General features: G+C 37.0%; 2 protein-coding genes, 1 long non-coding RNA gene, 1 other non-coding gene and 1 pseudogene across 6 annotated transcripts; 1 reads left to right on the forward strand and 4 right to left on the reverse strand.

The window, feature by feature from the left end:
- Window positions 1–7821: 7821 nt before the first annotated feature.
- LOC107527511 (uncharacterized) lies at window positions 7822–12536 on the reverse strand. The gene is made up of 2 exons (XR_001602273.2): window positions 12421–12536; window positions 7822–11063 (listed from the first exon to the last, which is right to left on the reverse strand). It is a non-coding gene; the product is annotated as an uncharacterized LOC107527511 (long non-coding RNA).
- A 5588-nt stretch (window positions 12537–18124) lies between these two features.
- Window positions 18125–18228, reverse strand: LOC148093297 (U6 spliceosomal RNA). The gene has a single exon (XR_015714519.1). It is a non-coding gene; the product is annotated as a U6 spliceosomal RNA (small nuclear RNA).
- Window positions 18229–32654: 14426 nt separating this feature from the next.
- On the reverse strand, window positions 32655–71290 carry FBXO8 (F-box protein 8). Its single transcript, XM_016200288.2, has 6 exons — window positions 71074–71290; window positions 55301–55637; window positions 52061–52187; window positions 38400–38518; window positions 35920–36116; window positions 32655–34603 (listed from the first exon to the last, which is right to left on the reverse strand). Exons 2-6 carry the CDS (start codon window positions 55627–55629, stop codon window positions 34416–34418), a joined length of 960 nt encoding a protein of 319 aa, XP_016055774.1. The 5' UTR covers window positions 55630–55637; window positions 71074–71290; the 3' UTR covers window positions 32655–34415.
- Window positions 71291–71689: 399 nt separating this feature from the next.
- CEP44 (centrosomal protein 44) lies at window positions 71690–89278 on the forward strand. Of its 3 annotated transcripts, XM_016200287.2 has the most exons (13): window positions 71690–71796; window positions 73013–73122; window positions 74028–74059; window positions 77517–77655; window positions 80492–80639; window positions 82131–82277; window positions 82653–82775; window positions 84160–84330; window positions 85513–85719; window positions 86458–86533; window positions 87911–88032; window positions 88291–88328; window positions 89058–89278. In XM_016200287.2, exons 4-13 carry the CDS (start codon window positions 77567–77569, stop codon window positions 89104–89106), a joined length of 1170 nt encoding a protein of 389 aa, XP_016055773.1. In that variant the 5' UTR covers window positions 71690–71796; window positions 73013–73122; window positions 74028–74059; window positions 77517–77566; the 3' UTR covers window positions 89107–89278. The 3 variants fall into 3 exon arrangements, with proteins under 3 accessions (XP_016055773.1, XP_016055771.2, XP_016055772.1); XM_016200285.2 differs by lacking the exons at window positions 71690–71796; window positions 77517–77655 and adding an exon at window positions 71865–71937; XM_016200286.2 differs by lacking the exons at window positions 71690–71796; window positions 73013–73122 and having other exon boundaries at window positions 73964–75207.
- Window positions 89279–100361: 11083 nt separating this feature from the next.
- Window positions 100362–103901, reverse strand: LOC107527466 (translationally-controlled tumor protein-like; annotated as a pseudogene).
- Window positions 103902–144179: the final 40278 nt, after the last annotated feature.

Below are 144179 nucleotides of genomic sequence, written 5' to 3' on the forward strand. Positions count from 1 at the left end.
CACCTTCCTCCTCAATTAAGAAGGATAGAAAAGTAAGCAGTAGGCTTTTTCAAGCACTTCCCCCCTCGCCCCCCCCATGCACAGCCTTTAAAGGAAAATTAAAGCACAACTAATCACTTATGCAGATGTGCATTGTTTTACTGCCATAGTTTAATGTGTTCCAGATAAGGCACATATTACCCTATTTCCTTTGGTTCTGATACATATGCTGATACAAAGATTAGCAGAATCACTGATTTGCAATGGATGATTCTGTTTCATTTTAGAAATCTCCCATTTCTGTGGCATTCCAGGTTCTCTGAATGTGTGTTTGCACTGAAATTTTTGTTTCATAATTACGTCCATCTCCATTTCACCTTGCACATATTAGAAATGACAGGGGAGCCCACCCACCTTGTTACTGCTTCCTAAATGCCCTATAGTTTCCTGTAATTATTTTAAACATATATACCAAACTCTGAAATGATAAAGCTCCAAAATGTGTTGTTTTTTTAATTTAAAGTTATAAAGTAATACCTAAGGGTCAAGCATTGGAATAAAAGTAAGTTGCATCCACAGTTAAACATTGGACCTAGCAGTACTATATTAAAATGTTATCCTGAACATAGTAAAGCACTTGCTTATGATCAAATGGTTTCTTTGGTCAATAGAGAGCCAAAGCAGATAAGCTAGTCTCTCTCAAAATTCATTACAGTCTTTAGCTATCAGATTGGCTATTTTTAATGGATCAAACTTACTGGATAGGTGCCAGAGATTCCTTTAACTTCATACTATACAAAACAGCACATTAATGTATAACCCATGCCGGCCCCTAGAATTAGGATATTCTTTCTGATTAATCTTATATTTAAATCAATACTCAGGGTTTAAATATTAATTATAAAGGTCCAATTTTTGTTAAGAATATGTATCTTGAACCAATAAATAAAACTCAATTTTCAAAGTTAGTCTAGAATACTTTTATCTATACCAGCATGGATACTTTTAAAAATTAGAACTATTTTTCCTTGGAACTCAATGGAATATACTAATATTAGGTTTAAGAATTACAGTAACTCATTAAATCACCAGAATCATAGCATAGTTCTGGTTTATGCTATTTTCCTTAATGGCATATTTCCTTTCCAACTAAACACAAACAAACAATATTTTCACAAGTTTATTTTTGTTCCTTAGGGCATTTCACCTAGAAGGGTCTCATAAATACATAATTCATAGTTAATTATAAAATATTCAGGCGTGAGTGAGATGGAGTGGGCTTTAATAATTCTGGTCCACCGCAAAGATTGGGTTTCTTTTTTATCCTCAATTTTGATCATTTTTGTTTGGGGTTTGATTTTAACCTTTGGGTATCTACTATCATCAGTGGTTTGAATATTTACCAGCTAAGAAATTAAGTAACATTGAATAGCTAAACATATTGCTCAAGTGAGATGCTAAGACACTGTGAAGGTAGGTTGGAAGCAGTTAGTTTTGAAAGGCATGATATATAGCTGGGGAAGTGAGTGTACCCAAATAATTATGCTGTCTTTGAAAGACTGGCCTATTTATAAGTAGAATAGCCAATGAGACTGAGGTAGTAGTTGTCAAATTTACAGGAAGTAATTAAAGAAGCAGAGATTCTCTTCTTTTACTGGTTGTTTCTGGATTCCATAGAGATTATGAAGAGAGACAAGAAAAATGACAGAGCAGCCTGAACAGCCCATCAAACTTTCTACTAAGAAAATTGTTTTCCTCCATGGATAAACTTTCCAGTTAACAAACACATATTGCTTTTATTTTATACTGTGTTGATTGTGATTTTGCACACAGAAATATTTGATTCCTACATTTTAATGAAAACAGAGGGATGTTTTTCCCCAAGAGCCTTGTTCCCTGTTTCACCAGCATTTTGTAATCCTCTCCATCTTCAGTTACTTTGGTTTGCTGCTATCTGGCAATGTGCCTTTGATTTTATGAATAAGATCCTCAATTGTTTCTGCAGCTGTTATCAGTGCAGCCTGACCTGTTGCAAATGGGGGAAAACAGAAAAAAAATATCTCCACGACTTACACAGCATCTCATTCCTGTGGCTCTCTTCCCAGGCCCTGCATTGTGATTATCTAGTGTACATTCCTCAACACAGATGCTGACATTACTAGACCCTTGGTTCAAGGAAGCTATTCGTGAGTCTATGGATATGGGATCTATCAATTCTATTCACATTACATAGATGTATGATTGTTCTCATTCATGGTCACGATTGTACTTCCCCTATACAATTTCTCTCTCGTTCCAACCCGTCGTCTCCTCTGTCCATAATGGTGCCTGTCTTCCATACTGACCTCATGCAAAATCATAATTTTCAAATTGCACTCCCAAGAGAAGAAGTAAAGATGTTGAGTGCGGCAAGCTGCTACTGGCCAAGTCCTCCATTACAGACCCATCACCCTCCTTTCAGCCAGGGCAGGTTTTTTTCATTCATTTCATGCGCTGAGCTTCCAGGTAAAATTCCACTTGAAATGCAAGTTTCACTCCAAATTTTGAGGATAACTGAATTCACTCACTATTAGGGGCAGGGGCCCAGACCTCTTCAGCCTATAGATAGATGAGATATTATTGTAGCTGAAAGGGCCTTTATTAGCAACCTCCCCCAAAATATTTGCCCTTATGGCAAAGCTGCCGAGAATTTCAATTTCCAGTCCCACCTCTTTTTAAGGCATTGAAAAGATCAATTTCAGGGGAACTATAATAGATTGGACTGGAGAACACATTAAGCCATCCATTAGCACTTCCATATGAATAAGTTTATCTAGTAACTCTTGGGCCTGGAGAACAAAACCTAGTAAGTTTTATTGGGGGTGGGGATAGAGAAATGTTTTCTAGGTCACCACTTCAGGGAACTGTAAGTTACTCTTTCATGGGGAGTGGAGGGAACAAAAAGAAAAGATATGAAACTCTGAGCAGTAGAGGGCAGTGATAAGAAACCTAGGCTCTAAAAGCTGAGCCAAGAGAGTGAAGGGTTAATGCCTAGTAAAGGGTGGGGGTCAGGCCTCATCTGACCCTCCCCTTGAGCAGTAGAGCTCCTACCTCTAAATCAAGAGATTTTCTTTTCTGATGTGAGTACTTTATTCTGGTCGAGTCAAGTATAAATACTTTTGTTTTAATTGAATTTTACTCTGAAAGGATTCTGCTGTCACCAATACCAATAATAATGCCTAACATATATCCATAAAACATACCCATTCTTCCCCAAATTCAGGCAAGAGCTTTCTCAAATCTATGCACAAAATTTGTTATAGACATTGACGGCTAGTGCCCCTATTTTTTAAAATTTGTCTTTATTGTTGAAAGTATTACAGATGTCCCCTTTTCTTCCCCCATTGATCCCCTCCACCCCGCTAGGCCCCTGGTTTTTACATAGGAAGTTATTCATCTAGGGTACAAAAGTAAAATGTAATACCATAAATTCCCTAATTATGTTCTCCTCGCAGCAAGGTATGGGCAGAGTATCTAACTCCCACAATTTGTAAAATGAACAAGGGAAAGGCCTACTGGGTCTAGTTTTTACATTACATGAAAGTGATAAGTAAAATTGAGTTATAGCTATGACTCAGTATGTGTAAATTATTATTCCACATCTCCAGACCTGCACTGGAGGAAGTCTCCTTTAAGCATACCTCCAGTGATTTTGTGATCTGAACTGAGAGTGATCCCTGGTTAATTCTAAAGCCAACTTTGCAGGCAGCTAAACTCTACAAAGGAAGAAGGCAACAAGACTGGATTTTAGAAATACTGTGTCAAGTTCCAGTAAATGTCAACTTCAGATGAGAGTGGGAGCTGAAGGAGAGGTGGCAGAGACGTTGAATGAAATGCAACCAGAACTCTCCCAAGAATTTTCTTACCAGTTGTCCCCACATTTGTCTATGACATTTTCAGATACACGGAGCAGTATTGCCACCTAATCCTTTATTGTGGAAAAGGTGCTTTCCCGTGCATTTTCTCTTTCCTGCAGGCTGTGACCCCTGAACACTCTAGGGCCCACCAGAGAGTGACCCAGATTCTCCTTAAGGCTGCAGAAGAGCCCTCCAGACCTCACCGCTCCCCAGGCACCGCCTCTCTGGGAAGGGACGGTGCGCGGGTCTCAGAGCTGGGCCTGGGTTGCGCGCTCGCCGCGTCTGGCGCGTGCAGCGGTCAAGGGCCCAGGCCGAGCGGGACCCCCTGCGGACAAGGACAAGCGCCTTCTCTCCTGCACAGCCCACCGGCCGCCTCGTGCCATAGAAGCCACCCCGGAGCGCAAGCACCTTCCTCAAGCTCTCCTGCATACCCAGGACGCAGACACGGATGTCTTGCTGATTTAGCCATTCCTTTGATGATCAAATAAAATCAGGCCTGTTCCCCGCTCTTTGATGTGCGGCCGTCCAGGTTCTCGGGGCTGCGGGGCGCGCTCAGCGAAGCCCCACTGCCCGCGTCCCGTTCCCGCACATCCGCCGGGGCCCCGTGGTCCCCGCAGCCTTTTCCTGCGCGCTCTGCGTTCCTTTCTTTCTTTCTTTCTTTCTTTCTCTCAAGCTCTATTGACACAAATTACTTCTTCCTTTCATTAAGTAACCAGGATTTATTTTCTTTTCTCTCTGGATCAACCATGCACACATCCAGCACTGTAGAACCAGTCCACGTGTTGTGTTCCTATTTATTTTTATTTCTGACGAGACAGGTTCAAATCAAACAGCAAAGGCAGAGAAAATAACCAAAGGGCTCGCGGTGGGCGTTTTGCCTTGGGTTTTCATTCCAGTGTTCCTTGGCGGATCTTAATTTTCTTCTTTATCAAAGGCCAATTAAATCAGCACCCTAGTGAACAGGCAAACGTCTCAGGCCCTGGAGGCTTTCTGGCCAGGCTGTGAAATGGGCAACTTTCCTTCCCACCGAGGAGGGGAGGGAGGCTTTCTGTTGAGAGAGAGAGAGAGAGAAAGAGAGAGAGAGAGAGAGATTGAGAGACCTTCCAGCAAAATCAGTCAGTGCCTGGAGAGACCCGGCCACTCCCCAGGCCACTGAGGAGCGGCTCCTTCTTCCCCAGACAGCCTTTAGGTCCCCTGGGAGCAGAAGGAGAGATGCCAGGTAGGGATCTGAGAACAGCCCTGGTGGAGGCAGAGAACCTTCTCTCCCTGAGGAACGTGGCCTGCTTTTTGTTTCCAAGTTGGCCGGAGGTCACTGAAGATCTATGGGGCCAAGATTCTTTAGAGGGCACTGAAAGTACTGAATTGTTAACTCCAGGAGTTGAATAATGACCAGCACCAGCTGGGGTGGCATGGAGGACCCTTCTCCCTGGGGCCACCCAGAGGGAAACGGACTCAAGGGGAAAGAGGAGGAGGGCGTTGTTACCTGCTATTTAGTGGGTCAGGCACACTGTGGAAAGCCTGGGGAAAGGAAGGCAGGTGATTTAAACGGAACATAATAAAGAAACCTCTTAGGTGTCCAAGAGAGGGGTTTCAACCAGGTGGCTGGGGCTGTGCCTTATGCTTCTATTAAAATCACATCCTCTGAGAGCCCTGCCCAAGGTGAGCCCAAATATCAACACCATCCTCCCCTCTGGAGTGGAAGCTCTAGGAAGGGTTTCTGGTTTTTCATTGCTGGGTCCCCAACCCCTAGATCAGTAGGAATTACATAAATATTTAGTAATCTAATGGTGGAGCATTAGAAGTCATCCCCTTTCCCCCTCACCGCCATGAAACAATGGGATTTACAAACCAAGACCAGTGAAAGACAAAGACAGGCTCTCTACCTGCTGTTTTGATAAGATCCACCCACCCAGGAAAATGAATTCTGAGTCAACATCTTCACCTCTCTTTACAATAAAGGGAAACAAAACCACACGTGAACTGAGGGCCATGGGTGGGGCAGGGGAGTGAGTGCTCCTAAGAACACTTTATTTGGTTTCTTGGACATAAAAGATACTGGGGACTGTGGGCTCAGATGAAAGGCAACATAAACATGTGCTTTGTAAAATTAAATTTATAAGCACAAAACTACAGAACCTTCAAACTATTGTCCAAGTAAAGGAAGTGTATTCATGCAAAATACAGCTAACTGTGAAATGGATTTTTTTGGAAAAGGCTCTGTCTAGTAAGAGAATTGTTGATTTGGATCCTTAAGGTTGAGACTCTTTAGGCTTCCCTGCTCCGGCTCCTTGGAAAGAGACTGCTCCAAGGCGAACACCAACGTTCTCTCAGTTGCTCCAAGACCAGCTTGGCCGGCGGAGGCCTCAACGCAGCACCTCGGTGATCCCGGTGTTTGGTTCCAGAGGCCCCCTCCTGGTCCCCAGTCACCATCGTCGCACCCTCAGCCTGCAGCGATCGCCGCAGGCCACGTGCCTCTGCTGCCATCACGAGTATAAAAGCACTTCTCCCTGACGTTGGTTTCCCAGCGTGCGCCCTTGCGAAGCGAGGCTTTTGAATCTTCCGCAGGCAGGACCTCTTTCAGAACCAGGCCGATTCAAACTACCCCACACCACCCCCCTAGGTTCTGTGATGTCCAGGGCTGCAGAGGCCAGAAGAGAAGTGGCAGCGACACCAGCTTTGACTGTCACCGGGGAGCGCGGTCCGCGTGGATGTGCCAAGCTCGAGGCGCAGCGCGCCCAGGCTCCAGGGTCGCCTTCTCTCCTTTTAAGGCCCCAAGAAAAAAGCTCCTTTGGGATTCATCCTTCCACCGGCGGGGAGAGGAGCGAGTGTAGAGAGCCTGAGTTCGGGGGGTGTGGGGGGAGCGGGGGCGGGGAGCTGCGGGGAGGGGACCTGGAAAACGGGAACTGCGCGCCTGCGGACTCTGGGTGATTAAGCTTTGATATTAACTGGCAGCGCAGTTGGGTGGTTTCGGTCCCCCTGTACACTGGCTCAGCTTGATCCTGGAGCTAGTTACGGGTGTTAAACTGGTACGCGGGTGGGGCAATTCATTAGGCAAGAAATGGATTAGTTGTTTATTATCTATAAACATTCCAACCACAGCAACCAATCATAAAACCGCGGAAGGGCCTATAAAATAAAGCAGCAGTGAAGCCTCCATGTGGGCAGCGCGGGCTTAGCGATTGTTCTCCGTGATAAAGGGTCCATTGGAGAGAGAAAGGGAAAGGGGCGGGAGGCCACAGGAAGGCCATTTGTCGGAAAATAACTTCCTAGATTGGGAACCTCGATTTCTCTAAACTGTACGGGGTAGGAGGAAGATTGAGGTGCGGTAGAGAAGGAAGGTGAGAGAAAGGGCGCAGTAAGGAGTGGGTCATTAGTGAGGCTGGTGCCAGCAATAAAACCTATTGATTAAACGGGAAGAGCAATTTAGTCTTTGGTTCTCGGTGAAATACTTAGTCACTAAGCTTGAAAGCAGCCTAATAATATTTTATGGAGGGAAAACAAGGTTGAAACTGGCATCTTTCTAGCAGTAGAAATTTACTTTTGAGTATGGCTGAGATTCTTTTTAAAATTCTCATTTGGGATAAAACGTTTTCTAGTAGGAGATAGTATCAAACAATTAAATACTGTTTTAAAGTATGAAGCCTGTGGTTTTTTGTTTGTTTGTTTTTTGAACCAAATAGCTACTTTGCTTCTTTAGGTATTTCTTAAGACAAGCTTTAAATTCTCATGGCTTATTTGATATTTTAATATCGTAGAAACGGTGATCAAATATTTATGCTGGCTTCCTAATAACTAATTCAAGAATATGTCAGGTTGATTCAGAACTTATTTAGAAATCAAGTTATTGGTAAATTTCTTAAATACAGTTAAACAAATGTATTGGCTTGGAAATTTATTATGCATAAGTTTTAGAATCTCTAGTTACATACACATCAGAGATTCCCTGTTTCTTAGATTTTAAAAACTTTTTATTGGAGTATAACAATCCAAAAAGGGACAGAGATCATAAGTGAAAGCTTGATAAATAATTTAAAATAATGCTTTTCATGTAACTACCTACATCAAGAAAAGAGTATTGCCAGCACCCCCAGAATGTCTCCTCCTTAAAAAAATGCATTTATTAGATTTTTGTTTGGGAGTGAGTTTTGTTGCTGTTGTTTTGTTTTAAATCGTTGCTTATCAAGTGCTCGGTTTCTTTTCAATGCCAGTACCGGAGATTTTTTTCCCCCCTGGGGATTATCTTCAAGAAAATAAAAATAAAATGCTTTGAGCTTTCCCAGGTTGAGGAGGGAACAAAAACAGGCTCGGAATCTTTTCATTTTTCCCTCCCTCTAGCAACAGGCACTCTCCCCCCAGCTTTCCTTATTCCGCATGGAGAGACATAACAAACAAACGATTACATGTTGAAAAACACATCTGAAAACAGAAAGGTCACGTTACTACCGAGTCCTGGGAAACATTAATCTGGTGTTTGGAAAACAGTTGACAGTTGAAGGTTGGGGTTTCTTTCTTTTCTGTTCTTGGAGGAGTTGAGAGGGAGAGAGATCATTCGAATGAGAATTAAGAGGTAGAGATCAATAGTGTGTGGCCTCTTCTGAAATAAATGACGCTGGAGGGGGAGGGGAAGACTACCAACTTTCTAACCCAGGTTTCAAAAAATAAATACATAAAGGAAACTACGGGGACAAAGAATCTGAAATGGCTCGAGTTCGCCCAAGTGGGGAGGTGTGCGAGTGTCTTTCCCTAAAGTCCTGAATGTCAATAGTGAGAAATAATCACGATAACGTCAAGCCCTGAACGCCTGAGGGGAGAGTTTGCTGGACGAAAACCAGTCCCTTTTCTAATAGCAGCGTCTGAGAAGGTGAAAGTTGATTGCCTGACCACTTGCCTCACTGTGGCATTTCTCGAAGCCCGCGCCCCCCCCCTCCTCCCCCGTGTCCCCCAGTCTCCGGCTCTGCGCGGAATTCCTTTCCCTGCCTCGGACGGGGGCCTGGAGCCCACCGCGCCGCAGCCGCAGCGGCTGGGAGGGGGGCCGGGTGTCTAGCACCCTGACATCTGTCTGAGAGTGCCTGGGATCCCCCTCATCTGAATGCGTGATGTAGGGTGAGAGGGAAGATCTGAAGTACATTCCTGGGCCGATAACTGGAAATGTCACCTTGAAAATTATACCGATAAATTGCTAGGGCAGCAAAGAGTGAATCTTTCTTACAGACACCCTTAGATCCGTCTCTAAAACAACGAATCCGAGAGGCGGAGGGGGCCGGCGGTGAGAGCAGGAATCGGGAGGCTGGGGCCAAGCAGCAGTTCTCCTAGGGCTCCCTGTGACCTTGAGAATGCCACTTTGACTTTGATGGGCGCAGCGCTCCCCGGGCACGAAATGAAACCTGATGTGCGCTCTTGCATTCTCTGACGGTTGGGACAAAAATCAGGCCGTCGCGAGCGGTCGGTCCCTAGACTCTCCTTCCCCCAGCGCCCTTGGAGCGTCTGTTCAAGGGCAAGCGCGTATTTGGAGCCAAGGAGACGCTCAGGCAAAGATTCCGGGCAAATATTCCGTCCTGGTGGGGAAATTTCGCGCCCAGCCAGGGCAGTTATCCTGCCCAGGGCCAGGGCCAGGGCGCGGGATCGCTCTGCCCCCCTGTCTCGGCTGACAGTGATTTATGCGCTGGCGACACAGCCGGCCGTAAACCTGGACTGTTAGCCGGTGCTGGGGAGCTGCGGCGGAGTTAACGCAGGACCGCTCAGCCTTTCCCCGGCCTCCCCGCCCCGTGCTCCAGGGCGCCGAGTTTTCCGCTTTTCCTGCTCCACTGGATTCTATTTCAAACCCTTGGTTAACCGAACGCATGTCCACTCTTGGGTCCGTCGGGCCGAGGCTGGTGCGGGTCCTGGCGGCAGCGGGCCGCGCGAGCTCCAGGCGAGCTGCGGGGGGCCACCGCGCGCCTAGGCCCGGGGCGGCGGGGGGAGCGACCCGCCCTAGGGCTCCGCGGGAATCGCCTCGGCGGTTGCGGGAGGGGGACGGGCCGCTTGCCTCGGGAATGAATTATCCTTGGTCATTTATTTTAAGACGTGAACTCCTCCAGAACTCAGCAGCTGCTGTGGCCGTAGCCCCAACTCCAGGCAAGCGGCCAAGCTGCTCTCTATGAAGGATGGAGACTGGTTCCATCCGGTTACAAGTACACTTTTTTTTTTTTCTCTAGCCAGCTGACGGAGCGCTCCCCTCGCCATTCACAACTCTCAGCAGGCTGTCTCACCGAAGCTTTGCGGCGCCCTCCCCAGATGTCGCGAAGCACACGCCTCCTCCGGGCAGGCCTCCGGTGGGATCCACGGGACTCCTAATACGGTCGGTGGGCTCTGACTTGCCCCTTCCCGGTTCCTTTCTCTATGCGGCAGTTCGAAAATCCATTTTGTAATTATTTCCAAACAGAAACAGACGGCTAAGAACGACGGCAAAGAATTTAACTGAAGTCAGGCACCACATTTTTGGAAAGATTGTCCCTTGAGACTGCGAGAGGGAGGGGGGATCCCCCTTTACAGTTCGCGCTATTTCTTCCAACTTTGTGGTCCACTAGCTTCCAGAGAGCGACGCGGACACAGCCCTGAAAGGGGATCGGGCGGAGCGCGCTGCGGCTCCCGGGCTCTCCGGCTCTCCGGCGTGGGGTCCCCGCGCCCCATCTCCACCCCGGCTCCGCAGCGGAAGCCGAGCCGGGAACCTCCGGCCGCCGCGCCCTGCAGCAGAGAGACCCAGAGATGAAAGGATGCGACAGGAGGGCCCGAAGTGCTCCGCGCAGACGGGGTGCGGGGACCCAGCGGGAATTTCGCCGGCTGCGCGACTTTGCCTGGGTTTAGGTCCCGCGTCCCGCCCACACCCCTCCCGCCGCGCACCTGGAGCCGGGGCAGTGCGCGCGGGAGACGGTCGCGGGGACGCTCCATCCCCGCCAACCCCCCGCGGCCAGAGTCTCCAGCCCCGCAGCCTTCCTGCGACGCGGTGGAAGGTGCTAATGAGACGGTCAAAGGTCCGGCGGGCGGGCGCGGCGAAGCTCAGAAGGTCACAGCCCTCCCTGATCCATCAATATTTCTCCAAATACGTTAGAGACGGCGACTGGCTGTTCTCCGTTTTGGAACCTCCGGCGGCGCACCCACGAGGTGACGGGACCGAGGCCGGTGCGGGTCGTGCCAGTCACGTGCCGGGCTCTGTTAAAGTGAAAGGAAGAAAGGCACCGAGGCTTTTTAAAAGAACGCGACGAAACGCTCGCCTAATTTTATGAGAACAGTTACAGTGAAGAAATTACATTTCCAATTTAATAAAGCTGAGTTCTTTTAGTCGTTCGCACAGCTCTTGAGTTGATGACGTTGGATTGTAAAACTTGACTTTGCAGGAGAAAAAAGACTGCTCCCCTATCAAATTATAACGCCAGGGCCACAAATAGTACATTTGGCTTTTAAACACACGCAGTTATTGTTAAACAAAACGTTTTTCACTACCTGGAACATACACAGAACACTAAGCACGGCTGTATTTTAGAAATTATCATGATACATTCCCCTCTATGAAACAGGAATGTACCCCACGTAAACCAAGAAAGAACAACTAACTCTTTGGGTTAAATATTCTTTATTCCTAGATGTGGGTTGGAGAGTAATAAACTGAATATTTGCAAGAAGTCATTAAATATCAAGATTACTATGCTGTATAATTTTTCTAGTAAAACATAACTTACCTTTCTATATCTTGTTATATGAAATTCATTTATAAATTTCACAATTTTATGAAACATAATTCACTTATGTCATTTTTTTTTTTTTTGGTAGCAAAATGGAAGTCTTAGTGTTTAAGCACATATTATAATATCACTTACTTGGATTTATTTTCTATCTTTTAAAAGCCCCTCTCCCAAATGAGATCTTTTTGTTTAAACAGCAAATTATATAAAAAATATTAAATCTGAAGGAATTAGCTATTTGGAAGTCTTTTGACAACTTAGAGATTATATTTGTTGTTTTTTCCCTTTCTAATTTCCATAATTTACGTATTTGAATATATATTTATGTGATCTTCACTGTTGTTTTCCACATAAGTCCTGCATATCAGGCAGGAAAATTAATTTTGAAACTCTTATTTACTTTTAAAATGTTACACATAGTTTGAGGTGAGTAAACTAAATTTAGATTTTTTTGTCACAATGATAGAGCAAATACAACTAGTACTATATTGTTGATATTAAAAGTCAAAACCTTTTAGCCTGTGAAAATCACCTACCTACTTTCTTTTGATTTTTATTTTTTAAAAAGTACGTTGAATTCTTTGGTCAGGCTCTATATAATGCGGCCTCAGTAGCTTTTATCATAAATATTACTATTCAGCTTATAGAACTAGATTTATTCCATTTCAGGAGAACTTTTGAAAAAAACAAGCACAAAAGTGAAAAGACAGTTTCCCTACCTATTCACACTCCAAACTTCCTATCCCCAATGCAGCAGAAATAATCCTTTTATTCCATTAAAATGGTCACTAACCTTATAATGATAAAAGAATGTTTTAATCTCTTACCTGAAGGAGTCTTGTCAGTGCAGCAGGAACTGCAATGGGGACTGTTCTGTGTTGTCCATTACAGTACAGGGCTCTGTACTGTTTTGCCTTTGTGAAGGCTGAAGTAACAATGTATGACTATTGCCTCCTGGGGCCCTTATGAAAAGGAGATAGATAGCTGGCTCAAATAAATGCTATAGACCTTGACCCAGAGATAGAGTGGAGAAAAACAAATGATTTCACATACCCTAAAAAATAACTGAAATGTTATTCTAAAATTTGTTTTTCTTGTGTATGTACATATGAATGTTATATTACATCAATGGATATGGAAGAAATAATTTTTAAAATGTTACGTAAGCCTCTTTTATTTTCAGAGCAGCAAAAATCACCTTATAAGCAAAAATCACCTTATAAGCAACTTCCACTTTTGAAGTCTTTGAAATGTGTATATTTTAATTCATAATGCAACTTTCTCATCCTAAAAAATTTTAGGCTTCTTTCAAGCTGGCATTTAAAATGTTTCTATTGTTTAGTAGGTTATATATGTAAGGTATTTTCTATAGATTCTGTCAAAATAAAGTCATTGTTTGGGATTTAATATTTATTTAGATGTGTATGCATATTTGTTTAAAACTATGACCTCTGAAGAGAGTTTTAATTCTATACAACATAAATGAGTTTTATGTAACAAATATATTTAGCTTCAGCTTGAAAGAACCAAGATTGTATATCAACAATGTATTATTGAAACCTATTAGGATATTGCTAATCTAATATCAGCTTGATTTGAAAACAAAACAATGAAGTTCTTCCAATAACCTCGAGTATACTGTTATATGTGACACACACACACACACACACACACACACACACACACACACATTTTGCTGATTTTAGAATGGAAAATAATCCTCCTGAGAAAGAAATTTGAGGTGGATTACCTAATTATTTTTTTCCAGCCCAAATTTTAAGGTGCTAAAACATAAGCATATGTTTTGCTTTTTAAAATATTTCCAAAAGAAAGTCCCGGAAATTAAAAAGACGATAGAGAAATACTTTATCTAAAAATTATGATCCTTATTCTGCTTGATGAAATCCCCAATCTTTATTCCAGGAGAAGTATGTTTAGCAGTCCTTTACACTTTCAGTTCTCTGAGTAGAAGCATGGAATGGTATCTTGAAAAAGAATAATATATACTCATACCTAGGCATGCACACTCTTTTCAAAAAGAGGGCTAAGGGGCTTCATAATTTTTGGCAGCAGCAGAAGGGAATAGCAGCATCAAAGCCCAAAGCAAGACGAAAGCTAGTTATGGTTTTCAAGCAAAGGAGAAAGGACGTTTCCCAGGGTACCTTTAATTTTATGGGGAGCAGTGGGGTGAGGAGGGTTGGGCTCTCCCTCTGCTATCTGCATTGTCTGTCTACACAGAGCAGTGATAACACCTCCTGCTCCTAATGAGCTATGTAGATATATTTCTAAGCCTATAAAATAGACCCCACCGCTTACTTATGAAATAATTTATAACTTTCATTTCAGTTAGGAAACACGTTGCCCCAACACCATATTGTGATTCTATTTTCAATTACATTCTCCATAACGGTCCTCAAATGGACTGATAATCCATCCTTCATTTAACAACTGTTTTTATCTAAGTGCCAGGCACTATTCTAGGAGCACCAGTGAAGAAAACAAACAACATCTTTTCTCTAGGTAGAGTAAGGGCGATTCTTTCTGCAAGTATGGAAATTAATAATTAGGAAAAAAATAAAATAAATAAAATCATGTAGTTTTCAAGCTATCCACCAGGTGGCAAAGTGCGCAAAACGGAGAGCTTAATATGGACCAAAATTTGGTGCAAAGACTAGCATATTTTTATGAAATTTTCCACCATATTTTGTTTAAAATGTCTCTTTTTTAGCACTACAATTAATAGCTAATGGTCACAAGGCATCTTGTGTTCAGTTTTATAAAGCATTCCTTACGAGGGGCTCATCCCTTCAAGGAAAGAAAAGAGTCAGCTGTGTTCCCCAGGGGCCTGTCTACAAGATCCTAAGCTAATCTTAAAAAATTTTGCTTTTTCCCATTTTTCTCTGTGTCCCAAGGTGTAGGGATTATATAAATCTGCCTAAAGGTCTGAACACTTGGCTTTGCAAGCGGCTCCACAGAGCCTTAAATCAATTGTATTCAAACTCACGCAGATAAGCTCAGGTATCGCAGCGTGATTTGCTCATGTTGTCCAAACCACTAAGTTCTCAGAATAACGTCCACACTGAAAAGTAGAGTCAGACATACCTGCCAGTATATACACACATGCAATCATGCATATATTTTGTTTCCAGACATCCCTTAAGTGCGACCTCTCACTTACATTGAAAGAATACAATTATTAATTCAGACCTCTTCTTTGGAATAGAAGATATTCACAAATAAAATTGAGCCTTTATTCATCTTTAGAGCTCCCAAAGAGACAAAAAAAAAGAGAAATCTTCCCTTCTAAGAAAAATGGCTTATACAGGATGTAGAAATACTTTTAGTGTGGTTTAAATGTAGAGTTTGAGAAGTTTCCTAATTTCTTACGACCACCACCAGGCCCTGCAAGGTATGACCTCTGCCTTCTTCCCTAAACCCACCTCCTCCTATGGTGCCCTCATTCATTCATTCATTCATTCATTCATTCATTCATTCATTCATGCATTCCTCAAGTATTCACTGACTGTTTCTCATTTCAGTGGCTCTTTTAAGGTACTTGGAAGAGAGAAGCAAAGAAAACAGTTTATTCCTTCATGAAGCTTACATTCTTTTTTTTTTAAAAAAAAATGTCTTTATTGATTTCAGAGCAAGGAAGGGAGAGGGAAATATAGAGAGAAACATCAATGATGAGAGAGTCATTGATCGGCCACCTCCTGCACACCCCCCACTGGGGATCGAGCCCACAACCCCAGGTATGTGCCCTGACCGGGAATCAAACCGCAGTCTCCTGGATCCTAGGTCGATGCTCAGCCACTGAGCCACACCGGCCAGGCCATGAAGCTTACATTCTATTGTACATGGACCAACTTTGTTTTTGCCTCATGGACTTTGCATTTGCTGATTCCCTTGCTTTGAAACACTCTTATCCAGATCTTCTCAAAGGTGGATATATTTAGACAGATGAACATATACATATACATATATATCACTATGGCCAGTATATCCAGGACTCACTAGCCTGTGACCCCCAAATAAAGTCAAGTTTATCTCCTCAGAGTGTATTTGTGAAGACTAAATGAATTAAGGAATACAAAGCCCTTAAGAGAGTAAAATAAACGTTATCTACTATTTTAATTTTATTACCATTTTGTCAATTAAATATCTCCACAATCTTTCCAGAGATTTCTGAGACTCAGTTCCTTATGGTGTTGACCAAACTAAAAAATAAGCTCCTCTAGAGGAATCCTAACTTACAAAATCTATTTCCAAGATGCTAAAAGATTATTTCCTGCCAGAGCCAGAGCTCTGCTATGCAGAGTGGTACAAATATCCCTGGTTTAACAGTGTGGTTTTTATCGTGGATGTCAATTGGAAAATAATTTAGAGATGTTTTTGATTGGAACCAAATTTTGACCCTTTGGTGCATTTACATTAAAAATGCTCCCACTGCAAAGTGTTTAAACTTTTATTATTGCATTTATCACATTGTATTACAATCAGGGGTAGGGGTGACCATACTTTCTAGTTGATGCCTGTTGTCTTGAAGTACCATCTGGTTTAGCATTTTAGCACTCTCAAAACTATGCTGGTGTAGACAATAAACTCTATAGTCCCCTAAGTTATGGGGCAGGTGCCTGGCTGGAGAGGCTGAAGAGCACTGGGGTGGTCCTAAGTCGGGTGTGGGCCTTTGTGAGAAATTCTTGAATCTGTCTGATTTGCATTCGGAGAAGGGCTTTGAAGGGAAACTTAGACACTAAAGGCTAAAGGCAGAATCAATGGAGGAAAGTCAAGAGGGCCTCAAAGACTGGCTAGGAAACATTATATTCTTGGACAGCGAAGACTGCAGAAAACAGCACCATTTTGGCTCTTTTAGAGTTTGTAGTTGTAATAAGTATATTAGGGGACAGGATCCTGGTCAAGGAATTTAAGGCAATGGGACATAACCCAGAAGATGCTTTGCGACCCTAAACCTCAGTGAGGTGTGAAGGCACTTATACTGGAGTGACTAAGGACTCTGAGACACATGCAAGTGGGAGGTGAGGGCTAATTTGCATGTCTTAATCAGTGCAAGGTTTAATCTGGTTTGGTAGAATTTTAGTTTTGGGTACTCCAATTATAGAGTCAATTACAGTCTTTTCATTAAAAAGAGAATATTGGTAAGTAGGATGCCTCCTGTCCTGGCAAGAGGACACTTTTCTGAACAGAGAGCTATTGTGAAAGATTCTTCAAATTGAAACATGTTATATTTTATATCGAAGGCATATTATTAAAGGACTTTGAGATTTTTGAATATTTGATTTGAGAACCCTTGTCAATCAATCTGTTCATTAAAAAAATACTTATTTAGACTTTATTATTTGACACTAACTGTGTCAAGTGATCATGACATTATCAAAATACATAGCTATTCCTGTGGTTTATTCTATCATTTTTATACTGAGAACTCTTCCCAAAATGTTATCTTCACTTTTATCTCCACCCTTTGCTCTATGTTACATTTCCAAACTAACTGCTGAGTATCTTCACATGATTGTCCCATCTGTACTTTAAATCTAACTGGCCAAAGGGGAATTCATTCTTTCCCACTCGTATCCTCTCTCTCATCACTTTACTCCCAACCCAAGCAAACTCATCCTATTCTTGTGTTTCCTCTCTCTGTAATAGCAACTTCTTCAGACTATTTGGAGTAATTTTTCACTTTTTCATCTTACATCCAACAGCCAGTATTCTGCCAAGACAGTTTACCTCCAAAATATCTCTCAAATCTCCCCTCTATCATTTCCACTCCCAACAACATGCTCAAGTTCAGATTTCCACCATATTTCACTTGCATAATTACAGTAGCCTCTTCAGTGATTTCCTTATACTACATTCTGTTGCATTTCTACTTCATATTTTAGATTGGCTTTAGAAAGATCTTCCTAAATCACAGGTCAGAAATGACACTTTTCTCCATGAAAGTCTCCAATTGCCTACAAAAATAAAATACCAACTTTCTATTTTAGCATATTCCTGCTCCAACCTATATTTTCCAATCCTTCCTTCCAGTAAATGATTGCTCAGACCTTACCCTTGAATACCAGCAGATTATCCACTGTTCTATGACCCTCACATACATGTTTATGTTCCCATGTCTTTGAGCAGACTGTTTTCCCATCAAGTGATGCCCTGTTGAAGTAACATTCATCCTTCCACACTCGGCTAGTCAGCATTACTTGCTCACGCTTCTATTTCTAAAAAAGATCTTTTAACACATTTTCTCCTGCTGCTCATTAAGGTTAGTAATGTACAAAATGTACTTGGGAGTCTGCCTCTTAATCCCTGTAAGTGATCATGTGACCCTCCAAAATACATCACTTCTCCAGACCTTCCCTACATGGTGGTGGTACATACAAAGCATGATAGAACCATATGTGATTATGGTCGCCTGCCTCCCACTGAGGCCCTTGATGACAGGAAGCAGTTTTATTTTTTGTCTCTTTCACAGCACCTAGTTATTCCCTCCTTGCATAAAATGAGCCATCTTTTAAAAAAATATATGGAATGCTCAGGAATTTGCATGTAATCCTTACACAGGAGCCATGCTAACCTCTATATTATTCCAGTTTTAGTATATGTGCTGCCCAAGCAAGTACAGAATGAGCTACCTTTAAATGCTTATTTGAATATTTAAATGAAAACTTCAATGTAATGTAAAATAATGCCCCAAATTTAGGTCATGTTATAGGTATTGGGGGTCTATCATGAACTTGGTTATATAAGAAATGAGGTTTTCCATAAAGGGTGAGAAAAGCCCAAAATTCATCAGAATGACTTTAGGAGAGCAGACCATGCTTATAATGTGATTGGCTATATTAAGATTTTAAATACATCAATGTAATAATAATTGAAAATATTAGAAACATTCCGAGTCAATGAAAATGGAAACTGGTGAGGGACAGAGCAAATATTGTTCAACTTAATAGTATAAAATAAAGACAAACATGGAAGCAAATATTAGCAATACTTATTAAAAAGTATCTTTAGCTATCAAATTTTAAATATGCAAAATCATCTCTATTGAGACCGAGATGCATTTGTCTCTTTCAGTCTGATATAAAACACAAAGCATTTCATTCAGGCAACTTCCCTTGCTTTGATTTTATAATTATCAGTCAACTTCCTGTAGGCTGCAGAAGAGAATGTATTGATCACATTTGTAAATTATTGCTGTAATGTTTCCTTTAGTTCTGGATTTTAAAAAATCACTGCCATGAAAAATACATTTGCTTGAGTTGTGTTGACAAAACCAGATTTCTGAGGCTAATAACCAGACCCAGAACGAACACAACTTCAACAAGGTAATAAATGCTACCCTAGGAGAGCTGTTCCAGGGCCTCGGAGTTCACCTAATCCAGCACGAGCTTGGCTGCACTCAGTAATTTTTTTCTCTGTCTTATTATTGACAATGGCTATAATCTTTCTTGGATGGCATTTTGGAAAATGCTATGTATTATTTTCTTTGTTCTCAGATTAAGTAAGGGAAGGGGAGAAAAAAATATTTTTTCTATATATGCAGTAAAAGCAAAAATCACCAGAGTGAAATAAAATAAATAACTGAATTCCTTCATAAATACAATTTCCTACATTAGATGTGTAGGGGGGAAAATATGTAATGCAGCACCTTTAATTGCAATCACACTAAAATTCACACACATTGAAAATAGTCTACATAATTTCTCAGAACTTTAGAAATACAATAAACTATCGGGCAGCTTCAGGATTGAAAATGGCATTCGCTTTGGAAGAAACTCACAGCAGGGCTACGTCATGGGTGACAGCTGCGCCGACCTACACACACAGCTACTTTATTTTCCTCCGTTTATTCCTCTCTCAGTAAGAGAAGCGGCCTTGGGAAACTTTTCCAGGCCTCTCCACTCCTCTGAGCCCTCAGGCTGCCTCTAGAGGAGCACAGCAGATGTTCAGGGGAGCCTGGCTCCGGCCGAGGGTCTCTCCCCGGGCTGCATATATTCACGCAGCTTAAAAGGGACAACTACCCCCAAATTGTTTAATATGAAAGCACCCTTTGTTCGTTTTTTTGTTTTGATAAAAATTGGCAAATATACATTATGTTAAGTTTCTACAAAGTAGTCCTCAGATGTCTATCAGATCCTTGTAACCTTCTCTATGTATTCCTTGGAAGAAATCCCTTTTGCCCGAACTCCTTTGGACAGGTTTTTAAATAAGATGATAAACATTGGTTTCTTACAGTTCCACACCAAAGCAAAATTCCATATTGCATTTACTACATAAAAACTAGCCATGATCAGTGATTTTGTTTTGGCTAATCATATCATTGATTATTTTAAAAATAAGTACATGAGCAAGTAAAAAAGGGATATGCTAAGATCAGAACCTTGTAGCTTAATCTGAAACTTGATTATAAAACTAGGTCATGCTAATGGCTCAAAACAGTGTTTTCAAAAGTGAAAAATGATTTCACTTTTAAAGAAAAGCTTCATCTTGATTCTTTAAGAAAAAACAAAACAGAAAAACAGAAAGTAACTTGAGATCCTAAAGTTACTTTAATTTTTAAAATAAATTAGAGAGGAGGGAGTTTGTAAAGATTTTTGTCTTTAGTTTCCTTTAGAAAAACATCAACAACCTAAATATTTCAAAAGTGGTTAACCAGTTGTAAAGAGGCTGAACACAATATGCTAGGTATGTGTGTCCCCCAAACATACGTATTTCTGACTCAGACTTTTAAGCTGTCAATATCTGAGAGACAATGCCATTGACGTGTACCTGGCACTAGTCCTGCCAGTTAATTTTTTCCCTGGAGAGTGGTTTTGGGCGACAGAGTGGCGTCCAGGTTCCCCAGGTTGTTGCACTGACAAACTGCAGTGGTAGTCAAGTCAAGGAGCCTGACAAAATCTCATTAATCATTCTAAATTAAACCCAACCTTCCTGTCCAACCATGCCAAGAAGAAAGCTATTTTTTCCTTTTTAACAAATGAAAATTTCCTCAGCAAAGATTTGGAATCTTTCTCTTGTTGGTCTATAATTCGATTAGACAAAAATAAAATAAAGCAATCCACTTTTCTAAGCCTGCAAACAAAACATTTGTCCAGATATGATTTAACAGATCAACCAAGTGTCTTTTAAAAATAAAACAAATTTTGAATAAAAATACATGGTAAGGTTCTGAGGGGAAACTATACTAGTTAAATTAAGGACACCATTTATCTTTTAATGAATTTATTTTGTCGTACCTAAAATATGTGACACTTAACAACAGTGAAAGAAGAAATAAGAAAAAAGTTCATTATCCATAATAGGTATATTTTATTCCAATCTCTTCTTTCTAGCCATAGGTTTTTGCTTTGTTTTATATAGTAATTGCAATATGAGTATATGTATAATTTAATATCCTTTTTAGTATTTATCAGTTTTTATAATTGTTTTGCCATATTATTTATAAACGGCATGACTCCATAATAATACATCATGAGGATGTATTTTGTTGAACTGCACCAGTGCTTAGCATAGTGTCTGGTATACAGTATGTACTCAAATATGTGTTGGTTATTTGTTACAAAAGACCCAAGTTCTGGGCTTTCCAGGTGTTTCCACCTTTTTTTCTTTAATTAAAACAATGATGTTATTAAGGTGTACATCCTGCCTTTCCTCTATTTTAGACTATTTCTATAGTATGGCTTCCCAAAAAGGACATATTCACTTACAGATGCTTGAAAAGAAGCTGTAGGCAGTGTATTAATAGTGATCTTTAAGACAAAGTTTACTTTAAACACAGGACAACACACTCCAATTAGAATAAACAGGTTATTATTTTAAATGTTAAGACTTCTGAACAAGTTCTGTTATTGAATGCCATATTAATAATATTATCAAAAAAGTAAAATATTAATTTAGAGAAGTAACAAGATCAATGATTTAAATTCTTCAAATTAAAAAATAAATAGTCCTGGCCTGTGTGGCTCAGTTGGTTGGGTGTCATCCCATGCACAGAAAGGTCACTGGTTTGATTCCCAGTCAGGGCACATGCCCAGGTTGTGGGTTTGGTCCCTGGTCCGGGTGCAACCAATCAGTGTTACTCTCACATCAGTGTTTCTCTCTCTCCCCCTCTCTTCAAATCAATAAAAACATATTTAAAAAATAAACAATATTAAAGCAGTAATTTATCCAAATATTTAAAGTTAGAAGTCTTAGAGAGATGAATTTACATCTAGAATAATACATAGATTAAATCTGCATTGATATTTAAAAAAAAATAACTAATGCATACTGATTTGTCACTTTTATACACCTGAAAGATCTGGGTATATATATTTTTTAAATGCAAATAGCAAACCATTTTTCTACATGCTTATGTAGACACTGAACCTAAAGCTAAAATAATTCAATTGGATTTATTGAGAAACTGCTCTTGACCAAGGTCTGTGTTAGGTACTGAGGGAGATATAACAACAAAATTTTCACCTGCAAGAATTAGGCAAGTTGCACTGGAGGGAAAAGCATCTGAGAAGACTGAAGGAAAATTACATTTCAACAGGTACAAGCTTTCCAGATGGGAAAGCAGAACAAATGAGATTAGAGAGGAATTTTAACTGAATGTAATAGGAAAAATCCTGTTGATAAATTTGGAGGACTCTCAAAGTTTTAAAGCATTTTTCCATTTTCCTTTTCTTTTCTTAAAAAAAAATCTGTATCTTAGAAAACATAGGTGTTGATTGTATATAGGATGGATGTACCAGGGGAACGCAGTTGGTATGGTGTGTTGTGAGCTTGGAACAGCGCAGCCTCTAGCAGGGAAGGAAAGTGTAGACAGGCCCGAGGTGCAGTGCACCATAAGTACTCTGGTGGGTTTCAGCAGAGCTCAGATTACACACTGAGGAAGGGAATATTTGGTGAGAGACAATATAAAAGCCATTAGCACTACTGTGATTTTCTAGCCTCAAAGAACTCAGACCCAAGGGGAAAGGGCAGATTCAAAGAGCCTGAGTGTAGATTGGAAAAAACTGTTTTCTTGGGCTGCATCACATGCAAAGCTCAACATCCTTCCTGCAACTCTCCTTCCCTAGTTCTTGGGATACTTTTCTTCTTTGGCCCTTCTCTTTTCAACAAACCCTCTTTTTATGACTTCTTTTTCTCTACCAAAACTTAAAATGCTGTTTCCTAAGTATTTCTGTTTACTCAGCTTATCCCCTAGAAGAGTTGCCTTTTCCCATGCTTCACTTCATATAATGAACTTTCATATATGACCCCAAGCCTACATTTTCTGCACCAATGGTTTTTGAACTCTAGCCTTACTCTCCAGCTGCAGTCCAGCAATGCTCTATTGATACTTCCAAATTCAAAAATTGGGATCACTACCTTTTCCATTTTCTCTCCATTTCTCTATTGGTTGCTTCTCTTAGTACGTACCTTTGATAATAAGACAATCAGATCCTCATGTTAGAAAACTTTGTCTAGAATCACTAAGTCTTATCAATTTCCAGTGTTATTTAAATTTCTTTTTATCCATTCCTCCTCTCTAAATCCTCTGCATTTGCCTAGTTCAGTCCATATACTGAAATCAGACAGGCTGGGAGCAACCTCTTAATAAGATCACAATCTAGGGGACATCTGTAATACTTTCAACAATAAAGATAAATTTTAAAAATAATTAAGCAAATAGAGGAAGAAACCAATCCCTATAGGCAATTAAAAAAATATCACATTCTGATAAAGGACATGTAGAAAATGACAGTATAATTATAATAATAAAGATATTTACAAAGTGCTATCATTCACAAAGAAATAAGCAATTAATACCAGTGATAGTGTGATAGAGACAGTCTTTGATAGCTTTGAGGAAGAAAATGTATTTTGAGTGGGTCTTAGATGATGAGGGGAACTTTAGATGTAGAAGGGAAAGAAGGATATTACAGAAAGAACAGCTTATAGAGGCAGACACACCACACTACATTTGAGGAGATGAGGCTTTACAGAAAAGCTGAGGCCTGATTATGAAGGGCCTTATATGCCATGCTAAGGAGGCTATACTTAACTTAGTAGAGAGAAGGGAGGCACTGAAAGACTTTAAAGGGAGAGCAAGATCCCTACTGTACAGGACAAGGCCCGACAAGCTAGCCCAATAATCGCTGCCCCCCCTGAGTTCCCATGGAAAGAACAAACCAGTCACACTCTGGCCAAGCATAACCCCATTACTCATTGTAAGACATTGTGTTTAAATTGTTCCTTTTGTGTTGCTAAAGGTCCCCCCTTGTTTCCTGTACCAAAAGCTGACAGCCTGACAAATTCTTGGAAACCCCTTTACTGCAGTGCCTTTGTGGTCACCGAGCATAAAGTGAGAGAAGAACTGAGGGTCGGGGCTGCAGCTCGGCTCTTACATGGGTGAGACGCCGCAACTGTAGCCGCTGGCCAGCTAATAAAGGCTCCAAAATTCAAACACAAACTCTGGTGGTCGTCTGTCGCGGGTCCCCCCAGAACACATAGAAAAAACATCCTGCACACCATCCTGAAAAACAACTGAAAACGAGCTGGAGTACACCCGCATAACCCAGGAGGAAAAGCGGAGACGCACAGACTGGTAGGAAGTGCGGACGCGAGAGGGCTGCTGGGCCCCCACAGGCAGCATCTGAAGGCCTGGAAGGAGGTCTCAGCTGGGGGGGTTCCCACTGAGGGCTCTGGGGCCTAAACCCCAGGCTGGGCTCCCCAGCCCAGGGCACCAGAACTGAGAAGGGTGCCCACATAACATCTGGCTGTGAAAAGCAGCCGGGCTTCTGCCTGCCAGGGAGAGGCGGCTGGAACTGCAGGCCCCTCTCAAAGAGCCAACACACAACGTTTCGTGGGCAGCCACTCACCTTGGGCTCCGGCAGAGGGGGAGTGGAGTGGACTGGAGCTGTGTGGGGAGAGTCTGGGGACAGTCATTCCCCCAGACTGAGCGGGACATCTTTCTCGGGAGGAAAACTTTTGGCTTTTGCCTAAGGATGGAAGCAATTGCCCCACCCTGCTGGAGAGCCTCTCGCCCTGCCCAGAGGAGTTTCTACAGCCTGAGGCTCATTAAGAGAATCAGATTAACAAGTCTGCAGACTGAGGCAGACCTCAGGGTGCTTTGAGTTTTTGCCTGATTTGTTTTGGGAGCCAGGCCTTCGAAAAGCAGACTTTGGTGTGCATCTCAGTCTTGTCCAAACGCATCCAGCCCTAGCAGTAGAGACTTCAAGCCTGGGGGTTGTTGATAGCCCCAAACAGGGTACTCAGTGCCAGTCACAAACCCTGTCTGGCATAGGCCTGTACCAGAGACCTGCCAAAACCACTGAGAATCCTAGCAGATCTACCTAACATTTAGCCAAAATGGAGAGACCAAAAAACAAGCCCCAAGTGAAAGAACAAGAGAAGTCTCCAGGAAAAGAGCCAAATGAAACAGAGATAAGCAACCTCTCAGATATAGAGTTTATAATACTGATTGTAAGGATGCTCAATAGCATGAAAAAAGATTTGGAAACTATGAAAAATGACCAGTCAGAAATGAAGAATGACATAGCAGAAATAAAGACTACAGTAGAAGGAATAAACAGCAGATTAGAAGAATCTGAGGATCAGATCAGTGAATTAGAAGACAGGGTAGAAAAAAATCACTCAATCAGAGACCCCAAAACAAAAAACAATTAAAAAACAGGAGGACAGCCTAAGGGAGCTGTGGGACAGCATAAAATATAACAATATTCTTATTATAGGAGTGCCAGAGGAGGTTGAAAGTAAGCAGGGGTTAGAGAGCCTATTTGAAGAAATAATGGCAGAAAACTTCCCTAATCTGGTCAAGGAAAAAGGCACACATGTTCTGGAGGCACAGAAAGTCCCAAACAAGAAGAATCCAAAGAGGCCCATGCCCAGAACATCATAATTAAAATGTCAAACATCTAAGACAAAGAGAGAATCTCAAAGGAAGCTAGAGAAAAGCAAACTGTTACCTACAATGGAGCTCCCATAAGGCTGTCATCTGACTTCTCACCAGAAACTCTAAAGGCCAGAAGGGAATGGCAGGAGGAATTCAAGGTAATGCAAAACAAGGATCTGAAACCAAGACTACTCTATCCAGCAAGATTATCAATCAAGCTGGATGATGAAATAAAGAGCTTCCAAGACAAAAAAAGGTTAAAAGACTTTATCACTACAAAACCAGCATTACAGGAAATGTTAAAGGGACTGCTATAATTAGATGTAGAAATAAAGAGAATGAGAAACAGCTATAAAGAAACAAAATGTCAGTAGATAAGTATCTTTCAATAATAACCTTAAATGTAAATGGATTAAATGCCCCAATAAAGAGATATAGGGTGGCTGAATGGATAAGAAAACATGACCCAACTATATGCTGTCTACAAGAGACCCACCTCAGAACAAAAGACTCATACAGGCTGAGAGTGAAGGGATGGAAAAAAATTTTCCATGCAAATGGAAATGAAAAAAAAGCTGGGGTAGCAATACTCATATCAGACAAAATAGACTTCAAAATGAAGACCATAAATACTAAAGGGATCAATCCAGCAAGAGGATATAACCCTGATAAACATATATGCACCCAGTATAGAAGCACCTAAATTTATTTAAAAAAACTTCTAGAGGACTTTAAGGGAGAGAGTGACAGCAATACAGTCATACTCGGGGACTTTAACACCCCACTGACTTTACTGGATAGGTCTTCCTGATAAAAAAATCAACAAGGAAACAGCGACCCTAAATGACACACTAGATCAGATGGATTTAATCGACATTTACAGAACATTCTACCCCAAAGCTGCAGAATATACATTCTTCTTAAGTGCACATGGGACATTCTCAAAGATAGACCACATGTTAGGACACAAAACAAGTCTCTGTAAGTTCAAGAAGATTGAAATCATATCAAGCATCTTCTCAGATCCTGATGGCATGAAACTAGAAATCAACTACAATAAAAACACTAAAAGACATTTAAACACATGGAAACTGAAAAGCATGCTTTTAAACAATGAATGGGTTACCAAAGAGATCAAGAAAGAAATCAAAAACCTCCTGGAAATAAATGAAAATGAACACACAACTCCAATCTATGGGACACAATGAAAACAGTCATGAGAGGGAAGATTATAGCACTACAAGTCTACCTCAAAAAACAAGAAAAACTTCTAATAGACTCTTTAACCCTACAACTAAAAAACTTAGAAAGGGAACAACAAGAAAAGCCTAGAGTAAGTAGAAGGAAAGAAATAATAAAGATTAGAGCAGAAATAAATGACATAGAGACTAAAAAAATAAGACAAAAGATTAATAAAACAAAAAGCTGGTTCTTTGAAAAGATAAACAAGATTGATGAACCTTTAGCCAGACTCATCAAGAAACAAAGAAAGAGGACCCAAATAAACAAAATCAGAGATGAAACAGGTGAAATAGAACTGACCCAACAGAAATACAAAGGAATGCCCAGCTGGGCATGGCTCAGCGGTTGAGCGTCGACCTAAGATCCTAGGCGATCGGGGTTCGATTCCTGGTCAGGGCACACGCCCAGGTTGGGGGCTGCAGCTGATCAATGACTCTCTCATCATTGATGTTTCTACCTCTCTCTCTCCTCTCCTTTCCTCTCTCTGAAATCAATAAAGATATATTAAAAAAAAAAAAATACAAAGGAATGTAAGAAAATACTATGAACAACTATATGCCACCAAGCTGGACAACCTGGATGAAATGGATGAATTCCTAGAAAAATACCACCTTTCAAAACTCAATCAGGAAGAGTCATAAGGTTTAAATAGGCTGATAACTGTTGATGAAGTTGAAGCAGTAATCCAAGGGCTCTCAACACACAAAAGCCCTGGCCCAGATGGCTTCACAAGGGAGTTTTACCAAACATTAAAAGAAGAATTAACACTTATCCTCCTCAAACTATTTTAAAAAGGCCAAGAGGAAGGAACACTTCCAAACTCTTTTTACGAGGCCAGCATTAGCCTAATTCCAAAACCAGATAAAGATACTACGAAGAAAGAGAATTACAGGCCAATATCCCTGACGAACATAGACGCTAAAATCCTTAACAAAATATTAGCAAATCAGATCCAGCAATATATTAAAAAGATCATACACCATGACCAAGTGGGATTTATTCCAGGGATGCAAGGCTGGTACAGTATTCACAAATCAATAAATGTGATACATCACATAAACAAATTGAAAGATAAAAATCACATGATCTTATCAATAGATGCAGAAAAAGCATTCAACAAAATCCAGCACCCATTGTTGATAAAAACTCTCAGCAAAGTGGGAATAGAGGAATCATACTCAACATAATAAAGGCCATATATGACAGACCTACAGCCAACATCATACTCAGTGGGCAAAAATTAAAACCGTTTCCCCTAAGAACAGGGACAAGACAGGGCTGTCCACTTTCACCACTCTTGTTCAACATAGTACTGGAAGTCCTAGCCACAGTGATTAGACAAGAAGAAAACATAAAAGGCACCCAAATTGGAAAGGAGGAAACAAAACTGTCATTATTTGCAGACGACATGATATTGTACATAGAGAATCCTAAAGACTCCACCAGAAAACCACTAGATTTAATAAATTAATTCAGCAAGGTAGCAGGATATAAAATTAACACCCAGAAATCAATGGCATTTTTATACACCAATAATGAACTCTCAGAAAGAGAAACTAAAAAAACAATACCATTTACCACTGCAACTAAAAAAATAAGATACCTAGGAATAAACTTAACCAAAGATCTAAAACACTTGTACTCGGAAACTAGAGTACACTAAAAGAAGAAATAGAGGAAGATATAAACAAATGGGAAAATATACCATGTTCATGGATTGGAAGAATTAACATCATTAAAATGTCCATATTACCCAAAGCAATCTATAAATTCAATGCAATCCCTATTAAAAAAGACCAATGGCATTTTTCACAGATCTAGAAAAAACACTTCGAAAATTTATCTGGAACCAAAAAACACCCCAATAGCCACGGCAATCTTGAGAAAGAAGAACAAAGTTGGAGGGATCACAATACCAGATATCAAGTTATACTACAAAGCCACTGTAATAAAAAACAGCCTGGTACTGGCACAAGAACAGACATATTGATCAGTGGAACAGAACAGAGAACCCAGAAATTGACCCATGCCATTATGGTCAATTAGTATTTGACAAAGGAGGCAATAACATACAATGAAGTAAAGACAGTCTTTTCAATAAATGGTGTTGGAAAAATTGGACAGATACATGCAAAAAAATGAAGCTGGACCACCAACTTACACCATACACAAAATTCAAAATTCATAAAAGACTTAAATGTGAGGCATGAAACCATAAAAATCTTAGAGGAAAACATAGGCAGTAAAATCTCAGGCATCTCTCATAGCAATATGTTTGCTGATGAATCTCCTAGGGCAAGAGAAACTAAGGAGAAAATAAACAAATGGGACTGCATCAAAATAAAAAGCTTTTGCACAGCAAAGGAAACTATCAACAAAACGAAAAGGGAGCCCACTATATGGGATAACATATTTTCCAATGACACATCGGATAAAGGGTTAATATCCAAAATATATAAGGAACTCATACAACTTAACAAAAGGAAGACAAACAATCCAATTAAAAAATGGGCAATGGACCTAAATAGACACTTCTCCAAAGAGGACATACAAACGGCTAAGAGACATATGAAAAAATGCTCAACGTGGCTAATCATCAGAGAGATGCAAATTAAAACCACAATGAGGTATCACTTCACATCTGTGAGAATGGCTCCATCAACAAGTCAACAAACTACAAGTGCTGGCGAGGGTGTAGAGAAAAGGGCACCCTAGTCCACTGCTGGTGGGAATGCAGACTGGTGCAGCCACTATGGAAAGTAGTATGGAGTTTCCTCAAAAGATTAAAAATTGACCTGCCATTTGACCCAGTGATCCCACTTCTAGGAACATATCCTAAGGAACCCCAAACACCAGTTGCCAAGAACTTATGCACCCCTATGTTCATAGCAGCACAATTCACTGTAGCTAAGATTTGGAAACAACCCCAGTGCTCATCAGTAGAAGAGTGGATAAAAAAGCTGCGGCATATTTACACCATGGAATACTATGTGGCTGTGAAGAGGAAGGACCTTTTGGCCTTTGGCACAGCATGGAGGGAACAAGAGAGTATTATGCTAAGTGAAATGAGCCAGTCGGAGAAGGACAAGTACCAAATGATCTCACTTATATGTGGAATATAATAAACAAATAAACTGATGAACAAAGTGGATTCAGTAACATAGAAGCTTGGAACAAACTGAGGGATCTCAGAGGGAAGGCAGGGAGGGGATTCTGGGTGGGGAGAGATTAATCAGGGAACTTGTATGTTTATGGGCATGGCCCATGGACGTGGACATTGGTGTGGGGAGGGCCTGGGGGTGGGATGGATGTGGGGTGGAGGGGATCAGTGGGGTTAAAAAGGGGACATCTGTAATCGTCTCAACAATAAAGAAAAAATAAATAAAATAAAAACATAAGTTTGTTGTACCTGAAAGTTCCAATAGTCCCCAACTTTAGGGGATATAGTTCCCCAGCAGACACCTGGAAACACTGGGACATTATGTGTATATCATAATGACTGAGGAATACTACTGGCATCTAGTAGGGAAAATCCAGGCATATTTATGTCCTATACTGCATGGAACAGTCTCCCATAATGAAGAACATCCTTCCCCAAGTCAGTGGGACCCCCACTGGAAAACAATAAATTGCTACTTTAGTAAATATTTAGTAAACATTTATTATTAAGGTTTTTCATAGATGGAACATTTAAAAAATTCTACTCACCTAGTTTTAAAAATAACCAAGAAAAACCCTCATTCATTAAGCATAGGAAGTAGTAAAAAGAATAGTGTCCAATTGGAGAGGGTTCCATTTCAAGTAATGGCCAGGTAGCTCTTACATACCAACCCTCCAACAGATAAAAATCACAAACTCTGGACAAAATGTATCACCTACCTGAAAGTAATGGAAAGCAACCTAAAATAGGCTGATATAATAGAGAACACTTAGAAGAAGAAAATAGCATTGAGTGACTTTCCTAATTTTTATAGCTCCTAGCCTGAGGGGAGTCCCCATTCTGTATCATGGGAGTCCATAGCTTTACTGACTTGAAGAACCATAGGACAGAATTTGGGCCAGTGGCAGCTGCTGAAAAATGAAGCAAGAAACAATGGCAAGAACCAGAGAAAAAGCCCTAAATTCCATGTATAAACTCTGCCCCAAACTCTTGGCTGGTCTCTAAAGCATGCATGCACAGGAAAGATTCCAAGTAGGGCAGCTAGGTTAAAGAACCAAACTGGGATTTGAGCTGCCACCAACTGCAGTGGAGCAAGAGCTTGAAACAGAAAATCATCCAAATTAACTATTAACATATTTAAAAAGTCTTTGGAGAAACATATCAGAATCCAAGGTTTTTACATTTTATTCACCATGTCCAGGAGAAAATCTAAATTAGTAACAAATGAAGAAACAGGAAAATATAATCTATTCACAAAAGAAAAGACAATCAAGGAATTCTGTCACTGAGATGATGTCAATATTAAAATAAGCAGAAAAAGATTTTAAAGCAGCTGCTATAACTATGTTAAAAATTGTAAGGGAAAATGTGCTTGTAATGAATGAAAAGATAAGAAAAAGCACCAAAATACAAATTATAAAAACTAAATGAAATTTCTAGAACCAAATAACATAGTAATTGAAAGAAAAATGTTCATTGAATGGGCTTAAAAGAAGAATGATTACCAGAGAGTAAGTGAACTGGAATATAGATCAAGAGAAACAATCCAATTGGGAGGGGAGGGGGGAGGGAGAATGAAAAAAAATCAACAGAACCTCACAAATCTGTGAGACATCAAAAGGTCTAGTATATGTATAAAGAAGGAAAGGAAAGAAAAAATTGATTAACTAAATGAAGCAGTCAGAGGAAAATGACATTATTATGCACAGGGGTAAAACAATTTGAGTACTACTGACTCCTTATTAGAAACAACGGGGGTCAGAAACAATGGAACAATGTCTTTAAAGTGTGTGTGGGGGGGGGACTGTCAACACAGAAATATATTCAGCAAAAATATTATTCAAGAAGGAAAACAAAATAGACATTTTTATATAAAAGAAAACTATAACACTTAACTAATTGCCAAAAGACCTGAACTGTAATAAATATTAAAGTTTTCAGGCTGAAATGACTGATACTACTGAAGAGAAAGGAATAAGAGCATTAGAAGTGACAGTGTGGATAAATATAAGAGTATTTTTTCTTTTTTTTTTTAAAAATATATCTTTATTGATTTCAGAGAGAGGAAGGGAGAGGGAGAGATAGAAACATCAATGATGAGAGAGTCATTAATCTGCTCCCAACTGGGGATTGGGCCTGCAACCCAGGCATGCGCCCTGACTGGGAATCGAACACCTGATTCGTCTGGATCCTAGGTCGACGCTCAACCGCTGAGCCACACCCAGAGGGTGAATATTTTTTCTTAATTTATTTAAAAAATATGTATGACTGTAAAAAGCAAACTATACCATTTTATTGTGGAGTTTATAACATATGCTACTTGTAAGACATGACAACTATAAGATAACAGATAGGGTAATGAGGTAAACATGCCTATGTGGTTACAAAGATTTTACATTTTATGTGTAGTGGTACAATATGAACTATAAATAGGCTTTGTAGAGTTGCACCTCTTGATATGGGTTTGGTTTACACAGGTGTATGCATTTGTGAAGACTCATTAAATTAAGATTTATGTATTTTATTAAATGTAAATTTTACCTAAAAGTAAAAAAATAAAAGCTAAAAAATTGATGCCTAGCTAATGCTATGCAAGCTGAAGTCTTTAGGAATGAAGTGTGTCTGAAACTTATTGTGATCTGTATCAAAACAAGAAGACAGATTGCTTGATAGATAGAAAGATGGATAAATACATGGTAAAGTGAATGCGGTAAAATCTGAAGTTAAGAATCTAGGTAGGAGTACATAGGCATTCTCTGTAAATTACTTAACTTTTATGTTTGAAATTTTTTAGAAGAAAATGTTGAAAAGAGTATTGCCAATATCAGGTCAGGATGGAAAAATAAAACAGGAAAAAGGAAAAGAAACTGAAAAAAGAGAGATACAAAAAGAAAAAAGATAGTCAAGCTAAAACAGGCTGAGAAAACCAAATGGTAAGGGAGAGACAGAAAAGAAAAAACAAAGACAAGACAGCAGGAAATAGAGAGTACAAGGTGCCATTCACTGGAAAACAGAAATGATAATAAATGTAATCACTACTCTTTGTTGTTTGGAAATTTCATATGATAGTTTTAAAGTTAATTATCAGTTTTGAAGTTAAAGATTAGACTTATTTTGTCACAGAATTCAAAATTATGTACCTGTGAAAATTATTAAAGTATTTGCTTCAGAATCTCAGAAAGTGTTTACTACCAGTCTAAAAGCCCCTTTGATTTTCAAAAGTTGTTTGATTATCTTGTGGTTTGTCCTCAAAAATTCTGCATTACATCATTCAGTTGTAATGTTTACTTAGGGCCAGATCTGGAAGAAACCTCGGATTCCACACCTGTAGTTATGAATTTCTGCTCTTCCAATCCTCTCCCGGTAAGCTAGCAGCTCTATCCACCACACAGTGTATCATTCCAAAGCCGATGCTTTTCACTTAGAGCTATTTCCCGGGAACTTCTGACTTACGATATAAATATACTGTCCTTTATCGTGCCAATGTTAAGTGTTTTAGTTATTAAGTAATTGTTAATGAAGACATACTTTATACATTTGATCTCCATTAAGCAGTATTTTTCTTCTCATTAACCAACCACTAACATCTGTGAAGGCAGAGCCCATGTCTAGGTTTCACGAGTATCTACCACAGTGCTTAGAATGTGGAAGACCCTGGCTAAATACCTACTGAATGAATGAATGAAGAATGTTTACTGTAATTCACAATATCCCTTTCTCAACTGATGCTGAACAGAAATCATAAACATTAGGACAACAGTAAAATTTGACTAATTACTTCAAATATTAGTTCTAATAATACTGTGTTCTTACATATATTTTAACATTTTTTGCTATCCTAAATGGTTTAAAGGGTATTGTGACTTGACTAACCTAGAAGTTTTACAAATTAAAAGTCAAATGATATATTTATATTATAAAAATAAGTGCCTATTTTTTGCATTCTAACAAATCAATACTCTTTTCAAAGTTCAAAGGAAAGAGAAGCTGGTATTGATTTCTATCAAAGTAAGATTCAATTCTTATAAAGACTAATAATCTCAGATCAGAACCAAATAAATTTCAGAACTCAGTTTGAGAGAAAAAAGGAAAGGTTTTAGTTAAAATCTTTACAATAAAATAATTATGATTATAAATCTCTAGTTAAATATGTACACATTACATTGTATTTTAAAAAAGAATGGAAGTGAATAAAGTTTTTCAAGCAAATCTAATACACAAATATACCATTTTTTAGGGTATAATGTCAGTTTAACATTCTTAAACAGCTGTGTCAGACAATGGCTCTGCTTTGTGCAAAACATGATAACCAAAATTAAGAAAAATTCTGCAAAATTCTTTAGTTCCTCAAGAAAATTACTAAAAAAGAAAATAGTAAAAGAAAACAAGATTGTACACTCAAGCTTGATTGTATACAGAGGCTAGAATGACGGGCACTAATGTAACCCCCATATGTGCTAAATAAGTCCTTGGGTAGCTTCAGTTTGAAGTTAAAAGTTAAAGTCCTAGCAACTGTGCTTTTATGCAGCCACATGGCCAATAAGGTAGATGTTGTCATAAAGGTGCCCTACGAAATCTTCACTAATATTCTGAGCAGCACGACGAGTATTTCGAATGAATTCTCGTTTTGACATTTTATTCTTCACGTGAGGGCTAGTGAGGTCAATGGAAAGGAGAATCAAAGAGTAGCACAGTACATAGACAGCATCTGCAAGGGAAAGGAAACATTTCAAAATGTGGTTCCAAAGGCATTATTTCATGAAAAAATGCTCATCATTTCAAGAGGTCAAGATTAGATTCCATCTATAGAGTTACCAAGTCATCCCAGTTTGCCAGGGCCCTTCCCAGTTTTAGCACTGAAAGTGCTGTGTCTTGGGAAACTCCCAGTCCTGGGCAAACAGGGATGGTAGCTTACGCTAACTGAACACCAATTCAGCACTTTATTCAAAAGAACTTTAGAATAGTTCAAGAGTTTTTGGTGAAAACTCACTCTAAATATTAAAATTTCATAATTGGCTTTATTTTCATCTTGCTTTCAAATGTGATATTCCCATTCAACTTGCCATAAAATACATTTGTACTGTCAGTATATTTATCTTCCCATTGAAAAGAAGTTACATATTTATTTTTAAATGCTTTTACAAAACCCTAATTTAATTTGAAAGCATCTTTAATGACAAGAAAATGTATTAACTTGGTACTGGAAAATAAAATGTAAACAGCGCACAAGATTATTAAAATACTATTATTTGAGATAGGTATTTTAAAGGTGTACAAAATTTACATATTAATCTCAAAAGTAAATCTTTAGGGAAAAGATTACTAAAGATGAGCACCATGAAACCAAAAAAATGTTCTTTATATTTACTTAGGGCAATAGTTCATGTTTACTATTAAAATAGTAACAAAGTTCATGGTGCTTGCTACTACTACTTGCTACTATTATGGTGTTTGTATTTCAGAATCCTGCAGTCTTAACAAAGTTAATTAAACATTATGTCTTATAAAAGCATATTCAACAAATTTCATATGATAGGTAAATATTTTGTAATCTCTTCTTAGTAAGGTAAGCACAATAAAACTTTTGATATGAAGAGATAAGTAAAGCTATAACACATGAAAAAACATGTAAGTGACTCAGGCTATATTATACACACAAACAATGAACACTAGTTGTAGTAACACATATTAAAAAAATCCTAGGTGTTACCTATGTAATATGTAGATTATTAAAAGTTTTACAAGTAATTTCTCAAGGTTTTAATTAGACTAGTAAAACTACCAATGCTAAAAGAAGAAGAATTTTTAAAAATTTATATAGCTTAGTGTAACTTTCCTCGTAAAACAGCAATATTTACTATATGTAAATGATAGCTAGGCAAACTAAAGTAGTCACTGTTACAAGCAGTGAAATAAGTATTTGTAATTTTCCCTACCATGAGAAAAATGTCTCATAAACTACTGTTTTTACCTGGAGGAGGGAGTGGGAGAAGGAAGGAATTAATTCACTATATATATTCTTACCAGGACTAAGGCCAAGTTCTCTCATTAAATCAGGGTTACAAGCACAGAACCTATGTGAGAACTTTGTTATAAGAGTTTCAAGATATTCCCCACGCTCTTCAGGGGCATGGATGTGACGAAAAAATTCTCTCAGTGCATTGGGCAAGAATTGATTTCTAAAATTATGCAGTGTTACAAGGTCATCCAAGACATCTCTCCTAATAGAAAAAGAAAAAGATACAGCTTTAGTTAACTTTTCTCTGTTAATCATTTTTTTAATAAAAAATATTTTATTATTGAGTACCAGATCAGGAAATCCTATAAAGTATATATAATTCTTAAAATAAAAAAAAATCTGTGTGATTATTTAAGGAATTAAATAACTTAAAAATATTTCATAAATAGAATAACAGAACAAGGTAAAACTAGTAATTCTAATTATAAAATGTAAAAATAAATTTTTCAATATTAAAAAGGGCAACTACTTTTCAAGTGTCTTCGTGGCTAAGTCCAAATAAGCAACATAATTCTTTATTTTTTTAAATTATGAAAATAAGGAGTCTTCACCTTCCATACCCATCCACATCACCAGCAGTAACACACATACTATATACTGTTTTAGAATTTTCTTTTGCTTATTTTACATAGTATATTGTGAACATATTTCTGTCTTAAAAATTTTTTTTAATTTACTGATTTTAGAGAGAGAGGGAGGGAGGGAGAGAGGGAGAGAGAGAGAGAGAGAGAGAGAGAAACATTGGGTTGTTCTTCCACTTATTTATTCATTCATTCGTTGCTTCTTGTATGTGCCCTGACCAGGATCAAACCCACAACCTTGGTGTATCGGGACGATGTTCTAACCAACTGACTTACCCAGTCAGGGCTCTGTCACCACACACAGATCTGACGCATTCTTTTTAACGGCTCCACAGTATACCATCTTATGAATGTAACAATTCCAATGATATACATTTAGGTTTTTTACAGTTATATAAATATTTGTGCACATATATATGTGTATATATAATTATTATTTTTTATCAATAGCATTCTAATAAATAGTCAATCTTTGTTATAAATGCTTCAATCCTTACTGAACTAAACCATGATTATATGATCATAATCTTCAATATCTACCAGTTGCTTATGGCAAGGATAGGCAAACAACAGTTAGTGGACCAAATATGGCCACTGCCTATTTTAGAAATAACATTTTATTAGAACATAGCTACACTCATTTGTTTGTGTACTGTGTGTGTCACTTTCATGACGCAATGGCAGAGTTATAAACCTAAAATATTTACAAAAAGATCAGGTTCTTTAGAGAAAAACTGCTGATCAGTAGGTACCTCACATTTAAAGATTAAAAGAGTTAATGACACCTTTTTTATGTAAGAGATTTCTTTCAATGACCAGTATGCTGGACTGTAACTCTTCAAAGACAGGGGTTATGTTGTAATCAAATGCATAATCCTACTCTCTAGCAAAGTTCCTGGAATATAATGAATGCAGATTGCTGTTGAAAAATCCTGAGAAATAAAGAAGACTGAAAATTACAATAAGGCAAACACAGTTTGGAGCCATTCATTAGATTAGAGTTAGACCTAGAATTTAAAAAATGGTAGTTCAGCCCTAGCCAGTTTTGCTCAGTGGTTAGAGCATCAGCCTGCGGACTGAAGGGTCCCGGGTTCGATACCAGCCAAGGGCACGTACCACAGTTGCAGGCTCGATCCCCGGCCCCGGTCAGGGCACTTGCCGAAGGCAACCAACCAATATGTCTCTCTCACATCGGTGTCTCTCTCTCTGTCTCTCCCATTTCCACTCTCTCTGAAAAAGCAGTGGGAAAAATGTCCTCCGGTGAGGATTAAAAAAAAAAAAAAAGGTAGTTCAGTGATGTCACATCAAAATGTTATCCCAGTATTTTTTATGTCCATTGGTAGCCATAATTAAAAAGTACAAATGAATGGCTATCAAGTCAGAGCAGGTACTAGGAATCATTTCTCTCTGTGCAAAACATGCTATTGAATGACACATTTTCAGGATTTTCAAAGTCCATTATTCTTCTATGTAGTATCGATATGAAAATATACACAGATTTCATATCACTAAGATTTGTGAGTTTATTACAATTTGTCTATGATTTTTACACAGGCAATTTTAGAATTTAGAACTTTTAGTCTTGTAAACACTTAGGTTTTATGGCTAGTTATTAAAAAAAAGGACTGCAACTTCTCAAAAGTACTTGGTTTTGGTTTGTTATTACAAAGATGTTGGGTTTCCATTTTGACTGCATGTGTGGGATTTTTTTTTTTTTTTTTTTTTTACTTTTACTTTCCTTATCAGCAAGATAAAGCTGGCAAAGAAATGACTTGTAAAATACAGAATCTTTTCCCTGTCTTTACTCAATTTTGCAAATGGATAACTGCTATAGTTTTTAAAGTAAAACAACTCATAAAAAGCATTACTGAACTCATTTCTAATGAAAACTTTATTATTTTTACCTTTCATCAAGATAGATTCTCAGTTTTTTCCAATTTAGTGTTCTTGTACAGAAGATAAACTTTGCTATTTCCTTTGGTGAATCATCTAGGATACCCTTGGACATAAAGTAGTTCACTCCCTAAGGCAGAAAACAAGTCTCATAAATAAAATCAGTCTTTATTTATAAATTTAACAATTAGGCAATAGCAGAACAATAGCTATTAGTTCTTTCTAGCATTAATAGACTTTTTACAGCTTTATCATGCAAAATACAAGCTAGAACTTGAACTGAAACTATTATTTGTAGCTGACAGTTTGTTTACATGCACTGAAAAGTAGGAAATTCAAAGTTAAGACTCCTAAAGAAATTCTAATTCAATTTTCTGGCTCAAGTCAGTTAAAACTAACTATACAGAAATACAGCTTAAATTAGGGGGCGTTGAAGAGGGAAGAAGAGAAACTACTATACAGACTTCAAAATAAGCCTTATCACAAACACTTCTACTGTCTAACAAAAAAATACAATATCTTAAAGCTCAGATAAACATTCCAATACACTTTTCAAGGAAATAGGTTTTTTAGAAGAAAAGATTCTCCAAATGAAAGACTAACAACTTTATTCTGAAAAGAAAAATAATTAAATTATTTAACTTAAAGCAAAGTGAAGACAATTCCAGGCCAGTTTATGGTTGTACACACTTTGGCTTTAAGCACGGCTACATTCTACAAGGATTTAGCTCCAATACACACTGAGGCAAAACATAAAACAATTTATGTTTTCATAGGATTTATCTTTGAATTTCCTTTTCTCTGCATGCAAAGTTTTCCAGAGAAGCATTACCCATAAGTTTGTACCTACTTTAGATTTAAAACAACAACGAAACATCAACAAAAAAAAATCAAACGCTAAAATCAATCAATGTGTTCTCATGTATATGGAGGTCACATTCAAATACTTGCCTTAAGCAGATTTGAATGTGCAGTTATTGAAATAAAAGGCAGGTGTATTTATTTCAACTCACAGTTATCCAGATACTTGCATTACCATGAATGCTTATGTCTGGATAATAGCACATTGTGTGCTGTTAATTGGTAGAGAAAATGATGTATTATATACGCCCAACTTATTGTTTTCACACATAAATTCCTTCAGCATTTCTTCCCTTTACAAACACTTACACAGAACTCAGAAATATTAGACACATTAAGAATTCAAAAAGTTGTTAGCTTTTTACAAAACACTCTTAAAATTCTCTCATAAAATTTTTATATTAAGAAATTTTAAAGTAATTTGGTACCACGAGGTAATGCTTTTGAAAGGTTATAATACCTGTCAATTGTAACTCAAACACAAGGTTTTTATATAAAACTAACTGTATGAGCCATCAGATAACACCCTAATGAGAATTTTAATAGTACAAAAGCATCCTAAAGCACTCATTTAAAAAGTGTATACAAAGAACAGAATGTGATATCATGAAGCTTTCTTGTCAACCTGATTGTAAACCGAATTTCAGACTGCATCCTGGATACAAGGCTAGAGAATGTCACGTGATCAAGATGGAAAGCCAGAGAATTTGTTTGGAATGAGGCTTTCAGCAACTGTCTGAGGGGGCAGGACTAGAGAAACAGCAATGCTTGTTCCATCCTTTCCTCCATTAGTTTCAATAATCGAGAGTTGACTGTATATTTAATCAATCCACTCAGCAAAAATTGTCAGGTTTTTAATAGAATTCCTGCATTTGAAAGAATAACGATATATCAGAAGTGCTCAATTTTAACCCAAGTTATTCAAAGATAAAGAAGTGTCAATTAAATCTTATTTAATGAGTTCTTTATTCATACCTACTTATAAATCAATATTTAAGACATATAAAACTAATTCTAATCTACTTTTTAAAAATTACATAAAATATAAAAAAACCATTAATTTGATTCATTAAATAGTATATAAATCTCTAATTACATGATATACACCATTTTTATATCATTTGATGCTCCTTAGTTATAAATTAACACTGGTAGCTGTCTCACGCAAGGATCATAAAAGTATACTGTTGGCCATTTCCTGTTTTATGACTTACATGTTTTGAGACTTCAGTATCTAACCTAACTTGTCCAGGCTTGAACATGTGGAAAAATAATAGAAATGCAAAGGAAATCTATTATAGAAACATGAGAAAAACAAAAAACTCATATGCTACTAAGCCAGGGTATAAGCAAAAGTGAAAGATGAAGGTAACTGACACTTCTGGCTTAGATGCAGTGAGAAATAAATGACTGACAGGAAAACATAACTGATAGTAAAGACCCCACAGGTTATAGAGGGCTCTGATTTGAAGGAAACAGTGATGTGTTTAGTCTTAGAAATGTTGATAGATACATCTAGAAAGGCAATTGGCAATGTAATAAGATATAAAGAAAAAAATGAAGGTTGAAGGTACAGATTTAAGATCTTGAGTAAGAAGACTCAGTATAAGACAAGAGCAGGTAATGAAGAGGGCAGGGGTAGAATAATGCCCATGAGGACATGAGGGAATAAATGGTGATGAAAAATAAAATAAAATTCAAATTAAAAAAAATAAAACCAATATTAAGTAATTTAGAACGAAGAAAAGATGTGTTGGAGCTTAGTCACCTATATAATGCATCCATTTACTTACTGTGAGATTGGCTCTTTCCATATAATAATTCATGTTTTAAGATGTAGCTACTTTGTTTTCTTCTGTTACATAAATACCCTTACTTGCTCTCGTCTTTTAATAAATAGGCATAAATACCCATACTTGCTCTCGTCTTTTAATAAAGCCTTTTAATAAATCACTATTATCCACAGTATGCTTCAAAAATAAAATCTACCATATATATGTTCAGAACCAGAAAATATATATCTGGGAACACAGTGAATTGTAGAAAACTAGGCATGCAGAGCCACATAAAAAAGTATTGACATTTGCTGTGAACTTAAAACTACTCTAAAAAAACCCAAGTCCTAATTTTTAAAAAAAAGTACTGATGGTACTCAAAATAATGTCTATTGGCACAAGCACTTGGCAGAAACACTGTGTAACAGTCAATAAAGGAAATCACTAATGAAACAAAACTGAGGCATACCAGGGAGTATGCCTTAATTTGTTTTCCTAAAGAACAGTTTAGGATATACAATTAGATTTAGCCAGTTTTGTTCAAATCTGCCATTGTATACAATGTAAAAGTCCAGCACCTTGGCTACTACTTTTTAGGCAATAAACCTATCCTTAGAGCATTATATAATAGAAAGCAGGGGAAGAAAGCAAACTGGAAAGTGTATTTAATTTTCTTTTTTAAAAAATAATTTTGAATACTTTTAAAATAACAATCCTAAAATATTAACAATAAATATTTATAAAATAATATAATTCAATCTAGATTTCTAATTTTTCAATATGACACTAAAACACTAATATTCAAGTATACATTTTAACCATGGCAAAATGGAAAATTGAAATATAACATTTTCACATCAAAAGTAATGACATAGCCCAGCAGGCTTGGCTCAGTGGTTGAGCGTTGACCTCTGAACCAAGAGGTCACGGTTCGATTCCCAGTCAGGGCACATGCACGGGTTTTAGGCTCGATCCCCAGTAGGAGGCACGCAGGGGGAAGCCCATCATGACTCTCATCACTGATTTTTCTAGCTCTCTCCCTCTCCCTTTCTCTCTCTGAAATCAATAAAAACATATTTTAAAAGGTAATGATGTAAAAATTAGGCAATATGTTATGAAAACTTTTATGTTCTTAATTATTTCTAAAAAATAATTAGCACATCAGAGGACAGCCCTCTACAGGTCAAATAGGAGTATTCCCATTGTATTGTGTGAAAATAACAACATCAATGATTAAGATGACTGCTGATACTACTTCTTTTTTATAGTGTTTTCAGAATTGCTAAAAAAATGCTAAATCTACTAATTTTTATTCAGTCCAGCAGTTGTCATCCTCACTATTTAATCATATGACATGTGCTCTGTCATTAATAAAAAACAAACAAAACTAAACCTACATAGAACTTGAATAGGTAAAATTCACCTAGGGATATGTATTCTGCAAATAAATAGCAATACCTTGCTTTTTAACTGAAGTAAAATAAGTGCATAAGATTACAAAATGGGCAAGTTTCTTGGGAGCTTAAATCCTCTTGACTTCAAACAAGGTACATAAATAAACTGATTTCATTCCATATTCCATACTCAAAACTAACAGTATGGCTCTTATGTTCCAGAAAAAATGTGATGTTCTGACCAATTTCAAGAACTGCATAAGGAAATTGGCTACAGGATATTGGCACTGTTCATACTTATGTGAGAGAAGTGACAGTTGTGGAGAGAACAGAGTGCCAATATCCTGTGTTTGAATTCACAAGGATTTAAGCTCCTAAGAACAATTTATGAATAACTTTTTGGTATATTAAAGTGCACAATGCTCAGGAATCACTGAGGACAGTCACATATATACCCTAGATTATTTGCAGCCAGAAGAAGTCAATAGGAAATCTCACATAAAGGAGCTCAAAGAAAATTAAAAGAAAAATGTGAAATCCGCTCTGATGGAGTCCAGGGAAAATGGAAGAGAGGTGGACAGATCTTCTTAATTCTTTTCATAGGAGAGAAAGCAATGACATTAGACAAAATAACATGAACTTCAGTATCTAAGGTTTTAGATAATAATAAAAAGCCCATGTTAATTAGTTCTAATAGCTTCAAATAGAAAAAGGGCCACATCTGTGAGTTTTAATAGTCCTCAAAAGAGTCACACCATGATTGGGACAGAGCAATAAGGTGATAAATATGAAGGTACTTCCTAACTGACAAATTACTACTAATAATTAAATATAGCAATCATTATTACAATTATTTTTGACAAAGTTGCTGGTAGCTGAGGTAAGCTTCGTGAAAAAGTCCCATCTATCTCTAATATGTCTAAAAATTAGAAAAATAAAGCATTTTATTCAAAACATGGATATAAAACTATTAGGTTAAGGAATGATTAATAACATTTCAAACTAATGAGTGAGACATCTGAACACCAATGTTAGCTAATTTAAAAAATCACACACAAAAATTTCATTTGCAATGTGCGTGTGTATGTGTGCATGTATTTAAATGACTAACTCTACTTAGATAAAGTTTTATCATATTACCCACATTCTAAGATGTACATTCATAGATATATTTTAACAGCTCTTAAACAATTTTAAAACAGCATAAAAAAACCCCTAAATCTTAAGAGTAGAAAAGCAGAGAAGCTGGGATTTAAACGGTAGTTTCACAGCCAGCAAGTGTGTACACTTATTCATGTAATTAAAGTATCTGTCCATCCTACCACCATTTCAGTCAGGACACATGTTTAATTATTGCTCAAAATGTCCTCAAAAAGACTAAACTAAGTAGCACCACTGAAACATAAATTACTGTATATGCAAAAGATTGCTCAACACATGCCAGGAAATGAAATAAAAGGCAAAGAGTATCACCATAGAAAGCTAAGAGATGTTGATGTGCTCAATACATACTTCATAAAGGATCATTATCAAGTGTCAAATATTTATCTACTAGAACCCAAAAGTTCCAAAAGAGGAAAATCCCCCAAAGCCTAGAGCAGTGGCTGCCTCTGGTAGTACAGCTGTAGTTGTACCTGTAATATAAACTTAAAGCTACATTGTGATGAGCACTTAGAAGTACTAAGCTCTTAGAAGCACTAAACATACACTCTTTCATTTAATCTTCACAACACCACGATGATATAGGAACAGAAGCACAGAGAATTTAAATAATTTGCCCCAGGTGGAAGCCATATGACTAATAAGTAGAGAGAAACTTAATATTTGTTGAATGAACATTTGAGTTTATCTGTACAAATCTGTCAGATTTCAGCTGACTTTCAAGAGAAGCAGTAAACTTTTAAGGATTATATAATTTGGCTAAGGGGGGAAAAAGAAAAATGACAACAACAAAGACCTGTAAGTTGGACCAAAACTCCAGTATACTATGAACTGCCTCAAATTATAAACTCTCAAAGTTTGGAGCCACCAGTTCAAATAATAAAAGCCAACATGTCATTGATGATACAGGTAACTGCTAATGACCAAAACTGGTTCACAAAGATCTTAAGACTTTGATTATACAAAAGCATCTCTAAACTTTACAATATCATAGAGGAAAATTATATAATCTTATGTATAGGTGTATACTACAATTAGTTGGTTAAAAAACTGCATTTAATGTACTGATTCCTTCATACTCCCACATTTCAAAAGCTATCATTAAATTGATGGATGCTGTATAATTGCTGACATTCAAGAATTGAGAAAATAATTTTCTTTAGATTTTTGATAAAACACTTATATTTTGGAGTGACATCTACTGTGACATTGGTAGTGACAATTGCTAAATTGAGGAAAGACAAAGGAGAGGCAAATAGCTTAGACACTGAAGCTGAGAAGTTAAATCTAGAAAGTAATGTCAAGTTTCACTGATACTGTGGTCACATGAGCTAATAAAGAACATTTCAGAGGTGTCAAGGTGGTCAGATATGGTATGAAAGGAAATAAAGGCAAACAAAATTTTCTTTGAAATGCACTTAAAATATTAATACAATGCAAAGTAGGTACATTTACTAAATTGATAATTCAAACAAAGTAAAAAATCTTTCTCATTTTAGCATTTTACACCTTAAAATTTGCAGTATGTATGTTGTGGTGCTAAAATATTCTGGTTAGATTCTTTCCTCTAGTTCATACTCCTAGATCAACACATTGTCCGCTAATGCCAGTTTACCTTTACCCCAGACAGTTCACATTAAATGAGACAAAAGTCAGTATTTCCCATAGCACACTCCATAGCATACTGAGTAAAACAAAAGCAAAATCCATCAGGTGGTGTGATTGAAGAATAAACTATGGAATACTCTAGGCCTGAATCTTTTTTTTCAATTAGACTAAGGCTAGAAAATAGCCTGGGAGATTTATCTTTGAAGCTTCTAAAAAGTTGAGTCTACAAACATCCTTCAGTGGACGGATTCTAAACCACATGCTAGAATGACTCTTGGAGACAAGAGAGGGGGAGAGAGAGTGGTCATGACATAAGATGGTCAGGACAGAGTGTAGAATAAAATTAAACAAAAAATTAAATAAATATTTATCCTAATGGACACAGGATAAAGTTGCCTTCTTAGCCATAAAATCAACGCATATAAATCAGATTTAAAAGAGGTAGACAGACATCCACATACATACCCATATATACATCATGTTGTCCTTGAAAAAGTAAATGGGCTCCAGTTTAGTATGACTTAACTAGTTATAACAAAATTGACAGTATTAACTTAGCTAGACAGAGGATAATATTTAGTGCCTGAGAGGCACAGTTTTGCACTTTGACTATAATGCTGATCCAGGGAAAGGGACTTTGCCAATGAACTTGAGCATTTTAGCTCTTTTGGGTAAACAATTCTTATAGAGAAGAAGCTACATTTGGTGAGGGGCTCCTTTCATTGTCAACTAGCTCCTTTTGCTCTGATTAAATTCTCATCAGCAAATGTGGGGATAAAATAAATTTGCTAATGAGAAATAGCAATGTTTATTTTTATAAGACTGTTTGGGATTACATATCAGACTCCTGTAAGTTTGGGTAATAGCAGTAATAGTGATGAAGATGATGGTTATGCAGCACTAGGATGTTTCTGATTGCAAACAACAGAAGCTTTAATTCAAAAAAAGTAAAGGAATTTATTACCTTGCATAACAAGAAGTTCCAAACGAATATGATTCCAGGGTTGTTAGGCTCAAACATGGCATCACAGACCTAATTCTTTCTTTCCAATGTGCTATTCTCTGCATGTTGTTAACACCTCATGGCTGTCAGTGTTCCTGTCATTACATCCTCAGAGGGCAATGTCCAGAAGTGTGTATGTACATGCACACACACACACACACACACACACACACACACACACACACACACACACACACGGGACTGCTCTCTTTTTTAAACCTAAAAATTCTTTCTCCACTCAATCTCCTCCACTCTCACAGGTCAGAACTGGATCAAATGGATGTAATAGAAGCTAAGGACAGCTGAATTAACATGATTAGCTTGGAATAATCTACATTCAACTCTTGAGGCTGGGAATAGACTCAGCCTCAGCTGGTTTATAGTGAGGAGTCTAAGTTATGGAATTTAACTGCTGCCTATATAGGGCTACTGTGATTTTTTTAGAAATTACTTTTACCATAGTGTATAGTAGTAACAGAAGGAACTCTAAGACATCCCTCGTGAGTTCCACCTTTTATTTTCCCCCACTGTATGCCAGTAACTATTTCCTCCTGGTAATTAGGCTTAATTACCTTAACCACAGCATAATTACCTACCCTCAGAGCCTTTTTGTTTGGTTTTGTTTTGGCCTGTTAGTTCAGTGGCAGAAGGAGCTAATATCGCCAGAAGGTAGTCTCAGCAACCAATTTGAATTTCTGTGTCTCTGGTGCCAATATTTCCCCCCTTGGGTATAAGGCCTCTAAACCAGCAGAGCCCAGAAATAAGGGAAGTAGAATTACAAATTTTCCAAGTGGCTCACTAGTAAAAAATAATGCTGCAGATGCCTGGATGCCTGCCCAAAGGCCATTTCGCTCTTTTCATTGCTTCTAGCATCTCAGTCACAGTTACTAAATCATGTTAAGGTTAGTCAATCATGTAATCCTTTCTATTTTGTTCTCTGTTGGTGTAGGGGTGTTCATTTGATTCAGCTCTGTTCATAATAAATGAGCACAAGTATACTGGTGGCTCCTGAAAAAGACTTTTTTCTCCTTAATAAGTAGAAGGAATTTGAGGAGAGTTTATTTGACTGCCTTCTTTGTGCTGAGGGTACTTTCACATGAGAATGAGCTATTTTGAGCAGTGATAGCTATCCTGTTATCAAGAAAGGGCAAAAGTCAACACATTGAGGGTCCATGAGATCACTGTATCACTGAAATAACTGGGATACCCACCTCTGGGTGTCATTTGAAGTAAATAAATGTACATGGTTTAAGCCATTATTAGTTAGGTTCTCTGGTCCTTCAAACCCCAAACGCTCTAGTTGATACATACAGGGAAATGTGGGTACTGCAGCTAGCAGAACAGAAAACATGGTACTGGCTGAGTGGAGCTGCAAAGTGAGGGCGCTGAGGACAAATTATACCTAGGTATATTTTAATTTATAACATAAGCTAAGAATTTAGGAATTTTCGTTTACTTTTCTTTCTTTATGCTATCAGGCATTATTCAAAGTACACCTTCATCTTACTGCCAAAGAATACACTTGGGAATTGCTTACCTGTAAATTCTGATGATACGATCAGGGTTTTCTATCTCTAGCAATAAAAATAAAAGCTATTTTTCATCACTGTTGCTATGCTATGAAATAATGGCAATGAAGATTTTGCTGCTGTATGTTGGAGCAAAAAAATAAGTAACATTTAATTTCTGAGATATTATTCATAAGAATTGAGTATAAATGCCTGTGTTCCTTTCTATAATGGAGAACTACAAATTTCCTGTTTATATTTTAGCTGCTCCAACAACAAAAAGAATATGCTATCTTGAAAATAATTTGTTTATGCATTTCTATCTAAAACACATGCACAGGTCAAATTTAAAATATTTCTCATAAGAGGTTCTCTCCCAGATCAGTCTAACAAAATGCATAAAACTGTATGCATGTGGGTCTTTTTGTATGAACACAGGAAATGTGCTTATATAGTTAAAAATAGAGACTTCTTTTACCTGACCACAATGAGGATATTACGCTTAAAAACTTTTAAAAAACATATTTACACAAAAATAAACCTATAATAGTTAAAAACCATGTTACCATTAATTTTTCAGTCTCTAAATTTAAAAATAACTAGGTCAAGAAAATGTTCAATACTAAATGAAGCACAAGGAATAAGTAAAATTACCTTATTATAATACTGGATAAGAAAATTGCTTTATTATAATACTGCTAGTGGAATAAAATCAACACACATAACTTGTACATGCAGGGGAAATACAGCCTAATGTAAACAGATGGTTTTCAGCACATTCCTTTACTAGAATGTGGTCACCTGCCACACAGTACACAAGCTCATGCACAAGATCAAGACTTTACATACAGCTGAGATCACAATGGCATGCATACAACAACAGCGTGCTAGATAAATCATACCACAAACTGTGCAGATCTTCTCCCCCACCCCATGAGCCACTGCCAGCAGTTGCTGTGGAGTTTGGTTACCCATATCCGTGACATGAACGATGTCCTTTGGAGAATCTTGTTCCCTGTGGCTGTAAGTATTCTTATTTTGATAATATTTTAATGATGCTTGCTATCAAATGTTAAGTAGAGAACTAAAAATTATGGAAAAGTCAACTTTTTTTTTTTTTTTACAATACTCAACAATTATATACATCTTATCTCAGGTACTTAAAATAAACACCACTTACATTTAAACATATCAAAACTAATTTACTTCTTAGGCTTAAATTAAGCCAAAATAACACATCTGATGACAGTGCTCCAGTGAGGAGGAAAAAAACACCTCCAAAAGGTACTTACTAATATCTAGCACTCAAAGAATGTGGCAAGAGTCATCCTAAGACTTGTCTAAAGTATGACTCATACAGAGAAGTTCTACATAAAAACATCTATTATGATATCTCTCAGTTACATGATTTCAATGTTGAAGGCCTGACTTGGATAAACAACCAAATTGATACTGATTATATTAGTCAATGAAAGAAAGTATAAAATATAGTCATTAAAATACTTCCCCTCATTTCTCTGCGCCTATAGTGTATTTCAATATCTTATTTGCCCATTTATATCTTAAGTTCATTCTAGTAAAGGCAGAATTCTATTTTGCTAAGTCACCAATATTCATAAAAGCACAGAATCAGAATTCTGGAACCACAGGTCACTTTGAATGGTTCAGCTCTATGCCTTTTGGCAGCTCTATGTGCCCCTTTCAGAACAGGAAATTCAATACATCTGGAATAGTCCAGGGTATCTTTAAATCAGGGCAGGGAGTGAAGATAAGGAAAATACAGCCAACTCTCAATAACAATGGGAGGTAGGATGGATAAATAATTCTGAAGATCTAAACCTCTTATTTTAATTAATAACTTCAATCCCTCTCTTAGCAAACATTTGACTTAAAAATTTAAAATTTTTTGTCAGGTATAAAGAGTAATTTTACCTCTTTCCTCTGCCCCCCCTCCAAACACTCTAGAGGAGGTATAATGAGAACTCTACAGTCTGACATATGTAGCTACAAAGATGGAAACATATTTTGACATCTAGCTTTTCCAATTTAGATATTTAAAAATATTCATCACATTCTAGTACATGAGGGCCTATCTATATTTGCATCTTTGCATAAAAAGAATGGCTTTATAATTTGATTTAAAAATTGGTACTCCTTTAGCAAGGAATGACTACTTACCATAATCAATGTCAACAGTTACATCCAACTTTTCTGACTTTTGTAAATCTACAACTCAGTACTTACCAAGTTACATTTTCCTTAGAATGTAACATTTGCAAGTGATATGAATTGAAGATGACAGTTTTACTCAACATCAGCATGAGTCATGAGCCAGTAAGCCTTGATAAACTGGGCATAATAAGACGGGGTGTGTAATAGCTGCCTTTCCCGATTCTTATGTATCTAGAGTAAAACAATGCTTTATTCTGCTTCAGTTCTTCTCCAGGAATCATCATTCAGTTAACTTGAGACTGATGTGAAATATATCTTATTATAAAGTTCATCATATGAATGTTTTAGTTACCATCAAGTAATGCCTAATTCTAATCAAAATAACAATGCCCTGAAACCATGCCATTTTTCAAAAAGGTGTAGTTAGTTAAATCTCTTGTACAGAGCAGGTATGTCGTAGTGCAAGATCAAAAAGGTGACATGCTTATTGTTGCTATATATTTTGATAGATAAGAATGTGAGTTTGATAAAAAACAAAGTAAAAACAAGTGTATTTTATGATAAAGGCATCAGAAAAAATGTGCAATAAAGTGACAAGTTACAAAACCTAAGTTTATGACAGTTTACTCATTTACCTTCTAAAAAATGATTAATTTCTAAAAATCAATACCATACTGGTTTCAGTTGTATAATTTGAACTTTAACTTATTATAAATCATCCTATTCTCATACAAAGTATCAGTTTTCTATTCATTGAAAGTAAAAATCTCTATAAACAGTGGTGAAAGGACAGAACAAATATCTTAATTTAAATATTTATAGCAGGCTTAAGTGTGTGTGTATATATATATATTTGTGGGGTTAAGATTTAACTGATAATGTGTATGTTTCAGCAAACCTTTGTAGGGGCGTTATATTTTATTTTTCATTCATGTACAAAAAATATTAACAACCCGGCCAGGCGTGGCTCAGCAGTTGAGCATCAACCTAGGATCCAGACGATCGGGGTTCGATTCCCGGTCAGGGCACATGCCTGGGTTGTGGGCTAGGCAGCCAATTAATGACTCATCATTGATGTTTCTATCTCTCTCTCTCCCTCTCCTTTCCTCTCTCTGAAATCAATAAAGATATATTTAAAAAAAAAAATTAACAAAGAAAGTAATCATATATAACAAACAAAACTCAATTTAACTTTAAAAATATGGTGTCATTTATATCATATGCATATTTATAAAATCAGTATTCATTTAATATTTTGCACGGGAGAAATATTTCTCTAATTAAAACACAGCAAAAGTTAAGATATTTTAAAAATATTTGACTGCATGATTTAAATAGCCTTTAATAATTCCACAACAAATAAAACAAAAACTTGAGTTTTGAAAATTAAGTAAATTAAAATAGCTGCCAGTTAAGTTTTACCACAGAAAATAATACAGTCAGAAGTAGTAGTTCTGAGTGTTGTATAATTGCTACTATATTTCTAAGATAAATCTAGTAGATATTTAAACATCTACCTAAAAATGTGAACCTTTACAGAATATATTAAAATGAGAATGGGGGGGAGGGCAATGTCCGTGAAAGAATTGTCTTTTGATCATTCTTATGTTAAGAAAAAATTAATTAATTACTAAGCAGTTATTCTTGCTTCTCCCACTTTTTTCTCTGTTTGTGCTTGTTTATTGTCTTTTCAAAAATTAAATAATGAATACAAAATTATTCAATTTTATAACAGAATCTAAAAGCAGTTTCTATGTCAAATGAAATTAAGATTATTAAAGGCATTATTTAACGACATTTTGAGGTGTTGCAAACTAGAACAATGCCTTTTGTGATTATCTTTGATAAAAGTAGTAGCATTGTTATTAAATATGAACAAAGAAAGAAGAAAATGCTGCAGATAAAATTTGATGAACATATTTTATGATCTCCACTAATAATGTAGTATTATTTCAATCATCCAGCAGAGGACTGCATGTGTCATGGAGGTTGCCATACAAAGTGAGCAGGTGGAGAGATTGGAATGTGACCTGGTAAGGTAAAAACAGCAATAGCTCGAATACTGGGCTTCGCAGTGATTGAAAAGGCATGTGCAGTGACCTATTTTACTTGCAAGTTTATTATATTGAAAAGTGGCAGCAAGAAAGTAATCAAGTTCAACTGTTACAAATATTCAAGTTCTTTACTTACCTCAACTGGATTGGCATTAAAGGTGAGGCTGCCTTCATCCAGCTGCATATATAATTTTCTAAAAGAAAATCCTATAGGTGGGTTCTTATTGTATATGGAACAGTGACCCCAAGTGGATTTACACAACCTATAAAAGATTAAAAAAAAATTACCATATTTAATTTCCCAAGTTAAATATATATAAACATGATAAAACAGTAACATGAAATGATATAAAATTAGATTTTATAGCTCTTAAGTTTAAAATGTTTAATTTTATACTTTTAAAATTTGCTTACTATAGCATGATAGACAAATGCCTTCAATTTAGAAATTTGATGGCACTTGATAAATGTGAGTTACAAAGAAAAATATTCATAAATATTAACTGAAGCTAAATATAAACATAATAATAATGATAGCTAACATTTACCAAGTGCTTACTAAATGTCAGACACTAATTGAAGCATTGCAACAGTATTAACTTGTTTAATCTTTACAGCAATCCTACAATGTTGGTGTTACAGGTAAAGAAACATAGATATAATAAAAAAGTTGCCCAAGGTTGCACAGCAAATTTGCGTAGAGGCAGGACTTGAACCCAAGGAGTCTTATTCCAGAGCTTGCAATCTTATCCAAGAAGCTAAACAGAGTTAAGTGAAATATGTGCTCTATTGTGACACAAAACTGAATTGGGCTGGGGGACAACTTTGTTTTTCTGAACTATATATATTAACATGCAAACTACACATTGAAATTGTTTGTACTGCTATAACTTCAATATGTACATCAAAAGCTGTGACATTAAGCATAGCTGTTTTTAAGATAATGCTTCAGAACACTGGCTCTTTACTATCATAGTGATAAATGATTGTTTAAAAATTCAATAAAACCCAAAATGCTAACAGCTCATATTTCAAAACACACTGTTTCTGCAGATTGGGATGGTTGTTTCCAACTCTGTACAGAGAGCCATTAGCTACTGGTTATTATTTGAAAGCTACAGTTTTATCTTATTACAATGTCAGAAATCCTGGCTATATACCACAGATCATAAAATATAAACACATTACTCCAGAGACATGGAGAATGATGAAATTATATTTTGATGTACTTTTTAACAACTGTCTCAAAATGATCTGATTTTTGTGTGTTCCAAAACACCACTTGTTTACAATATACAGATGATGTATTATAGAACTGTCGACCTGAAACCTATATAATTTTATTAACCAATGTCGCCCCAATAAATTCATGATGAAATCTACTTGTAGAGATAAACATTAAGGAAGTTTCACTTTCTAATATTCATTATTGATTTTTGGCTCAAACTTCCTCCTTTTCACACACACACAATATACAGAAAAACAAGAAAAATTTACTGTCTCGGTCTATAACACCAAAAATTGTGAGGATAGTGGGTAAAATATCTAATTTAATATGAGAACATATTTTTAATAGTTAATTTATATCCTTGCATTATTATTATAAAATAACTGATTTTATTTATTTTTTAATATATCTTTATTGATTTCAGAGAGAGGAAAGGAGAGGGAAAGAGAGAGCTAGAAACATCAATGATGAAAGAGTCATTGATCGGCTGTAGCCCGCAACCCAGGCATGTGCCCTGACCGGGAATCGAACCCTGATCGCCTGGATCCTAGGTCTACGCTTAACTGCTGAGCCATGCCCGCCCGGGCATAAAATAACTGATTTTAAAACAGTAAGTTTAGTAACTTGTTTAGAAAATTATCAATATTTTAGTAGCCTCTTTACTCTAGTCCCATAGCTTTTGAGTTTTATTATTAAGCAACACAACTTCCCAAATTAGTAAGTATTCAACACATCCAAAGTTAAAATAAAAACTAAGCCATCTTTTAATTTAAAATAGAAGTTATTTATCACTAAGAAATAAAAATCCAAGTGTCATAAAAATAGGCATAATTATGTGGTAAACAAAAAGGAAGCATTTCTTTTAGAAATGAACACTCCAGATTTAAATCCTAAATGAAAATTACATTCTGGCTGAGTTCATTCAGATGAGCTGAGATATAAACTTTTTTTCAAAGATAAGAACATAAGTTTTCTGGAAATACTAAAATGTAGAAAAGAGATTATAAATAGAATGAGTCAGTTTTAAAGTATTTTCATTTCCTCTTATACTACTAAATCATTAAAAAAATTAATAACCATAATTTATTTTAAACATTACTAATTAATAGAATTTCCATAGTACCTTCACTATGATAAGACAATGAAAATGAGAAGATGATATTGATGATTTATATCTATTTACAGGTTGAGAAATGAACTATATAATTAATACTGTAATTCTGTTGCCTCAGGAAGCATGAGTGAGGAATGACACTGTTGTAATACATTTTGACTAAAGATTGTCTACTTAGATAATTTATTAATTCTCTCAATTAGATTTTCATTTAGAAATTAAAGTCTCAAAAAGACTTTTTAAAGATATGTTTTCTATCATTATGAAGTCTCTTTTAAAAATAATGAGACTTAAATAAGATTTGGTAAAGAATGCTAGAAAACCAATGATTCTCCTATGTTTGGTTACATTTTCACAGCTCAAGTATATTTAATGATTAATGTAGTTTCCATACAGTAGATTTTATTCCACCAAACATTCTTAGATTTATATCTTAAATTTAAACTGGCATAATAACTGCTAAAATTTCTATAATCTACATTCAGTTCAGTAAGTAGATGATTTTTTTGCTTTCTAATATTTGCCTACTTCATAGATTACATAGTAGTTAGGAAGAAATTAAAAACAGATGAAATATTCACCAGTTAAAGTTTATGCTAACAAGCACCGCTGATAAAAAGAAACATATAAATGAGTAAACAAACATACACATACTCCATCTGTAACCAATAAAAACAATAAGATTTGAAGAATATTTATTGATTTTTAAGTATGCCTATTCTACACCAGGGGTATGAACACTAAGTTTTGGATTATAAATTCTCATTTAACAACTTGTATTTTTAGAATAAACTGATGCATCTTGATTGGTAGCCTCTTGTCTAACTGTAACTCATTATTTTCTTTCATGCTGTCCTTCTTTTCCTAATGTCAAATTTGACTGTGATGATAACTTTATCTTTGTATTTCCAGGTTTTAATAAAGAGCAATTCAAATACAAGCCCCGGTTGAAAGAAATACTGCATAATACATATATAACTAGTATAAAAAGAACAGTTAAGATGATTGTTTAGAGATATCTGAGTTGAGCTTACCCTTGCCACAGAAGTTCATCATTAGCGAGGTCCTGCCAAACACATGAAGCTAAGCAGAGGTCAGTTGCATTCAGGTAGGACAAGATGGTAAAGCTTAGCTCAGGAGGCAACATTTCCAAATTAATGAATCCTTCCTGTTCCTTAGATTTCCTTGCCTTCAAGAGATGATATATATCAATGCCTCCTTGGACTTGTTTACGATGACTGGCGTTAGAAAGGCTGCTGGCAGCCATCCTCCTGGTCTGGTCTCTGCTGAGGTAGCCTTGTTCGCTGTAGCCTTCCTGCTGTAGCTGCTGGTTTCTGGCCACTCTCCACAGCCCCTGACCCATCTGCAAGCCTGGGAGAAAGCCAAAATGTAAAAAGCTTACACTAAAAAGGAACCTGCCTTTCCCAGTGGTACGACAACTCTCACATGAAGCCTTAATTTATCAGATTAACATTCCTCATTAAAGCATTTTAAGGAGTAATATATTACAAAGAAGAGCTGGTACATCATACGTAGAAAACTTGGACAGAGAAAGTTCCAGAAATATTTGGTTTGATTATCACCTTTATCCCAGTTTGCTAACTACTCTTAAAGTCCACAGGTGACATAATAATTTTTCACATGGTGAGATTTAAAAGTTACTGGTATCCTAAAGACTCTTACAAATTACAATTATGTGGACTTATGGGCCAGTATTAAACAGAGCTCTGATCAGAGCACAGGACTTGAGTTAAAAGGCCTCTAGACCCTGCTTTTTATCACAACTCAGGCTAAGCTAAGCTAGCCCCTTTTAACCAAACTCCCAGATGCATAACAGCTGTGAAACAGGCTTTTAGTTTAATTCTTGCCAGTCTACATTTATGTTGTAGACTGTAATAAAATGTAACATAGGCCCTGAAGTCTAATTCAGAAACCTTATAAATTAGACACCTAGAGCTCCATGATAAGTAGCTTAATAATGACTGTTTTAGTTTTGTTGTTGCTTTACATAAAAATCATAATTTAGACTAATTTTCCAGTTCTTCTCCATATAGCCCTATGGATTCCTCAGAGATAACTGGGAAAAGACAGAAGAGAGTATGCCCAGTCTCCCCCACTGCCACCCAAATGACCTCTAACAAGAGCAGCTCCACACTTATCGGTTATAAATACTGGACTTCATTGTATACAAATGTATAGAAAACTAATGGCCTAGACTTTCTATTTGATCTTAGCTTTAAAATAAGTAAATTCCTAAGCAAATAAATTCATTGAGAAAACCGAAATCAGGAAGAGCCATTAACTAATATAAATGATTACTTTCATGATCTCTTTTCCAAAAAAAAATTCTTGTTTTATAAACCCAGGTTGACTGCGTGTATCTCAAAAGTTTGGGGAAAACTGATTTTTGTATAAAATCATTAAACTAAATTTCATAGCATAACCTGATCTTAAAATACGGTTTTGTTTTAATTAGCTATTTATAGTAACGACTAGCAAAACAAAACCAAGAAACAAAGTGTGAGGGTGACCAGAAATTTTGAAAATTGTTAGGAACAATTTGAAAACTGAGTAGAAATTCAAAGGATATCAAAGATTTTTTTCCCCAAAGGCATGATCCACGTGTATATTTACTGAGTTACCAGCTATTGTATGGATTACAGCTACTATAATAGGTCACTTGTTGATGAAAACAAAGAGTCCAAGATAATTTTTCACTCTTCCTCCTTATGGTGAATTGCTTAGACTTACAGGACCTTAAGCTATAAAGGGATGGGGGATACAAGGAAAAGGAATACAATGATTTTTAAATGTGGGAAAATTTGTTTTTTGCAGAGAAAAAAAGATAACCTTTCCTCCCGACAACACAAAGCACAATAATGTAGTAGTTTCTCTATTAGTGGTTAAGCTATAATAATTGAATTCTTATTTTTATTATAGAATTTTAAGATAATAAAAAGACAAGCCACAGACAGGGAGAAAATCTTTGCAAAACACTTATTTGATAAAGGACTGGTATTCAAAATATACAATGAACTCTTAAAACTCAACACTAAAAAAACAAATTACCCACTTAAAAAACGAGCAAAAAATCTCAAGGGATGGCACCAAAAAAGATATATAGATAGCAAGTATGCATATGAAAAGATGCTCAAGATCACATGTTATTAGGCAATCACAAATCAGAACAACAATAAGATAGCTCCTACTATACATCTACTAGAATGATTAAAATCCAAAACACTGACAAGACCAAATGATGGCAAGGATGTGAGAATGCAAAATGGCACAGTCACTTTGGAAGACAGTGGGTTATTTCTTTGAAAACTAAACCTGCTTTTACTATGTAATTCAGCATTCATGCTCCTCGGTATTTATTTACCCAAATAAGCTGAAAACTCATGTCCACACAAAAACCTGCACATGAATATTTATAGCAGCTTTAGTCATAATTACCAAAACTTGTAAGCAACCAAGATGTCCTGCAGTAGGTGAATGGATATAAACTGTGGTACATCCAAGCAATGCAAAATTTTTTACAAAAAAGAAATGGGCTATCAAGCCATAAAAAGACACGCATGAAACTTAAATGCATATTACTCAGTGAAAGAAACTCATCTGAAAAGGTTATCTAATGTGACTTTAATTATATGACATCCTGGAAAAGACAAAACAACAGAGAATGAAATAATTAACACAGAAAAAATACAGAATATCAACAAAAATTTGCAAGGAATTTTAAGTTTGCTTAATATTTAAATATGTCATATTATAACATATGTACAACTTAATTTTAATACATATTTAACATTTTGAGACTCACAATTATAAATAAGGGTATTTTATTTTCATCCTGGCTATTTCTGTGTTTATCTTAGCAAGAAAATATCTGAAAACATCATTGAATGCTAAGCATCTAGCCTGTCATGTTAGATACTTAAACTTATCTTTCTCTTTGCTTTAGCACAACTAAAGGTAAAAAAATCAAACACGGTGACTATGGTATTTGAAGTCTCAAGATTTAAGGCATTTAGTATCAATTTCTGTGTATTTCCCCCACAGCATCTTTCTGGTGGCATATGGTGAAGCAGCTGTTGCTACTCTCAGGGACGTTGCTAGGGAACACAGATTCAGGGTGATTTCCCTAGGCTCTGGACTTTAATGGGGATCACTAAATTTGAGCACAATGTGATTCAGAAAGCATCCGGCAGGTAGAAAGAGGTAAAGCCAGCAGCTGGTTCTTAAATAAAAAAACTTGATGGGGAGAGTAGAAGTTTTAGGCTCATGTACACATAATTCAGACAAAGAAAACTGTATTTTCTATTCTCCTACTGTTAAATAATACTGCAAATTGTCCTTTTGGGACTCCTTTTTTTTTTTAAAGCAGTTGTTGAAACTGGGCAAGAACACAGTACAATAAACCACTTGACAAAGATTAATATAATAACTTTGTCCGTTGGAGAAAGGAAAGGGTGTTTATAGCATTCCATCCCCACTCCCAATCTTCCTTTGAGTAACAGTGATGTGGAATGTGGGTGGAACTGTCAGAAAAATGATAAAACTCTCAAAAGGACATGATATCCAATGCAGGCGTTGTGAAGCAAGTCATGGAGGGAGCAGTGTTGCGGACTCTGGAGTTGAAAAGAGGAGTTTAAATAACCACTCCACCGGTTATTACTTACAGAACCATGGGGGATTCACTTGACTGTTCTAAGCTTTAGTTTCTTCATATGCAATGTGGAAAACAATAATACTTAGAGCCTAAAAGGCTGCTATATTAAATGAGATAATGCATATAAAGTTTCATTCCACAGCTAATAACTACTAAGATGTTATCTATTAATTTGTTTTGACAAAATAATATTTTCACAAAGTAAAAATGATGAGCACTTTGGTAAAATATATTTAATGGTACTTCAACTGTCCTGATGTTCTGCCCACCAAATAAACTCATTTGTTCATGTTGGTACTTGCACAGCATGGTGAGGCTTATATACATATTTCTTAGTCTCCTATCTGATATTTCAGCCATGGTTATTTTTCCCCTCATAAATGCAATTATTTTATATCAATGACCAAATTTTAAAAAAAAACACCTAGAAAACAAAAATCCTGCCTTATGTTTCACAAAAATTTTTTAAACTTCAGCATGCCTTACGATAGTCTCAATAGAAATAGCGTAAAGCAGGTCCTTATGTTATCATTAGTAAGCTTCAACATTTGGTGCAAAAAGAGATATAAACTATAATACAGTTTCATGCTGAGTTCTTGCATGATTTCAAACTCTTAAAATTTGTCATTTGTGCCAATTATTTGGTCAAAAAAATTAAGTTGCATAGTGGAATCACTGACTAGGCAGAGTTTCAAACTGAATAAAAGTTAAACACAAAAGGAAGTTTTTGTATTTGTAATAAATACTTTCATTATACATATGGATTTTGTGATGAAATCACTGCTGATTATTTGTTCACTCAAAACAAATTGAGGAAAACATTTGGTATTTATTTCTTGGAAACAATACTTTTATAAGAACATTATTAGTCTGTTTCATGTACAAATAAAAAAAGTCAATTTGTATAGTTCTATAAAACCACTGCTAACACTGAATTAGCAAACACTGAATCATTGCTCCTAGCAGAAATACAGGGTTCAGTTCCTGCGAGCCTCTGAACACAACATTTTTGCCAGCTGATCATACATAGTCTTGTATTATGTGTTTCTGTTGATTCATTAACATAGAACTCACCAATCCTGAAAGCTTATTTACCAGGTATTTTCTCTGTAAAGCACCATCACAGCCTTCTTAAACTTAGGAACACTAGAAAGCTCTTCAGCATTACACTTGGGGGCCATTTTAAATCACAAAATCATCAACAACAGCACAAGTGTGAAAAATGTGGCACTAAATCGACCACGGAAAAGACTTGTTTACAACATGAGAACTAAAACAAGAAGGCAGAGTGTTGCCTTATTCAAACTTAGCTGGGAATGTGCGCCTCCACAGCTTCGAATATTTTACAGCTCTGCAAATGTCCAAGAATGACTGGAAAAGTGCCATGAGAATTGATTTGGGGATAAAAATATTTACTGAGTAGGTAACTTCACTAATACAAAATCTACAAATAATGAGAACTGCAAATTAATACTATTCAAGATGTCCTATGCATTTTCTTCCAAATTTGAATTTATTTTGTTTAAAGTTTATCATGTTCAGAGGACCAATAAAATTCTAAGGAGCTTCAAAATGAAACCAAAGATATTTTCTCTTCGTCTCCAAATGTGGAAATAGTACTTCGTTATTTATTATCTGACAGAAATAAGCAAAAATTTCATAGTTACTTAGGATACAGAGGAGAAATTATGCTAACAAAAAATTCTCTAGAAGATATCAAAATTGAAATTCTTCTTTTCAGAGAATGAAAAAATTATGGGGGGGGAAAATCAAGGCAATTAGGACACTTACATTTTCTTATTTTTCAGACTGGTAAAAAAATCGATACTTATAAACAAAGATATAGATACTCTTTAGTTAAGTTTAAATTCTTTACAAAGAATGACTAAGGCAAATATAATAAAACTTGGAACTCCTTTTGAAATTGCATGACATAGCAAATGAAGCAATGGCCAAAAGGAAAATGAGTATGATTTAGGAATTTATATTTTCCTGGAATTGTGCAAACATGGCTATCAATTTAACTAATTTTGAGTTTTTAAATACAGTAGTAAACAATGCTCCCTCTGTCTCAGAGCTATTTTATATTGCTTTGTTTAAGGGTCAAATATCCGTGTTCAATTCTGCACTACTCACAAATGCACTCCTTGAACGTGGTAGTGGATAGGAGACTCAAAAGCCTGGCACTAATGGCTTCTGAACAGGGATTGGTAACCAAATTAAGTGACTTTGAATTCTCAGTGGTATTATGGATAAATGTGTCACATCAGCTAAAAGATAGAGGGCTATTTTATTTTCATCTTATGTATATAAATTTCACACTTTGGTGTTCGTTATCATATCTTACGCTTCATATCTAACTTTCTATTCCTAAATTCCTATGCTGCTGTGGTCTGGTAGCTAGGATGACATAATGGAAATTAACATGATTTTAGAAAGATTCCAGCATTTTTCAAAAATAAAGTCTTTGGAAAATATTTACCATGAAGCTTCTTGCTTAGCTAAAGATCATTTATGGAGCAAACAGCCACTATTACCTCTAAAGGATCTGTTGTACCACTCCCTGTCAACATTTTAGGCATGTTACATGTAGGGTTATTATGCATCATTAGTGCTTTTCCTTCCAAAACAGCTCTTTTGGTATTACAAAGCTTAATTTTAATATCTGAGCTTTAAAATTACTTCAATTCATTCATAATATTAGGAATAGGCTTTAAACCAGAACTAAGATAAATATAAATGGTAGGGTACCATCTCATTAACATGATTTATGACATAAGACACAGATTTTCAACCAGTGTGCCATGGCACACTGGTGTACTGCAAGAAGCATACCGGTGTGCCATAAGAATTTTTAAAACATTCAATACCTGACTATTCAGTCTGGGGCACTGATCTCTTTTCCCTTAGACTGTCAAATTAAAAATGACAACAGCCAACACAATGGCCATCCAGTGTTAATGAATCAAAATTATACCTATTTTTTTGTCAGATCAGCAAAAAATACAACATTTTTTGGTGTGCCGCAGAATTTTAGTAATTAGTTGTATGTGCCATGAGATGAAAAAGGTTGAAAATCACTGACATAATGTATCAACATAATGGACAGTAGATAGAAGAAAGAATGTTCTAACTCACTTTTGAAAAAAATCTTTTATGATCAACTTTTTCTTTTTGTTTAACATATAAGATTGAGCACATATATTTATCACCTTTCTCTTCTATTAAAATGAGAGAAAAGGAATAAAAAATGTAGAAGCTAAACTATAAGAAAAGGGAAAACACGATGATCAGTGGACATGAGATTTCAACAGATTTCTGTAACATAAAAGTGGAAGGCGGAGTGGTTACTAATGAACCCATGAAGAGGAAGGAGGAGAAAAGTCTGGAACAGTGCAGAGAGAAGCACACTACAGAACCCTCAAGAGGCTTTTAGGGTGCCAAAACACAGTATAAAACATGGGAGCAATTCAGATCAAAATGAGGAATAAAAGCAGGATTAACGTCTCTGGGTCACTGTTTCCTTACTTACACAGTAATGAAAAACCCCCCTTTACAATTTTTGTGAGAATTAAATGTGCGTGTATGGAACAAAAGGCCACAATCTATCCACCAACACACATACCTCATGTGTCTACAATGCTTAGGCATCTATTTCAACCTCTTATCTAGGTAAAATGAAGATGTGTTCTCACGAAAGAAATTGAATGACCCTAGAGAAAGGACTCCCCTCCTCTCCTACTACGATTTACAAGTGGCCCAGCTTAATGGCTATTGGACCAGAGCAAGGGAACCCTATACAGATGCATACATCTATATATCAACTTTTTATTGCCTCAAAGATCCAATGTGCGATCATTGAAGTGTGCCTGAAATACACAACAATCATCTGGTTTATTTTTCCTGATTTCACCCAGTGACTCTTCAATAAAAGTTAAATAGACATAGTTATAAAATCATACATTCTACATATGACATTTTGAGGGCTTGCCTAAAGTAGGAACCTACTGAAGCTCTGCTATATATGAAAATGGTAGAAAGGTACATCTTTCTCCCAACTTTCCCCTTCCCAGTACACTTGGGACTCCTTTAAGGGCTACCAAGAAACTGTTTCTTAAATATGGATTATGAACGTCCAGTGAACTAAAAGAAAATCAAAACAAAACAAAAGCAATGGCACAATGTCAAAAGAGACATTAGGAGCTAACATAAAGAAACTCCTATTGGCCAAACCTGGGACAATTTGGGCATCAAAATAAAAATAAGGACAATATTGGATTATAATCCATCACATAAAAAAGAATCCATGATTCTATACTGATGATCAATAAATACAAATATAAATGAAAAAGAAAAGCTCTCCCTTACAGTAATATGCCAACAAATAAAGATAGAATAAATTCAGAAAAAAAATCATTTTACAACCATCTCAGAAAAAATAATTCAGGCAAGAATTATCAATGGATACTGAATCTGGAGTTTGATAAAGAATGAAATGTTTACAGAGTCTCAAAGTTATCTCCCCACATATTACTCATTAATTACAAAAAGAAATTAGGAAATCAGACTGTATTTAGCAAAATGATCAAAACTAACATTTACATTAAGAGACAAATGGAAATCATGTGCCCCTGGACATGATACCCTGAGAAGGACACAACATGAATTATATGGTATTCCAGGCAAAAAATATATAAGCTGAATCTAATCATAAGAACATCAGAGAAACCCAAATGAAGTCTGTAAAATGACAAATTCTTTTCTTCAACAATGTCAATGCTGGAAAGCCAAAGAAAGGCTGAGGAACAGTTCCAGATTAAAGGAGACTAAAAAACATGACATCTAAGTGCAATATGTGGGCTGGATCTTGTATTGAAAAAAAAAAAAATTGTTATAAAGGACATTATGGGGATAATCGAAAAACTAGATATATGGGCTAAAGACTGGATAAAAATACTGCATCAATGTTAAATATCCTGAATTTGACAACTGTACAGTGGCTATGGTTCAGAAAAACAGTAACACCTACCTCCATGTAGAGAAAATGATAAAGCAATGTTGCAAAGTCATTTTAATTGGCGAATCTTAGTAAAAGGTATACATTAGTTATTTTTATTAAACTTATAAACTTTCTATACACAGATATCTACTGGTTGTGGAATTCAGGCATATGATTTTGAAAAAACTCTTGAGTTTGATGTGCACTCAGTTTAGGAATTACTGCCCTAGGGCTTTGTGTCATACAGACTGAAAACCATTAACTAAGGAGATAAATGCTCAGCATGCTGGCCTAAGAGTGGTAGGAATCTTCCGTCAAGGAAAACATCAAAATAGTCAATAAGAATTATTTTTGCCATTTTTGATAGAAATTTTCATTACAGAAGATGGAGAAAAACTTTTAAAGAGAGGTGGAAAACACTCCTTTAACTTTTTTTGTGCGTGGTGATTTAAGACTTGGAATTCTGGGCTGTGTACCCTCCTTTTGTACATAATATTTATTTACATATCCAATAATATAAATATTAAACTATTGTTTTTGTACTTTAAACCACCATTTATTTTTTACTCTGTGCCAAGAACTCTGTGAAAGTTTATGTGTATATAATCCCATCTTAACCTCCTAGCAACCCTAAGAGGTAAATATTGTAAGTCTAATTTGTAGCTGAGGAAATAGTGACCCAGAGGAGTTAAGTAACTTGGCCTGAGATCTGATAGATGGGAAACAGAAGACTTAGGATTCAAACTCAGGTCTGAGTCCACAGCTTTTATTCTTAACCACCAAACCACACGCCCAGAGTTGTTAGAGCCTACAGATGGCAAAGGCAATCTACCGTCTGATCTGTTTCTTCATCATTGTGTGGCATCTTTCACCTCTGTCACTGCTTATTACCTCCATTCTGTGCTGTTCCCAGCTGTGCTTCTTTCAGGCTACTGTTCTTGAGGAAAGCACATAGGCTTTGATGTGAAAAGAAAGTCTGGTTCAAACTCCAACACAGAATCTGATGAGCCTGTAGTCTGTGGTCCTCATCTGCCTCATTGGTAAAATAATGGATAACTTATCCAATGAACTTAGAGAACCTAGCCCAGAACAGGTAGTTTACAGGAAGAGGTAGTTTTGTAGTCACCCTTCAAGCTCTTTTAAATAACTCCTATTTTGGTTCTTCCATTTCAGAGTACACCTGATTATTTCAGGTTTAATTACCTGAGTAGTCACAATCTTGGTTCTAAATTTCATTAATTTAGGATCTGTGAAATTTGGAGAGATTCCATTTACCTTTGCTAGGAGAAGGAAATAACCCTAGTTAACATATAAAATAAGTAGAAGGTAACTTTGCTTAGATTTATACACTATATATAAAAACAGAGTTTAGTAAATAAGGTCGGTGATAACAGAGATACCTTTTTGGCGTTAAGTATTACCATAGTGTTTAATCACTATTGATATGCTAATGTCTGACAGAAATAGGTACAAGTTTTCTTGACACTGTTACTCTGAAGGGTGAACTTAAAATTGGAGCTCCAATTATGCCATATGGTATGTGACTGTAAATACTTCAAACAAGGTTCCTGAGCTTCTATTTCCTATAAAATAGGGGAATTCACTCCTATCTATTTTATAGGGTTGCTAATGAGCCTTAACTAACATAACATATATAAAAGCCTCTTTTAATTGGTAAAGCAGTATGTAGGTCCTGCCTCACTTTCTTTTTTTCTAATGCAAACATCTGAGAAACATACTTTTTTTGACATCATTTTCAATGTAGTTTTCTCTCTCTCTTTTTTTTTTTAAAGAAAAGTTTTAATCTAAAGGAATTTGTTGCAAACAGCATAAAGCAACTTCCACCTAAAAGGCAGTATAAATTAGATTAATTACAAACAACTATATCAGTTGGTTTTTAAGAACAATAATACTTTTCTATTTACTCCCTGTAGATGGCTGCATTTCTAAAAGGGATGGTGTTTTGGATTGACTGTATTTTGTAATGTTTCGTCTTTTTTCAAAAGGGTAGAGTATTTCTACAAAAGAATAAGGTAGAAATTACTTTATTAACAGCTGTTGGTGTATCCAATATAAAGCTTGTATTTAAAATATTAAGCAATTTTAGTCAAAACATGGCCTTGTAACAGTTAAACAGCAAATAAAGCACTATTCTATAAGAAAGGGTAACTGTACTAAGGCTTTTAGTAACTCCATGACACTAAGTATTCAAACAGCACATGCTATGGAGACAACTATAAGTAATAAAGAATGGTTTATACATTATGCAGGTAGAAAATGCACAGTGGAAAATGGGAAGACTCTAAAGGAGGCTGGAGGTATCAAAAAGGCATTCTGTTTTAAATATTTTTGTTTAAAGCTAACTGATTCCATAAGTCTCTTCTTGAGCAAACAAGGTTAAATCATTGGTTTGCAACGATTGACATAAAAATCTCATTTAAATCCTCATTATAAATGGTTAGTTTTCTTCAATATTTCTTAAGTGTCTACATAGTGGAATTTATAAATAAGAAATTTCCTATCTCAGAGACAGAGATCTAAAATGTATACCAAAAAGAGTTATCTCTCAAATGCAGTTTCTATTAAGATTTTAAAGTGAGGGATATCCACTTATTTGTATCTTTGAAAATACTCATTTTTTTCCCTAGTAAAAAGTAGTAACAACTATATTTTTATTTTAGGTTTTAAAAATATTTAAGTGATATCATGTGATGTTACTTAATGGCATAGGAACATAGGAGATTCTGTGAGAAAATATTTTCTATGAGACATTTAGAATGAATTTGTCAGCCCAACCTTTATTTCTCTACTTCCAAAAGAGCAGACCACCAAAGTAGTTTAGAAGAGTCTGAGTAGAGAATTAAAAAAAAAAAAAAGGAAAGGAAAGAAAAAAAACCTGATAACCAATCACACCTCTAAAATTGAAAAGCAACAACTGTAGAGAAATGAAGGAAGGGTACGTCGACAAGGAGGTCTTTCTAAGGAGAAAAGGGAAACAGCTAAGTACTAAGAGGTCACAGGGTACATTAAACACATAAAAAAACCCCACTCATTAAATTTAAAGATCTGGTCCTGCAAGAGCAGTTTTTGTTCCTAAAAGGCATACCAGTTGTACTTTTTTTTAATTCACAAAGATTTACAATATTACTTTGTTTTCTGGAGGTTTTTTCCTGTTCTTTAATTTGACTCTATAATGAGTGTTACCAAATGGCATCTAAACAAATGTAAAAATTAAGATGTGTCAGTTAAATGTAACCAAAAAGCTGAGAATTGTGTGCTTATTTAATTTCTTCAGGTTCTTTTGCAAAAAATGTTCCACTGTCTGTTTTAACTTTTAAATAAAACACATTTATCATACTTATCACCAGCATTATTTTTAATTACACTGGTTCTTACTTAATGTCACTATTTACCAAACCCAATTATAATCAGCAGCTGCATATCCCAACCCTCGTCCTCTGGACATACCACACTCCATGCCCACCAACCACATTGGCCATTCCTATGAGAGTTGTGGAATTAAAGACAAAACAAATGCTGTAATTCTCACTGAATTACTTTTATACAAACCAATGTATTAAAATAAAATGAATATTGAGGGAAGCCCAAAATAGGATGAAAATCAGAAATGAGATGAAAAAACATCTAATAATGAAGAGTCTTACACAAAACATGGATTTGATTCAGGCTCCTTCTTTAACTAGTTGTGAGGATTGGGCAAGTCACTTAAGTTTCAAAGTCTCAGTTTCCTCGCCTTTAATATGGGGTTTTGAACTTGATGATCCCTAAGGTCTCTTTTGGCTATAAAATTCTATGATTCTATAAAAATAAAATGAGAAAAAATTCTTTTAAAAGGTAAAATGAAGAGGTGATGGAGACAGATGTGTGCTTGTGTGTATTTAGCATTTGTCCTTTCCATCTCTCTTTTCCACATTCATGACTTCTACAACTCACTACTCAGTATGAGCAGATAGGGGTTCTCCAAGCATGACTCGCTTGCTAAAATCTTGCTCCTTCTTTCAACCAGCTTATGAAACCCTATACAATCTATTCTTGAAGAATATACAAACTGCTGATCACAGAGCTAAACTGCCTAAACCTGCTGCCTGAATTTGAAACCACAAATCTCTCTTCTCATCTCTATATCACAAAAGTACTTGCCCCCCAAATATGATGTAAACTTATTCAAGTCAGGACATTTTAGTCTTAGTGTAGAATCTATGTCAATAAATTTGTCAGAATAACAAAATAATGAGAAAAAATAAAGAAATGGAGAACATAAATTTTTAGAAGTAGATGCATGACATTAAAGTTGTTTTACAACTTTAAGCAAAGTAGTTCAATGAAAAAGCATCATGAGTCAGATGTATATTTCACAGACTTTCAATATTAATTATTTTGATGCATTATCACAGGCCAGTCAAGGGATTAGCCTGTTTCCAAATTTGAATCAAGATGTAGAAAATAAACAGATAGCTGTACATAGCAGTTGGTTAATTAGTGAACTCTACAATCATAAATTTGAATGACTAATTTCAATGTACTATGATCAAAGAAGAGGTCATTCTCTTGGTAATTCAGTATTTTAGTCTACACAAAGCAAAACAAACACACAACACATTCCCTATTAAACTGATCATATATAATAAATTACAATTCATGTTTTAGCTTATATATAAGTTATTACCATAAGATATTTTGTGGGTAAAAGTATTTCAACTGTGTTACTTTCATAAGCATCTGTTTAAAATTTTGCAGCTATCTAAGGGCCCCCAACTACTATAAATGAAGTATGTTAACCTGATAGGGAGCCCCAATTTAAAAGCTAAGTTTACAATCTGAGAATTGACACTATCAGGCTGGTATTAAGCCCCTGGGGGATAAAAGATAAACTTGAATAATACTTTACTAACAGATAAGGATTTACAACATCTTTCAAACTTGGAAGAAGCACAGACAATTTTACAGTGGGTCACAGCCAAAATAGTGTCACAAAAAATCCTGAAGCCTGCAACTTTAATTTCTGATGAACTTACATGGTTCACTGACAAAAGCTGTGCTGGTAATGTGTATCCAGGTAATGCTAGAAAAGGTGATACCTGCCACCTAATAATGCTTAAAAACAGACATACAAGACACATTTCCACTTGTAAGACACACATCTCCCATCCCCATTTGATTTCATACCACCATAAAGCCTGTCACTGACCCACATTCTTTCTACCAAAAGCCTTTCCTTTACCCTTTCCTAACTTCTTAACTCCTTAAAAGCTATCTTTGCTCATGTCTGTTTTGATACAATTTCAACCATATAAAATGGCAATGGGTAAGGAATACACAGTCTCCAGCTGTGATATGCTCTGCTCATTTAGACCCTAAAAACAAGCATTCCTCTCATACACATCATCCCTCAGGCAGTTTCCCAAGCAAAATAATAAGCCTCTCTTCAGATAACTAGTTGGGGAAAAAGAGACAAAAAAAAAAAAAAAACTTTCCCAAGAGGGATAAGGCTTATACAAGTTTGTTTATTTCTTTATGATCTGGCATTCCTCCTTGTCTGACTGCATTTCTCTTGATTGCATTTCTGCTCCGTTATTCCTACCTATTAACTCCTAAAAGTTATCAGCCAGGGTATCTGTGTAGGCAGCCTCTAACATGGCTTCAAAGATCCTTGCATTCTGGGATTTAAGCCCTTGTGTAATTCTCTCCATATAGATTTTGGGTTGGATTATTGACTCACTTCCAACAAACAATATGGTAATAGTGATGTGTTAGGTTGGTAGTTCTGAGATTAGGTTATAGAAGACTAGAGAGTCTTGGGTGCTCTCTCTTAGACTGAAGCCAGCCGCTATACTGTGTGGCAGCCCTGTGGGGAAACCCATGTGGTAGAAAACTAGGCCTGCCAATAACAAGGTGAGTGCACTTGGACGTGGATCCTTCTATCCCTCAGTGGAGTCTCCAGGTGACATCTCAGCCCCCCAGATACAGCTTGACTACAACTGCATGAAAGAATGTTGAGTCAGACATGCTCTGCTAAGCTGTACATGAATTTTTGACTCACAGAAACTTTGATAATATTTGTTATTTTAAGCAGCTAAATTTGGGGGCAATTTGTTTCTCAGCAATGGATAACTAATATCTCATCAGACAAATTGTCAAGTTAACTGGATAAAAATGGGACGTTTCCTACTCAACCTGAAAAGACAGAATAAAATTTATCCTTCATACTGCTCAATTTTGTAAACCACTTTCTTAGATGGGGGAAGGGGGACCCCTTCTATCTTAGAAATAAGGTTACCAAACGCCAAACATTAAAAGAAGAAAAACTGAAATGGAACACATAAATTAGCTCCACCTTGCAATAGGTAAAGGTTATGATATATTGATTTGGATAGAAACACCTAGGATCCTTAAAAATATAAATTGCACTTGTTAAAACAAGTAGAGTCATTGTTAAATTACTAATACATACATTCAGAACCTAAAAATAAAACCAAAAACTTAAATGACTGAGCGGATTAGGAATCATTTGTTATTTCATCCAATTAATAACATTTAATTGAGCACCCACCATGTAAGAAACTAAAGCCCAGTCACAGAGAAACAACGAATTGAGGACAAACCAAGAATCCACCAAATTTAAAACCAAAGTTTGACAACTGAAGCAGCTGGCAATTTATCATGACGTTACTTGTGTTTGCGTTCATATTACTGAAAAGTGTGCAAAGAAACGAAAACTGTACCTATGCACACAAAACCAAAACCAAACCAAACAAAACCCACTTTGCTTGAAAAACCACCCCTGGGTTAGAAGAGAGTAATCATTGCCGTTTCTCCGCTTTATTTCAGAATGAAGCCGGGTCACTACCTGAGGTCCCAAGCTGACCTTATACCCCAATGGCCTAGAAACACAAGGAACACACCTACTCCCGCCTCCTGACACCGACTGCTCATTTTAATAAGCCGTCACCGCTGTCACTCAAGATGCTTTGCACTGTCATTGGTCCCAAAGTCTTGCGGGTTGGCAAGTTTCTGCCAACTAGCTAGCACCGGTTCTCTTTATTTCCGAAAAGAAAAGTCGGAGTGTACGGGGAAAAGAGGCGAGAGCGCTGAAAGAACTAGGCTGACGCCTGTACCTGAGCAACCTGCGATCCCCACCGCCGCCGCGACGAATCGGCCTCTTGGTGGGGGCTCTTAGCCAGAAAGAAAATGGCTCAGCCGGGAACTGGTGCCCAGGCCATGGAGAAGCCGGTTCAAACGTTACTTGTCCACGCCGGCGGAGGTGGCGGCGGCCAGAACCCCAGAAACAGCACTGGATTCCTCCAAACTGGGCGCGCCTCAAGCTGCAGCAGCTAGGGCTGCCCACTGTCCGCGTTTTGACGTTTCCTATTGTTGCCGGAAGTGACGTTCGGGGTCTGAGCCTTAAAGAGAAAGCATTTTTATGTCCGCCGTTTACGATTCGTTACAGAGTCCCTGTTTCCCACTTGGCATCCCGAGCCACTCCGAGCATCAACAGTAGGCCGAGTTCCACCCTGCAGCTTGGGATCGGAGTGGCCGTGGAGAAGGCCCTCCGCAGTGTCGGCGTCCTCGGGGGTGTGGACGGAAGTGGTGTGGAATCTGCAGCAAGGAATCGAGGAGCTCTGGGGAGCCTGCTGCTTTGAAGGTTTGCCGCGCTGCGTGGCGCGCTTCGACCCGCTGTTGCAGATACAAACGGCCGGCGCGAGAAGCGTCCCCGGGCGCAGGCGTGCGGCCGCCGGGGACCCGTTTCTGGAGGCTGGGCCCGGGCGGCTCTCTCCGGTTGCCTAGGCGGCCTCCTCCTCTCGCTTTCGGAGCCCGCTCCTTTGCTCCGCCGCTGCTGGGTGAGCCCCGGGCAGCTAGCGAGGCTGCCCCTTAGGCTGGGCTGGGGCCTCCTCTCTCCGATGCCCTTACCGGGTGGGAGCGAATGACCAGGTCTGTCTTTTCCTCCTTTGAGGTCAAGCGGAGGGAGGAGCGCCCCATTTGTGAGTTGGCTCTATACCCAACTGGCACGTCCCTTTGTAATAACGAAGTAGGCAGGGTCATCGCCTGAGGTTAGGTTGTGGGGTACAGGCGGGAGGTTATAGACTGATCCCTCCTGTTGGATCCTCTGAGCCAAGGAGCGACCCCCTCCTCGGAGATAATGACGAGAAGGGAGAGATGAAAGTAGTGGGTGTTTTCCTCGCTTGCATTTCCCTGGCGTTTCAATATTTTTCTGCTTCCCTAGAAGACTATTGATTTTTCCCTCGGTATGGAAAAAAAAAATCATCAATCTTGACATTTTGATTTCGAAATTAGGGCTATACTTGACTGTCACTCTAAAATTATCCAGGCCTTTTAACAGTTTTACATGTGAACGCAGCAGTCTTCCTGGGCTCAGTCCTTGTCCCTTACTTCCTTTGTTTTCCCCCCAATTTTCTCAATGTTTTCGTTCCCAGACCTTTCTCCTTATCTCTCAGAGCAGTATTTCCCTAATGTCTTTTGCGAAAAGTTTTATAAACTTAAGTTTTCCTCATCTCTACTCTATTTTTGATACACAGTTTTTGGATACTATCTGGCGTTATGAGCAATGTCACAAACTTAAGTCATCGGCCGTAATCGTTACAGTCAGCGCGGTCGCTTCATTCTGAACAAAAAACATTCTGAGCTCAACGGCTTCCGTTGGGAGGCATCACTGAGGCACCCACCAGCCATGAGGTCTAGCTGGGCTAAAAGCGGAGTTCAGTTGGGCCCACCTGACTTGCAGGGAGAGCTCTCTGGAGGAAGCTAGAGAGCAATATTGAGACCATCTTAATGGTTGAATCTATGCTAACAAGCTATGAGTAATAGCGAATTTCTTCTTTTAATTTCCTTTGATAAGGGTTATACATTGTTATTTTTCATCTCTGAAAGAACTATGAGAAAATGTTCTTAAGTCATAGATTGACTTCTTTTAATATTTTAATTTTGTATAGACTCAGTAAAGCCTTTCATGAAACTGTAGACAGTAACTAATTTTTCTATAATTTTCTATAATATTTTATCCCTCTATTTTTTCTATCCTGTCTCCTTCACCTACAGATCCAAGCTGTACTTGTTGCCTTACCCTTCTTCAAAATATTTATTCTGCTGGTACTGAAGATGATGTGTTCCAGAAACATACTTTGTTGTCGGAAATTCCATTACCAGAGGTAGACATACTGAGACATTAATATATGTTCCAGAACTTCAGAGAAAGGAAAGACGGAAAGATACCATAAAGCGTTCAATAAAATGAAATTACATGTACTGGAAAGATGGAATATACGTCTGGAAGGATTAAAGGAAGTCTGTGGGAAGAAATACAATTTATATTAAAGTTATAGAATGTCTTAGGGGAAAAGGTGCCCCTAGAAGAATTATGATAGATGGGTCTTAAAACAAGCTCAGACCTACTATATTTGCTAATGACAATATCTAAGAATATATATTTTTTGCAGTTACAGCCAGATTAGTTCCCACTTCATCTTTCCCTGGGAAGTAAAGGCTGGTCATGGGAAGTCACCTCTCTTACTGCTTCCATAGGTTCCATCTGTCCATACCCAGTCATACAAAATGATGTTAAATAAGGTTTGCCTTTTTAGCCAGTATTTTTTATAATGTGATTTGAGGATTACTTCCTTTTTTTCTAGTTATCTTCCATTTGACAATATCTGAAATTCCTGCTGCCTAAAAATGTAAATGTTTGGTTGAAAAATAGTAACTAAAACACACGCATGAGTGTATAAAAAATATACCCAATAACCTGTTCTTTACCATGTTAATAAAGGAAAGGAGACTTGGATCAGGAAGATACTGTGCTTCTAAAATGGAGAAAGGGCTCAGAATTGGGTGGCTAGGGGTTTAAACTAGAAACCTTACTAAACTTAGGATTTTGCACATTGTTAGCCTTATTCCTCTAGTTATGTACAGATAGAGAGAAGGTGTGTGAGGAGGTGATTTGTATCCTGGGCAACTGCTGGAATGTTGACTCGGGGCTAAAGATCATCTAGCTCTACTTCTCCTGATGTATGAATTGTTCTGTTTTGTTTTTAATGTCAATGACTTCACTTTAAAGGAGCTTCATTCCCAGAGGATTCATTACTCAAGGTATTGTTTTATATTATTTCCCTTCTATAAAGTGTCCATGGACAGTCACAAATAGATATTTTTAAATGTGGTGTGTTATTGAACTTTGCCTTACTGGCTGACTAGACTTATAGTTTAGATAAACTGTATCTCTTTCATCTCTTCCTAGAAGAGGTTCTTAATCATTTTTTAAAAATCTATTTATTTTATGGGAATAACCTTTTTTTGAGAATCTAACAAAAGCACTACCACATGTAATAAAAAGAATCATTTAAAAATATAATTCCATGGTATTATCATCTTTGGGATTTTAATAAAATGAACCTTTTTATTTAAAATGTCAAATATTTTTCATGTCTTTTGGTGCACACACATATATAAACACATGTTATTGTCATACATACTTTTTGGAGTAGTATTTCTGTCTCATAGGCCCTATATATATCCACTTTAGTAGATATCGCCAATAAATTTTCCAAAGTAACTACTAATTTACCCTTTCACAGCATTCTGTGGGTTTCAGATTTTCTACAGCCTCACATTTTTTTATTTACTTTGAAATTTCCTAAAAATTGATCAGATTGACTATCATTTCACATGTTTACTCTTCTGTTAAGTTCCTGTTCCGGTCTCTTTCCCCTCTTTCTATTGAGTTGTCTTTCTTTTTCTTATTGCTTTGTAGGAATTTCTTTACAAACTCGTAGATATGAATCTTTTTGTTGGTTTTATATATATGACAGCATCATCTCCCACTCAATGGCTTATCTTTCTGCTCTCTTAAAGGTGTCTTTCGATGAACAGAAGTTACTAATTTTAATGTGTTTCATTTTGTCAGTTATAAGCAATCCTTCTGTACCTGAAGCTCATAAAGATTATTTTCTTCTGTGATCTCCAGAAAATCTGGTCATCTTTTATTTTACATTTAGATCTTCAACAAACCTGAAATTAATTTTGTGACGGATGTGAGGTACCCTTTACATCAGGGGTTCAAGTTTTATTTATTCCATCTGAATATTCAGTTGACAAAGTATCATTTATGGAAAAAGACCATCCTTTCTCCGGGTCTACTCAGCATCAAGTTTACCATAAATCTAGTGTCAATATATGCATGGTCTGTTTCTGGACTCTATTCTGTTCTATTTGTACATCTCACTCTTGATATCCAGTCAGTAAGTCCTCCAATTTTGATCTTGATAGTTATCCTTTATCTTTTGCACTTGATATAAATTTTAGGCTCAACTTATCAATTTCCACCTAAGGAAAACTGCAGAGATGGTGGGGGGAGGGATGAGGGAATGCATTGAATCTATGGCTCAGCATATTGAATCTTCCGATCCTTGATCAAGGAGCATACCTCTTCTATTTAGGGCTACTTTAATATATCTCAATAGAGTTTTATGGTTTATTTTGTTTGTTTTGAGGTCTTTGTTCGTGTATTTTCTAGAGTTATTCACATGTTTATGATTATTGAGGCTATACTGAATTATTTATACATACATAATTTTAAAACATTTTTTAATTATTTGGGGAATACAGGGAAATACAGTTGGCCTTCTATCCAGCAACCTTGCTAAATTTACTTATTTCTTTTGATTTTTCTCATATACAGTTATCTGTGAATAATGACATTTTTATTTCATCCTTTTTAGTCTTTATTCCTTTTGTTTCTTTTTATTGCCCTTTTGTACTACCTACCACCTCTAGTACAATGTTGAATAGAAATGAGGAGACTAGATAAGCCTGCCTCATTCCCAATCTCAGGAAGAAAGTTTTCAATATGTCACTATTGTGATGTATGATGTTAGCAAGAGAGTTCTGTAGATAACCTTTATCAAATGGCAGCCAGTTCCCTTCTATTTCTAATGCTGTAAGAATTACATAGTGAGTGGGTGTTGAATTTTATCAAATGCTTATTCTGCATTTATTGAAATGGTTATAAGATTTTTCCTTTGTTAATGTATTGAATTATACTAATTGATTTTTTTGTTTTGTTTTATTCCTTGGGTAATAATTTGATGCTATTTTATTAATTTTGTTCAAATTGTTTTAGCTTTGACTGTTAGAAGCTGTTCCATTTAATTCCTTGTCCTTTTGACATACTACCATCAGTGTCCGATTGGTTTGTTTGTTTTGTGCATACTTTCTTACTTTCTGGAACTACAAAATGCTTCAGGTTCATTTTGCATATTTCCTGCCCCTGTTCTACAATTGGGTGTTTCTCCAGGGAGCCCTGGTTCCTTTTATTGGAGAATAGCATTACACACCAAGATCTGGGTGCCATCTGTGCTCTTTGCTACTGAGGTGTTGTTGCTTTTAGTCACTTTCAGCTGGCAGAAAAAGGAAATATATGTGTGTATACTAAGCTGTCTATATCCACATATTTATGAATATTTCAGTATGAAACTTTCTGTATCTATATTAAGCTAAAATGGATTCATACTGATGTCTCTGAGTAATCCATTAGGGATGGTTTATTCTAGTCGTCTCCTCTTGCTTATCTGTAAATTCTCACTCCAGCGTTGAGAAGTGTGGCTCCCACTATTCAGCCATCCACTAACTTAACTGTTCAATTCCAGTGTATATGTATAAAAGTATTGGAACTAATTCATATATACATGGAAAACAACTTTATAAACTAGAGGACAGCTAAACCCAGGGAAACAGAGAGGTAGTTGCCTAGCTGAGCAAGTTGTATGTCAGAAAGAGGGAAAGGAAGAATCTAGGATTTGGCAGATCCTTGTATGAACTTTCAAATAATCATTCTTATTTCAACACCCCTTGGCCTTACCCCTTGCGGAACTGTAAGAGGCCCCTCACTTCTGAACCTATCTTACTTTTGTTGGTTCTCTCCTAAATAGACAGATGGGATTGGCCTGTCTGCTCTGCTAGGTTAGTTATCACTCATCCATCTGCTTTCCATCTTTCAAAATTTTGTTGATACTTCTTCATGTGGAATCCCTCTAGTTCTCTTTGCCCTGACGAGTATATATGGTTTTTAATCATTTATTTTTTAACTAAAGCACCTTATTGGCAACTGTGTGAGGTTAGAGTCCTGGGAATGACTAAATCTATGCTAAGTTTCTGTCTTCATTTTTTTACTGATTTTTAACGTAGCCTTTATAAGTATCCACAATAGTCATTGATAGAGACTATTTCAGGTTGATGTGTCTTCACAATGGTACTTTGTTGTTCAAAATAAAGTATCTGGGAGAGTATCATATGAGACACATTGCAAGAACATGAACATAAGGCAAACTTCTTTTATAAGGAAAAAATATTTGGGAAAAAAGTGTACCTTATATTCACTAATATATGGTATATACTAGGTAGTACTGGACCAGTAGGCAAGATAAGTTAGGCAAAAAATAGCTGAGATAAGATAAATATGGTAAGTGCCTGTAAGATGTAAACAAAATAGAATAGAGAAGCTTCAAAAACACACAGATTTAACTAGTATTTTATGGATTTTTACTTTTAGATGAAATATTAGATTATTTCAAAAGCTGGAGCTAAATGTAATGTTAAATAATGGCAACAGGCGACTTAAAGAGAAGCTTACGGAACCTAGAACAAGTGCTTCGCTCACTAAATTATCCTCAAGAGGTGGATTGTGTAGGGTAAGCTGGAATATAAAACTTATTTGTAATCTTTTTGGTAATGATTTGATATAGTATTTGACATGGGAGTATCTAAAGAAAGACACTGATTTTATCTGGGCGCTTTTAACATTTTCCTTGAAGTGATTAAAATCTTTTAGAAAACAGAATTTTCGTAGGAGTTTTTTCCTAAGTATGAATTTTAAGGAGTCCAACTAGAGATTTAAAACACCTTTTAGAAGTAGCAATAAAATAGACATCACTATAAGGTATGGTCATTGTACAACTATTAAACTCGTAGAAATATGAGTTCATTAATTATATGACTTACCATCCTCTCACATCCAGTTGGATAGTATCTCTTTATGATTTAGAAGATTCTACTTAATAGATTTCTTATGACAACTTATACCTTGCCTGAAGATTAAGCAGCTAACTCATATAACAGACCCCACTTTGAACGTTTTGCTTTAGTTTCCACTTTCCAAGTGTGACGTACTTGCTTTTGTAGAATGTAGCAGCATACATTTCTTCTATATTTATGCCAATCTAATATGGTATTCCTGTCATCTTCTATCCCTTAATACTTCTATTTCTTCTTACCTAGGGTATTCATTGATTAAATATTTCCTCCTCTAGGAAATAAGCTGACATCTAGTACTTAGTTTTGTTCACAGTAGCATCCCCCTATCTAGAATGATGCCCGGCACATATTAGAAGCTACTTAGACATTTATTCATTGACTATCAAAGGAGAGGTCCAGATTAGGTACGTGGTCAAGTAGTAGAGTGAGTCTTTGTTAAACCAGCTGTCAAGTAGAATCCTGGAATAATGGGCTTTACATATAAAAATGGATGTTCTGATTATATACTAGGGAGAGTTAACATCAAGAGACCACTATGAATGAAAGGATAGTGAGGAGAGCAAGGTAAAAGTTGAACTCTAGTGACTGTTATTACAGACATATGAGAAGCAGAAGGTATTCTATAGTATGCTTCCACAGTCAGGTTGGTTCCTCAAAAGAGGGAAATCTCTACTGTCTAGTCTTGCTGGGACTTAACCAGTTTGCATACCCAAGTTTTCTCTTTACCTTAACCATCGACATTGTAAAATATATATATATATATATATATATTTTTAATTGATTTCAGAGAGGAAGTGAGAGGGAGAGAGAGATAGAAACATCAGTGATGAGAGAGAATCATCCATTAGCTGCCTCCTGCACGCCCCCTACTGGAGATCAAGTGCACAATCCTGGGCATGTCCCCTGACTGGGAATTGAACCATGACTTCCTGGTTCAGGGTTCAATACTCAACCCCTGCGCCACATTGGCTGGGCTTAACCATCAACATTTAAAAATACATTTTGTATAGGGATAATTCTAAAAGATGCTGATTATTTTCCTTTCTTTTGAGTACACTGTTTAAACATTTGATTTTCTTATTGACCCAAGAGTGGCATTAAAAACACTTTTTAGATTGTTTCATAATATAGTAATATTTGCAGGGTCTGTTAAGACAAGTAATGCTACTTGCTGCTGCTCCTTCAGATTGCCACCCTCACATACGCACACAGCCCCATACACACATATTTTTATTCTTTCTACTTTTTTCCATTTAAAAATTTTTTCGTGTAACTTGCTGTTTTTTGTTTTCATATGCCAGTTCATAATACCTGTTTTTCTCACTGTTTCTAATCAAAGTCCATAGAAATTAGATAACCAGGGTTTTTTAGATTGTTTTATATAAGAGATGTTAAATGCAGACCTGGCTGTCTTCCGTTCATAATGTGCATAAAATAGGACAGTTTTTGTTGTTCAAAAGTATATTTTTTGTTTCCCTTTTTTAAACTGTCTTACAGGTAGACAAGGTTGTCAGAACAGTTTTCTCGCTGGGTAAAATATTATTGTACCCATGAACATGAAAAAGAAACCATTTATATTTGTTCTGAAAAACAAATTGTAATGCTATCATCACATACTTCTTCTCTGCCTTATTAAAAAAAAAATTGGGGTGAGAATAGGGAGATTTATATACATCTTGAATTTTGTGGAAAACAAACGTTTTATGTAAGGGCATTATTACTTCAATTGAACAAATATAACTAGATAATTGAAGCAATCTCTCCTGTGCTTTGTTGTGGGAGAATCTGTGAAGCTACTTCACATAGAGAAAATGAGATTCATATGTACAGACAATTAGCAAACTTTACAAGACAGAGCATGAGGCATCAGATACTGAATAGCCCGGGAGTCATCTTGGGAGAGAAATATGGCACAGAACGTTGAGAATGGCCTCATGGAAAGCTTAATATCTGACACATGAGCTATGAGGAATGAATAGCAGGCAGAGAACAGTGGGATGCCTTTCTAGACTGGAGGAATTAGCATATCTAATAAGGTACAGATTTCAAAGGGGCCTGATACAGGCAAAAGATAATGGTCAGCCTAGTTACAATACCTCAGCCCTGTTTTCCTCATCTATAACTTAGAATTCATAAGGTTTCACCTTTGCAGCTTGTGGTAAAAAGCACAGGTAAGGTAAAAAGTGTTTGCAAGAGCATAAAATGTACTTGAGCACTGTAAGATGGTACATTTGTTTATTAGGAGAAAATGTACTAGATTTTCTATTGACATTAAAGAGCTATTGTGTTTGAGCAGATGAATAATAGAATTTCATAGTACTTGGGCTAGATTGATTTAGTGTAGGGGATAGAATCTAAAGGGTCTTGTGCATCACTTAATTATTATGGCTATAGTGTTATTATAAATTATTGACAATGATTCTTCTATTTCCCTGATTACCCAACTTTGTGGAATTATGCTCATTAAAAATCTTTTTCTTTCTCCCCCAACAGTTTGGTTAAGGGAGAAACAGCAGCCTCTTTGCCCATCATCAGCTATTCCCTTACTTCATATTCACCTTATGTAGCAGAACTTCTGATGGAATCCAATGTAGAGCTCATAGCAAAGAATGACTTGCGCTTTATAGATACTGTGTATAAGGTATGTTTGAGTTTATGAAATAATTGTTTTAGAAGTCATTGATGGTTTTTTAAAATTAATGTTTTTTTAATAATGTCTTAAATATATGCAGCATGTATAGCTGCCAGTATTTTCATATGCATTACCTCATTTAAATGCAGTCCCTATTGCAATCAAGATGTAATTGAAGTTTGCGTTGTTTTGTACTCTATTAAATATGACAACTGGTAAACATTTGTCATTGGTTATCATTTGTCCTCTTTTATGGCAGAAGTTAGAGAGAAATGTGGTTTTATTGAGTAAAGTTTGTACTTCATAGAATTTTGAGTTAATTTAGTTGTTTGTAAGATGGAACTACAGCTTTGACTGAGGTTTTATGTTCCTTTGTGGCCTGGGACCATGTCTTATATCTGCCCTAGTATTTAAAATACACTTGTATTATGTACACTGCACTTAATCTCATATTGGATTTTTTAAAAACCCTACTTATCATTAATTTTTGCTCAAGTACTCTAGTTTTCTTAAACTTTTAAAAGAATGGTAAAACCCATTTATCAAATCAAGTATTTTTCTTTTCTTTTTTAAGTAGTAAGTTGCATTTGATGAAATATGTAGAGTTTCTGTGTATAGATTCTCTGTTTAATCTTTCCTTTCTTTATCTTTCACCTGGAAGACTTCTGTGGAAGCCTAAGAGGCACTTCTGAGAAATGCTAGGGTTCAAGAGTAGATTTTGAAAATTACTGGTCTAGTCTATTACTCTCATTTTACAAATGAGAAATTGAAACTCAGAGACTTACTGACTTGTCTAAAAAATTATGTAGGGGAAAAATTATAAGCATATAGAACTATGTTTTTCTGACATCTGGTGTGGTATTTTTTATTCTATAGTGAGCTGAGGTGTATTTCTAGTACCTGTTAGGATATTTGAACTTTCTGATCATTGGCTATATTTTTCCATCTCTTTGGACAGCCATCTATTTTTGGTATATTCTTAGCTACCTATTTTCTACCTAGATACCTCTCCTACCTGGTCATGACTCGAACCACCCCTCTAAATCTCTTTAGTACCTTTTAGTGAAAGGTACTAAATTTGTTATTTTGGATTTTTGAAAGAGAGTGTTCCCACCCTCACCAGTTTTGCTCAGTGGTTAGAGCATTGGCCTGTGGACTGAAGGGCCCCAGGTTCAATTCTAGCCAAGGGCACGTACCTCGGTTGCAGGCTCAATCCCTTGCCCTGGCCACATGCAGGAAGCAGCCAATTGATGTGTCTCTCTCACATCAATGTTTCTCTCTCTCTCTCCCTCTCTTTCTCTTCCACTTTCTCTGGAAGAGCAATGGAAAAAATATCCTCGGGTAAGGATGAAAGGAAGGGAGGGAGGGAGGGAGGGAGGGAGGGAGGGAGGGAAGGAGGGAGGGAGGAAAGGAGGGAGGGAGGAAAGGAAGGAAGGGAAAGAAAGAAAGAAAGAAAGAGATTGTTCCGATTTTTTTTGTTGACCTATTCCCTCTTTATAGCTTCTTCGTGATCAATTTAATTATAAACCAATCTTGACAAAAAAGCAGTTTCTCCAATGTGGATTTGCAGAATGGAAAATCCAAATTATCTGTGATATTTTGAATTGTGTGATGAGAAAGCACAAGGAGTTGAGTTGCCTTGAGAAGGTAATTTTCTTAATAGATTTTAACTTATGCTAAGTGGCCAGTATTTTAATGTATAAAATCAATACCCAAGACAACTAATTAATACATAGTATAATTACTGCATTATTCACAGATTTGTGTAACCTTATAATACCTGGTGTTTGCTTTACATACTAGTTACTTGTATTTACACATTTGTAACTTGGAGCTAGTAGTCCTAAACTAACTGTTTAAACAGTGCATTTTTGTCACTTCTTAGTTTTCAAAAGTCATGTAGTTTCATAGACTCATTATTTGATGGTTATAGTCCATGTATAAAAATTAAAAAGAGAATAGAATTTAAATATACATCATGCTTTCACAAAGTTTTTTATGTCTTCGTACTTTTTTTTTTAGCCTCTATCACAACAAAGAAAGAAAGTCAGTTCTGTTAAGTCAGAAGCTTCTTCAAGCAGTGAGAAGACATGTACAGAGCCTGGTGGCATTGACATCACTAGCAGGTTTATGACTTCAGGAAAGGTTGGAAAATGCAGAGCTCGTATCATAGTATTAAGAGTTACCTAATTAATCCAAAGTACAAGGTTCATTTTTTTAACCAGCAGCTGGTAAAACAGTCTAGTTAGAGATACCGTAAGGACTTGTTACCAGTGCATGCCATATGTGATGTGGGGAGTCTTCCAGAAGTTATGAGGAGAGGATAACTACATCTCCTTACATTTCTCCATCTCCTTACATTTCTAATTACCATTTCCGCTTGTTTCCCAGGTACAGTAGCAATGATTTAGGAAGGTTGTATCCTGTGCTCATGAGCAGTTACTCCTCATTGTGTATCTAGTCTTCCTGCAACACGGGAACATAGAAAGAGCGTACCGTTAGTTACAGGTCATGGTCACTCATTTACCTGGGTTCTTCTTTCTCTATCAGAAAGGTGAAGTATCCAGTGATTGCTAGGTCCCAAGCCTATAATCTGGTTTGGAGTTAGTGTTTTAAATATCTTCTCTTCGCTGATGGGTTATCTTCCCTGCCCTTACCTGCTTTCAGCACCTGTGGCCGAATGAGTCCTGTATAAATGCATTGTTTGGCCTACTCTTTACTCTCAGGGCTTTTCCTTTGTCATTATTAAGTTTGAATTGTTAGAGGAAGGGCTGATATTTTCTGGTTTGTTTAATTTTTAAAAATTGTAATGAGTCCTATGCACAGAGCTAGTTCTTGATTATTTATGATGAAATTGTTTTTAAAATAACTTTTTATTATGAAAAACAAAACAAAAAAACACCTTTTTATTATGGACCATTTCAAATATTTACAAAAGTCCTCGCTCCCAGTTTCAGCAGCACATCAACTCCTTGCTAATCTTGTTGCATCTTTGTTAACTTTCCCAGCATCTTTCCCCCAAACCTGAAACAATTTGAAACAAATCTCAGGAATCATTGAAGAGATATCTCAATTTTTTTCTAATATATAAGAATGATTTGCCTGGCCGGGTGTGGCTCAACGGTTGAGCGTTTACCTAGGATCCAGGCAATCAGGGTTTGATTCCTGGTCAGGGCACATGCCCGGGTTGCGGGCTTGATCCCCAGTTGGGGGCGTGCAGGAGGCGGCTGATCAGTGACTCTCTCATCATTGATGTTTCTATCTCTTTATCTCCTTCTCCTTTCCTCTCTCTGAAATCAGTAAAGATGTATTTTTTTTAAAAAAGAATAATTTAAAAGATCATAACCACAATTTCGTCATTACACATAAAATACTAATATTAATAGCTTAATATTTGATAAATATATGTGGTACTTTAAGCTTTTGTAAACCTCAAAGATAAGATGTTCCTTTGCAAAGTGACTGTATGTTTAAGATAATTGTGTGAGGAAAACACTGGAACAGCTCCGACATATTTTTCTCTGTGCAGAAGAAAGCTCTGGTGATCCGTCACCTCTACAATGAAGATGATGTTAACATTCCTGACGATATGTTAAGTACAGTAACAGATGTGAATCAAGTATTTGCTGTGTGTGACTTAAAAGATACTAAAATAAAGATTCTTGAAGAAAAGGTCCCTGAAATCAAGTGTGAGCAACAAGTAAGAATCTGAGACTTCTCTAACACATGCCAATATTTCTTACTTCGATGTACACGATTACTTCATCATCTAAACTTTGGAACATCTCTAGCCTGTTGAATTATTAATCACAACATGTTATCTTTGTTACTATTACTTAAGAATCAGTAAGCCTTACTGACTATAACTTGACAGATATTTACTGCTTATGTTTACGGTACCAGGCTAGTTGTTATGGGTAATGCAGAGATGATTAAGAGATGGTCCTTATCTTCAAGGAATTTAGTTTAATGAGATATAGAGATATACTGCTTTGTACAGTGAAAGTTCTCTATCACCTAGTCCCTATATTGATGAATGGAAAAAACTGGTACACTGTTTTTGTGCACATTCATTGATGAATGAAAAAACTGCCTTTTCATTTTCCTTTTTGGGCCCTTGGTGTCCTTTTCTTTTCTCTCTTAGAGTACCTTTTCTTTCTTCTTAAAAAAAAATAAAATCTTTAATGTTGAAAGTATTACAAATATCTCCCCTTTTTCCCCCATTGACCCCCTCTACCCCCCAGGCCTTCACCGCACTATTGTCTGTGTCCATGCGTTATGCATATATACATATAAGTTCTTTGGTTAACTAGAGTACATTTTTTATTACTGTATTGCCACAGACCCTGTTATAGTGTCTAATCTTTACTGCTTTTCCTAAAACTCCCTTTTCTATCTTTCTTCCGTGACTTGTGACGTCCATACATCTCAGTATAGTGGTGTTTATAAAAACTACCAGATGGCCATTAGGCTTATTTCTTATTCATAGCAAACTGCACAGTTTCGATGCACTGTCATCTCTTGGTCATTTCCTCTTTGCTTTGTGCTAGGTGTTGTTACAAGAAGCTTGTTAGTGACAGTTTTATTGTACTACCCAGTGTTGTTCTAAAGAACCTTATGAAAATTAACTTATTTAATCCTCACAAGAACCATATGAAGTAGGAACTGTTGTGTTTTTTAATAAGGAAATTGAAGCCGCAAGGGCATACATTTTAGAGGAGCTAATGTAAGTGTCCAAGCAGTCTGCCTCCAAAAGTAGCAGTCTCAGCTGTCATGCTGTATTGCCTATTGTAACTATTGAAATAACACAATGGAAATTTGTTGACTTTTGAAGGAATTTCAGTTTGTGTAATATTATTTTTAATCTTTCCAATCATTTTAGGATATAAAAGTTAATCCTGAGATGACTGCACTATGGACTATGCTTACTGAATGCCAAGAGAAGCTTAAGAAACTGACTCAGATAGAAAGTAGATTAGACTCTTTGGAAGAAAAAATGAAAGGAAAAGTGATGGTAGATGAAAAAACCTGGACCAATCTTCTAAGTCGTGTCACTCTTCTTGAAACAGAATTGCTTTTGTCCAAAAAGGTATTTTCTTTCTGTAGCATTTATAAGATTTCTCAGATACAATGAGGTTTTTGTTACTGTGTGTACTCCTTTGGAAATGCTAAATAAGAGAATATTTAGGTAATAGGAAAATGCTTGGTGGGAATGAAGTCTCATTTAGACACGGCCTGTTTTATTGCTGTTGTGGCGGTGATTATTTTTCTCTTCATCAAATAAGATAATCTGACAAACCTATAAATTGAGCTTTTAGAGCTACTAGTACTTGAAGTATTTAAAATGAAGTAAAATAATGTTTGCTTTTGCTTAAGAAAAACTTGAAATTATTTTATATCCTGTAATAGTACAAGTGGCCTGTTTTGCAGGGTGAAGAAGAAGTTGGCAGGACAGGAACAAATAAAATTAGAACTTCCTTTCCTCACTCATTTACTTTAATCAAATTGTAAATTTTATAGACAGTTACCAAATCTGCCATTGCCTTATCAAATCTGAGACATTGTTTCTTGATATTTAGGATTCTAATTTGTGGTCCTACTCTATCTTTCCTTCCTAAAAAGTAAAGTTAGTAAATTCAAGAAGGTTAGTGAGTCCAACATTTAAAAGATTTCTTATAGATAGGAATATTTATCTATTGCTTTATAAATAAAATATTTAAATATATTTAAACATTTATCATGTCATCTTTATATTTTATGCTTAACGGTAATAATAAAATAAGAACATTTTTCATTTCATTTCAAATACTAAACTATATTATTCCAGAATGATGAATATACAGACTATTATGCAAAAAGTGAAGACTATACCTCTGGTATTGGCATGGATGGTCTGAAACTTGGTAAGTTCTTATGGTATTAGTATTGGTGGTATAGTTAGGAGTTTACAAAAATAATTTTCATACGTATTTGGTAATTTTAATATTCCCAAGCTTTATATTTTATTTTACTTTTAAAAAATATATCTTTATTGATTTCAGAGAGAGGGAAGGAGAAGGAGAGAAAGATAGAAACATCAATGACGAGAGAGTCATTGATTGAGCCTGCAACCGGGCATGTGCCCTGACCGGGAATCGAACCCCGATCGCCTGGATCGTAGGTCGACACTCAACCGCTGAGCCACGCCCTGCCGGGCCAAGCTTTATATTTTAGAAACTACAAAGCTCCTAGGAACAAAGGAAATAGTAAACTTACAGACTACTGAAGCCAAGGATTGCTAAAACTAGCTTACATATCTTACATGACATAGTGGTTGAATAAATTCTAGTGTACAAAATTGCATACTTTTAGAGATGTTTTACCCTTTTAATTGCTAAGTGCTGTAGAATAATATAAATGGATCACCAAGTTTCTAACTTAAACTTCAGTAGCAGCTTTGCATATGTAAATAATATATGTAAAAGAAAATTCATTTGTCAGTAAGTAACCTGTAAACAGCCTATAGCCGGAAGAGTGGGATGTAGCTCGTCTTCAAGCTGTGACACGTGATCTTCATCCCTGAGCTCAAATAATTGGATCAAGAGTAGACACCTAATCCAAGGAATACCAATGCAAAAGGTGTTGAACCGAAACGTTTTGTGTCCCTTGGAAATTTGGAATTAGGACACCAGGGATAATACATCAGATGATGTCGAGGCTGGGCTGGGCATGCTGATGAGTGAGCAGGGGACGGAGCAAATAGGCAAGAGAAGTAGACAAACACACTGGCTGTATGAGAGGTGAAAGTAAAAGTCTTTTTAGTTGTTTCAGTCCTCATGTGGTAATACTTTGTTCCCTAATTGATGCTGCCTGTGTAGGCTTACAATAAAACTGTTTAAAGGGGTGTCTATTTTTTTTTTCTGTCCTTGTTTTAGCAGCCAAATGGTCCTCAAGCCTGTTGATTGATTTGACAGGAGCATGTCTTATCTATGATGATCTGTAATTGATTCAATTGTAGGGAGGATATGCCATGATTTAGTAGCTTATATTTAAAAATAAATTAACTTGCCTATTTATTCAATTGATTGCTATCATGATAAAGATAATATTGCCTTTGTAATTATTATTGACCACTTTTAACATCTAGGTGTTTATATTAGAAGAATATTAAAAACTCATCTGTATATCAGTAACCACTTTATATTAAAATGTTAATTTTTCTTTCATATATACATAAAATTTTTAGATATTTGATTCCACTGTGAAAGGAAAAGATAACCTAAAAATTGATTTCTCCACAGACAGAAAAGGCAAAGAGAGGAAAGTAAGCATTCCTCTGTCTTCCGTTTATGATACAGTATCAATAGATTCAACTCCCAGAACCTCAACTGTTAATTACTGTGGCTTGAAAGATATTTCAGAGGTAAGAAAAACTGGCAACTGCTTAGACTATTTCCTTTCTAAAGTCAGGAGAACAAGCAAGCATTAGATTTAGTTGTAGATGTCATTGGCAAGAAAAATAGTGCAACTGTGTAAATCTTAATCTCTCATAAAAATTCTTTGTGATAAGTAAACAGCACTTAATGCAGTGTTTTAGACTGTGTTTTATATGTTCATGGTCCATTTTTGATGATGGTGTACTTTGAGAAATTGCCTAAATTTGTTGCTTTTTAAATTAAAGGAAACAACAATCCAGAAAATGGAAAGGATGAAAAAAATGTAAGTAACAGAAAGGGGCAACAGAAATTCATTCCTCTATAGGGAATTGTGTTGGATTACAGTACATGTCGAATGTGCATGTGTGTTTCAAACCTTAAAGGCCTCTCGATCAGGTGTGGAATTTCCTTCAGGACTCAAGTGGATAATAAATCCACCTACAGTTATGTGTTTGTGAGATGAGTCACTGTTTTGGTTTCCAACAAGTGATGTAAAACATTGTTAATGGAATTAATTGCAGATTAAAGAGTGCAAAGATATTTTTGGTTGATAGTTAATCAAGAGGATTATCTATTTTTGATAACTGATTTATCAAAATAATAAATAATATATATAGATGGGTAGTGTGGAGACATTTTAAGCATTGTTCAAGTATTGCTAGTGTTTTTCAGGAAGTTATTGGTAAGGTATTACTGCAAATGATACTTTATCTAAAGAACAGTTAAAAGGAAATATGAAATTGTATTTGTTAGGCAGCCTACTATTTAAAAAACTGTAATATTTCTTGAAATTTGAGAAGTACTGTGAAATAACTTATGCTCCCAGAAATAAAGACTACTAATTTACTCTACTTGTTATTCCTCCCTTCTGGCCATAGTGTACTTAATTTATTAACAGTAACTATATTTTAAATAAGAGAAATTTATTTTAGGCTCAAAAACATATTTTAGCAACTTAAAACCTATGCTTCACTATATGTATTTACTTGATGTATTATTTATTGCTTTTCAGGTTTGAAGAGACTGCAGAGTTACTAAAAGGCTCAAATCACTCACTATAGAATTTTCCTACCTGAACTTTCCCAGGACTTTGGCTACTGTACATGTTGTAAATTTTAAGAATTCTCTATAAATTTTAATATGCTGCAACATTTTTCAGAATTTTAATTCCATTTGGTATATGAGCTTTTTCATTCAATATTGAATAAATACTTAAATATTCTTGTGCTGTGATTATATGCTTTTAGTCTGTTTTACTTTTCCTAGGAAAACGTAGGTGCCAGTGCATTTCTTTTACAGAGTGAAGTCATTACAGCACTGTATTTTTGTGTTGACATTTGTTGGCAGTGTGCTAAGTAATATGTTTTTGAAAGTACAGGCTTCAGGACCATAGTTTACATCCTGTTGGAAACACTCCAACTGGGACTTGCACATTGGACCCAGGAGGCTGTCGTATGTAGCATTTTGCCATCTGTACTGATGACTATGTCGTAACGAAAAGTTGAAAATGCTCATTGAAAATTAAATAAAACAAAAATACAATGATTTCATGCTTAGTGAAAAAGCAGCAACACATTTTCAGTTAACACTTGGGGAAGTAAGGGCATGATTCTCTCGTATTTAGAAGCAGGCCGGAAAGTTCACTGTGAAGTGAAACACTATTGAGGTTTTAGTGCCCTGTTCTGTAACACGTTTTAAGACCAGCAGCACAGACGCAGATGGTGGCCGTCCAGTGTTACAAGATATACAGTGAGGTGTTTTTGTTTTGTTTTTAAGTGATGGGAAGTAATGTATTTTTCTGGAGAGAGAAAAAGTCTTAGATAAAGTTAAGTCAGAAGGAAAAAGAAATTTACTTTAAATTACTAAATAAATAATTATTATCTTTTAACTTTATAAATAAAAATGTAATAATTGTCCTAGGGAATCTTCAAGATAATTGATTCCATTACTTGGGAGGAAAATGAGTATTTTTTTCTTTTTTATTATTTAGCCCATCTGATTGTATATTATTTATCCGTCTGCTTATATTACATGTGTGTGTAATTTGATACATCACATATGAAACATTAAGTTAAAATTCTAAATAGAAATAACTTTTATGAAAGCATTTTTAGTATTCCAACATGTGCTTAGTCATTAGACTTTTAAAATTATGAGCTTTTGAAGTCAGCATAAAACCTTGCACTTAGTAGAGTTTAAGTGAATATTTCTAGGATAAATCCAATTAGCTTTATATTTTCGATTATTAAAAAAGTTATAAAAACCAAGAGCTTAAAAGAAAAACTATCAATTAACTTCAAAAATACTATTACCAGCATGGAATTATAGCACCACCTTGTGGTTCATATGCCACATAAAGTATTTTATCTTTTATTAGAACAAGTGATTTCCCATAAAACATAAATGTATTATTTTATTTTAGAGACACAGAGAGAGAAACATCGATTTGTTGTTCAACTTGTTTATGCATTCATTGGTTGATTCTTGTATGTGCCCTGATCAGAGATTGAACCTGAAACCTTGGTGTATCAGGAGGACACTCTAACCAACTGTGCTGCTGGCCAGGCTGATTTCCCATAAAACATTGGATCATATTTTTCCGTTTGAAAATCTCAATGCAAAACTCAATTTCTTTTAAAAAGAAACATTTTTTAAGTTTTCTTGTGCAAAGACAGAAGAAAAAGGCTTTTCTTTGTCTCTTCCTTCCCTCTCCTTTTTTCTTTTTTACAATTAAAAAATTTTCAATTATAGTTGACATTCAATATTGTCTTTTTTCTTTATATAGTGTACATTTACACACATTAGATGATTTGAATTTTTTTAAATCCTCACCTGAGGATATGTTTTTATTGAATTTAGAGAAAGGAAGGGAGAAAGAGAAACATTGATGTGAGAGGGAAGCATTGATTGGTTGCCTCCCCTACATGTCCTACTGGGGATTGAACCCACAACCTTTTGGTGTATGGAATGACACTCCAACTGAGTCACCCAGCCAGGGCTTGAAACATTTTTAATGTTCCAATTTATATATAGTGTGCAAATGATAAATATCAATTGAAAAATATAGTAAAGGATGTCATATATGAAACAGAAATTTGGAATCCAAGTTTTGTTACACTTTTATCTAACAACTTAAACAAGAACTAATAAAATCAGCTCATAGTAACACCACACCATTTACACTTACAAAAAAATCTCACTACTGCTTTGACGGTATAATCTTCGTGGAAAAAGAAAGCAAATTCGACTTAACTGAAGTTATTGAAGAGATAGCCAAATTATTTATTATTCTAACTCTTTCAGAATTTGTAGAAAAAGATAAGTTTTCTATCAGGCAGTTTGGTAAGTAGCTTATAACTCTAAACTCAGCCCCTTTTGATCAACTTGAAGATATTGAGGAAGTGAGGGAGGGGAATTCTGGATACATTATTTGCAGGTACATAATTAAACCCTTAGTTAACTGGAATTTTCACTAATCCATCCCCTTAATTCTCTCCTAAGCTGGATGAAAGGTATTTATTATACTAACCACAGAGGCATCGGCAGCTTGCGCTACCCCAGCCTCTGTTCTGAGTGGATCTGGATAGAGATCATACAGGAACTCTCCAAAGAGTGCATAAGGTAAGAGACTGGTCAGAATGGATTAAGAAGAGGTAACATCAGCTATATGAAAATTTTAGGCAAAGCTACAGACTTTTTTAAATTTTTATAAGGGTTTATTTGAGCCAAACTGACGACATGCTGGGGCGCAAGATCTCAAATGCTCCCGCTGAGGACTAGTAAGTGGTCCTATATTTTTTGTTTGTTTTACTCTAGCATGTAATGTTTTAACATGTAATATAGTCCCTAAAAAATAAAAATTAAAGACTTTGGAACTGCGTTTTATGCCATTCATTACTCACAACTGTATATAATTGACAAGCACTTGGGGAAGCATTAAAAAGTAAAAGAACCTTGTCAATTTTAGAAACTACAACACTTTTTGAGTTCAAATAACATTATAGATTTAATTTTTACGTTTTAACAATCCCCATGTTTGTACTCTTTCTTTCAAGCTGAAGGATGTAGAGAAGGTGATGAGGTGGGGGTAGTGTGAAACTTTAAAGCTAAACTACAAAATCAAAACTTTAATTGTTGTGTTACTTGAGCTTTAATGTTTCTAGTGAAAATGGTATGTTTCTTATACTACTTGAAGAGTGAAGAGAGCTGGAAAACAAGTGCTGATAGCCGTAGCAACACTAAGAATGTGCAACTTTATTTGGGGGGGAGGGGAATTTTTTTTTAAGTCCTTGTACGTTTTATGATTTTTATTTATATTAATATTTGTAGGAATGGAGAGACTATATTAGTGTGTATGTGTAATTTTTCTCTGAAGTTCACTACATCATTAATAGAAAATTTTAACTTGATTAAAAAAAATTTTAATGCAAAATGTTCAACTCAACATTTTAAAATTAAGAACAGAGTACTTGCCCTGGCCAAGTAGCTCAGTTGATTGGAGTGTCATCCCCATGCACCAAGGTCGTGGGTTTGATCCCTGGTCGGGGCGCATACAAGTGTCAGCCAATGAATGCATGGATGAGTGGAGCAACAGATCAATGTCTCACCCTCTCTCTCCCTCTCTCAAATCAATAAGTAAAGCCTTTAAAAAAAAGAACAGTGCTTATTTATAAAGTATCCCAAATGTATAAATTATTTGAAATTTATATTATGGATGGGAGTTAAGAAAAAGGAGAAAATCACAATTACCCAGGAAGGTTGAGCAGTGGGAATTAGAGCCATGGGAAAGCTGAATATTTTGGAATAAGTCCTAATTAGTAGATCCAATTCTTTAGTTCACTTAAGTTGATATGTACTTGGAGTACAATCAACTTATTAAATCACTGGGTGTAGCTCTTCAGTTTGATTGGTGTTGAAATCCTGAAAGACACTTGTGGATACCTACCAGAATTATTCTATACCTGTTTCTTAAATGCCTTTTGATTGTCCCTGTGAATTCGACCATAAGTTCCCTTATCTACTCCCACCATTTACTTTCCACTTGTAATTTACCAATAAAATTTACCCTGAGTAGATTTTTTTTCTTTTTGGGTCCTCAGTAGACAGCATTATTTTGCTGTCACTGAAACTTCTGAGATTCTCTGAATGTATCTCTGTTGGGATATTTGTGAAAGAAAGTTTTAAAATAAGCTATGGACTAGTTACTGGTAGTTAAAAATGTAAAATTATTCTTTCAAATTAGACTGGGGCCAGGATTGATCATCTTTAGACCCATTACTTGACTGCATTTTTCTCAGCCAGTGTGGCTCAGCAGTTGAGTATCGGCCTAGGATCCAGGAGCTCCAGATTCGCTTCCCGGTCAAGGCACATGCTCAGGTGTCCGGCTCGATCCCCAGGGGGCGTGCAGGAGGCAGCAGATCAATGACTCATCACTGATGTTACTATCTCTCCCTCGACCCCCCTCTTAAATCAATAAAAATATATATCTATTTTTAAATATATCTTTATTGATTTCAGAGAGAGGAAAGGAGAGGGAGAGAGGTAGGTAGAAACATCAATGATGAGAGAGTCATTGATCTGCTGCAGCCCACAGCATGAGCATGTGCCCTGACCGGGAATCGAACCCCGATCGCCTGGATCCTAGGCTGACGCTCAACCACTGAGCCATGCCTGGCCGGGCAATAAAAATATTTTTTAATAAAACCCAAAGTAATCTGTAGGTACCCAACATTTGAGAAGCACTAGTTTACATTTAAGTAACTTTATTATCACGATCAACAATAGTCCAAACCTTCAGATTCTTTTGAATTGCTTCCATCTAAATAGAACTTTTTATAATCTACGTTTAATATTTTGGACTCTTTCCCCCTTTAAATGGATAGCTTTAAGGTTTTCAGTGCATTTAGTTAAGTGATATTTATTTATTTATTTATTTATTTATTTATTTATTTATTTATTTATTTTACTCAGTTGAATTACATATAAGAGTTAAAATGTTCTCCAAAATAAGGTGTAAATTTTGTGCAAATTCATGTTTGGTGTCTCATCTGTAATGATCTTTCACTAAGCATGCACAGGTCATACCAATAACTTCTATCTTTGAAATGTCTTTGTGCATGCTGAGAAATTTCCTAGTTTTTTTTCCCCCTTACCTTAATTGTGCTGCCCAAAGTGTAATGGGCAATCTTCTACATACATCTGAGCTTTTCAGTATGATGTCACAGAGTCACCTTTTTAATACATGGAAAGCGATTATTAGGGATTCACATTTTACACTTAAGTCAGTGATATATGACCTGTTTTTAAAAAAATTGTTAAGTACAACCCGATTTGAGAAGTGTACAAATGTGGGAGGGAAAGTACGTTTTAAATTTTGAAGCGGTGCCAGTGGCTGGATTGGGCCTGAGGGTGAAAGGAGAGGAAGGCAGCAAGCACGGCGAGCGCGTCAGCTTTCCCCGGCGCGTCTGTACCTTCCCTCAGCCTTGGCATTTTCTGCTCAAGCCTGAACGGATCTAGAATCTGTTTTTTTTCAGATCTGGTCATTGTTAGTCTGTTGATATTCAAGCTAGAAAACTAAAAACACCACCAGAGCTGAAGACTTTTTAGTGACATTTTTTAAAAGTCAAAATGTTTACAGTTTAAAAGCATTTCAACATTACTGTTATCCTTTTGTCAGCTTTGCAAGTTTTCGAACCCCTGCCCTCTCCCGCTTTGCCCTCCTCCTGGCCTGGGCTTCGGTCAGCCCTGGAGCGCGCCGGGCTCCGCTGCCATGCTCCTGACCCCGCTCCTCACTCCCATCCTCTGTACCGTGTCTAGCTAACTTCTACCCAGAGTAACTAAAAATTCCTCCACGTAACACCCCTAGTTCTCTAGCATAGTTTAGGGTCCTTATAACTTTTCTTCATTTTTATTTGTACATTATTAAACCCGCTCTTTGCAACTGCGGCATAAAGCCTGACTTCCCTGCTATACTGTAAGCTTCCCATGAGAAGAAATCCCGAATTTTGTTTATGTATCTTCCAAGCTCAGCACAATGTCTGGTACACAGGATATTCTCAATTCATTTTCTGGTTTGATAGATAAACAGTTTAAGAACCCCTCCAGCCCCTCTTATTACTATGTAATTCGAATTTTGTGGGCAACTTTTAATGATTTCTAAATTTATTGTCTTTATTAACTATTTAGATGTTCTATTACACTTCTGTATCTGGTAATATATTTAAATGTGGAATCTAGTATGTAGCATTAATTTCCAAGTTAGTAACTTTTAAAATCATTCTCCATACTGTAAGCATTAATCTTTTTGAACCTTAATACAATGAGTTTCTCCCAATAAAAAAGTGAGGTAATTTTATGAACTAACATATTTTTAAAAGTTTACACAACTAGGTGTCATTTAAAGCACTAAAATCCAGTGGATTTTTAGAGAAAAAAGATTTCTACTTACAGCAATATGTCAGACAAGATATATATGTATATATAGATAGATAGATATAGATATAAATGATATAGATACACATATTTATATAAAACAATATATATATATATATACATATATATATACAAAATTCCTGCAACAAATCATCAAATATTCTAGAGAAAATACAGTATTTATCACAAGAAAGTAAAGGTGATTCCTCCTGAGGGACAAAAGAAGAAGCAGAAATTTAGAGTATTGTTTGCTTGAAACAGCAGCTTCCCTGAAGTCATTTGCTGAAAGAATCTAAGGCTTTGAGGGTTTTTCCCCTCACATTTTTCATCATCCTTGTTATGAAATAATTCACATATAATAAAATTTCATCAACTTTAAGTACATAATTCAATGAGTTTGGCAGTTTCTCATAAAGTTAAACATAACCTTGTCATGTGACCCAGCCATCCTATTCCTAGGTTTACCTAGGACACTTGAAAATGTGTATTCAGAAAGACTTGTATTCTAATGTTCATAGCAGCAATGAGAAGGGCTATATATTAAAAAAACAAAATAAACTACAAATACTTAGAATTTGGTGGATTTGGGGATATTACATCAATATATAAAAATCAATTTTATTTCTATAAAGGAGCCATGAATAATCTCCAACCTACAATTCCAAATAAATAAATACATTGATTTGTTGGGTAGGCTATTTATATGTGATTGATATGAATTTAGTACAATGTCTACCCCAAACAACTATTTAGTTTCTGTATAGTTTAAATTATAATTTTCTAGCAGTATTTTCACAACGTTCTCCTAAGGGGCTCAAATACACTTTGGTTTTTCAAATATATTTTTATTGATTTCAGAATGAGGAAGGGAGAAGGAGAGATAGAAACATCAATGATGAGGGAGAGTCAGTCATTGATCGGCTGCCTCCTGCAGGCCCCCCTGCTGGGGATCCAGACCGCAGCCTGGGCATGTGCCCTGACCGGGAATTCAATTGTGATCTCCTGGATCCTAGGTCTATGCTCAATTGCTGAGCCACATGGGCTAGGCGCACCTTTGTTCTTAATATTACCTAAGATGGCCTCTGATATGTCATGGGACCTTCCCTGCCTTCTCTGTTCTCCCAGTGATATTAAAAGGCAAGCTGTGTAGACTCATCGCCCTGAGACCTGGGACCTATATTATTCAAGGGAAAAGCATGTTACATTGTTCATTTTGCTCATTGAATTAAAGACTACATAACTGTCTTTTCATCTTGGTTGTTTTCTCTGAAAAGTGAGGAAGCATGATAATTATTAATATGAAATAACTTGTATAATTGTAAATGATGTAGCAGACACTTATTTGCCATCCACTCTATACTCCCTTCATTTGCGGAAGTTACCCAAGTTTCCTAATGGGTAACAGTGCCTTCTTGTTCTGAGCGAGGTAGTTTTAAATGAAGCGAACTCGGTGTGGACTCACTCATTCTACCTATTCCCCAGGCACTGATTGAGAGATGAGCAGGCAACTAACTGTAGGCCAGGAGCTTGGTCTTCTGGAAAAGAAACTTCTTTCCTTTTTCACACTGACTTACCACAAGAGACTCTCTCTCACTCTGCACAGTATAGTGTGAGGCTGTGAATCTGGAGTTGATACAGTTATTTGTGCCTGAATAAAAAGCTGCCACATGGAACCCAAAAAAGAAACTAGTATTTTAAAAGGTAAGACAGTGTTTGAAATGCCTGTGGCAGCTTCTTCCAAAGCCAGGATTACCTATGGGCTGCTCATTTGCATGAGTCAATATACTGCTGTTATTATTAGAGGCCTTATGGATATAATGACGTATTCATAAAATTGCATGTAGTTTTTAGGGAAAAAAATCAAACATTTCTTTAATTCTTTTATCATGGCAAATAATTATTTAATATGATTTTTAACCATAATACCTTGATACATGTAAAAGATATTGTTGTTATACAATTCAAACGAACTAAATTCTACATAGTAGGTATCAACAGCTCTTAACTTTCCAGGCCCAAGCTATCATTTAACAATATAAATTAAAGAGGCTTTTAAAATCTGTTACATAAAGTTGCATAGAAAAATTTACTACAAACAATTAGCATTTAAGACCAGGATATAAGAGGAGGTCACCAGTTCCATTAAAAAAAAAAAAAAAAAAAAGACTAAGATATAGAGGTAATGACGATTATACTTTCCCATTTTATTAGGAAGGGGAATCAGGATGAGTAGGAAAATACACAGACAAGCATTTTGCTCAACCACACAAAAATTTACATGTTTTTAACAAGTTAGTGATAAGAATTTTTGAAAAGCTGTTAGCTTTCCCCCTCTTAGTGCTGTTTCAGTTGATTTTAAGTTGTAAAAGCTAAAGTTAAAGGAGACATGCATTTTTAAATTGTTTTGATATATCTTCAAAGTTATTAATGCTATTAAGTAGTCACTGTTAAAATATATTTGATAGTTTAACAATATCATTTTGCTTCCAGGATAATGTTCTCACCCTTGATAGCTTTAAGAATGTACTTTACTCATGGGAACTAAACACTATGCAATGCGAAACTGAAGGGATTAAGTTCAAAAGGTTGTCCAGGACTTTTCTATGGGGCAGGGTTTAGAAAACGGATAAGATTGTTTGGATTATGTTGTTCTCTGATTTAGTTAAAAAAAAAAAAAAGTTAATGAATATAAGTTAACCTTGGGTTATCAACATTCTTGCTCAAGATAGATTTATGGTAAAAATAGACTACTGAACTGTCTTGTTAAAATTTTAAACATGAGTTTGGATGAGTTGCAAATAACATCCTCTTCCCTTAGGCCAAAAGGAATATGTAAACTCAAATTTTTTAGATAAGAATACTTATTTTAGTTTCAGCCTTTATACTTCCTACTAAAATAGCTGTGTAAGTATATGCAATCTTGTTTTTATTCTGAATATATAGCACATTCTTTTTTCAACATATGCGAAGTAACACAGGCTCGTTTTATTTTCATTTTGAAATTTTTTAGAAGTACAAAACAAATTGCACCAGAAATAACTTTTGTTAATATTTTGGTGTATCTAATTTTTTCTTTTTCTATGTATTTATGTGGACTGTGCAGGTTATTTAAAAGTGGAGACTCTATTTTAGGTATAATGTATATATATTTTTATGGAACTCGTGAGCATTTTCCATGTTATTAAATATGTTTTGAGATGCAAACTCTGGATTTCAATAGCTACAAAATATTCTCTTTTAGAATTTTAACAAACATTGGACGTTCTTCAGAGTGCCAGGCATACATAACACCGTCATCTTTTAAAATAATTTCTATGTTGTGTATTTTTCTGGTTTATAAAGTTCCTAAATATAAAAACTGCCATAATAAATATTTCTACATGTAAATATTTGATGATGTTATTATAATTTCCTTAGGATATGTGTTTAGGGTATACAGTGATTAAGGTAATTGATATTTGTGACTATGCCCATAAAAGTTATACTCTTCTACAGGGGTTTTTGTTTGAATATTTTTATTTTTAAAATATCTGCTAATTAGTACATAAATTATATTATTTCATCATTATATTTACTCCTAATTTTTTTTTTAATTAAAGGAAGACAATTGCAGAGGTTTCTGATCCCCATAACTCTTTACCTGAGCCACACTCCCAGAGGAAAAATTGAATTATTTTAACTGTTCCTTCTGGTGTCTATTTCTAAATAATGTGGTTATAGTTTTTGTGGGGGTTTTTTGTTGTCTACTTTAGGCATTATCTTTGAACTATCTATTATGGAAGAAGAAGAAATAGCATGCTAATTTCTATCTACCCGTTCTATTAATATGTTTATACCATATCCAAGTCTATCATTTTGTCTTTTCTTCTTAGAATCTTCCCACATGGAGGACTCCATCTTTTTGTTCCAACCTGGGCTGGCTGCTGTCTTGGTCTACTCCATACCATTCATCATGGAATTTTCCTCTCCTGTGTTTAATCTCTATTTCTTGGATCTCATGTCTTTCTTTTCTTGTTGTACTCTGATGTTTTAGTGGCACTCATTCATTTAATTCAGAGACTCTTCAGATTCTGCCTGGAAAGCTGGCTCCCTCTTCTCCATCTCTTTCAATGCATATATCCCAACATATGGCTTTTTCCTTCCTGCTGCACAAGCAACACTTGTCCATCTGATTTCCATATTTGAGAAATTTGTTGAAACCTCTGCTGAGAGCCCCTGATCTGTACTCTTTATGTGGGTTTACAGCTTTCATATTTCTTTATTGTCATGATAAATGGGAGCTATGAAGGTGGAAAAATACACGCTTTCTTGAAACATAAAGCCTGCTTCATTACTTGAATATTTTTATTGGCTCCCCCCCCCCCCCAACTCTATTAGTCTCTTTATTCTTTTGGTAATCTTTTCCAGTTAACTACTTCATTTTGTAGGTGATGAAATGTCTAAGGAATCTACTTCAAATGTTGGCTCTGCTGTGAGCATGGTCTTTCCCTTTACTTCAACTCAGAATTAAGACTTTTGATCTTTGTTTTTTTTAATAGTCCAGTCCCAGAAGTAGTTTTCACTGTAGAAGTTATCTGAAGACAGTCTTATCTTTATCATAGTGGTCTACAACCAGGCTCTAGCTTCTCCAGGGACACTATACAGAATGAATTTAAATATGTATTAAAGTAAGGCATTTTCTCAAATGAGTTTAAATGCATTTTATTTTTAGACAACCTACATGTCATGTGTTTCTTAAAAACAATGCCTCTGCTCCAAATAAATTAAGTCAAAATAAATGAAGAGCTTGAGATACCATCAGTCCCACTTGTCCTCATCCTGGTGTGTGAATGAAAAGCAGCAGGCAGTTATGAAGTCAGTGGATAGATCCAAACTGCCAAACTTGTTAACATTTTTCCATTTCCATATGATCCTTAAAGAGAATCATATATGGGGTCACACCATCCTCACGGTGGTCCCGCAGAGCAACCATGCCATCTGGATTCATGTTTTCACCAAAAAAGAACTGGTAGTTTTTGAAATTAGCAAAGATGTGCTTGATTTGTTCTGCAGCCCCTGTCTTAAAAGGTTTTACTTTCTGGTCTCTGTTCTTCAAGTTTTCCTTTCATCGATTCCATGTAATCTTTGATACACTTCCTGTAGGCTTCTTTTGTGAAGCTGGTTTCCAGTCATGATGGTTCATGACATTATCAACGGCAGTGCTTACTGTGCTTTCAGTACCTTCACCCTCGGGGCCTTTGATACCATTGTAATTAATGAGTAATTAGTAATAGAAAAGGAGCAAAGGGAAGGCCAGACATCATACACATGTCATTTGGGCAGCTTCACCAGGAAGCTGCAATTTCACATTCCCCAGGAAACCAGGGACCCATTTCCTGCAGATCACTGGGGGAAAGGGTCCAACAAAGGGGAGGTGTGCACATGCTCAGTGAAGTCAGGATGACACAGGGAGGGTGCCTGTCAGTCATACCTTGGAGCAGAGATCATTGGCTAGAATGGGCCAGGCTACCGCAAGCCTGTGAAAATTTGGGAATACATAAATCCCTAAACAAAGGAAATTTCTCTTTTGGCTATTGGCTTGCTCTTGGCTCACTCGTTCCTTTGGCTTTGCACCCTCCTGTGTTCCTTCCATAGCCGCATGTCCCATGGCCATGTGGACCCCACATGCAATGGACTGATGAACTGCAGCTGGGAACACAAGTTAAGCTAGCCTAATGCTGGATTGGACACTGCTCCAATATGGAACAGAAACTGTGAACACCAACTCTGATCCTAGCCCTATTAAAGGCCCAGCTACACTTCTTCCTTGGTGGGACAAGGGGAAATGGATCTTGGAAACTCAGGGATTTAATTCGACACCAATAAAAATCCCTTGTTCTCCCATGCAAGTCTCAGAAAATTCTTTTTCTCAGGATATTGCAAGAATTCCACTCCCACTAGCAACAGGTAGGGATGAGGCATTTCCACCAATAAGCAAATCATCAATGTTACCCTCTGTCCTACTGACTATTTCCCCTTTACCTCTTGGCACAGCCTGTCTGTGATCTTCCCAATCTTGTAGAGGGTGGAAGGAGATGACCCTGAGCTGGCTTAGCAGGAGCTGACAGCACAGAGTGAGTGTGGTGAAGCTCAAGCGGCACATGGGGAGGCAGGGGGAGTGGGCAGAAAAGATTTTTGTTGACTTTAGAAAAAAGAACACAGTCAAAATCACTAGAGAAAAATTCAAGGGTTACAGAAGTTCCAAAGTTGCCCATCCTTGCTTTCCTCCTATTGTCTAATAAATCCACACATAGGGGAAGTGTTACATATCCAGCGCTGTGAAAGAGACAAACATTGGCAAAGAGAGGTAGGAACCATGACGTAGCTCAACAGTGAGAGCAGCAGGGAAAGTGGGCAAATAAGATAGTTTTTTATAAGCCGGGTCAATAAAGAGAAAATAATGTCGCTTATATCTAAGATCCCTACTCCTGTGTTGATTATGCATCCCTGCCGAACCATGTCATTCATTTCAGTGGGGTGGGAAGGAGGTGGCAATGGCAAAAAGGGAAAATAAAGAGATAGCATTTGCTTAGTCTTTGAACATGAGACATTGGCAACACACTAGATTCATTCTATTAATTGCATCAACCACATCTTATGAACACATTTCCATAGGCCATATGTAATAGGCCTTGGCTCCATTCACTGTATTTATTGACTCCTCAAATTGCTAACATATAACTTTTTTTTCACATCATTTTAATAAAATAAAATTCACTTTAATTTTTTATGAGCATATTTAAAACAGAAACTATCTCCCCAAATGGTCTGAATTTCCAAGTGACAGAGATTGTATGTGCTTCCCATGTGAACTGCCAAAGATCTCAGGCGATGTATGCATTCATCACAACCACTTACTGTTCTGGTTCAGATGTCTGCTCAGTATATGGGTCCTAAAGAGAAAATTATTCCAGTTGAGCATATCCATACATTGTGGCTCAAGCAATGTATTTTTGGAGTAATAAACATAATTTTGTTCCTAATTAGAGAGAAATGATGCTTAGAATTGAACCTGTTACCTTCCTGAAATTAAAATCCAGAACACAGAGGCATTCCTCTCTACCAAATGCATTTGCTAATAGAAACAACCCACTAGCATGCTGAGTCCTTCTTGTGGAGGGCAGAGTTCTCAGGAATTTCCTGAAAATGGAAAACTGATTACATTGGGCACAGAGGACATTTGTATTTATAGAAACACTTTAGCTAAGATAAGACTTCTAAAAGCCAGAAAAGAAATCACTTTTAGGGGGATTTCAGAAAAATGTTGTAATCTTTTTAATTTTTAATAGGCATAAAAATGATTGTTGTATTGATATTGACAGAAATTAGGGGTTTAATTGATGATTTTAACTTAAAATAATGAATTGTTCTAACATTGGTTTAGGATTTTTCTTTACTATATACAGTTCAATTTTGTGGTCTGGCAAATGCCCAATAGCCATTTATCTAGTATGCATACCTTTCCACAGCTGGATTTTCAAATATGATTATAAAGTTCATATGACAGAACTATCCTGAAAATAAATATGTCAGCAGGCTTTGCTTTATTTTATGCGTTTATTCTGGATGTAACATAACTCGATACAAACACAGACGACACTCTAAGACATTTTGCCAGAGCTATTCAAGTGTAGCATCATTTGAGATTGGGGAAGGTGATTTAGAAACACCTGGGTTGAATATTTATATCCATGCCTTAAGTCCTAAAAGCCTTTCAGTTTTATAGTCCTTTGGGGGAAAGACGGGAACTACATTAACACTTGTTAGTGGAACGGTGAATTCACTGCTGAGAAAGACTTTGTTAAAAAATTTGAAAATGATGCCAAAAAAATATATATATAAGGGGAAGATTAAAAAGAACTAACATTTGATCAGCCCTTATAGGTTTAGAAATATATTTTTTAGAATATTTTTAGAAATATATTTTTTATATTTTGGGTCTCAGGAACATGAAGAGAAGATGTATTGGAAAAAAATTCTAAATATCATATTAAAATGAGCATCATTTAATAGAAGGTACTTAAGAGACCCAGCTAATGTCAAAAGTAATAATCAACAAAGTATTCTGCTCAAGCTTGCTCTATGTGGTCCTTTCAGAACCTCTGTCTCCTAAATATTATTTCCACACTCTCCTCCCTCCCTACTTCTCTCCCATCTATTTGGTCCAACTTGATACCACACAAGACAAAAATCTTACTTAATTTGATAGAAGAATGAACTGATCATGACTAGGAGAAGAACAAAAAAGCTTCTTCCTCTCCTTATCAGCAACATATTTACATTTAACACCCAGCATCTGGAGAAGTGCCTCTACCTTTCGTGTCAGGGGCAGTACTTTTTGGCCAGTGTAGTAGAAGTGCAGCAGTGTAGCTGGTGATGCCAACATTTTTTCAAAATGGGAAGTTTTATAGGCCATGAGATAATACATTAGCCACGTGAAGTGCCAGGCTTTTTAAAAAGTCCCTCCCCCCAAAAGATAATCTTTAACAATAATAACAATAACAATAGTCATTGCTTACATATTTGAGTACTAACTCTAACTGGGCACAGAGTGGATTACATATATTATCTCATTTAAATCTCCTAACAATCCCATTAGGTAGATTCTTGTGTTATCCTACATTGCTAATGAGATATCTTTATAAACGACCTATTGTGATTAACAAACTACCTCCAAAATTAGTGGTTTAAAACATCAACCCTGAATTGAACTCATGTGTGATTTGGGGGAGGGGCCTCAATGGCTGGTAATTAGTCTTGAACAGGTTTAGGTGATTTGACTGAGCTCTACGAACTTGTGATGAGCTGGTGAGTCAGTTGGGGCCTTACTGGTCAATGAAGGCCATGGCTCAGACACCGGGGCCTCTCCACAAAGTTTCTCATTCGCCAGCCTACAAGCCCAGGCTTGTTCATGTGGTTGTCTCAAGTTCCAAAAGCTCTAGAGTGGAACCTGCAAGACCTCTTGAGGCCCAGGCTTAGAACTAGCACAACCATTTTATTTCTAATGCATTGTGTTGGTCAAGAAGGTCACAAGGTCTGCCAGGTTTCAAAGGGTAGGGAGATTGCTTCTTGGAAGGACTTTCATTGTGACTATTTTTGCATTCTATTTTTTCTGAATAGGAGATATCCTGAGTTGCCAGATACCACACAGTTAATAAGTAACTAGACTTTCATCCACTGTTGGTAGGAATTGTACAGCCACCTTGGGAAACAGTTTGGCATTTTCTGAGTTGTTTGTCTTCTTATTATTAAGTTTTAAGAGTTCTTTATATATTCTGGATACAAGTTTTTCGTCTGACATATGTGTTGTGCAGATTTTCTCCCAGTTCTTGGCTTGCGGTTTCATTTTCTTGATAGCGTTTTTTTTGAAGAACAAATGTTTTTCGTTTTAATGAAGTCCAATTTACCAATTATTTTCTTTCATGTCTTGTGCCTTTGCTGTTCTGTTTAAGATGAATGAGAAGTGGTTGAGAAGAGTCAAAGGGTAGCTCTAATAGTCTAAGGATATAACCTGAAGTGGTGCAAGTGTTTTGTATAAAAACAAATGTTGCATTCTACTTAATAAAAAAAAATTTACTTGCCTTAACATAAAAAATAATGCTCTACACATGAGCAAGTTTATCTGATGCTCTAAGATAAAAGCCCATGTTTATTCCATGGCATAGACTGTCCACCTTCAGAACATACAAACTCTAGGTTGAGAATCATGGAACTGAATGGCCACTTGCCTCAGAAACTAACATTATTATTCATAATGAGTTCCAATATAAATAAAAGTTATAAAGCTATAATTAAAAGGGGAATTGCTATTGTAGTGAATACACACACACAATTTATGTATGTATGTATGTATGTATGTGTGTATATATTTATACAATGAAGTCTGCCTTAATCTTTTCTGACCATCGACTATATTAGCTTTCTATGTAGGTTCAACTATTCAACTGCTTAAGTATGTCTAAGCTACTAATAAACCTTCCAGAATGAATAGCAGATGAACAACTGAATATAAATGAAAACAGATGCCTCAAAGAAGAGGATCCAGAATTGTCATCAGCTCTTCATGATCACTACATGTATTCTCTAACAAGCTCATATGCCCACAGCACATTGCCAAAGTTTATTGACTTCTTCCAAAATTTCTGTATGAAATTATGATTATGATCTCATAGAGTTCAGGATTACTGACTAAAGAGCACGCCTCCCCAGGATGTTTTTTCAAAGGAGTTGGTACCCCCAGGAGTGCTAGGGAAGGGAGGCACACATTCATTTGAGGATATTACTAGCCTAACCCCCGCTGTATGATCTCAGAATCTTCCAAAGTTTGACTCCTTTCAAATCTGAGAATCTGGAGTCTCTCCATGATCCAAAGACACAAGGCAAACAGAAAAGGATACCCATTGACCCTGTATTTGGTATCCACATTCTTGTGCCTTAAGATATATATATTTTAAATTGACCTATCGAAATATCAATATTCCTGTGGATATATGCACATCCTTGCACAATAAAAGTATTCATGATATATGAGGAAAGATGGATTCTCATACAACATAAAACATAAAATAACATAAAACAATGCTTTCTGTTCTAGAGGTATTTGCTTTCAATTTAATGTCTGTTTAAATGTATGTATAAAATACGTTTAAGAAGTGATAATATGGTGATAGTAGCACAACAATGTGAATGAACTTAATGCCATTGAACTGCACACTTAAGAATGGTTGAAATGGTAAGTTTTGTGTTATTTGTATTTTACTACAATACATTTTTAAAATAATAATAGAAAAGAAGTGATAGGTTAGATGGTAAATAACAATGTGGCAGCTAGGACTGAGTTTTTATCCTATTGGACATACCCAGGAAGACAAAATTAATTTCATACCTTGTTTTTACACACACATCAGATTGATTTGACTACTTAAATAATTTCATGGGTCTATAGCTCTGATTTCATCGATCTCTTTTTTCTGGCTCCTTTTCTGACAAAGACTGCTGATTTTCAAAGACAGCTTAAGAGCAGGAAGAGATGTTCAGATACAAATGCATAGAGCTGCCAGAACACACACAGATGGTGTGGTGTGAGGGATGGGGTTGTGAGAAGCATCAGTTAATTATTATTATTATTTTTTGCATAGAAGCAGACATATGTTAAAATATATGCTTATTAATAGTTGCTTTAGCAACAGTTAAAATTACAGTTCATTTTGATGGCAAAATGTCAATCTCAAAATCGAATTTCAGGCAACTGTTTACCAAGCAGAATCATAATAATTATCTGTGCTTTTTATGTACTTATTTTTCAATTGATTGTGCTAGTTACATGGAACATTTTCTAGCACTCTATGTAATGTAGCAAACATGGGACTGGAATAAAGACAAGTTGTTAGGGTTTAGTACCAAAAGTATTTGAAAGTGCTGAGTGCTCATTTGTTTCTTTACAATGATTTCTGGCTTCATGGCATTTATGCCATTTACGCCATTGGTTCTACAATCACTAGGTTCTATAGTCTCACTAGGTGTACAATACAGTTATTCAAGTTTATGTATTATGTGTGAATATATTATCCTTGCATAAAATCTTAAAGCACAAGATTTCTTTGAAAAATTATCAATTACTTTAAAAGCAGTAGTTTTAAAATTATATCCATTTAAAAATGTTCTTAATTCTGAAGGAATGTGTAGCATTAACATAAACAAAAACTAGATTTTTTTTCAAAGATTAAAATTTATATAGAGAGATTCCAAGATGGTGGTGGATTAAGTGGAAGCTACATTGACACTCTCCCAGGACCAAACTGGAATTACAACTAAAATATAGAAAAACCATTCTGAATAATCAACTGAATACTAGAGCTCAGAGGGCAGCCATCTGGTTTCCTGTGCTGAGTCATTCCCCCATACTGCAGAGGACATCTTTCTCAGGCAGACCTTTGCTCTACCCATTGGAACACCTCTGGCCCCACCCTGTAGAGTTTACACCTTGCTGTACTCTACAGCCTGAAGCTCTTTAAGAAACTCAGATTAATCAGCCTGCAGGCAGAGGTGGGTCTCTGGGTGCTTTGAGTCTTTACCTGATCTGCTTCTGTATGCAGGCCTTACAAAAGCCGACCTTGGTGCACATCATGGTCCTGTCCAAATGCACCCAGCCACAGCAGAGGGAACCACAAGCTGTGGGTTGCTGATAACTCCAAACAGGGTACTCAAGGCCGGCCACAAACAGCATCTGACATTGGCCTGTACCAGAGACCCTCTGAAAACACTGGGAGCCCTAGCAGATCTACCTAATACATAGAAACAAACCCAAATAGACAGCCAAAATGGGAAGACAAAAAAACAAGCTCCAAATGAAAGAACAAGAGAATTCTCTAGAAGAAAAGCTATATGAAACTATGAAGGAAATTAAGAGTGACATAGCAGAAATAAAGGATACATTGGAAAGAATAAACAGCAGACTACAGGAAGCTGAGGATCAGATCAGCGAATTAGAAGACAGAGTAGAAAACACTCAATTGGAGGTCCAAAAAGAAAAAAAACAAGGAGGACAGTTTAAGGGAGCTGTGGGACAACATGAAATGTAGCACTATTTGCATCATAGGGGTTAAAGAAGGGGAAGAGAGTAAGCAAGGGATAGAGAATTTGCTTGAAGGTATAATGGCAGAAAATTTCCGTAACCTGGTCAAGGAAAAAGTCACACAAGTTCAGGAAGAAAAGAGAGTCCCAAGCAAGAAGAACCCAAAGAGGTCCACATCCAGACACATCATAATTAAAATGCCAAAAATTCAAGACAAGAGAGAATCTTAAAGGCAGCAAGAGAAAAGCAATCTGTTACCTACAAAGGAGCTCCCATAAGGCTGTCATCTGACTTCTCATCAGGAACTCTACAGGCCAGAAGGGAATGGCATGAAGTATTCAAGGTAATGCAAAACAAGGATCTGAAACCGGGACTACTCTATCCAGCAAAGCTATCATTCAAAAATAGATGGTGAAATAAAGAGCTTCTCAGACAAAAAAAAAAAAAAAAGGTTAAAGGAGTTTATCATCACCAAACCAGCATTACAAGAAATGTTAAAGGAACTGCTGTAATGAGAAATATATATAGAGAGAAGCATGGCCATAAAGAATTAAAGTGGCAATAGATAAGTACCTATCAATAATAACCTTAAAAGGAAATGGATTAAATGGTCCAGTCAAAAGACATAAGGTAGCTGAATGGATGGGAAAACAAGACTCAAATATATGCTGTCTACAAGAGACCCACCTCAGAACAAAAGACTCACACAGACTGAAAGTAGAGGGATGGAAAAAAAATTTCCATGCAAATGGATATGATGAAAAATGCTGGGTAGCATTACTCATATCTGATGAAATATACTTCAAAATTAAGGCCATAATGAGACAAGAAAAGTCACTACATAATACTAAAAGGATCCATTCAACAAGAGGATTTAACCCTGTTAAACATATAAGCACCCAATATAGAAGCAACTAAATAGATAAAAAACTTCTGGAGGACTTTAAGGGAGAGATTGACAGCAACACAGTCATAGTAGGGGACTTTAACATCCCACTGACTTCACTGGATAGATGTTCGAGACAAAAAATCAACAAGAAAAGAGTGACCCTAATTGACACACTAGATCAGTTGGACTTAATTGACATTCACAAAACATTTCACCCCAAAGCTGCAGAATATATATTCTTCTCAAGTGCACATGGGGCATTCTTAAAGATAGGCCACATGTTAGCCTCTACAAGCCTCTACAATTCAAGAAGATTGAAATAATATCAAGCATCTTCTCAGATCACAATGGCATGAAATTAGAAAGCAACAAAAGTAAAAGCACTAAAAAGCGTTCAAACACATGGAGGCTAAATAGCATGTTTTTAAACAATGAATGGGTTATCAATGAGATCAAGGAAGAAATAAAAAACTTCCTGGAAACAAATGAAAATGAACATACAACAACCCAAAATCTATGACAGTGAAAACAGTCATGAGAGGGAAGTTCATAGCACTACAGGCCTATCTCAAAAAGCAAGAAAAACTTTTAATAAACTATCTAACCCACAGCATTTTTGAGAAAGATTAAAGTTGGAAGGATCACAATACCAGATATCAAGTTATACTACAAGGCCACTGTAATCTAAACAGCCTAGTACTGGCACAAGAACAGGCATATAGATCAATGAAAAGAACAGAGAACCCAGAAATTGACCCAAGCTATTATGCTCAATTAATATTTGACAAAGGAGGCAAGAGCATATAATAGAGTAAAGCCAGTCTCTTCAATCAGTGGTGTTGGGAAAATTGGGCAGGTATATACAAAAAAATGAAACTAGACCACCAATTTACACCATACACAAGAATAAACTCAAAATGGATAAAAGACTTAAATGTAAGACATAAAACTATAAAAATCCTAAAAGAAAATGCAGACAGCAAAATTTCAGACATCTCTCATAGTTTAAAATATAATAAATATTTCTACCTCCCAAAGACAACCTCTTTTAGTACAAGCTCTCTTATAAGCTTTTTAAAATGCATTTTGACATAAGTGTTACCATATTCTATATTGTTTATATCCTGTATCTTAAACTTAAAATAAAACAGGCATTTTTTCTATAATATTTCCAAAATTTCATGCATTTAATTTAAAAATCCAATGACTATGCCATTATAACTTTAGTCAATGCCATAATATTGCACATAAAAATGCTCTCGTGAAATGCTCTCAGTACATGGAATTGTCACAAATTTCAGATTGTTTCTTTGATTTAGAGTATCAGTCAGGGTTCAAGCAGAAAAGTAGAACTAGTAGGAGATATATAGTAAGAGATTCTTTGCAAGGAACTGACTCACCTGATACTGGAGGCCAGCTGGGCAAGTGTGAAGTCTGTTGCAAAGGCTGCCAGGAATAGCAGTCTGGACCACTCTGGAATGGGCTGAAACTGCTGTTCCACAAGCAGAATTTTTTTCCTTCTGAGAAGGCCTTTTCACTGGTTGAATAAAGCCCACCCAGATTATCTAGGAGAATCTCTCTCTTACTTACAGTGAATTGATTATGGACTTTAATCACATCTAAAATCACAGTAACACCGAGATAAGTGTTTGTGAATAACTGGGAATTGTATCTTAGCCAAGTTGATACATCAAAAGACCATCAGGGTTACATGCTCGGAAGGAGAATTACTGAGTCAAAGAAAATACAATTTAAAAAAATCTGATACATATTTTCATGTTCAATAAAAAGCTCAACTCTGAAAACAAAAGATTTGTTTTTAAGATTTTATTTTGTTTTTTGAGAAGTTTTAGGTTTACAACAAAATTGAGAGAGACGTACAGAGAGTTCTCATATAGCCCCTGCCCCCATACAAGCATAGCCTCCCCCACTATCAACATCCTCACCAAAATGGTATTACTTTTTATTTTATGTTTTTTGTTTGTTTGTTTGTTTTTACCAAGAATGAATATACATTGGCTCATCATAATCACCCAAAGTTCCTAGTTTACCTAAGGGTTAGCCATTCCTCTTCCTCCCACTTTCTCCTAGGATGGGAAGCTCTCTTTTCTATCATAATTAGAATACTTAATAAACCTTAATTGAGTTTTCTGTTGTTACGAGATGTCTATACTCTAGTGATATCTCACACTGTAAACCAAAGCCAATGACATGCATATCTCTCCTATGAAGCTTTCTATTGTCTCTCATTGTGGTCTCTTAGTGTCCTCAGGATGAAATCAGAACACCTTATATCAGAGTATCTCACAGGGTGGTCCCTGCATCAGCAGAGTTAGCACTCCTGGAAACTTGTTGGCAAAGCAAAGTCTTGGACCCCACCCTAGATCTACTGAAAGCAAATTCTTTGGTCCAGTGACCTTGGTTTCAACGAGCCCTCCTCCAGGTGATTCTGTTACTGTAGACAGTCAGGGAGCACTGTTGAGTCACTCTCATCGGCCAAGATGACGCAGGGGGAGGTTCTCACACTAAGCAGCCCTAAAGGCTAGAACGATGAATGGATAGGACATGAACACACCAAAAACTAGCAGCATGATTGAATAGAGAAAGAAAGCCTTCCTCTTCCTATCTCTATAAGAAATGTGGGCTTAAGCAGGTAAGAGAGATGATCTTTGGGACTGGAGTCTGCCATTCTCCCAGGTCAGCACCCGAATAAACTTACTCTTTCCTTTTGCATCAGAACCTGTCTCACAAGTTTGGCTTTTGCTGCCGCAGGGAGCCAAACTCACTTGTTCGGTATCAATTATGATTCATGTTAAAGCTGGAGAATCATTCCCTCACTGGCTAGAAGAACCTTTTTGTTCTAGCTGCTGCCAGACTTGCAGTCTCTCTTGCATTTGCATTCCTTATGAATCTGATGCTCCTTTCTCATTGAGCTCCTCCTCCTGCAAAGGCCAGACTTTTGGGCTACTCTTTCCCATGGTGTGGAATACCACATTTGTATATATATATGTATTTTTTTAGCAAATTGCTGTTATTTCTTTAATATCCATCTCAAGTGCTGTGAGGACTCTGACCTCCCTCAAGAAACACTTTTGCTGTCCTCCATCAGCATTTTTTCCACATCTGTATAATAGCATTTACCATGTTACATTCTAATTTATTTCTATGTACAATATTTTCCTCCTAAGACTGTGAATTGCCTAAGTATATAGACTATGTTTTGTTCATCTATGTCCCCCTAGTGGCCTAGTTTGCTGTTTTCTGTTTTTCTCCTTTTCTGCTCTCTCTTTACACACAGGATTTAAGACAGCTGAAAGATATTTTTGAAATGAAATATGTCTACTCAGCACCGTAATGGTAATCAAAAAGCTTGGCAACCATGATAACTTTGTAAAGGTCTTTATCACATTGCAGAGTAATCAGTTTCTTATTGCTCTTTGGTCCACCTGTGTCCATAAAATGACAGTAATTATTTGAGAGGCAGGCTGATTCCTCTCAGGCTCTTACCATATGTTTTTCTGTTCTTACTTTATCTATGTGTCCCACTAGGCCCCTTTACACAACTTCCTATGTGACCCCAAGATTCTGACAATAAGGATATATTTCCCAGGTGATTTCTATCTACTGTTAAAAATTCTATTGCTTTAGGAGCAGATATTTCAATCTGCCCCCCCCCCCTTTTAAATCTGATTTCTATTCTCAGGTAAAGGAACACTGTTTGGGTGAAGGGAAGGAACTAAGCAAAAGAAACTCCATCTCAGGGTTTGGACTCTGTTTCATAGATTTTTTTACTAAACTATAACCTTCTCCCCTTTCTTGGATTTAATTCTTTAAGATGAACATGAAGAAGAAGAAGGGGGGGGTAAGGGGGAGGAAACGTTACTCCAGAGAGCTCCTCGTGATCTTGTTTGCAAGAAATGCCATGGTCATCTGAATGTCTGAGGTGTTGTTAGGTGGCCTGGAGAATATTGGAGAAAGTACAGTTTCTCTTCTCAAGGATCTTAATATGTTAAATAACCACAATCTCCCCATGAGAGAGGCTTCTGTGCACTGATAAGAAGCCTGGATTTAGTTTACTCCATGTGAAAATACATATATTAGTTTACCCAAAATGATAACTGATGTTTGCTATTTGTAGATGAGCTGGGGGTAGCTTTGTTATTACTAATGACTCGCTACAAGTATCTTCACATTCCTGTAGCTTAGGGTTAAACTGTTTAGTAAATAATTGCACCAAAGCATCAAATTTAATTCAATAGCTTAAAAACTTAATACAGTTTCAACTGGTAATTATACTTTCACAGAGAGAATCATATGCCTTTTCTATTTCAGATAAATGAAATTAAAGAATAAAGTCAAAATAGGTTATTTAAATTACCAATAAAGCAGGTTGAAACCTTTTGATTAATATCTAACAAAAAATCAACTAATAACTTTTAAATAATTTATCTTTATTATTGAAAGTATTATAGATATCCTCCCTTTTTTCCCCATTGATCCCTCCACTCCCATCTGCCCCCACCCCAGGCCTTCACCACACTATTGTCTGTGTTCGTGGGTTATGCATATATGCAGAGAAATTCTTTGATTAATCTCTCCCCACCCACTCCCCCACCCCTGCCTTCCCACTGAGATTCAGTGGTCTGTTCCATGCATCTATGTCTCTGAATCTATTTTGTTCCTCAGTCTATTTTATTAGATTCCACATATGAGTGAGATCATGTAAAACTGAATCAGGAAGAATCAGAAAACCTGAATAGGCCAAATAACAACTGATGAAATAAAAACAGTGATTAAAAAAAAACTCCCAGTAAACAAAAGCCCTTGTCTGGATGGCTTCACAGGAGAGCTTTCTAATTCTTTAAGTGGTAGGGTTAGATAGTTTACTAAACATATTTCTTGCTTTTTGAGGTAGGCCTGCAGTGCTATGAATGTCCCTCTTAGGACTGCTTTAGCTGTGTCCCATAGATTTTGGGTTGTTGTATGTTCATGTTCATTTGTTTCCAGAAAGTTTTTGATTTCTTTCTTGATCTTATTGGTAACCCATTCATTGTTTAATAACATGTTATTTAGTTTCCATGTGTTTGAATATTTTTGAGTGTTTGTACTGTAGTTGATTTCTAACCAACTAATAATTTTTAAATGACCTTTTTATTTTATCACCAAGTATTTGATAACCGCTGGTTGCTTCCACAGGTTTATTTTATACATAAAAACCACATCTGCAAAGACAGAAGCAGAGTGACTTCTTAAATGTCATTGTCATTGTCATTGAAAGTGACAGATTTTTGATAAAACACAGTGTTCGCTAAGAACTATTATAGCAGTTTACTTTCCAATAGCATGTAATTTCAGCTTGAAACAATGGTTAATGTGGACACTTAGTTCATGAGCTAAATCTCTTAAACCCTTAACTGTTAAACTTACCTAGTGTAGGGAAAACTCAGGATCAACCTGTAGTAGTTTCTTATGGGAAACTACTGTTACAATACTTTGAACTCTAGATAAGTGAAAGACAAAATTGATGTTTCTGATGTTCCAATTCAAGAAAATAACAATGGATCTCTTCTTAAAGAAGTGCATAAAATTAAAGCTTTTTGAGCCGCAGCTTCTACAAAGAGGATACATTTGGAGACCAGTTGCTTGAGGTGCTGATGTGTTGCCCATATGCCTCAATTTGCTGTAATGGGCCACTGAGGTCATATAATACAACACTTTTCTCTCTGCAGGCTTTGAAGAATCCTCTTCCCTTCTGTGTCAAAGACAGAGAGAGCCTCATCCTGCAACACTTGAACTCCTTAACCTCTCCCAGTGGCCAGAAGTTGTTAACCACCTATCATAAATTTGTTTTCTCTGAGCTATCCAAATGCTTGCTCCAAATTTTGCCTATTATGTTGGTGTATCTATTGTTATTTTAAAGCAGGAGAATTATCAGCCTCATTCTGTACCTCAAAAAATAGAGCTAGGGACCCTAGCCAGGTAGCTCATTTGGTTGGAGTGTCCTCCCAGTGTGCCAGGGTTGTGGGTTTGATCCCTGGTAGGGGCATGTGCAGGAATCAACCAATGAATGCATAAATAAATGGAAAAACAAATCAATGACTGTCTGTCTGTCTCTCTCTCTCTCAAATAAATAAATAAATAAATAAATAAATTAAATAAATAAATGTAGGAATTTGCTCACTGTAAAATTGTCTATGTGGGAAGGAAAGAGTATAACAGTTTGTCTCCTACTGGAGACACCCTGGAAAAGAGAATTTAGTTTCATATCAAATTGTCTTTTCCAGTATTGAAAAGAGTTAGTAGAACCCAACAATAACAAAATCAACAACAGAATCTTGCTCTCATTTGTTTCTGCCCAGTGGTCTTCTCAGAAGGGTGCATTCCCTGAACACCCCCTCAAGGAATGGCTGAGCCTTGCAGAATGTCAGTGATATTTGGAGGATGCATCTGCCTGCTATGCTGTAAGAAGATGTCTGTGAATGTTCTACTCAACAGCCTTTCTGTTTCCATCACTCTCCCTGCAGCCTTTGTAACTGAGCCCAGAAAACCAAGTGCAGAATAAGAGAGCTTCTTGTGATCTTGTTTGCAAGAAATGCCATGGTGCATTTGAATGGCCAAGGTGTTAGGAGGCCTGCGGAATGATGAAGTACATTCCTCCTCTCAAGAACTTAACAACTGCAGTCTTCCCATAAGGGAGACTTATTGGCATATGATCACTGATAAAAAGCCTGGAGTTAAAATTAAAGAACCTGGCTGCGATTAAAAATGATAAATTGGTTCAAGTGGGAAAAAATAAGATCCAGATATTAGGTCTTTCTGTTTTGACCTTTGTTTTAGAAAAAAAGTACCTCAGGAAATTACCCGTTCCTCTCCTGCATAGCTGGTCAAAAGTTTGGGGTTGATTTTGATTGACTTCCAACTAACTTTTATCACTGTTTCAGGGCTGAGAAGGCTGATGGCGTAAATGAATGAGAAGTATGTGTATGTTTATACCAGTTGTGGCTTTAACTTGTTCATTTATTCATTCAGCACATCTTTACTAATCATCAACTATGTTCTGGGTACTCTGGCTGGCACCAGGGATATTCTTTCTAGAAAACCTGAGTATTACTTTCATAATCATAATGATAGACTAGGCAGCTCACTTTATTTCTGTGGACTACATGTCAAGGAAATTATTGTTAAACTAATAATCCAACCAACACAGACAGTTTTTGTGCCTATGAAAGGATATACCAGAATATCAGAGAGAAGCTATTACTAAATAATGAGAGTAACATTCTTTGGGCATAAGTTGATAAAACAATGTGTCAACATAAGAAACAGCAAAACTTGTAGAGAATTTTTATGACTTTATCTGAGCCAAAATGATAATATTCAACAAGGAGCAAGATTTCATGCATTTGAAGTTAAGGAGGGAACATAAGGAAGATTACATGGAGGTGAAGGAAAGCAAGTCAGGGATAGGATTACAGCATGGTTAACAAGGTTATGTCTCTCTTGAGGGTGGTTACTTCAAAGGTGTGTTAACCTAGATTCACGGAAACAATGAACAGGGCTTGCTTAAGGCAAAGATAAACCTTTTACTAAAAAGTTATATTCCAGGGGCATGACTGCCCACCATGACCTTCTCAGTTAAGAATTTGTGATCAGATCACCCGGTGAGGTTACTTTCTATAGAACCCCTTTTGCACCCGCAAATAAAACATGAATGTAAGATTGTCAGACAGCTTCCGTTTAGAGCTACATACTAATAACTGTGATTTAAGATGAACTCATCCAGATTTATTCAACCAACTACTTTGGTTGAATATCAGAATAAATTATAAAGGAAAACTGAGGAACTGCTTTCAGTAATCTCATTAAAATAGGATTGAGACTTCTTTATTCATTATTCCACAATTTTAAAAAAGCAAATTAATTGTGCTAGGAGATTATGATCTAGTAGAAGAAGATGTCTAAACCAATAAGTGCACTGTAATGTATAAATTCTGAAATAGAAGGTTTTAGGATTATACAGGGGCATAAAAGGCATGATAAAAGCCAAAGAATATTCTAGTTAACTGGAGATATGACATTTTTACCATTCTTTTAAACACTACCTCTTCTTTCTTTTCCTTTACCCAGACAAAAGGAGAGAAAAAGAAATATTAAAAACACACACACAAAAACAACCCCCCTCCCCCCAGCGTCAGATACCACCAAGAGTGGTTAGTTATTTATAGTTATTATCTCAAACTTGGTTTTCTTTTCTTTTTTCTTTTCTTTTCTTTCCTTCCCCTTCCTTCCTTCCTTCCTTCCTTCCTTCCTTCCTTCCTTCCTTCCTTCCTTCCTTCCTTCCTTCCTTCCTTCCTTCCTTCCTTCCTTCCTTCCTTCCCTTCTTCCTTCCTTCTCTCTCTCTCTCTCTCTCTCTCTCTCTCACCTCTTCTTCTTCTTCTTCTTCTTCTTCTTCTTCTTCTTCTTCTTCTTCTTCTTCTTCTCCTCCTTCTCTCTCTCTCTCTTTCTTTTCTTTCTTTCTCTTTTTAAAATTCTGTTTAACCAAATGGCTTTTCTTAGTTGGGTAAGTGGAGGGAGGGGCTGCAAGGTCCTCTAGGCTCCAGACTGAAGGATCAAAGTTCAACCTTGGGAAAAATAACTCCTGGGAAAGCCCCAAATAACACTTAGTGGAAAATTGAATTTTCTCATTTATGCGTATAAAACTTCATTTCACAGCATTTTTCTAATAGTTAAATCTGACTGATGATGTTTCTGAATAATTTGCTCAAATGTTTATCTTGTTTTAATCTTGGTTCCTGATAGTTTAAAGATATCAACAAAGCCATCTTTATTCTAAGATCCATATAAGGTAGTTTTATTCTGTTATTCACATAAGTGTAAAGTTAGCACAAAGAAAGTTATTATTAAACCCAAAAGTGTTTATTAAATATGGTGACTGGTTACTAATCTTGGGGATAGAAGAGAAGTTCATTAGTGTTGGTCTTGGAAGAACTTATTGCCTTGTTAGGGAGAAAAGACTCACAAGAACTAATACAAAATAATGTAAAGTCACGTTTCAAATGTGTTTATTGTAGATGTTCAGAAAATTGTGTTGATCCTTAGTTGCCATAGAATGTCTGTGAAATGTGTGAGTAGGAATCAATAGAACTGAGCATTTTTACAGGCTTCACCCCTTCCTTCCAGAGTCACCATGGAGAAGTTTCCTAACATTTTATTGCCGTAGAGACCTCGTCTGTATAGTGAGTGTAAAGATGCCTCTCCTGTTTGTGACAGGGATTAGGACATGCTACCCCAAAATATGCTACTTTGGCATATTGGTTATTTTGAGCTGAACGCAATTGAGAAACAGCAAGTACAAGAAGAGCCTTTTGCCCTACCCTTTCTACCTAAAAATCACTTTTCTCGTCTCCTTTTCCAAGGTGAGGAGAGCAACCCCTATCACCAGAGAGGGAGGGCTAGCACTAAGATGAGTCTACATAAACAAACCTTACTAAGGTAACCCTTATCTGTCAGTTCTTCCATATTTTTTCTAGTCACTTTCACATAATTTCTCAGCCTTAGAAACCCAAACCTCCCTCCCTTTGTCTAGTCACTTCACAATTTATTGGTCCCTGTTAAAATGGTATATAAGCCCCTGAGTCTAATCCATTCTTTGGGCTTTTCACTTCTTTTCTGTGAAGCTCCCCATGCAGGTAAAAATATTAACATCAATAAAAATTGTATTCCTTTTTTCTTAATCTGCCTTTTGTTTAATTAACAGGTTTCCAGTTAATGAGGTAAGAGGGTAAAGGAAAAGTTTATCTTCCCCTATATTTGCTAAAGATTAAATGATATAAACTTGTGAGAAGATGTTTGTTCCATCCTAATGAATTCCAACATGATCACACCAGATACATCTCATTCAAATACAGACATAACGTAATGCAATTTGAAAATATTATCCTAACATTCAGTTCAGAGTTCTCTGTGAGCTATTTCTGCTCAGAAAGCATGTTAATAAGTGCTGAGAGAGTATCAATTAGTGACCTCAGAGGAAGGGGAAGCTGCTACGCATGAGCTAAGAGGAGGAATGTAGTTGTTTTGCTACTGAGAAGGACAGGGCTGAGAAGATTGGAGTAAAAGGAGGGAGGAGAAGAGGAAAGACAAGCCAGCAAAACAGAAAAGCAGGTGCTGCAAAGAGAAAGAGCCAGGAGGTGAGTGGTAAAAATGAATCTGGGGAACAGGCCACTATAAGTGATGTGTTTTTGCTCCCTCACCTCTGCAATCATCAGTTAAGTCACATATGCATACAAATGCTTCAGTTCAATTTTTGAGAAACATAATAAAGGAAATATTTTATATCCAGGTCAACATGAGGCAGCACTTAGTAGCATGTGTGGCATAAGAACCCAAGAAGCAGAAGTCATGAGATAGTAAACTGTGCAGAAATTAGCCAACAATCATGGAGTCGTTTTGTACTTCCTCAGCAAATGGAAATATGGGGTTCAATCCAGGTTTATCTAGATCACCAAGGGTCAGATGAGCCCTCATATGGTACATGAGTTATATCAATTTGTAAAGACACCAAGAAAGAATTCGCAATGTTTTAAAATGTGTCTTTTGATAGCATGAGCTGGTATTGCTTACATATTGGAAACAGGCCAGGTTTTAATGGACAAGATGATAGCTTTGTTCAAATCCTTATCATCTACTGGCTTGACCTGGGTTAGGCTGCTTGCAGTCCTAAGGCTTCACTTTCTTATTAGTAAAAGAGGCAAATCATAAAAGCCTGTGTACATCAAGTGTGAATAATCTGAGAGCCAAGGTCTAAGTACTAAAATGTAAGGCCACCTAGAAATTCCTATAAAAATTCTTCTCTCAGTATATTTACAATGAGATGCTCACTATGATTTTTATTTTTTAAATTTCTAAAGAGTATTTCTTTGAGTAATTCAGAGAAGGAACCAGCCTCAACAGAGGGAATATGGGCAGCACAGTTTTCCAGGAAGTCTGAGTTTCCTCTGGAATTTGCTTGAAGGCTAGAACAAATATGGTATAAGAAAACCTACGTCTTGCTCTGACCAGTGTGGCTCAGCTGGGCATTGTCCCATGTGCTAAAAGTTTTAGTTCAATTTCCGGTCAGGGCACATGCCTGGGTTTCACATTGATGTTTCTCTCTTCTCCCTTCCTCCCTCTCTCTAAAAATCAACAAACTGCCTTTAAACACAGACACATATACACACAAAACCTATGTCCTTTCTCCTTGGTGTCTCTTTCAAGCTTCTCTTGTAGAAGGAATTGTACAGTGGCCAGCACGTAGAAAGTGCCCAATAGGTGATAGTCAGTATCGGCAGGTACATTTGTACTTCTCCTCCCATGGCTGAAGGTCAGTTGTTGCCCTCTACAGGGGAGTTTCCTTGCTATAGCCTCTTAACTAGTCTTCCTGTCTCCAGCTTGACCCCTTCCTAATTTAGCCTGCATACCAGTGTTAGGTTAATTTTCTCAAACTATACCTTTAATTATGTCACTTTCCTATTAAAAGCCATTAATGATGTCCCATGTTCAAAAGGATAAATAAAATGTAAAGTCCTTAGCTCTTGTTCACGACACCTGGTCCCGGTGTTTCTGCCTGGCCTGTCTAGCCTCAACTGACTTTATGTCTATTTGTCCATCCTAATGACCACTCCACACCATTCCAGGTGGTTTACTAGCGGTGTCCCAGGCCTGCTTTCTCCTTTACTCGCACCATCTTGCTTATTCTCTCAGTTGAACTATCCAAATTCTACCCACTTCTCAATAGAGAGGTCAATTACTATGCTCTCCTGAACCTTCTTGACATTACCAAATCTCCTTGCTCTTTCTCTTTTTTTAAAAAATTTATCTTTATTGTTGAAAGTATAACAGGTGTCCCATTTTTTCCCCCCAATTGACCCCCTCCACCTTGTTCTTACCCCCTCCCCAGGCCTTCACCCCATCATTGTGTGTGTATGGGTTATGCATATATGCATATAACTTTGGTTAATCTCTTCCCACCTTCCACCCTCTTTCCCTCTTCCCTCTGAAATATGATCGTCTGTTACATGCATCAGTGTCTCTGAATCTATTTAGTTCATCAGATTCTTTTGTTCTTTAGCTTCTTGTTAAAGGCCCTTCAACATTTCCTGTAGTGCTGGTTTGGTGGTGATGAACTCCTTTAGCTTTTCCTTGTCTGAGAAGCTCTTTATCTTACCTTCAATTCTAAATGATAGCTTTGCTGGATAGAGTAATCTTGGTTGTAGTTCCATGTTTTTCATCACTTTGAATATTTCTTGCCACTCCCTTCTGGCCTACAAAGTTTCTGTTGAGAAATCATCTGACAGTCCTATGGGTGCTCCCTTGTAAGTAACTAATTGCTTTTCTCTTGCTGCTTTTAAGATTCTCTCTTTGTCTTTAACCTTTGGCATTTTAATTATGATGTGTCTTGCTGTGGGCCTCTTTGGGTTCCTCTTGTTTAGGACCCTCTGTGCTTCCTGGACTTGTAGGTCTATTTCTTTCCCCAGGTAGGGGAAGTTTTCTGTAATTATTTTTCAAATAGGTTTTCAGTTACTTGCTCTCTTTCCTCTCCTTCTGACATCCCAATAATACAAATGTTGGGCCTCTTGAAGTTGTCCCAGAGGCTCTTTATGCTATCTTCATATTTCTGGATTCTTTTTTCTTTTCTGGTTGGGAGTTTTTTGTTTCTTCATGTTCCAAATTGCTGATTTGATTCTCAGTGTCCTCTACTCTACTGTTGATGCCCTCTAAATTATTCTTCATTTCAGTTCGTGTAGCCTTCATTTCAAATTGGTACTTTATTATGTCATTGATTTTCTCAGTTATTTTCATCATACTCTTACTAATATCCTTGAGCATCCTTATAACCATTATTCTGAACTCTGTATCTGTTAGCTTGCTTGGATCTATTTCATTTATTTCCTTTTCTAGAGATTTCTTCTGTTCCTTCCTTTGTGACATGTTTCTTTGCCTTCGCATTTTGGCTGCTTTCTGGTGTTTGTTTCTATGTATTAGGTAGAGCTGCTATGTCTCTCAGAATTTGTAGAGTGGCTTTGTGTAGTAGGTGTCCTGTAGGATCCAGTGGCTCAGCCTCCCCAGTCACCTGAGCTGGGGCTTCTAGGTGCTCCCCTGTGTGGGCTGTGTGCACTGTCCTGTTGTAATTGAGCCTTGGTTACTGTTAGTGTCACTGGGAGGAACTGACCCCCAGACCAATCAGCTGTGAGGACAGCTGCAACTACAGCCAAAGAGCTGCTGTGCTGGAGACACCCCTATGGAGCAGGATTTACTTCAGTGGAACTTTGGTGTTCACCAAGTGTGCCCCTTGAGTGTGTCACTCGTGGATGTGGTAGGGTTGTAATCCAGCATGGTCGGGTCTGACCACCAGGCACACTGTCTCTGGGGCCTCCTGGGAGGTGCAAAGTCAGCCTCAGCCAGTGCCTTGCCCAGGGCCACCCAGCATGAGCTACACAGCAAACCCTAGTTGGCTGCTGCTTGTGCTGGGCTTGGAGGTGTCCAGGAGAGGCGAAGCTATGAGCCAGTGCAGGCTGCCGCTAGTGCCAGGCCTGGGGCCACTTATCAAGCCATATGAGGCCCCTGCTGCTTGTTGGAGAGATTTTAGGAAAGTCCTAAGCATGAGGCTGGAGAGGCTACTTGCATACAAAAGCCCCTGGACATGGCCTGGATGAGCTGCAGGTGGGGAGGGGCGGGGCCTCCGGGAATCACGGGGCGGGGCCAAAGGCGTGAGTCAGGTGCTGGCGACTCAAATATGGCGCCTGCCTGCCGGCTGTGTGCGGGGAGGACTCGCCAAAGGAGCCACGGCCTCTGCCAGCCCTTCTGCCTGGGAGGAAGCCGCCCTCTGCCTCTCGCCCGGATCTCAGGCAGGTTAGTTCCTCCCCGAGTGTCCCGGGTCCTTTCCGGCTGCTGCCCGGCGCTGGGCTCAGAGGGAGCGTCCGAGTGAGTCCGCGCCGGGCCCTTTAGGAGGAGCTGCTGGGGCTCCCGCAGCCTCCGCGACCCTCAGGGTCAGTCCCCGCTGGTTTCACAGCCCGGAGTTGTGGGGACGTCTCTTCCCGGCCCTGGAGCCTGGGGTTGGGGGCCTGCTGTGGGGCTGGGACCCCTCTCTCCTCCGGGAAACCTCCCCCGCCGAGATGCCCTCCCGGGTGTGGGCCCGCGGCCGCGTCTCCCCGATTCAGCCCCGATCCGCCCGCGTCTCCGCCCCTCCTCCCGGTCTCGGTGCTTCTTCAGCTCCCTGGTTGTGGGGCTTCTGTGCAGCCGGATCTCAGGAGGCTCTGAGTGACGGTGGTTCTGGATTTTAGTTGTAATTTTGCTGTGGCTGCGGGAGGCGGCGGGAGCGGCTGTTACCTACGCCGCCGTCTTGTCGTTGTCTGTACGCTGAGAATTGATGAGTTATCAGGAGGAGCAGTGGTGTGGGGCCAGGGATTTGGCTCACCCAGGGATGTTAAGAGAGACTTGAGGAACTTAGTAGGCAAGCAGTCTGTTCTACTTTTCTTTCAAAATAATGATAAGGAAATGGACATAGAGTAGGGAACTTGCTGAAGGTTAGGATGAGTGTATTTTATACTAAAAGAGATTTTTGGGAAAAAGATAGAATTGACTCGAGCTGTCACTGGAATTATCAGACTTTTTATATCAGATTTGATTGATAGCTGACATTTATTGCATTCTTAATATGTCAGGCACTGCTCTAAGTGTTTTAAATTTGTTAACTCAGCCTCACAGTGAGACAAGGTAATAAGCAGTTTATTACTTCTATTTTGGAGATTAAAAAAATGCAGAAATTGAAATGTTTAGTAGTAAGAACCCCAAGTTCCTGTAGCCAATAAAGGGCCTATCCAGGGTTTAAACCATGGAAGCAATTCAAAGACCCTGCTCCCTGCTGATTTGTAATCCAGCTCTAGAATACATAAAGAACTCTCAAAAGTCAACTAAAACAAAATTAGAGAATGGGCAAAAGACATAAACAGGTTTTCCCAAAGACAAGACAGCAAATAAGCACATGAAAAAATGTGCAGCGTCATTAGCCGTTAGGGAAGGGCATGTTAAAGCAGCGTGGTGTCATTATACACCCGTCACATTAACACCAGTGATAGACCATATGCTGGTTAAAACCCCTGAAAAATGGAATTTCTCATACATTCCTGGTGGGAATCTAGAATGGTACAACCACTCTGAAAACAGTTTTTTCATAGGAATTTTTCCTCATGCGAGTCTCTATTTCATATTAAAAAGATAATGTAATCATATGTCAAACACAGTAAGATGGGAATGGGCTATTATTGCTTTCATTGTTGCTATGGTAAAAATGGCATTATTGATAATGTACATATAATAGACATGTATAGTTAATTTTTAAATTTTTTAAATGTTTTTATTTATTTTAGAGAGAGGAAGGGAGAGAGAGAGAGAGGAAGGGGGAGAGAGAGAGAGAGACATCAATGTGAAAGAGAAACATGGATCAGCTGCCACCTGCACAGGCCCCGACTGGGGATCGAACTTGAAACCTGGGTATGTGCCCTGTCTGGGAATCAAACCCATCACCTTCCAGCCCAGGGATGGCACTCCAGTCAACCAAGCCACACAAGCCAGGGCTATAATTTATTTTTTAAAAGTTTTTATCTCTAGTTGTTTCAGATTAAAATACCTAACACTTTCTGGCAATTTAAGAAAAAAAAAAAATCCTTTTAAAATGCTACTCAGGCCCTAGCTTGTTTGGTTCAGTGGTTAGAGTGTTGGCCCTTGGACTGAAGGGTCCCAGGTTTGATTCCAACCAAGGGCACATACCTTGTTGCAGGCTCTGCCCTGGTCAGTCGGGGCAGGTGAGGAAGGCAACCAATTGATGTGTTTCTCTCATATTGATATTTCTTTCTCTTTGTCTCTCTTTCCCTTCCATTCTCTCTGAAAAGCAATGGAAATAATATCCTCAGGTGAGGATAAAAAAAATAAAAAAATAAAATGCTAGTTAGAACTTCCTGCAGCAGAGATGTTTTATTTGAAAAAATTAAGAGCAACCACTGGGTGGCAGCAGAGGCTTGTGTTTTTGTTCACTTGGCGTTTTTGGAATAAAGCTGAGAAAATAAGGGACACATGTGGTTCTGGTCTTAGCAAATAAAAATCTGTAATGATAAACACTTGTGATTAGCAAGGTTTAAGCTGCAAATCCAGCCACTAAAAAAGTCAGTGTTGGTGTTAAGTTAAATAAAACCTACAGTTAATAACACATACTGCGAAAGAGCACCAGAGTAAAACTTCGTAAAAATTAAATCTTGGGCTAACAGTTTGGGATAAAAATGAACAAATTGACATTGAGCTCTGTGATGACATTTGGAATTTTCTGGTTCAAAATCTTAATGGCTTTCAGAAATTTCAAGCAACTCCTTTATTTCTCCCCCCTCCTGCTAATAATTACACAACATCCAGCTGTTCTTCACTTGTCTGGGAAAGGCCTTTCTCTTAGTTTTACAGATTGCAGCAATCCATTAGATGAGGCAGAGGAACAAAATTCTGCTGTTTTTGTGATACTGAATTTCAAAATACTCAGTATCTTTTCATCTTGATAAAGCCGAGAGAAAATTCCTACATCGCTTGCTGGATTTTCTATAAAATTTACTTGCTAGGGGTAAATTGAAACATTTATCTTAGTATCAAGGTTCAAGAGATCCTAGGCTTTTCTTCACAGAGTTGATTAATGAGGTTAACTCATTCATGCATCTCATTCTAACTATGCATTGTCATCAAGGATATTTCTGAAGTATTTGTTTGCACGTTACTGTTCTTTTGTATCATACTAATGTTAAACGGAATAAAACAATGACTATGAGGCCTGGAACTTTTCTATGTAGGAGAAATACATTCAAAATCTCAGCTGAATATTCAAAATAGGGTTAAAGCAAATTTCCACGTGAGTCGGGCATCATAATTGTTACAAAAAATTGGTTCAGTTTTTCACCTGCCTTCTACAATGTCATCTAAACCTAATGGATGCTAGACAACAAAGGAGAAGTGAAATGTCTATAATGAGACATCTGCAGTAAGGTTAGGATGCTAATAAAGTTCAGCTTCTCCTCAACTTACTGTCAATCGAAAAAGCTTAGGTTGTAATAAAGAATAGCAAGCACCTATTTGAGCAAAAAGAGCTGCAACCCAGGAGTCAAAGATTCAGGTAGCAATCCAAATTGCACTGGAGAGCACACAAAAAAGCAGGGTTTATACAGACAAAACCATGAATGTAATTATTTTATGCAAATGAAGTTTTGCTGGCTAGGTTAATAGGGATTGGTTAGTTCCAAAATGCAAATGAGGGAGGCAAATGCTGCAGGAGGAGGTCAGGTCCTTATGTGTCCACACAGCAGTTGTGTTCCAGGATGTTTATGGCTCAATCTTGAGATGAGCTTAGCAATAGGTTTAGCCACTTAATAACAACTCTAAGAACTGAGGCACAAGATGTACACAGGCCCCTCTTTCCTAATAGCCTCCTGACTCTATTTTAAGTGACTCTCTTAGCAATGCTTATTCCATTTTATTTCTTTCATTATCATTGATAAAATCATCATAAGTTGAAAATATTGTAAGTCAAAAATGCATTAAATATACCTAACCTACTGAACCTCATAGCTTAGCCTTGCCTACCTCAAATGCGCTCAGAATGCTTACATTAGCCTACAGCTGGGCAAAATCATTTAACAATAAAAACACTGCTGAGTGTCAGTTTACCCTCATGATTTCATGGATGACTGTTATCTATTTGATCTTGGATTTTGAAGTTGAAAAGCTTCCTGAAGAAAATTCTCTGGTGCTACTGAGACTAATGAAGAGAGATCAACAATTAAATGATTCTTTAAAATTCTCTAGGGAGCCCAGCCGGCGTGGCTCAGCAGTTGAGTATTGACCTAGAATCCTGGAGATTGTGATTTGATTCCCGGTCAGGGCACATGCCTGGGTTGCGGGCTCGATCCCCAGTTGGGGGCGTGCAGGAGGCAGCCGATCAATGACTCTCTCTCATCATTGATATTTTTAGCTCTCTCTCCGTCTCCTTTCCTCTGTCTGAAATCAATAAAAATATAAAATAAAAAAACCTCTCCTGGGGTATGTACATTTTATCATGTCTCCTCTTAGTTTAATTTTTCTCAAAAACTTGACACATGTTAAGGCATTTAATAACCTTGCATAAAATGTATTTTTCATTCCTCCTCACTTTACTGCCTCTAATCCCTACCCTTTCAACCCCTGCTTTTTAAAAATTTTGTTCTTGGCTTTTGACTTCTTCACTTGAAAATCTATTCTTGATTCAAGTAAATCTTTTGGAGGGTATATGTAATGCAGATAGCTGCAGACAGGCATTCAGAGAATTTGGCCCAGGGGCTCAGAATCTGGGTGTTACTTTTTATGAAGATGAATAGATACTAAACCTTTCAGGGTTGAATGTCATATTTAAATATAGCTTCGACATTACCCAGATGATTAGAAGTTGAATTTGTTTCTTGAAGTTGGTCTCCAGAATCTCCTAGCAACAGTTCTTAAGTGACTTCTTTTTAATACTTTTAGGAAAAGCACCAGGGAAATAGATTAATATTTTATTATGGGAGTTAATTTGATTCATGTGCTCAACATCTGTACCTAAAGCAGCACATTCCTGAAAAATTGCCCGAATCTTTGCACAAACTAAATTGTCAGCTGCATCGTAAAGAAGATGCCCTTTGGAACTAACCTTGCTGCAAATTTCTGTACTTTATGCTTTACAGTAATAATAGATAAGTCAGAGCATTCTTCTTTGAGCAGAAATGACTTGATTGCCATGACTTCTTTACATGGAAACTATCTTTACGTGCTCAGAATCGCTCTTTTGTTTTGTTTTTTTAAATCCTCACCAGAGGATACTTTTTCCATTGATTTTCAGAGAGAGTGGCAGGGAGAGGAAGAGAAAGAGAGAGAGAGAGAAACATCAGTGAGAGTTGTCATTGATCAGCTGTCTCCTGCACGCCCCCAACTGGGGATGGAGCCCGCAACCCCGGGCATGTGCCCTGACCGGGAATTGAATCGCAATCTCCTGGATCACAGACCGATGCTCAACCACTGAGCCATGCTGGCTGGGCGATTACTCCATTTTTATCAATGACAACATTAAAGTAGAGAGTTAGAATATGTTGGAGTAGATTGTTTCCAAACCCTTTTGGAAACATTTGGCTTTGCCTAGCCAGTGTGACTCAGTGGTTGAGTGTCAGTCTATGAAACAGGAGGTCATGGTTTGATTCCCTGTCAGGGCACATGCCTGGTTGTGGGCTCAATTCCTGGTAGGGGGCCTGCAGGAGGCAGCAGACCAATGAGTCTCTCATCATTGTTTCTATCTCTCTCTCCCTCTCCCTCTCTCTGAAATCAATAAAAACATATATATATATAACCATATATATATATTTTAAAGAAGCATTTGGCTTCACATACCCAAGTACTAGTTAGATTTGTGAGCTACCAAATCCACAACTGAATGGAAATCAGGCAAGGTAGCTAAAATAAATAAAAAAGAAATCTAAAATTGTTTTAATAACTTGTACATGATTGACATTGTGTTAGCTGCTGTAAAAAGGTTTTGTTATCAAATCTTCAAATCCTATGATTGAAAATTTACTTTATACATGTTACAGAACAGAAAGAGTTTGTCCACCCAGTGCTAGCAGAGCCAAACACTAAATAATGAAAATGACAGTAGAGAAAGACTGGGTATTTTTTTATTTATTTTTTTATTTTTTTCTGAGTTTATTAGTGAAGCAGTGAGACGGAGTAGGCTACTCCTCAGACAGAGTAGCCCAAAAGATTGGTTATTTTATTATGAGACTAGGGAGCTAAAGCTCAAAAGTCCAAACTCCCTGATTCAGGGTTCAGGGTGGGTTTTAAGTTCAAACTCCCTGATTTGGGGTTCAGGGTTTAGGGAGAACAGGTACTGGGAAATGCTGGTGCAGCAGGTTTTAATTGGACGACCTTGAAGCTTGGCTATTTATGGTCAGGGGCTTCAACACAGGATCTTCCTTGACAACAGACCCTCTGCTTCTGAAAGGGTTCCAGTGTTCAAGTTCTGGTTATGTCCCAGTCCTTTGGTTCCATGGTGCGGGTGTCGGGGGGATGGGGAGACTTTGGTTCTGAGTGCAGCTGGAGGTCAAAGTTCTCTCCTCTGAGCATGTTTCTGCTGCATGACTTGCAGTTTTGGTCTATTGTCTCTGAAAAGCAACTCAGTATCTCGTTAAACAAGATTGGATCCTCTGAGCTGTCTCTGCGGTTACACACACAAGGAAACTAAAATTCAGAGAGGTGAAATGACTTAGTTCACACAGCTTGGAGCAGGTAGAACACAGGTTTAAGCCCTGATTTGTTTGCCTCAAGACTTACTCCTTTTTGGAACCCTTGTACACTATTGGTGGGAATGTAAATTGGTACAGTTATTAGAGGAAACAGTGTGGAAGTTCCTCAAAAAACTAGAAATACAACTACCACATGATTCAGCAATCCCTGTTCTGGGTATATTCTGAAAGAAAATTACATCAGTACCTCAAAGAGATATCAGCACTCCCATGTTATTGCAGCACTAGTCACAATACCAAGATACAGAAAAAACCCAAGTGTCTGTTGACTGACAAATGAATAAAAATATTGATATACATATATATATATATATATATATATATATATATATATATATATATATATATATATATATATATATACTTTAGCCTTCAAAAAAGAGAGAGACCTTGCCATTTGCAACAACATGGATGGGTGAACCTGGAGGACATTATGCTAAGTAAAATAAGCCCAACACACAGAGAGAAAAAAATTCATGATCCCACTTATATGTGGAGTCAAACTTACAGAAGCAGAGAGGGGAATGGTGGTTGCTGGGGGTGTGGAAGTCGGGGACAGGGTGAAATATTGGTCAGAGGGTACAAAGCTGCAGTTATGTGAGATCAATAAGTCCAGAGATTTAATGTACAGCATGGTGACTATAGTAAATAATACTGTACTGACTACTGAAAATTTGCTAAGATGTTAGATTGAAGGTGTTCTCACCACAAAAAAAGAAAAAATGGTAACTATTTTGGGGTGAGGAAATGGATATATTAATTAGCTTGACTAGCAATCATTTCACTATGTATGTGTATATCAAATCATCATGTTGTTATACACCTTAACTATATATAATTTTTATTAATAAAAAAAAAAAAATTACAGTAAAAAAAAAAAAAAAGACCTAGCCCTTTTCACTGTGAGTACTGCCCTTTGAATTAGGACCTGAGCTCAAGTGAAAACCACCTTCTGACCCAGAGAAGTGACTACACTAATAATTGGTCAATAAAAACCTTTGCCTCTTTGCTCTTTTCTCTTTGCAACGTGATCACCTTGGCATTTGAGAACCTAGTCTCTGTTTTAGAGGCAATGCAGACTAACCTACTAGCTGTGGGACCTGTATAAACTACATAGCTTCTCTAAGTCTCAATTTTCTCATCTCTACTTTATTAAATTTATGAAATAAAATTTATGAGGCCGTGGAGAGGATTAAATGAAAAAAGCTCTTTGATGTACTCAGTATAGTATTCTTCACCAAGTAGAATTACTCTTTCACATGGTGCACTGGTTTTGAGGTATTTATTGCTAGATTACTCATTTATAGCAAGCATCTAGGGCTTCACCCTTCAGTGTGGACAGGTGACCAGCAGCATTGGCCTCCAAGGAGCTAGTTAGTGTCATCGAGGAGCCATCAGTTTCCCTCCACTCTCCTAGGTTCAATGGCTGGGGCCCTCAAACAAACTGATAAACACAGATTAACAGGAGAGAAAATGGTGTTAACACACAGGAGTTCACAAAGAGCTGTGTGGCTCCAGGAGGCAGCCAGGTGAATGAGGCTTAGGTGCTGTCCTGGACTGAACAGAGGAAAAGGGGCTTGGACTTCTGGGTATGGGGGGTTTGACATGGGAAAGTGAGGAGAAGAGATGTATGGTGAATAAGGGTTGTTTTGTTATGCAGGTAAAAGTCTTTCGGTGATAAGAGCTGTCTCTTGGTACAGCAACATTTTTACAAATGGAAATTTTCTTTACAAAAGGAGAGGGTTATACTTGATTTTTAGGTAGTTAAGGGGAAGTAATGAGATTTTCCTACATCTGCTGGTTCTTAATTACTTTAGCTCAAAATAATCCGTATATCCAAGTGACATATTTAAGGAGGCACATTCTGGTACCTTCGTTAGCTACAGAGAATCCTCAGCACAGGCTCCAGCCCCAAACTCCAGGTTCCAATGGGAACCCTCACTGTAACATGATTTTTAATACATGTGAAAGTGTGAGAAGCACTCAAGTGTCGGGGTATTTTCTTATCATCATTGGCTTATCATTGGCTTCTAGAATAGGCAGGGTCTCACTTTCCTCATCTATAAACTGGTGAAAATAATAATATATACTTCACAGGGTTGTTATTATGAGTAATGGTTTAATTTTTAAAAAGTGACCAACATCAGGTCTGGCACATAGTAAGGGCTATGGGTGTGCTAAGTAAAAACTAAAAAGGGTTAATATGTTCAGAGAAATAAACTTACTTTTAAAAATATAATTTCTAATGGACTTTCTTTCAATTATGAAAAATTGAAATGTAAAACAGTGTCTCTGGGTGGAAAATTCAGCGTTTTGTTTTTTAGAAGTTCTTTGGAAGGTTGATTTAGAGTGTACTATAAGGTTTATAGCTTTTCCTCTCCAGGCTGTAAGTCTCCAACCAGAGTAAAGTTACTCAAAGTAGGGTTGGGTGGGGGGCGTATCTTTCCCATTTTAATCCTTAGAACACTGCCAGAGGATCTGCCAGAAACTTGGTGTCTATAAAATGTGAGTTGAATCAATAGGCATTTAAAATATTCTGTTTTTGGTAATTTTTCTGGAATTCCCAGCCTGGTCAAATGCTCCCTCTTCCAGACATCCCTAGTTAATCCAGATCCCTATGACTGTGGCCAATTGGCCATAACATTACTATGGTGGGTGAATTCTGCCATAACTAAGCAGAGGTTGATAACTTTCCGAAGCCTCACCACTACATGCATCATCCTCTGGTTAAGTACTTATGAAATAAGTTTTGAAAATAAGGCCATGCGTTCAATATCCTTCTGTTTCTATCATCATGAAAACACACATAAAGTATCTCATGTGAAAAATTCCTGGGATTTTAAACCATTTTGTTTCATGAGTAGAATAGTTTTGGTTTTTGTTTGTTAGTTTTAAAAATATCTCTAGGGAAATTTAATACCTTAAAAATTGTTTAGCAAATACCTATGGAGCAATCAGGAAAATAAACAAATCTCTTGTCCTCACTCAAACCATTTTCTGGAAGTTGCAGATATGTATTTTAAAAATATGGTAACATTGTTTTAAAAATATTTATTGATGTTTTGGGTTCTTCTGAAGACAATGTACTAAGCATGTGAGTGTTCAGTGAGTTTCTTTTTTTGATTTTCAAGAGAGAGAGGAAGAAAGAGAGAGAAACATGGATTTGTTGTTCCACTTATTTGTGCATTCATTGGTTGATCCTTGTGTGTGCCCTGACCAGGGATCCAACCCATGACCTTGGCGTAGAGGGATGACAGACTACGCAGCCAGGACCAGTGAGTTTCGATCATCATCATTGCTCTCGATACCTCTGATACCTCCTATTTCTCACTCCTTCCAATTCCCACCACCATACACTTCCTTCTTGGCCTAATCCAATCTTCCTTGGCTTGATCCAAGCCTGTCTTAAGGACTCATGCTGTTCTTACTTCCCTAAATCCAGAAAAAGTTACAGTGTTGAAATTTGCTGCCAGAAACCAAACCCTAAATCTCCTTCATCACATCTTGACCCACTAGAAATCCAGTAGCTTAATGGGAACAGAAAACTAACTCCGCATCCACTTCTGCACACATTTTTGCCTCCACTGAAGTGAGTGGCAGTTATGTCTGAAGCACTGGGGAGAGATTAGTTAAAAAGTGTCTACGAGAGTAACGAGGGAAAGATGAAGGGGGTAGAAGAAAGGTGTATGCAGAAGGCTGGTGAAAGTACGAATGACAGCAGAGTAAAAGTGGATGGGTGAGGAGGTAGGAGAAAGGATTTGTCTGGACAAAGGAGTCCGTGATGGAGGAAAATGCATGGAAGTGTGAAAGTACAGTGAAGTTACCATGGAGACAGACTCTTTTCTCCAAAAATTCTTTCACCTTTTCTTTCCTTAGGCATTTTAATAATATCTCAGAAAGTTGCCTTGTGTTAATCTGCAAGAATTCTAGAAATCTCTTTTCCTTCACATTTCCCTATGTCTCTAGAATGTGTTGCGGCTAGAGATAGACATATTTCAGTAAGATACATTACAAAATTAAAGAAACCCAGTGGTTATGTTTCCTATCAGCTATCAGCTTCTGTGACTGTGCTCTGTGACGTAGATTGTATTGCGGATAACACAGGATAAAGGCAGCCAAACAGCATATTTGTCCTCACTGCCTACATTAGTCTACTGGAGTTACCATAACAAAATACCACAGACCGGGTGACTTAAGTAACAGAAATTTATTGTCTCATGGTTCTGGAGGTGGGAATGTCAAGATCAAGGCATCAGCAGAGTTGGTTCTTTCTGAGGGCTGTGAGAAAGGATCTGTTTCATGCCTCTCTCCTAGCGTTAGTGGTTTGTTGGCAATCATTGGCATTCCTTGGTTTGTAAAACATCACCCCAATCTCAGCCTTTACCTTTGCATACTGTTCTCCCTGTGTGTGTGTGTGTTCAAATTTCTCCCTTTTATAAAGATACTAGACCAAGAATATTGGATAAGGGGCTCACCCTTCCCCCATATGACCTCATTTTAACTAATTACATCTGCAATGATTCTATTTTCAAATAGGACACATTCTGAGGTACTGGGAGTAATGACTTCAATATGTGAATTTGGGGTGTTACACAAGTCAATGCATAACAGTGCCAGTCTGGGAAAATCTAACTTAAATTTACTGTTACTGGAAAACTATCATTTGACTTGGGTGTTCTTTCTTGGATAAGTCCTTTAAATAAATAAAACTCATGAATTTAAGACCTATAATTAAAAAGCACAACTTCTAGGCTATCCAAATAGAAACTCTCATGTATATGTAACATGGAAAAACCTATCTGTATGAAGTGAGAGCAGAGCACTGAGGTAAACCAGTCATGGGAAGGAAGGGTGCAGCCAGACACAGAGGTCTAGCTTGTCTCTCCCAGTGGTCCATCCTGCTATCACGAAGTTCCAAGTTACCTGGAAGAATCCTAATGGTCTGTTTTTAATAAACTATTTCTATACTGCCTATAATGAATTCTCTTCAAGTCCATCTTCACTGCTCATATTGGTTAAAGGAAACCCTTCATGAGACTTATCTCCAATCTCTAGAAATGGGGTCTAGTAACAAAAAAACCTATCCATACTTTTTCAATATTACTTAGTCTCTAAGGAACAGAGGAGGCTGGGAAGAGGTAATTTCATTTCTGTTTTGCTTCTAGGATGTATTTACAAACCACATGAAAACATTTAGTCCTAACCAAATTTATTGCGCACATACCACATTCCCTCTGGTCCTCATGTTAGTTTCATTTTCTCTCTCTCTCCTCCCCTCTTTCCTTCCCTGTACTGCAGGAAGGTCTTAGAAGCAACTGGTCATGAAATCTTTCTCAAAGTCCCTGAGCAGTTGTTTTTCTTGTGTGTGTTTTTTTTGGTCATACATAAAATTTATCCCAATTATTTATTAGTATGGGAAACAGAAAAAGGCTCATATCCCCATTACCCCAAAAAAGGAACTTTGTCAGAGGGAAAGGTAGGATATATATAATGGACTAAGGATATAAAAGACCTCCACAAGGTCACTAGAAAAATCCAAATGCCAAACTGTCCTTTTTCTTTTTTTAAAAAAATTATATCTTTATTGATTTCAGACAGAGGAAAGGAGAGGGAGAGAGAGAGATAGAAACATCAATGAGGAGAGAGTCATTGATCAAACCCGCAACCGGGCATGTGCCCTGACCCAGAATTGAACCCTGATTGCCTGGATCCTAGGTCAGCGCTCAACCACTGAGCCACGCCCAGCTGGGCTAAACTGTCATTTTCCAATGGCTTAACACAGGACAAATAAAACATTATAAAGAGATATTTAACCTAATAGCATATCAAAATACACTTCAATTCACCCATAAATCTAACAGGCTTCAAAGTGGAGAAAAATATTATTAAATGTTTTAAGGTAAAAGCACTACCTATTAATGTTATGCACTATTATTGAAAGACAACTCTTGGAATTATCTCACCTGAATATTCACTTCTGAAATTAGTAGCAATTCACAGCCCAATGATATATTATAAACAGAGGTTCAATAAATACAATATAATTACAACATTAATAGGAACTCTTTCATGTTGAAAGTTTTCTGGCACATTATACATGGATTAGTTTCCATCAAGCTTTCTCCTGTTACTTACATTTCTATTTATCTTGCATGGGAGTCTTGTCATGTAATGGTGTGGGCCAATTCAAGTCTTTTTCACACTGTTGACATTCAAGAGGTTTTATCCAGTGAGTCCTTTCATGTTGGAAAGGAACTGGGATAACTGAAGCCTTTCTGAAATTCTGCAATTGTATATGGTTTCTTTTCAGTGGACATTGTCACATGTCTTCAAAATCTTGTGTGCTAAACAAATGCTTGTCTATATTCCTTATATTCATAGGGTTTCTCTCCAGTGCGAGTTCTTTCATGTGTTTGTAAGGAATTGGGATCTCAGTAGGCTTTACCACATTCTTTACATTCAAACAATTTCTCTCCAGTGAGATTTCTTTCATGTTTTTGAAGATCTCTCGGATACTTAAATGTTTTACTACATTGTTTACATACATAAGGCTTCTCTCTCCATTATGAATTATTTTGTGGGGGTTTTAAAATTGATTTTTTGAGAGAGAGGAAGGGAGAGGGAGAGAGAGAAACATCAATGTGATAGAGCCATTGGCTGCCTCCTGCATGCCCCCTACAGGGGACTGAACCCACAGCCCCGGTTTGTGCCCTGACCGGGAACTGAACTGGCAACCTTTTGGTGCAAAGGATGACACCCAACCAACTGAGCCACACCAGGCAGGCTTATGTTGTGTTTTTAAGGATCTGTGATCTCTGTAGGCTTCACCACATTGCTTATATTCATAGGGTTTCTATCCTGTGTGAGCTCTTTCATGTATTTGAAAAGTTGGATGATATCTATAGATTTTTCCATATTGTTTACATCAGTAGTTTCTCTCAAGTGTGGGATCTTTCATGTATTTGAAGTGAGGTTGAAGAACTAAAGGTTTTCCCATATTCCTTACATTTATAGGTTTTCTCTCTATTGTGATTTCTTTCATGTTTTTCAAAACACCAGAGATAACTGAAAGCTCTCCACATACATTATGTATGTATGGCTTCTCTCCATAATTCGGATGCTCATATGGCTTGTGTCCAGTTTGACATGTGAGGTGCATATTATGAGATGAATAATGAAGAAAGACTTTCCACACGCACTGTGTTCATCTCTTTACTCCAGGAAGAGTTTTCTTGTTCAGAGAGCCTTAGGATAAGGCTGATGTTTTTTGCACATTGCCTACCCTCTTTCCCACCACACATTTTCTCTACCATAGGAATTCATTTCTAGATTTCCTTGGTCTCCCAGAGTCCTTCATATGGAGATGACAAGTAGAGAGAAGCTGTGACACAGCCACCAGGGCCATGAAGGGCGGGCAACACACGGCCCTCCTGAGCCTTTGCAGAGCATCTTCTTTGCGGGGCCATGTCCTCACGGGCTGTGAAAGAGGTCTTTGCTATAAGACAGGCCACCAATCATAGATTAAAGGGACAAAAGTGTTCCCTGGCCTGAGCCTCACCCCGTCCCTGAGCAGTTTTAAGCTATTGGTTTATACTTGAAAATAAAGAATACCTTATTTTTTAAAAAACTGTGAACTAGTAGTATATGCAGGCGATCAGAAAAAAATGTGAGTGTAACTAAAAAAGAATGATTAAGAAAAAGACATAAGGTTAATTAGAGAAAAAAAAAACCAGCAAGAGAATCATAAAAATTAGATTTCAATAAAATAAAGAAAAAAATAATTCCTAGTATACACTTTTAAAAGGTGTTTTTAATGTATTGGTTTTAGAAAGAGAGGAAAGGAGAGAGAGAGAGAGAGAGAGGGAAAGAAAGAAAGAAAGAAAGAAAGAAAGAAAGAAAGAAAGAAAGAAAGAAAGAAAGAAAGAAAAAGAAAGAAAGATCTATTTGTGGTTCTACTTATTTATGCATTCATTGGTTTCTTCTTATATGTGCCCTGACAGGGGACTGAACCCACAACCTTGGCGTGTCAGGATAATGCCCTAACAAGTGAACTACCTGGCCGGGGTAATTTCTAGTATTTTTATATCTGGAGATTTTTATCTCTGTCCTAGATGTCTAGATGACTGCGCTACTAATAAATTAATGCTAGAGGAAAGGCAAACCTAACTTTTCACAATGCTAAGCCATTTTTACACCAAATCACTTAAAAAAAAAAATCCTCATCTTTTTTTTCAGGGAGAGAATCATCTGTTTGAAGAAATTAAAAATATCCTGATAATAAATATTTTTACCACATGTATCAGAGTACATTGTCTGAGGCCATGTACTCTTAAGGAAATGAAAACCCACCAAAATAGTTCTACAGTAAGACATATCTGACCATTCTTTCTCAAGTCTAAGTCTCCATCCTTACTTCAGACATTACCAACTGTCCAGTTCCGCTGTTAACAACTGAAGCAATTTGTGTTCTTTGGATGTTCCTTTCCTGGCCGGTTAATTCGCACTGATAAGATTTAATCCTTCCATTAATTAGTAACTGCTAGGTTAGACTAATTTCTCCTAGACCTCCCTTAGCTGGCTCCACCTTGTAAGTCTTATTTTTGCAAAGGGCTGGCATAAAATTTTCTTGTAGTTTTGCTTTTAGTTACCAGTAATCATTTTTTATGTGTTTAATGCAGAAAAAGATTGAGAGTTCACATTTTTGAAGTATTTGTTTTTCTAGCTTTAAAAACTAAAGCTTGATTTCTGCTTGAATCTGTCATTCATATTTAATTTAAGTAGATTTCTCTTTTCTTTCTTTTTTATTATATACGTAGTATAGGACTGTTATGAAATAACCAAAAGATCCAGATACTCAAAAGGCATTTGTAATTACAATGGCACAGGGGTAATAACTATTATTTTTATCTTGTTGCATATCTTTCCACTTCATATTACATATTGTGATTTTTAAACATAAAAGGAGATCATTCTATTTATACTGCTTTGAGATCTACTTCTTTCACTTAACAATATACTGTGCATATGTTTACAGATCAGTACATACTATTTTCAAACATTACTTCAAATGGATGCTTAATATTCCATTTTATGAATGTGTCATTCTTTATTTCATCAAGCCCCTACATTCAGAGTCTTGAATATTCCAATTTTTTTTTTAATCCTCACCCTAGGATATGTTTTCATTGATTTTAGAGAGAGAAAGAGAGGGAAAGAGAGGGAGAGAGAGAGAGAATCATCAATGTGAGAGGGAAACATGAATCAGTTGCCTCCCATTCTCGCCCTGACTGGGGATCGAACCCACAACTTTTTGGTGCATCGGACGATGCTCCAACCAACTGAGCAACCCAGCCAAGGCTATTCCAATTCTTTTCCATTTTTTTAAAATGTTGCAAACACAGAAACACAGTTTTGCAAACAGGCTTGCAAAGAACAGCTAAATGTTTGCACAGACCATGAACCACTTCCTTCAGCTTAACCGGGAAACTTGTAATAAATTCAGGTATCATGACAATATTGGCCCCTGTTGCCATTTTTCTGATCATGGAAAAGAGTAAAATATATAAACTACTTTCCTACCTCCACCATAGAGAAATATAATGCTACAGTGAGACATCCTCACTGTATCCCCATTATGCATCCTCAAACTCGCAGTGATACTAATTAGGTTTCCGTGGCCTGTTTCACCATGCTGTTCAGTTCAGAAGGTGCGGACTGCTAATGACTGAATGAGTCATGGAAATACAGTGTGTCTGAACCAGTTAGAAAAACAGTAAGAAGTGTCAACTCGTATAACTTTATTAGAAACAGATTTTTTATAGGACATTTTATAGGAAAGATAGCTTTAATCCCTGTATATTAGCAATGATTTGTGATTAATTTGTTCAGCTAGATCCTGAATTGAACAAGCAGGAAGAGAGGGAGAGAAAGAAATGAGAGAAAGTGAAAGGATTGGTTTGGCCCTGGAAGTGCTCAAGCACAGAATTCCTGGTTATTTCATTTTTAGATCCATGAGTCCTTGACTCTTAGAGGGTCAGTTGGAGCAAGCAATATAAAAAGTAAATCCACTAAGCAATAAGCTCTAGGCAATGCATTTAGGGCCTATCAGATAGTATAAGTGGCTTGGTAGTAATTATAAGTGCATAGTGGAAAACCAAGACTCACGTGTCCAGATTTGTCTCTGATTACAAGTCAGAAAGGTAGAGAAAACAAGCAGTATAATTTAAAGGCAAAGGAGGTTTTATTTCCAGACTCCAGGGCCAAAAGCTTCTCCATTATCAACATCACTCACCAGAGTGGTACACTGGTTACAACTGGTGAAACTACATTGACACATTATAATCACCAAAGTTCATAGTTTACATTAGAATTTATGCTTGGTGGTGTACATTCTATGGGTTTGGACAAAGATGTAATGGCATGTATCCATCCTTATAGCATCATACAGAGTATTTTTACTGTCCCAACAATTATCTGTGCTCCCCCTATTCATTCTCTCACACGCAACCCCCGGTAACCACTGATCTTTTCACTTTCACCGTAGATTTGCCATTCCAAAGTGTCATATAGTTGGAATCATACAGTATATGGCCTTTTTAGATTCATTTAGTAATATGATTTATGGTCCCTCCATGTTTTTTCCACAGCTCATTTCTTTTTAGACATTCGTTGTCAGGAATACTATAGCTTATTTATCCATTCGCTTACTGAAGGGCATCTCATCGCTTCAACATTTTGGCAATTATGAATAAATCTACTATAACTATTCATGTACAGGTTTTTGTGTGGACATAAGTTTGCAGCACCTTTGGGTGAATACCAAAGAATACAATTGCTGGATCATATGGGAAGAGCATGTTTATAGATATTTGTAACTTTATTTTTCTTTCTTTCCAGGGTAGGTGAAGTACAATATTGTCAGAGGAAAAAGTCAACTTTGACTTTCAATTCCATGAGGTCCATCAATGGCCATCCTTTTCTTAGGGGCTGAAAGTTCTCTGTGGGGTCAGAGAAGAGCATGAACTATAATTGAGTCAGAGGAGAGGACCCAGAGTGGAGAGGGGGCAACACTGAAGGTAAATTTCCACTTTACAGTTTTACCTAAACCTGACCTTACCCACAGTTTTAGTAAAATAAAGTAACATCTATTTCTCCTAAGGGTTTACTGTTGCCTTAGTAAGAAGCAAACACAATGCTGACTTAGAAAATACTAGGTTATTTTTTCTTTTGAAGTTCAGAGCTTTCTATGCAAGTGTTCTCCAGGGAGAGTGAGGGGGGAAAGTTTCCCACCTATAGCTGCTGAAAAAGTATATATTTCTTCATAGCAAGGAAAAGTTCTTTTATGACACTTCAAAAGTAGAGTCCTCAGGCTCCTGCTGGGGACCAGCATGGTAGCTACTGTGAGAGCAAAATTACAATAGACTCCTTGCTCAGAAAAGTCTAGGAAGATGGGTCCCCTGGAGTTAGGGCTTTATCCTTTATGTATTTCAGTTTAGGGTCTGATTTCAAAGGGAATCATATTAGAACTGTGATAAAGGTTTGCTTACCTTGAAATGAATGATATCTGTAAAACCTACCTCTTACTTGCATAATTATGTAATTTCAGATAACAGTCAGTGGCTAGTAATGTTTATTTGGTATCTTAGCACCTGCTCTGTGTTTTCTCTTCTTAGGGAGTTATTTTGGTGCTTAGGGTGGATATGGGAAGTGTGTGCTAAGTCATTGGTTTAGCACTGGCCTTAGGTTCCCTGGGATCCTTCCCTGTTGAGCCTTCCTCCTCTTGATAATTGGCTTTGGGAGTTTAGAAGAGATTCATAGAGAGCAGAAGACACCAGGAAAAAGAATTCATAGAGCACTGGGGAAATGCTGAGGATATAGGGGCTGGGACTGGTAAAACCAGAGAGGAACAGGAGAAATGGAGATGCCTGGGGCAGTCTGTGACCTTGATTCCTATAGGTATGACTGCCTCCCATGTAGATTCTGAACAGCTTAAAGAGTGGAATGATGCCATGTCCACCTTTGTATCTGCAGTGAGTAGGTGCCTGACAGAACAGACGTTCAATCAAACCTGAAATACTGTCAACAATAAAAATAAAATAAAACATTTACAGCCCACACTTTTGACAGTTGAAGAATAAGCAGATATTTGAAAGATAGATTTTATTTTATTTTTTATTTATTTATTTTTAAAAATATATCTTTATTGATTTCAGAGAGAGGAAAGGAGAAGGAGAGAGAGAGATAGAAACATCAATGATGAGAGAGTCATTGATCGAGCCCACAACCCAGGCATGTGCCCTGACCAGGAATCGAACCCTGATCACCTGGATCCTAGGTGGACAATCAACTGCTGAGCCACGCCCGGCCGGGCAACAGATTTTATTTTAATTTTTCCACGTGTGATAGTCACTGGTAAAAAAACAACGATTTATATTGAGGAGTCTCAAATAGAATTTTTGGGGATTGCTATTTTAAAAGTTCTGTGTTATAGTTCTTTATGCTAACAATATATTTACAAACTATTAATTCTTGGTCTGATGGCTATTTAGAAATTTGTAAGTGATAACATGTTAGCTTTAGCATCACTATATCGCCAGATATAATCTTCCCTAGTCTTCCACACACTGTATATGATCAGGATTTACTACAGAAGTGACTTTAAATGGGTGTTTTGTTGAGAGGAGGGATTGCTTGGAGCCATAAAATGCACCCTTAGCATGATTCCTCAGAACACCGTCTCTGATAATGTGTGTAATTGTCACAGTTCCTCACCAAACTCCAAACTTAGACTGGAATTTAACCCCTGGATTTCAGAAGTCCAGGCTCAGGGAGTTACTGTCTGATTCATACTCTATATTCTCCCAGAAAATAAATACGTGACTCTCATCAAGGTGGCTGCACATGCTCAAACCACGGACGGGCTTAAATTATTTGGAACTGTTGAAGCACCAATTAGTGATATTTGGGTTATGTCACAGAAAATAATTGCCAAATATTCTACAAAATGTCCCTTTAACCAGGGGTTGGCGAACTATGGCCTATGGGCCAAATGTGACTGCTGCCTGTTTTTGAATGGCTTTGGAGCTGAGTTGTTTTTACATATTTAAATGGCTAAAATAATTCTAAAGAAGAATAATAGTTTATGACATATGAAAATTATTTGAAATTCAAGTTTTGGGTCCATAAATAAAGTTTAATTGGAGCATAGTCATACTCATTCACTTAGGACTGCTTTCATGCTGCATCAGTAAAATTAAGTAGTTTTAGTAGAGTCAGTATGGCCCAGAAACATGCTATAGCCATTCCTGGCTCTGACCCATCATGATGACCCCCGCACAGGATTCTCTTTCACAGTGGCATAAAGCAGGGAGTGTCATTTTTTTTTTTTTTCCTGCTTTATGCCACTGTGAAAGAGAATCCTGTGCGGGGGTCATCATGATGGGTCAGAGCCAGGAATGGCTATAGCATGTTCTTTCATTTGTATAAATGCTGATAGCTTGAGTAACCAGCTGTAATGTTTTCTGATATTTTGGATGAGAAGTCACAGAGAGAGCCTCAAATGTAGTCTAGTCTGTATATACATGAGCACTTGTGCATAGACGGACTGGAAAATTAAGAAGCCCTTTTCCTGCATAGCACTACTTGAGTTTTGCTGTATCAGGTTGTCATCTCTATGGATTTTCTATTTGGCCCAAATTCCTTCTGGTTTTATGTTCTTTAAATAGCCAGGCCATATTTGGGGATGTTCAGAAGCCATGTAGATACAGATTTTTTGTGTGTGTGTGTATGTGGTTTGCCCCCCCCCCCAATGTATTCCCATAATTGAGGCTGAAATTTGCATGCCTTTTAAGATTATTCAAAGGAATTTCACTGGATTGCTAGACATTGAAAATTAAGTAAAACCGTGCTGGCACCATGAAGCATACTGTTCCTCTGGAGTTACATCTGGGGGACTGGAATTCCTTCCTCTAGTCCGTGCTCTGTGTGGAAAAGAGGATGCTTGCTTCTGCTACACAGCAGCAAGGGCCACAATTAACATTTCATGATTAACATTCTATTGATCTGAGAGTAAAGGGGACAGAGCTCAGCCCCATTTCTGCCTGCAACTAATTTTGTAGGTTTAAATTCCTCATTTAAATTTTATGAACCTCAGGTTTTTAAATTACAAGCCAGTGTAGCTTGACTAGGTGACATGGATGGCCACCTGTAATTGCAAAGCATGATAATGCTTTCTTTAACTTACGGAGGATTGCCTCTTCCTTTATTGAATTGAATCCAAATACTTTGATTTTTATACAAGTTATATATTTGCTGCCTATCTGACATTTGGTGGAATTTGTTTTACTTTTTAGATAAGTAAACTATTGCAATGTATAGATGTAATTGAAATACTGTAGTAAAATATTGCCCACGACATTTAAAAGAGAAGTCATCAGTACTAGGTGCCAGTTAATAATTATAGGAAATCACACAAAAAATAATGAAATAAGTTATATAAGATAACTAGCTCTAGCAAAGTACAAACATTCTGTTGTACTTTAGACATTTAATTAAAAGCCAAACCAAAACCAATCTTCCTCGACCGAGATAAACAAAAACAATCCAAACCGTGTCACCATGCTTCAGGGTCAAATTAGTTTTCCGGTATTTGTTAACTACTAAAGGCACAACACTTGTCAGTTCAACCATCAGCAGACTTTGCCAGTAATGAAAACGGGAGAAGGGCAAAAAGAGAAGAGGCAGAAGTAGCCAGTAGTGAAGAGCAAGGATCTAAGAAGATGGAAAGGGAAGGAAAAGAGGAAAAATGCCTCTCAATGCCAAGTTGATAAT

Source organism: Miniopterus natalensis, chromosome 4 (assembly GCF_054644295.1).
Source record: "Miniopterus natalensis isolate mMinNat1 chromosome 4, mMinNat1.hap1, whole genome shotgun sequence".
Taxonomy (NCBI): domain Eukaryota; kingdom Metazoa; phylum Chordata; class Mammalia; order Chiroptera; family Miniopteridae; genus Miniopterus; species Miniopterus natalensis.

Coding starts and splice junctions, on each gene's coding strand:
- FBXO8 (XM_016200288.2), bottom strand. CDS start 55,629: ATGGGTCAGGGGCTGTGGAGAGTGGCCAGAAACCAGCAGCTACAGCAG. Junction 38,519..52,060: donor TTAATGCCAATCCAGTTGAG/GTAAGTAAAGAA, acceptor TTTCTGCCTTAG/GGAGTGAACTACTTTATGTC. Junction 36,117..38,399: donor AGAATCTATCTTGATGAAAG/GTAAAAATAATA, acceptor TTTTTCTATTAG/GAGAGATGTCTTGGATGACC.
- CEP44 (XM_016200285.2), top strand. CDS start 71,880: ATGACCAGGTCTGTCTTTTCCTCCTTTGAGGTCAAGCGGAGGGAGGAG. Junction 74,060..80,491: donor CAGAGGATTCATTACTCAAG/GTATTGTTTTAT, acceptor CTCCCCCAACAG/TTTGGTTAAGGGAGAAACAG. Junction 85,720..86,457: donor AATTGCTTTTGTCCAAAAAG/GTATTTTCTTTC, acceptor ATATTATTCCAG/AATGATGAATATACAGACTA.